General features: G+C 40.2%; 1 protein-coding gene across 2 annotated transcripts; it reads right to left on the reverse strand.

Moving 5' to 3' along the window:
* Positions 1-53,500: 53,500 nt before the first annotated feature.
* Positions 53,501-121,675, reverse strand: JAKMIP2 (janus kinase and microtubule interacting protein 2). Of its 2 annotated transcripts, XM_049649443.1 has the most exons (21): positions 121,365-121,673; positions 108,507-109,004; positions 104,469-104,678; positions 102,551-102,649; positions 98,409-98,555; positions 97,388-97,528; positions 94,853-94,909; positions 93,570-93,689; positions 92,402-92,530; positions 89,227-89,310; positions 88,498-88,560; positions 85,849-85,947; positions 84,276-84,374; positions 82,444-82,497; positions 81,525-81,590; positions 76,548-76,616; positions 73,199-73,276; positions 71,031-71,234; positions 64,980-65,045; positions 61,702-61,771; positions 53,501-54,240 (listed from the first exon to the last, which is right to left on the reverse strand). In XM_049649443.1, exons 1-20 carry the CDS (start codon positions 121,491-121,493, stop codon positions 61,721-61,723), a joined length of 2,463 nt encoding a protein of 820 aa, XP_049505400.1. In that variant the 5' UTR covers positions 121,494-121,673; the 3' UTR covers positions 53,501-54,240; positions 61,702-61,720. The 2 variants fall into 2 exon arrangements, with proteins under 2 accessions (XP_049505400.1, XP_049505399.1); XM_049649442.1 differs by lacking the exons at positions 53,501-54,240; positions 61,702-61,771 and adding an exon at positions 70,482-70,605 and having other exon boundaries at positions 64,982-65,045; positions 121,365-121,675.
* Between the last annotated feature and the right edge of the window lie 2,140 nt (positions 121,676-123,815).

The raw sequence follows: 123,815 nt of genomic DNA on the forward strand, positions 1-123,815 counted from the left end.
GTCTTGTTGCTTCTCTCTGAATCACTCTTTCACTCCCATAGAGTGAACCACAGATGGATGTCTGGGAGTCCATTGTGTTTAACTTCTCTTACATGTTCTATCCAGTGCCCAGTCTCTGCTTCATCAAGTTTAATAGTCAAGGCCATGGTCAGGGTGATTATCATTTCTGCTCTATCCTGGGAGAATGGTATTAGCTCCTTTATAGACCTTCTCAAGCATGGAATCAGGATTCAGGGCATACAAGGTAAACATATGTTTCTATGACTCACATTGAGTGTGTCTCTCATAAATATTAGTAATATTTTTTTAATAGTAAGCTAAAAGACTTCTTCCTAGTGATAAGCAAAAAAAAAAAAAAAAAAACAAACAAAAAACGAATGGATATAGAGGTACAGTGAAGTATCCTGCCAAGATAGATTGACACAAGGCACTTATTTGTCAGTGGTGTATTAAGGTTGTTTAGGTATAAATAGGAGGCAGATCTAAAAAGGTAGGTGCTCAAAACAACAAAACAAGACAAAACAAACAAAAGAAAAACAACCCAGATTTGTTGAATCAATAAGTGAACCAATGATTCGTATTCAAACCCCAATTTAGCAAATGTTTGATTTGTGTCCAGTTTTTAATCTCTTCTCCCCTCCCTCTACTTCCTTCAGCTACAAAATGGTAGTAAGTAGGACTGCATAAAATAATGTCCATAAAGTCCTTAGAACAGCACAAGCACAGGGGGTGCCTGGGTGGCTCAGTCAGTTGAGCAACCGACTTTAGCTCAGGTCATGATCTCACAATTTGTGAGTTTGAGCCTTACACCGGGCTCTGTGCTGACAGCTCATAGCCTGGAGTCTGCTTTGGATTCTGTGTCTCCCTCTCTCTCTGCCTCTCCCCCACTTGTACTCTGTCTCTCTCTCTCTCTCTCAAAAATAAATAAAATGTAAAAAAAAAAAAAAAAAAAGAACAGCACAAGCACAGAGTAACTGCTCAATAAATAGGATCTATTTCTACTATTCTACTTGACAGCTTCACAGTCCTGAATAAATTGCTGAAGGATGTGAAGGGAGAGACCACACAAAAGAGTGTTGGAAGAACTACTGAGGATGCTGATGGTGGTTTCACAGTGGTCCAGTTCTACTGTGCCTTGCTGTTGCTTATTTGCAGGTCTGCCAAAGGATCCAGAAACTTTCCTGCTAGCTGAATATATGAGCAGTTCTACCGAGGACACAGAGTTACATAAGTACTTATCTAGGTGGTCACACGCTTTTCATATCCTTCTGTGAGGCCCCTTAGAACTATACAGAGATTACGTGAAGATTATGTGAAGGCAAGCTTGCACCATAGCTTTGCTTTTATATACTTGATGTATCAAGGACCCACATAAGATTTTATTTATTGCAGCTTCCCTAAAAGTGTTGACAACATATTGACTTGGAATATGAAGCCTATAGTCTCAAGAGTGAGACACAAATGAAAGAAACAAACACACAATAAGGAATCGCAAGTGTAAATAGGGATGAAGATAAGGTTTTCTATTGCTGGGAATTCTGATTAAATTTATGGTGAATTATTTTGGGGGGAAAAAGGGCATCACCAAATGTAGAAATGGCTGGGTGACTGAATCTTTTCTACAGAAAGACTCACAGATGACTATATTTTTTGCAAGAATCCTAGTAAAATGAATTTCAACACTGAATCTAAAATAGCTAATTTCGGGGACACCTGGGTGACTCAGTCAGTTGAGCATCCGACTTCAGCTCAGATCATTATCTCATGGCTCATGACTTTGAGCCCTGCATCGGGCTCGCTGCTGTCGGAGCAGAGCCTGCTTCAGATCTTCTGTCTCCCTCTCTCTCTGCCCCTCCTTCACTTAAGCTCTCTGTCTCAAATAATAATAATAATAATAACTAATAATAATAAAGAATAGCTGAGATTTAAAATAAATAAATAAATAAATAAATAAATTGGCTAATTTCGTTTTTAAAAAGAAAAAAAATTCCTGCTGTGCAGAGCAATGGAAATGCTAAGACAAATAGTTTAGTGGAAATAGAAGGTCTTTCTTCATTTTTCTAAGTTTGGAAGCAGTTTTGAACGGAATTATTAACTTGTGTGTAACTGACCAGAATGTGGTTTGCTTGCTGAGTTCTTTTAGTTCCTTGGTTTTAGGTGACTTCGTGGTAAGTCTCGAGTCTTTCCTATGGTTTTGTAACCAAACCAAACAAGAGTTCATCCACACAATGTGCAGCAAGCCAATAAAAACTAATATCCAACTTTTACAGTGAAGAAAGATAGGCTGTTTATTGGTGTGGCAGCACCCAGGAGAAAGGGGAGCTAAAGTTCAAAATCCCAAACTCCCTGAGGGCTTACAAGCAGGGTTTTTTTAAAAAGTGAAAACTCAGGGTAAAGGTCTCAGGGTCTTAGATCATAGTGGTTGATTAGGGACTAGGTCAGCCATAAGTCCTTTCTTGATCATCGTGTCCCTTGTGGCAACTCCCTGTCTAGTTTCAGAGTGATTGTAGTGACGTGATCGTTCTGCTGCAGGAGCCTGGAACGTAAAACATTCCTGGTAGACTGTATTATCAGGGTCGTGTCCAGCACACAAAGGAAGTTCTACATCCTGTGACTACTACGAGCCGCAAATTATTATTATTGTCTCTTGCAAACAACACATTATGTTTATTATCTCAAGCAGAAGAGCATCCCATAGACTTCTTAGGAGGCAACTTTACGTTATTTCCTGAGACAGTTTTTGTAGGTTTCTCGTCACGTGACTCTCGTCAGAGGCAGCTGGGAACCCCATGTTGCAATTCTGGGGCTTACATCTCCAGCTTTAGTTTCATCGCTGAACAATGATGGAGACTGAAAGTTTGTGATCCTGGGAACAGAGGACAAGTACCATCTTGGATCTAATCAGGACTAACACTGAATCCAACCTTCACCATCAAGGGTCTTCTTTTAAAAGAACTTCTTCCTGAAGTATAACAGGGCACAAATCCTAAGTGTACAATTTGCAGAATTATGGCAAAGTAAGCAGACCTGTGCGACCACTTCCCAGGTAAAAAGCTAGAACATCACTATTCCTGCCTTTCCAAGATTCTGGCTACCCTGTCACATAACACCATTATATATCATATATCTGGTATACCATATATTATACCATATCATACCATATCACATAATATCTGGTATACCAGATATTATATATCTGTAATTCTATAAATTCATTGCATATAAACAAACCCTGTGTTATCTAATCCTTTGTGTCAGGCTTTTTTCCCTCAGCCTGAATTTGGTAAGATTTGCTTATATTTTTGTATGTGGCACGATTTCACTTGTTATTATTATTGCTGTATGGTATTCCATGGTGTGAGTTTATCTGTTCTGTTGGTGGACATTGGACTTGTATCCAGTTTGAAGACATCAAGAATAATGGTGAGATAAACATCCTTCTAAAGACTTTTTCGTGAGCAAATACTTATATTTCTGTTGAGCATACATCTAGGAATGAAACTGCTGGGCCGTAGGTTTGCGTGTGTTCAATATTAATGGATAATGCTAAACAGTTTTCCAAAGTGGCTGCACCCATTTTTGGTCTTACTGGCAGTATATAAGAATTCCAGTTTCAATTCGAGAATGATTAATCCTTTTAATTTTAGCCATGTTGGCAGGAAATAACCTCATTTTAATAATGTTTCTTTAGGCAGACGTTTTTGCCCTCTCAGCTAATTTTACATTCACTTATCATTGTTGCATATAAATGTCACCTCATCATAAATCATCTCATAAAACTACATGTTCTAAAAGCTTAGTCTTCACAGGTTCCTGACTTTGCCACATTATCTTCCACATGGAATAGTCATAATAATGATAAGTACATAAGATAAAATCTGTTGAAGGTTTATGACAGTCCAGATACTATATTCATTTATCTTAACATCATTTAATTAATTTAACACTCATAACACCACTAGGAGACAGGTTCTGGTATTATCCTCTTTTTACAGGGTTCAGAAATGAGGCCCAGCGAAATACACTCACTTGTCCAAAGTCACACACAACTGGTATAAGTCATAAACCGTCCAACCTCAGAGCCAGTGTGTAAAAATAGTTTACATCACTACGTATTCACACGTAGTAGAAAATCCAGCATCCCACCATTATCCCCAAGAATTCCAGGAGGCTTACATTTTTCTCCTATTCATTTTTTTCTCACGCTGCTGACTTTTGATATGCAATTATTGCCACTCTTATCTATCTGCCCTATTCTCTGGAAGGCTGGATGTGACCTGCCACATATTTTCCTCGATTTCCTTAAAATATCCCAATACAAGGAAATGCATGACATTAGTCGAAGACAGTTATGTCACATCACAACAAAGCAAATGATATAAAATTTAATGTAAGGCTTTCATGTTCTTAAAATCCTCCTGCCAGCCAGACTACTGAACAATTTGCCACTGGCCAGTTTCTTAGAGGGTCCTCTCACTGATACTGTTTTGTTTTTCCATTTCATTGTCTCTTTAATATTTCCTTTCATCTCTCCAAAGTAGAAATTCAACCCCAAAACGTGCATTTTAGAGCCTCTTGACCACTCATGGATTGCCCTAGAAAACTTTTAAAAAGCTTCTTGCTCTGTTATGCAGAACTCTTTAGGTCTTGGGGCACCCGGGTGGCTCAGTTGGTTAAGCATCCAACTTCAGCTCAGGTCATGATCTTATGGTTCACAAGTTCAAGACCCACATCGGGCTCTGTGGTGACAGCTCAGAGCCTGGAGCCTGCTTCAGATTCTGTGTCTCCCTCGCTACCTGCCCCTCCCCTGCTTACAGTCTGTCTTTCTCTCTCTCTCAAAAATAAACATTTAAAAACATTTTTTAAAAAGAACTCTGGAGTTCTTTTGTTCTTTTGATCTGATTTCTTGGGCCTTCAGTCGTTATCTTGGAGTCTCTGCTTTCTCAACCAAAATGGATGATCATGGAGGTTTGCACTGTAGCCTTTTCTAATAACCTGATAAAATTCTGAGCCGTGGCCTCTTCATTCCAGTCTCTCTTCTGGCGAAAGAAAACTTGTATCTGTTAGGTGAAAATACTGCTGCAACAAACCAATGTCAAAATGCATAATGGCTCACATACAAGAGTTTATTTCTTTCCCCCATCAAACCCATAATAGGTATTCTGGAAAGGTGAGCGTCTCTCCTCCACAGAGCGATGCAGGTGCCTCCACTCCTTCCTTTCCATGGCTCTGCTTCCTTCAACACATAGCTTCTCAGATTTCTGTCCTTTTTCACATCAACTTGGGAAAAATGGGCATATGGAGGACAAGAGCCAGGAGATTTGTATGAACTGCCTCTGACTGCTGGGCAATCTGAGACATGTATTGTGGCTGTGAGCCCAGGAGGAAGAGTTGATGGCTCTGGTGACAGGTGAGTAGTCTCTGCCCCTGACAAGTGTGGAACTCTGTCCTCTCTTGTTATGAATTGTGCCACTTCTCCCACCCCTTCTACACCAAAGTGAATCTAACAAAAATAGTTTCTGTCATTTTGACATGTTTGTAAGCATGTCCAATTAAACGCAAAATAGGGAATGTGCCTATGAAATGGGTTTTGAGTGGCTTCAGATGCAATGGGACCAGGAAAGGAGGAGAAGCAAGAGGCCAAGGTTCATATGAATCAGAGAAAGGAAAGGGGGGGAGAGAAATAGTTTACCTGCATCACCGGTCCCAGGGTATTTCTTTGCCTTGATCATGTCTTTTATTTATAAATCCTTCATGTTCAAAGCCTCAACAAAGAATCCATACTTGGCAATTGTTTCCTGTGGGAAATAAAATAGGAAGGATGTGACTTCACAGATGGGGGAAATGGGAATTTCAAAGAGGCAGCCGTCACCAGTAAGCAATTCTGGGCAAGAATGTGGACTTCCTTGTTCATTTCATATAATAGCTAAACACTGCGTGTGTGTGTGTGTGTTGGGGGTGGGGGGGTGTTTTGCTTGATTCCCCACCTCCCACTTTCTCCTCTACTGTTTAACCCCACCTCCATGCTCTTTGCCAAGAAAGTAGGTCGCTCTAGTCCAGAATTGACATTTTCCCATCATCTTCCAAAACTATTTTTATTTAGAACATGCTGGAAAACTAGCAAATTGTGTTCCAATTAAATTACTCTTTCCGTCTTTAACTGGTTGAAAACCTTTCCATCTTTTTCATTCCCATGTTTACTCTCAGGCAGTGAGTTCTCTGCTTTATGGATCTAACTACAGGGATTTATCTACAGACGTTCACTCTTCCTCAGATTATCAGAGGCAGGGTCAGTAAGTAGACACAAACAGGGTGTGACAGGTTTTTTACCTTTGGGTACTGTGATTTTGCCCCTCATGTGATAGTTGGCCTATTTATAGAGGTAGGGAAAATAAAGGGATAGACTTATTTTTTTAAATTTATTTTTTAATTTACATCCAAGTTAGCTAGCATGTAGTGCAATCATGATTTCAGGAGTAGATTCCAGTGATTCATCCCCTATGTATAACACCCAGTGCTCAGCCCAGCAAGTGTGAAGATTTATTTTTTAAATAAACTCTATGCCCAACATGGGGCTCAAACTCATGACGCCCAGATCAAAAACTGCATGCTTTACCAATGGAGTCAGCCAAGCACCCCACAAAGGGATAGTTTGGAGATTTTTAATTACATATTGATAAGAACAAATATTGCTGATGATATCAATATAACACAGACAAATACTTCTTTAACCGTATATACTCCTAAGTGGAAGATATTTCGCCATGTTAATTAAAAAATGGGAAAATCTATGCGTAGTATCTTTGTGATGAAGAGACAACAACCATCTTGGAATTAGAGATTACTCTGCTGATAAGTATTTTTCATTTGTATTTGAAAAGTAATTAGCTGAGCAAGTTACTTAACATTTCTGTGTCTTACTTTTTTATTGGTAAAACAGAAATAATAATAGTAATGGTAATAATAATAATAATGATAATGATAATATCATTGACCTCTCTGATTATCTGGATGATTACATGAATTTCTGAATGTAAAATGCTTAGCACAGTAGGCTCGTACAAACTACCTGTTCTACAAGGGGAAAAGTGATATCCTCAGCTAATGGATTATCATCTTGTTGACATGAACCCTTCCTCCCAACACCCACATGCACACACATAACACAAACACAGTCAAGGAATATTAGTGTGTGGTGTGCACTCTACCAAGCTTTAATAAACATGTACATGTTCATGTTCATATACTACCTATTTGTGTGCTTTATCTAGTAGAAATGAAAATGAGGTCTAATAACAATCCTGTTCTATAATTTGATTTTTTCCACTTTATGATTCTTGGTCTTTATTCTATTGTAAAGATCTATCTTAACATTTTGGCTTAGGATTCCATTGTATGAATGTGATGTTTACTTAACCAGTCTTCTACTGAAGGACATTTGGGTTCTTTTGAAATTTTCATTTTACCAGGGTGCCTGGGTAGCTCAGTCAGGTAAGTGTCTGACTCTTGATTTTGGCTCAGGTCATGATCTCGTAGTTCTTGCGTTCAAGCCCTGTGTTGGGCTCTGCGCTGGCAGTGTGGAGTCTGCTTGGGATTCTCTCTCTCTCCCCGTCTCTCTGCTCCTTCCCCATCCTCTCTCCTTCTCTCTCAAAAAATGAATAAACTTAAAATAAATAAATGACTGCTTTCTTATGCCACTAAATATTTTTTGTTTCATTTTACAAGTCAAAATAGTGAAAGTCCCACTTAGGATTATATCCACCTTTGAAATAGTCAAGGAAATATAATGAGGCAGGACTTCTACATTCCAAACTTTGTAAAGATCATGTGTTGTCATTGCAAAAGGCTCTGCTACAACCTGACTTGTTCAAGGTCCCATACTTAGTAAGTACTGAAATGAGACTCAAACCCAAGTTTCTTGACTTTCAATACAATAGGTATCTTTGACAGAGGTGGAGTATTGGTAAAGGTACTGGGCTTGGAAGAATTTGATTTTGATCTTAGAAACTAGGGGTCAGAGATACTAAGTGAATCACCCAGAACCTCACACCTGGTAAGTGATAGATGATAATAATCCTCTCCCTCACTAAACCCTAGTCATACTCCTCTGAGTTTTCATTGGGACTGGACCTCAACCTAAGTCTATAAAGACTTGAACAAAACACTAACATAGTTTCAACAGCTTCAAGGCTGCATCCCTAGGATGACCCCAGCCCCCTTAAAGTGCCTGTCTGAGAAAACTCAAGGTTGCCAAAAGAATTTAATGTGTTCCAGTCAGCACCCGAAGACCGTACCCCTGTCCCCCAGCCTCTGTGGCAGAGGAGGAGCCTAACTTCCCTAAGTGCTGCTTACCAAAGCAGATGGATTTCACATGGACCAACTTTTCCTTCCTTGTTTTTGTGATTTTTCACTTCCCTGACTCTGCTGAGCCACTGCTCACGCCCCTCCCTGTTCTCTCATTCTCCTTTTAAAACACCCAGTCACTCCTGTACAAATCAAAATTGAGTTCAGGTCATGCTGGACATTCCTACTGCAATAGGCTATCATAATTAAAAGCTGTCCACACCTCTTCCACCAGTGTCTAGCTTTGTTTCTCTTTGACATGGAACAAAGCTCCTCTAGAACCCAGGTTGCCCTTTCTAATCTTGAGCTTTTCAATGAATCCCTGGATTTTTTTCTTTTGAGGTACCAAAACCAATCTGAAACACTGCTGTGATACTGAGTCCAGTGGCTCAGTCTGCTGGGAAATTCTGCTCCATTTTCTCTTTTTCTTTTCTGGAAAGTGAAAGTTTAGCTCTGTGACTGATAGTTTCTATTCCTCTTGGCAGCAAAAAGATGAGAGATTATGAGCAGCTTTTTTTTTTTTTTTTTTTTTTTTTAGTTTCTTTATTCTGAGAGAGAGAGAAAGCATGAGTGGGAGAGGAGTAGAGTGAGAGGGAGAAAGAGAGAGAATCCCAAGCTGGCTCTGCACTGTTAGCACAGAGATGGATGTGGGGCTCACACTCATGAACCGTGAGATCATGACCTGAGCTGAAGTCAGATGCTTAACCGACTGAGCCACCCAGGCTCTCCCCCTCCCTGCTTTTTAAAAATGAGCAGCTTTTAGTGGCCTTGCTGTGACACCTATCTAAATCTATCCGCCTTGGTCTGCCGGGTTTCCTGGACTTTCCACAATCATTTAATCTTTGGAACGTTTCAATCAGCAGCTGTTTATCAAATGTATTTATTCATAGGTACTCATTAGACCTTTTTAAAAAACAGATATGTATCATATTAGGGGGGTTTTAGATAGAAAATTGAGAAATATGGAGCAGAGGATAATTTTGATGCAGAAGAAGAAAGGAATTTGAATTTTGGGATACAAGAAGGAATGGCATGCAGAGTCAATATTATTGATTAGTCGCCTAAGTAAAAGGATTGTCAAAATGGCAAAGGAAGTTTCTTTTTTGCTTTTGTTTTTCTTTTTTAAATATAACCACCTACTGAGGTATAATTCATATACCATATAAACCACCAATTTAGAGTATACACTTCTAAGGTTTTTAGTATTTCTCAGAGTAGTACAACTGTCACGACAAAAAAATGTTAGAACATTTTCATCAACCCCAGAAAGACATGTTTCACCCATTAGCATTTACTCCCCATTTTCCCCAATGCCCTCCAGTCTCAGGCAACCGCTAACCCACTCTCTGTTACTGTAGATTTGCAGCAAAGGAGGGTTTGTTTTGTTTTTACCACTTAACCATTTTTAACTGCAGAGTTTAGTACCATTAACACATTCACTAATCTGGTCTTACAACCGTCATGACCATTAATCCTCAGAACTTTTTTTATCTTCCAAAACTGACTCTCTGTACTCATTGAACAATAGTTCCCCATTCCCCTGCCCCCCTCTCATCCCTGCAATGACCATCTGACTTTTTCTCTGTGAATTTGACTATTTTAGGTACATGATGTAGTGGAATCATACAATGTTTGTTCTCTTGTGACTGGCTTATTTCACTTAGCATGCTGTCTTCAAGGTTCATTCATGTTATGGCATGTATCAGACTTTTTTTCCTTTTTAAGGTTGGATACTATTCCCTTGTGTGTAGAGACCACGTTTGGTTTATCCATTCATCTGTCAAGAGATATTTGAGTTGCTTCCATCTTTTGGCTACTGCGAATAGTGCTGCTATGAATATGGGTATTCAAATATCTGTTTGAGATCCTGCTTTTAATTCTTTGGTGTAGATACCCAGAAATGGAATTGCTGGAGTATATGATAATTCTATGTTTAGTTTTCTGAGGAACTGCCATACTGTTTTTCAGGGAGGCTGTACCATTTTACATTCCCACTAGCAATGCAAAAGGGTTCCAATTTCTCTACATATCTGCTAAGAGTTATTACTTTTTTTTTCATAATAGCCATCCTAACACGTATGAAAGAATATCGCTTTATGGTTTTGATCTGCATTTCCCTAATGATTAATGATGTTTTCATGGTCTTCTTGGTCATCTCTATATCTTCTTTGGAGAAATGTCTATTTAAGTCCCTTACCCATATTCATTTTTTGTTTGTTTGTTTGTATGTTTTTTCCTTCACCCATTTTGAATTGTGTTGTTTGGTTTTTGTTGTTGTTGAGTTCTAGGAATTCTTTATATTCTGGATATTAACACCTTATCTGACATATGATTTGCAAATATTTTCTCCCATTCCATAGATTGCCTTTTTACTCTGTTGATAGAGTCCTTTAACACACAGAAGTTTTACATTTTGAAATTAAAAACAGAGGTGTGGGTCAGCTGGTGGCTCAGTCGGTTAAGCATCCAAGTCTTGATCTCAGCTCAGGTCTTGATCTCAGGGTCATGCGTTCAAGCACAGCAGTGGGCTCCCTGCCAAGTGCTATATGATCCAGTAATTCTGCTACTGGTATTCGTCCAAAGAATAGGAAAACACTAACTGAAAAATACATATGCACCCCTGTGTTTATTGCAGCATTATTTACAATAGTTACGGGAGCACCCAGTGACCATCAATAGATGAATGGATAAAGATGTGGTATATATATATCCGATGGAATATTACTCAGCCTTAAAAAAGAATGGGATCTTGATATTTGAAACAACATGGATGGAACTAGAGAGTATAATGCTAAGCAAAATAAGTCAGAGAAAGGCAAATAACATATGATTTCACTCATGTGTGGAATTCAAGATAACAAATGAACAAAGATAAAAAGAGACAAAAAAAATAGACTCTTAGCTATAGAGAACAAACTGCTACCAGAGGGGAGGTGGGTGGGGCGTGGGTGAAAACAAGCGAAGGAGATTAAGCTTATATTGATCATGATGAGCAGTGGGTAATGTATAGAATTCTCAAATCACCATATTGTACACCTGACACTAATATAACACAGCATGTTAACTATACTGGAATTAAAACAATAAAAAAGTAAGTTTTAAATTTTAATATAGTCCAATTTATTTTTCTTTTCTTTCATTGCTTGTGCTTTTAGTGTCACATCCAAGAAATCATTGCCAGAAACAATGTCATGAAGAGTTTTGCCTGTGTTTTAAGAGTTTTATGGTTGTAGCTCTTATGTTTAGGTCTTTGATCCATTTTGCATTGATTTTTGTATATGGTATAAGGTAATGATCCAACTTCATTTTTTTGCATGTGGATATCCAGGTTTAGTGACACCATTTGTTGAAAGCAAACTAAGTTCTTAAAAGAAAATGTTTTATTTTGGGTTCCTCTGAAGCAGCGCCTGTGACAAGAACGTACCAACACCTTATTTAGAAGGTGATTTCAGGGGCACCTGGGTGGCTCAGTCAGTTAAGTGGCCGACTTTGGCTCAGGTCATGATCTCGCAGTCCATGCGTTTGAGCCTGGCATCAGAGCCTGCTTTGGATTCTGTTGTCTCTCTCTCTGTCTCTCTGCCCCTCCCCAGCTGTCACTCTGTCTCTTTCTCTCTCTCTCAAAAATAAATAAATGTTAAAAAAAAGTTTTTTAGAAGGTGATTTCAGGAAGTAGGAGTGAGGAAAAAGGGGCAATTGACATAGAAAAGGATAAAAATCTAGTAAAATGTGTATTATGGAGGCTACTGCCATTATTGATAGAAGCTCAGTTCTGTCAGGACATCTGAAAACTTTCTGGAATGTTTCCCAAAATGACCCCTCTGAAAAAAAGGAAAATGAGGCACCTACTCCTAATTTCTGTCTCTACTGTCTGAGGATTACCTCTAGCTGGAAGGGAGAGGGTCCCTGGCAGCTCCAAAGGGTGCTTGTGTGTGTGGCGTTGCTTGCCTGCTGGACTTTGAAGAAAATTTTACATGTGGTACCCACCGGGAGACATTGGCTATAATGCTTCAGCTTGCAAAGACCTATGCTCGTGTGCTTAACTTCTCACACGTCAGATGTGGGCCGAAGAATGGGATGCAAGCCACCAAAAGTGCCTGCTAAAATTAGTAACCAAGAAATAAATAATGTCTGCCTCAACATCTACCAGAGGGCCAGCCGTAGGTCCAGGCCTATGTCTGAGGTTCACTGCAGCCGTAGGAAGCAAAACACTTAATTCTTTCATCAAGCACCTCTGATACAGAAGGATATGTTTGGGAAGTTATGAAAATGAACCAGCTGATCCTTAAGAACCTAGAGTTTAATAGATATAGCAGCTATGCAAATCACACATATAAATGAAAAGAAATGATCAGTGCTGTGTAGGAGATGTGTGGGAGGGGGAGGAAGTTTCTAGTAATGGGTTATAAAGGCCTCATGAATAAAGGGTGCATATGAACCGTCCCTGAAAAATGATGTTTATTCATTCTATATGTGTGTGTATTAATAAATTTATTTTACTTTTCTAAGTTTATTCATTTATTTTGAAAGAGAGCACAAGTTGGGGAGGGACAGAAAGACAGGCAGAGAGAGAATCCCAAGTAGGCTCGGCATTGTCAGCGCACAACCGGACGTAGGGCTCAAATTTACGAACTGTGAGGTCATAGCTTGAGCTGAAGTTGGATGTTTAACCAACTGAGCCTCCAAGGCATCCCCCAAAATATATTTATTGACAGCCTTTTATTTGGCACTTTACTAGGTGCTAGGGAGTCTGTGGCAAGCAAACAGAAATAGTCCCTCCTCAACTCACACTCTAATGGAGAGACACGGACAGTGAGTTATCAATTAGATAAGCAAGATACCATCGGAGTCTGTTAAATTCAGTCAAGAAAACAAACCAGGACAATTGGGATAGGGTGCTGAGATAGCATGGGGTAACTGCAGACAGGGGTGGTCAAGAAATTCTCTAAGAAGAAAACATTAAGCTGAGACCTAAATGATGAAGGCATCAGCTCCAAAACAATCAGAGGAAACTTCCAGAGTAAGAGAAAATGCAAAGGCCAGAAGCAGGAAGAGTTTAGCATGTTTACGGAATGGAAATAAGGTCAGGGATTCAGGAGAGTAAGGGCCAAGGCACAGAATGGTATAAAATGAAGTCAGATGGATGAGCACAGGCCAGGTCACGCAGGACCCAGTAGGCAGCGCGAAGCCTTTGGACCAAATCCATATGCTTGAAAAATCACAGGAGAGTTTCAAGCCAGGGAATGAACTAATGTGATTTATATTTTTAAAAGATCATTCTGATTGCCATGTAATAAACAGAGCGTGTGGGACAGGCGTAGAAGCACCACACCCAGTCCAGAGACTCTTGTTGGGACACCAGGATGGACTTGGGTATAGCTTAGTCCTGGCTGGTGGCAGTAGAAACAGAGAGGAGGGAAAGTCTGGGATTCAATTTTGGGGGTGGATTTGAACGCTATCTTGGTTGTGCTCAGATGATCGCTGGGAACATGGACAGAAATACCAAGGTCATGGGGCGCCTGGGTGGCTCAGTCAGTTAAGCGACCGACTTCGGCTCAGGTCATGATCTCACAGCGTGTGAGTTTGAGCCCCGCATTGGGTTCTGTGCTGACAGCTCAGAGCCTGGAGCCTGCTTCAGATTCTGTGTCTCCCTCTCTCTCTGCCCCTCCCCTGCTCATGCTCTGTCTCTCTCTGTCTCAAAAATAAATAAAAACATTAAAAAAAAATTTTTTTTAAAGAAATACCAAGGTCAGGCAAGAAAAAGTCTGATAAAGAAATTGGACCTCTAACTCCATGAACAACTTAAGGGGCCTGTTGATAAATAATGGTGGAGATGTGGCATTGAAAAAGATCAAGAACTTTGAACACCAGGCAAAAGAATCAGACGTCATTCTGTAGGCAATGGGAAGTAACTGAAGGGTTTTTTTTTGTTTTTTTTTTTTTAAAGAAAAGGGTGACAAGAACCAAGCTGTGTTCCTAGGACTTGTTGTTATTGGGTCAAATAGTGCACAGAGATAACAACAATCACGACAACAACTGTGTGTGTGTGTTTGAGTAGGGAACATAAGAGCCATTTGGGCAGTATAAAGTCAGCAGACTTCTTTAGAGGTTAATTTACTTCTCTGTTTATGGATGTTGCTATGGTGACACAAAATGCTAGCCAGAAGGACAGAACAGTGGACTGTCTCTGCAGTTAATAATCTGATTTTATGTAAGACATCGAGAAAGTATGCAATAACTCAGGCCCTTTGCTGTGAGCATTAAGAGAAACCAGATGAAACTGTGCTCACCTCCTTCCAGGAGGTGCCCCTCCTTGGGTACAGGGTTTCAGGCCCAGCTGTCCTGGCACTACTCTGCCTGACATTTGGAGGAACCCATCCTGCAATCTGCCCCGTCTCTCCCCATTCCTCTCCCAAACCAGAAATTTGCAAGCAGCCCACAAAGTGAAATAAAACCCCAAGGAAATGGAAAAGGAATTCTGCCTATAAAAGGGGGTTTGCAGAGGGAAGCCAGTTTCATTGGTGGATGCAAACTGCTCCCTCCTGGAGGATTCCTTGATATGGACCTGAGCTCGGGTTCTTGGAGAAGCTGTAGATTATTATTTAGATTTGGATTTTTCCACTTTCTTTCAGGAAGTCAGTGTTTAGAAGCTGGTGGTCAAGGTATTTTTTTCCCCCTAAGTAGAAACACATTCTTTCTGTTGTTGTTTAGAATAAACTCAGGAATTTTTCCCTTTTCCTCAGTTTCATAGTCAAGTTATGTTCTTGAAGTGGATTTTTGGTGTGAGCAGTAAGAAACAACAAGCCAAACAAAAACCGAAAGGAGATCCCTCGTGATTCTGAATTCTAAACCTTGAGTATTCTAGAGTTTTGAAAATGTTTTTATTCATTGCACAAATTTTGAGCACCTTTTATATGCCCCACACTGTAGCATAGTGAGAAGATGGCCTCTTTTCTAAGTGTCACCATAGCAGTGCTGATAATGACAGTAGCTTTTCATCTTTGCCCTGTGAATGCCATCGTGCTCAGTCTGTTCCATGTAGAGCCTCCCTTAAACTTCCTAGCAATTGTACAGAGTCAGTATTAGTATTATCCTAATTTCATAAGTGAAGAAGCTGGGGCTTCATTGTTTAACATGGAAATGCACTGAGTATTTTCGTGTTTCGTGTGGTGTGATTTGAGGAATTAAAAGAAGGACCACGGGCACTTTGAAAGAGCAGAGGCTAGACACTGTGTTCCTTAGAGTTAAGGGGGAGATCAGAATTATTAGTCCTTAATATCTTCGACCAAATATCTAAAATACTTCCCAGCTGGGATGGTGTGATTTATAAGAAAAATATACATTTGTTCTTCCTCCATGGTTCCTGGCTCACAGCTCCCCACACCCTTGGAATTTCCTAAATGCTGAGAGCAATGCATCTTTTGTTATGTTAATGAGGCAACTCTTGGAAAGAGCCTAAGGGTGGGGGCTGGTTGCTGGTGGAGCCATGCTTGTGATTTGGGGTTGGAACTTGTAGTCCTATTCTCTGACCTCCAGGAATGAGAGAGGATCTGGAGATTGAGCTCAATTGCCAATGGCCAGGGATATAATCAATCATACCTGTGTAATGAAGCCTCTATAAAAACCCAGAAGGACAGGGTGTGGAGTTTCTGGGTTGGTGACCACGTGGAAATACACAGAGCAAGCCACATTCAAGAGAGCACGGAAGCTCCATGCTCTTTCCCCATCCATCCCCTATGCATCTCTTCCATCTGGCTGTTTCTGCATTAATATCCTTTCATAATAAACCAGTGATCTAGTGGGTAAGTGGGACTTTTTAATTCTGTGAGCTGCTATAGCAAATTACCCAAACCCAGGAAGAGAGCTGTGGGACCTTGAACCTATAGCCAGTTGGTCAGAAGCATAGGTGTCAGCCTGGGGCTTGCAACTGGCATCTCAAGCATGTGTGTGAGGGTGCTTTTGTAGGACTGAGCTCTTCACCTGTAGGATGAGAAGCTATCTCTAGATAGATGGTGCCAGAATTGAGGTGAATTGTTAGTATAGCAGGATTCTCGCACAGAGAAGGGGGACATTGAGGCTTTCTCTGTCTAGGAAGCAAGTTTATTTGTCGTGCCAGCATGGGCTCAGTGGGTTCCAACCCAAAAAACTGAGCCCTGAGCGCAGGGGGGTGTAGCCTTTTATGCAATTTCTACTTCTTTGTCTCCCATATATGGTGACACATAATCTGATTGGACACAGTCCAAGTTACAGAGTGAGGTCAAAACTGTGCATATGTGTATAGGAACCGATAGGGCCATGTTGCCTTCCTTTGTTCTGAGGAGGCCTCCACCACACTCCTTAGGGAGGAGCTCCACCTCTACCACAGAGGACACCCAGCCTGTGTCTAGAGCTTTGTGTGGTGGTGTAGGGAAAAAACCCCTCCCCACATTGGAATTGGTACCAGAACCCCTATACCAGCATGGCAGGTAGCTGACAACCATTCCGGTTGAGAATGAAACAGGTATAAAGGCCAAAGGCAGGCCAGCCCAAGATGGGCCACTTTGGGATATTATTTTATTTTTATTTTTACTTATTCTGGGGGGGGGGGGGATACTATTTTAAATAAAGGTTACTTACAAGACAGACTGTGCAAGAAAAACACTCTGACCCTCCTCTGTCCTGCTGAGAGCAGAAAACAAATCTCCCATGTGAAACATCCTCAACCAGTCTTGGAAGCTAAAGAGGCAATCTTATCCCCCAAAATGGGAAATTTAGAGCAGAGAAGGCTATATAAATCACCTTTGTTACTTGTACTAATTTACTACCCCAGCCCAATTTCTGTTAAGAATTTCTTACTAACTGAAGCTCCCAAAATTAAGGGTTTTTTTTTGCCTTGTTAATTCCTCACAAATGTATTGTCTCTTTGTCTAAAAAGTGTAAAAACTGCCTGCCTCATCATTTCTTTGGCTCTCATGCCATTATCGGGCATCTGATGACACGTAGTAAAACTATGTTTTTTTTCTCCTGTTAATGTATCTAATGTAAATTTAATCCATAATTCATCTGGAAGACCTTGAAAGGTAGAGGAAGAATGTTTCCTCCCCTTCACATGTCTCCCTCAGTGTTCCACCCTGAACACTCCATTCTCATACTTTGCTTTATTAAAAAATGCTATCTCAACAATTACCAGATTTCTGCCCCATCCCCGGCCCCCCAGCGCAGTCTTCTCTCATCAATTCCCTACTCTTTCTGTGATTGCATCCTCTCAGGCTCATTATGATATTGTCAAGGTCCTTGCTAATATTGATTTATTTTATTCAATACGCATAAAGTGTTCTTTTCCCGTAACAGAGGATTTCAAGAATTGTTCCCAGTACGGTGCAAAGTGAGTTAAGTTCAAATCTCATAGCCTTGATAATTTGTATTTAATAGAATAAGAGCTCCCCTCCTCCTAGTCTGTGATGACCTCATAAAATCACAATATCTATAGCATATGCTAGAAAAAATTGACTCAAAATGATAAACCAAAACAATAAAAAGAGTGAATTCAGGCAGTAAAAAGGAGGAAAAAACCCTCAGTTTGACACACATTAAAAAAAAAAAAAAGAGGGGTGCCTGGGTGGCTTAGTTGATTAACGTCCAATTTCAGCTCAAGTCATGATCTTGTGGTCCATGGGTTTGAACCCTGCATCGGGCTCTGTGCTGACAGCTCAGAGCCTGGAGCCGGTTTCACATTCTGTGTCTCCCTCTCTCTCTGACCCTCACCCACTCATGCTCTATCTCTGTCTTGCAAAAATGAATAAATGTTAAAAAAAATTTTTTTAAAGAAAAAGAGTGAATTCACTGAAAATGAGCCATGATGAGTTCTTACCAAAATTCCTTCAAAAAGTGATAGGACAAATACCAGGTGCTCCAGGTTAATCTTCCAATAGTAAAGAAGAACATTACAAATCACAATAGTGAGAACTACTCGGTTGTCCTCCCTTACAATCAAGCATGAGGGGCCTTAAAATGAACATCTGCAAAAATATATGCATGGCAAGAAGTAGAATGCTCATTCTCAAACAAGAGTGCAAAGTAATATACTGATCGTTTTAAGGCGCTCATTTTATAGTTCTTTCCTGCCTAGGTGTAAGACCTTGGAGAGTGTCTGAAAATTTTCCATCATGCCAGATAAAAGGTAGACTTGGTGGTGAAGTCCTGAGTGGTGTTCACTGACTTATTCAAGAGCAAGGCGTAGCAAGGTTGTTGTCTTCAGGAGTAGTAACAAGGGTCAACCTAAATCCCTTTTCTTTGGGGAGGATTTCCCCAACACTTTAGACTGGACCACATCTTTTGATATATCCACACTCTGTCCCTATGACTTTCAGCCATAGCATTTGTCACAAATGTAATTTCAACACATATGTGGGTAATAATTCGTGTAATGAGTGCCTTCCTCATTAGAACAGAGTTCCATTAGATGGTATTTGTCCTATCACCTTTTGAAGGAATCCAAATGTTTATGTCAAAGCTGAATATCTATGAGGAATTCAATTCATTTTGTTGAATGGATCCAAGGAAAAAATTTACTCAAAATGATAAACCAAAACAATAAAAAGAGAGAATTCAGGCAGTAAACAGGAGGAAAAAACCCTCAGTTTGACACACATTTTAAAAAGAAAGGAGAGAGAGAGAGAATTCATTGAAAATGAACCAAGATGAGTTCTTACCAAAGTTTTGATATTAAAAGAATGGTCCTCCATGAAAGTGCCTGTACTTTGAATTATATTGAGAAAGTTTTCAATATGTGATGATATACAAGCCCCTGTGTATTCAGTCATGCCTTTATAAGGTTTTGTATTTTGTTGTGATTCAATCTACATATACTTGGAAAATAACGGAGTTTTTGTATGTGGTACGTGATTCATTCCATCTGCAGACAACACTACATTCAACTGCACACATTTGGTGTTTTCTTCCACAGTTCCGTGAATACCAGGGGCTTGTCACCCACAATCTGGGAGCTACTAGGCTGCTGAATCATATCCCCAAATTGCTCCCTATCCTAAAATTCTGAGGTTTGTATGCTCAATGTTTGGGAATAAGGTAAATAAGCAAAACTGATTCTTAATAATTAGCACAAAACCCTCCCCAAATCTCAATGTTTTCCAGGCTTTGGCATTGCACAGTGAAGATGGCATCATGTACACTTTTGAGGTTTATTTGAGGTAACATAGGTATCTATTCGGAAGGGAGTACGAGTGAGAGAGTAAATACCCTCACCTCTACCTGTGTCTCCTCTTGCTGTCTAGTTTCTTGTTGCTTCCCACCTGCCGAACCCAACAGAATCCAGTGGGCAAGGGGGTCTGGACAATACATTTCAAAGGCACCAGCATTTTGGGGTTTCTTGTCCAAGATGGTGATACAGGAAGACCCTGAACTCACCTGCTCCACAGAACACACCAAATTATACCTATTTATAGAACACTTCCTCCTGAAGAGGAACTGAGGGCCAACTGAACAGATTGCGAACAACCAAAGATAGAAAGAACAGCAAAAGAGAACAGCAAGAGAGAGGGAAACAGACATAAGCATCGCAAGGCACAGTCTAGCTTGGAGAAGGACCTAGATTTGATCTAGGGGGTCAAATGTTGGGTAACTAGCTGTGGGAAAAAAAGAAATTCATTGTGGTCCTTGTCCTGGTTTCCTAGCACAAAGCTCCTTAAACCCTTGTAATTTCCAAAGTGAATCTTCCGTTATTGGTTACAAGGCCTTTCAATCACACCTAAGTTTATGCCAGTGGAGTGACTTAGGGTGAGGTCCTCATGTAGACTCAGGATGGGCTGGCCAGAAAGGCCAAGTAAATCAGAGGGGTAGTAGAGGAGATGAACATTTCAGAAAAACTCCTCAACAGCAAGATTTGATGTACTTCCAAGTAGAGGAGCACATGGAGGTTTTGAAGAGGGGCTTTGCCCAGAGAGGGTGTGGAAGCCCTGTATCTCTTCCACAGACTTCGCCCTACGGCACTCTTCCATCTGGCTGATAGAGCTATATTCTATTATACTTGTATAATAATTCCTGAGTTACATCCTTTTATACTAAACTAGTAATCTACTAAGTAAATGTTTTCCTGAGTCCTGTGAGCCTCTCTAGTAAATTAATGGAACCCGAGGAGGAAATAGTAGGAGCCACCAACTTATAGCAAGTCAATCAGAAGTAGAAGTGACAGGGACTCCTGGGTGGCTCAGTCGGTTAAGCTCTTGATTTCGGCTCAGGTCATGATCCCAGGGTCATGGGATTAAGCCTCAAGAGGGGCTCCATGGTGAGCCAGGAGCCTGCTTCAGAGCCTCTCTCTCTTTCCCTCTGTCCTTCCCCACCCCTTCCCCCCCAAATAAATAAATTAAATGAGTAGAAGTGACAAACTAGGACTTGCAAATGGCATCTGATGGTGGGGAGGGCTTCCTTGTTGGATTGGGCCCTTAACCTGTGGGATCTGATGCTATCTCGAATCGTGGGACACCTAGCTAGTGTTGCAGAATTGCTTGATGTGTGAAAAATTCACACATCTGGTGTCACAAATGACAGTGTTGCAGTAGAGAACTGAGAGTAGATAAGACACACAGACGTGTTTTTCCTTAGACTAGCCCAACGGGGAAACTAGTGCATTTAAAGCACTCATGAAATTCACAAAGCCAAGGATTGGGAAGCTGACAATGGGATGAAATAGAGGAAAAGAGCAGTTAAGGTACTCACCCAAACTTGAACAGCTGGTCAGAAGCAGAACTACATCTTTGCTTAAGGGTCTGAACTCTGTCTGGTGTCTTTGTTGTTTATGCTTTATACCTTCCCCACTTTCCACAAACACAAGATATCAGTCAATCTAGAAAGTCCTCGGTGCTATGGCTGAACAATGTGGGTGGTTTGTGTTCTGTTTCTTTTCTGTTTATTGGGGGATTTTGTCTCTATTTATAAAATATTACCTCTCTCTGTCTATAATATTTGTTGTTGTTGTTAAAGTGCCCAGAATGTTTCAGGCCCTCTGTGTAGATGAGTTATGGCTAACGAGATGCCTGATTATGCACGCTGTTGGGGAGAAGAGCTGGTGCTTATAAACCCACACAGGGCTGCTCCCTGGGGGCTGGAAGAAGGAGCCCCTTCTTGGCAGGGAATGGAACGCCTGATGTACTAGAATGATTGTGTGAGCCCTGGTGTCTACCCCAGAAAATTTCAGCAGTGACATTCCAGTCTCTGTTATGCCAATTCATGGTTTCCTGTACATTACTTTTCTTACCACTCGGGTGACCAGATTCAGTGAAGATCATCAAGAAAACCTAACTTTCAAAAATGAATAGGTGTTTTCTTAAGAAAACTCAAAAAGTAACAGACAAAATTGTCCATAATCCCATCACCAGAGAGAACATTTTCTTCTAAATCCTTCTAGTCTTTATTTTCTGTATGGATATACATGCCTATTTATATAAAATTCATTTTAAAATGGAATTATTCCGTACACACTGCTTTGTAGCTTACTTTTTAATCCCATATGGTGTCTTAACGACATAAATTTTTCAAATTTCATACAGAACTTTTCTCAGCTATTTTATATCCACAGAATGCTATAGCTAGAAATGAATGCCCCCAGTTAGAGTAAGTGATATGGGGAAAGGCCAGCTTTCCAAACTGAAGTAGGCATATGACTCACCTGGGGATCTTGTTAAAATGCAGATTCTGATTCAGGAGGTCGGGCATAGGATTTGAGGTTCTAGATTTCTAATAGGCTCCCTGGTGACACTGATGTAGCTGTCTGTGGTCTGTACTTTGAGGAACACACAGGTGTGATGGAAAAAACTCCAATCTAGGAGTCAAAAACATTGTCTCCAAATTTTGCTCATGAATTTGGGTAAGTTTCTAAACCTCTTAACTTTAGTTAACTCTCTCCTCTTTTTATTTTTAAGTAGGCTTCACACCCAGCATGAAGCCCAATGCAGGGCTTGAACTCACTACTGTGAGATCATGACCTGAGCCAAAATCAATAGTTGAATGCTTAACCAACTAAGCCACCCAGGCACCCTATAGGTCGTATAAAGTTCTCATTTCATAACAACCTGAAAATGCTTAGCAGAAAACATGGATTTAGTTGTACAGATTAATTACATGTGTGTATAGTTTTATGAAAGGAGGGGTACCTGGGTGGCTCAGTCAATTAAATGTCTGACTCTTGTTTCTGATCAGGTCGTGATCTCATGGTTCGTGAGTTCGAGTCCTGTGTTGGGCCTGGAGCCTTCTTCAGATTCTTTGTCTCCTTTTCCCTCTACCCTCACCCCACTCACACTCTGTCTCCCTCCCTCTCTCTGTCTCTCTCTCTCTCTCAAAATTAATAGGGGCGCCTGGGTGGCTGAGTCAGTTAAGCGTTTGACTTCAGCTCAGGTCATAATCTCGTGGTTCATAGATTCAAGCCCCAAGTCTGCCTCTGTGCTGACAGCTCAGAGCCTGGAGCCTGCTTGGGATTCTGTGTCTCCCTCTCTCTCTACCCCTCCCCCACTCACACTCTGTCTCTCTCAAAAATAAATAAACATTAAAAAAAAAAAAGAAAGTATTGTCAGACTCAGATCATCATAGAAAAGCTAGTTGAAGGAGAAACACAACTTTCTTTTCTCATATCCCCTAGTCCCCACCTCCCACTGCACCAAAAGAACAAAATCTGCCATCAAAATAGAAAAGAAGGTTCATTAAATGGCTTCTTGTGCTCAGAGAAGTCCAAGACACTGAATTTTGAGAGAAAAATTGATCCATTTTGACTTTTTTTTTTTAAGTTTCATTTATTTATTTTGAGAGAGAGCACATGTGCACAAGAGCAGGGATGGGCAGAGAGAGAGAGGAGGAGAGAGAGAATCCCAGGCAGGTTCCATGTCAGCCACAGAGCCAGATGTGTGGCTCGGACCCACAAACTGCAAGACCATGACCTGAGCTGAAATCAAGAGTCCAACTCTCAACTGACTGAGCCACCCAGGTGCCCTCCCCCATTGTTACTTTTTTAAGTATTCAGTAAAAAAGGGATCTATAACCCAATGTGACCAGATGCCCCAGCAAAGCCTCTATTCACCCATCAGCAACTTGCAGGTTCATTCATTTCTCTTACAAATATACTAACATCACAAATAGATATACAAAAGTACATAGAAGCCTCTTTTCCTATTTACTCTTTATCTATGTTTTCTGTCTAGGTGCCAGGCATGTTCTTCCTCTTCCCCAAATCTCCTCTTCCACGGCCTCCCCATCTTGATGACTTCAACTTCCCTTCTCTGCAAGACCATCCCCTATGGACCCTCCATATCCCTTTCCTTATGAGGTTCTTGGCTTCTCCTGTTTTTTATCTTTATATGCATTTCTCTGCTCAATAAATGGCACCTCTCCAGGAGTCCAGTGGGACCTTGTGTTTTTCTTGCTATAATCATTATATTTGATGTTTTTTTAATCTTCAAAAGCAGAAGAATATAGAATTAGACTTTGTTTGTCTTTTCTTCTATGGAATTTTCCAGCTGTATCAGTTTATAATTCCTGATAATTTTTTTAAAACATGAGGACAGACTCTAGCCTGCCTTATAAAGATAGAAGCAGAGGGAGCCAGCTCTGTCCTGGGAGAAAGGACTTGCTCCACCTGTATAGGGAGCTATGAGAAGGGTTATCAGTAGGTCATCTAGCTTTGTGAGGAGGAGTAGATGCCAGGCTCAGTAAGTCTGGTTTCCGCCTGTGTCCCAGGAATTTCTTTTTGTGAAAACTCAAAGAGCTAATTCTTAGGTGCTGTTGGATTCTGGACTCCTGTGATTAAATTCTCAAGGCCTCCTACTGAGATTAAAATTGGAGGATTAGGTCCTCTTGAAATACCACCCTGGGTGGGCTCAGTTTGTGGATAGTTATAGCTAGATGAAGAAAAAGAGTGAACTAAAATAGTTTTATTAATTCTCCAAATCAGGTCAAGATAAAATTTCTGAGGCTTACATGTCCAGATCTTAATAAGCAAGTGCTGTCTTTTGGTTGAATTTAAGTAGCTGTATCTAATTTACTTTGTTGTAATTTCCTTGTTTATTCCATTGGAGCCTAACATACTCTCAGGCTTCTTAGCATAAGCATTGCAAACCTTTCCCTTCAAACCCATAGTAGTGGGGGAGGGGCAGAGGAGGGATGGCTTCTCTGCTGTGACCTGGTCATTTTTTTTCTCAGATTCCTGAGAATCTGAGCAGTGGAGAAAAGGCAGGGGTGGGGGTGGGTAGGGTTAATTTAAATACATATGAGATTGCTCAAATCCTTTTTAGAATATTGGATATATAAATATATACGTATATATTTTTTTAATGTTTTTTCATCTTTGAGAGAGCATGAGTGGGGGAGGGGCAGAAAGAGGGGAACAGAAGAACTGAAGCAGGCTCTGTGCTGATAGCAGTGAGGGGGCTCGAACTCATGAACTGTGAGATCAAGACCTGAGCTGAAGTCAGACGCTCAAATGACTGAGCCACCTCGGCGCCTGGGATATATTTTTGATATAGAGTTTACTTTTATGGAAGGGAGGTAATTCAGGAGTGAAAAGAGAATGAAGGGGAGCAAAATAAACCACTTCAAATATGCCTCTTTGGCATATTGATTTTATTGAGCTGTTTTTGAGAGGTTGCAGACATAGAAGAATGTGAAAACCACATAGAAGTTACCCTTTTGTAAGACACTTTTACATTTATAAGGGAAGTCTGTATTTGTAAGGGTGTCTCCCTCTCTGTGCCAAGAAGGGGGGGATGACCAAATCTCTATGACCTCTCATCAGTAGACAAGGCATGGCTTTAAATCTGCATAATAACCACACCCATGCTTGCTGTGCTTTACTTGAAAACTTCCCATAACTAGCCTCCCCACCCTTTATCTCCAAAGTGAAGCATCTTTCTTTTGCCTTTAGCTGGAGGTATTTAATTCTGGCACATTACTCAGTTTTACTGGGTATCTCCCAAGTATACAGAAGGTACACATGTAACTAAACTGCTTGCTTTTCTCCTGTCAATCTTTTATGATGGGGGGGTAGGGGTAAGGGTGGGGTCTTAGCCAAGAACCTAGAATGGTAGGTGGGAAAAATTTCCCCTCCCTTATAGCAGGAGCAATGGAGGGAAGAAGACCATGAAGATATTTTTATATATTTTGGAGAATAACAAGATAATTAGGAACTAGATTAAGAAGATTGAATTTAGAGAAAATGAAAGCCTGAGCTAAAATGATGGAGGTTGGATGATATTTGGGGCATGTGAGGATAATAGCCTGGACTCAGTTTGATGATAATCCACACAGGGTTCTAAGTTGTTCCCATCTTGGAAAGAAGTGTCTCACCCACTGGTAACATGTTATATTTGTAAAGTGGTTTCCATTTATGGAGTACTTGTTAAGCAGATAGTAATGTTTCTTAGGTGTGCAGGGCAAGTGCATTACAATCCCCATCTGGTAGCTCTGCTTAGTTACACAGAATTGGATGAAGGGAGGTACAAGTGGAAACACTGTGAGACACAGGTTTTCCTACTTGGTCTACAGCATTCCTGCCCAGAGAAGTCTGGACCTCAACATTTTCCACCTGCAGGAACAATAGTTGGTGCTCATTTTTTAATGTGCAGTTCCGAGTTCTCGCTGCTGGAGGCCACAGAAGTATGTTTATACTTCTGTAAATCAGGAGGAGGTCAGTCTTCAGGGGGTGCAAGGGATAGTTGTGAATTTTGGTATACAAAGAGTTGCAACAATCACCCCTTCTCTTCCCTGGAGATGATTGTAATTCTCACAAATAGCTCAAAACATAATGCCTCCACCAGCATCTCTATTTATTATATATTAGACTGGATTTTTAAGCACTATCTGCTTCTTTTTAAAAATTGTATGTGGTCTATGGCTAAAACAAGAAGGAGAGTTCAGGGCTCTTGGGTTAGAATGGAGAAGGGAAGAAAATCATGCATCCTCCATGGTTTTGATGGTAGTGATTCTGCTTCCTATGACAAGCAAAAATTTTCCATTCCACAGTCCTTAGATAATATACAGTAAGTCATTTAATTTGCATAGAACTCAGCAGTTGTATTTTCTCCACTTTTTCAACTATGGAAACCAAGTCCCAGAGAAAAAATATTAATTTGATCAAGAGCACATGATCTGAGCAAAGAAGAGCTAGGCTTTAAAGCTCAGTCCAAAGACACCAAAGGTCCTATTCTTTACCATTTTACACTTCTGCCAGTGCAGAATACATCAGCCATTACTACCCTGCTCCCAGCTGCAGGGACTAACGGGAAGGGAGTGTCACAAAGGTCTCCTGCTCTGATAATTGCTCCTAAGTAGTTACCAGTCCTCTCCACCCCACTTGGGTTGTTTTGTTTTGTTTGGAGAGGGGGAGGAGGTCCTGTCTGTCTGCCAACTTCTTTATTCCTCAGAAGTGATAGATCTTGGGATTCCAGTTTAAACTTCAGTTTGGAGAAATCTGAGCCCAGTGAAGCATGTCATGGCCACGTCAGGGTGGGTTTTTTCATTCTTTCTTTTTCTTTCTTTTTTTCCCTTAGCCAAGCAGAGTTGAATGGACGGGCTCTTGGCAACCTCATCATATCTATTATGTTGTGATCATTATTTAAACAAATGGTATTCACTAGGGTCCAAGTCCAAGGGACGGGACACAGAGAAGGCTTTTAATCAGTCAGCTGGACTGCTCTTCTCTTTTCATGAGTCTTTTGTGTTCCCTGAGGATCCTTCAAGTGTGGTGCCGTTCACAAAGGAATGAGATGGACACAGCTATTGTCTGGGGTGGGACATCCAATCAGTCCCCTTTGCCCTTTTGCAGATGTCTTGATCCTTTTGACGATTTTCTGTCTCTATTCAAATAAAAAAGTGGGGTTGAAACCTCCAACACACTTTTCAGATGCTGGGGCTGCAGAAATGGCAAGAGTCAGGTGCAGGTGTTTTATAAGGTCAGGCTTGATAAAGTATCAAGGAGGTACACCGTGTAGGTGCTCAGACTTACACAACAGAGAAGAAATGGGTGTTGAAGAATGCTGACTCTGCAACGGTGTGCCTTGGTTCCAATAATTATGCAAGTGATCTTGAAAAATCCCTCAACCGGGGCGCCTGGGTGGCTCAGTCGGTTAAGCGTCCGACTTCAGCTCAGGTCACGATCTCACGGACCTCGAGTTCGAGCCCCGCGTCGGGCTCTGGGCTGATGGCTCGGAGCCTGGAGCCTGCTTCCAGTTCTGTGTCTCTCTCTCTCTCTGCCCCTCCCCCGTTCATGCTCTGTCTCTCTCTGTCTCAAAAATAAATAAACGTTAAAAAAAAATTTTTTTTTTAAAAGAAAAATGCCTCAACCTAGCAAGACTTAGATCCTTTGTCTATAAATAGGGACAATAATTATAGTAATTTCATTGCATTGACTAGAGGATTACATGAAATATTGTATGTAGCTTGCTTATTGGCATATTTTGAGCTTTTATTAAACTCTCACTTTTATAATTACAGCTAAAGATAGATATATGGAGAGCACTGGCCCTGGGTCCTGGAAAGGGAAAAATTATAGAATATTTCAAGCCCAAGTATTGGGAATTGGACTTGGTTTTGGAGAATAAAGACATCTGCAACTTATCTTTTTACTTTAGGTGCAACATTAGTAAGGATTTTACTAATCTGAAAGGTGTCAGGTAAACGACACTGGTTTACACACTGATGATCAAGCATAAGTTCCAAAGCCACATTCCCACAGAATAATAGTATAGGATTTTTTAAAATTATCTCTCTGAACCCTGTTAAAGAAAAGGGGGGGTTGGCTCTTTCATTTAATGTATTTGAAAAACTCGGCATATTTGGCAATTCCTAATGAACAGTACCATAGAGGCTCTGAGCAGGCCTGCATAAAAATAACATAATCCAGCATTAACCAAATAAATTTGAATATAAAGTGTCTGTTGTTGTTTCTATGGTTGTTTGGAGTCAGGAAACAGAAGGGTGCACGTACTGAAACCCTGAAAAACAGAGGTCTGTGTTGCTCTGCTCTCTGGTTATTCCCAAGAACGGGGTTGGCTGGAAGCTGGTTCACCCAGATGTATGCCATGAGAGCAGGTGTTTGCATGCAGGGCATCTAGTCCATCAAAAAATGTCCTTTGCAACAAATATGATGACACCAGGCGTTGCTTTAAAGTGGTGGATATTAAGGACAGTAATTCTGAGGACTCGGGAGCTAAGAAGTCTTAATGGGTAGAACCAGCAGGGGTAAGTACTTTATCATGATATTGGGACCTTGCAGTAAAGTATGGCTTTTAATTAGTGGCATTTCCAAGATATTTTCATTATCAACTTGCTTCTAAAAACATATTAATACTTTACTCACTCCAACACTTTCCTACTGTAGTATACAGAGTGTATGAAAGTTCAGGGCATTACGTAGAACTGAGAATGTCATGGAGTATGCTTTAGACAGGGGAAAAGAAGGAGGGGCAAGGAAGGAAGCTGGAGAGAGAAAATGGTGAAGCTATGGTCTCTCAAGTATATATATAAATATATATATTTGACAGAGTATATATTTAGAAATATATATGTTTGAGAGAATACATATAAGTATATACACACACATGCGCAGTATATAATGATTAAAATATTATCCTTATGGGGCGTCTATGTGGCTAAGTTGGTTATGCGTCCGACCTCAGGTGAGGTCATGATCTCATGGTTGGTGAGTTTGAGCCCTGAATCAGCCCGCTTCGGATCCTCTGTCTCCCTCTGTCCCTGCCCCTTCCCTGCTCGCATGCGGTGTCTCTCTCTCTCTCTCTCTCTCTCTCTCTCTCTCTCTCTCTCTCAAATAAATAAACATTTAAAAAATATACCATCCTTATAACAAATGAGTAGCCATACTTTTAGATTTATCTAAACATGTAATTTGGGGTTTGGGGGAGTGGCAAAACTCTAAAGATAGCTGCTGAAAATTTCAATTTTTAAAACATATTTATAGTTATATAACTGTGGATTAAAATTTGCTATGACAAAGTTTTCATGAATTATTTAGCATCTCTTAGGGCACTGGCACTAGATCATGAGAACTTCCTAATTCTGAACTTCTTGGGTCTGAGCCCACCCACTCAGTCTAATGTATTGGGCCTTGGGAAATTTCTTTATATATTCCTTAGTTTCTTCATCTGTCAACTAAAAATAATAACTGTTTCTGGGTTTTTATGAAATAAAATAATATACTGTATAATATAATATACATTCCCAAATACCAGTCCATATACTGAGGTTAGTGCCGTAACAAAGGTTTCATGAGTATGTAGCAAAATAAGAGAAAGAAGATCAGTGTCATGAGTGTGAATCAAATTTTGCACAATTTTGAAAATGGAGATATATCCTTTTTACTCTTTGGCTTAAAATCTACTTGACTTTCTAAACTACTTTTTGGAGGTTTCTCCCTATTTTCTCCCCTCTTTTATTAGGAGGGAAAATCTTTAAGTCCCAGAGCTGGTAAGGTAATGACATGGAATCACTGGGCCCAGCACAGATATGAGTCAGTGCTCCTATGACTTTTGCCTTCTGTGGGAAGTTATCCCTCTGTCTAGCAGAAGAGACAGAGAGAGAGCTCTTCAGATATAAGTGTTTTTGGATTAGTCCCTCTCAAAAACAGTGTTTTGAGTGGCTGCCTTGAAGATGTTATTGGTGCCTATGGAATCAAATAAAGTGAACTGCTCACAAGGTGTGGCCTCATTAGCACTGAACTCCTACAGACAGAACAGCCAGCAGAATTGGAAGAGAGCCATTGGGCTTTCTTTTCCAAATGTCTCCGGCTGCATCACACAGCCGATACCTACTGATCTCCTGTTAGTCATTGTTTGGAATTTTCTGTGTCTCTTCTGTCCTCTATTCATGCTAATTTCTGCAGGCTTATCCTTAATTCATTTAACAGACATTCACTGGGGTCTTCTGTTAATCAGGTATCATGCTGCATATTTTAAATGCTTCATTATCTCATTTAACTCTCACAACAGTTTAGTGAACCAGGCATTATCTTCATCCTCAATTTTCACAACTCAGGAAATGAAACTCAGATGGCTGTGTGCCATGCAAGCTCTGTTTAGCAAGAGAGTCACTTAGCTGGGTTCAAGCCCAGGTGTCTCATGGTCACAACATGGACCATGGAAATATAAGCTCTTCTGTCCAGCAGGGAGACTGTATGGTGGCAACATTAAAAGCAAGGACTTTGGAAATATACAGACCTGACATTGTTTTCAGTTTGTTTCAAAAGTCGGGACAACAATTGGGTCTAATTTTAAGGTTGCTGCCATGATTAAGTTAAATGCTGTATATAAATTCTCGGAGCCTAGTAAGGTTTTATGAAAAGGTGATGTCAGTAATAACGTTAACATTAGTAACTGGACAGTGCCGTGTGTTGTAGGAGTCTTTCTGGGAAATGAGAAAATACATAGACAATGTGAAGTAAAGCCGGAAGTTTGGGTGGTGGGTTCAAAGTTGTGTGGAAGGCTTGAAGGATTATAATCAGAGGTGAAAAGATGATTTTAAGTGGGTTCCAATATGGTGAGTGAAGCCTTCCTCACTGAGTCCATGCTGGCCTGGTGGGCCCTAGGGCCTTAGACATAGAGTTCTAGTTGTTTCTGGCAGCCATGTTTGCTGAGCTTTGCCCCACTCCTGCAGGGGAGGGAAATGACCAATGAGGGATGAGGTTCACATAGCTGAGACCTTGTGAAAGTAGTCTGTGGGGATGAAAAGCTGAGCCAGGCCCGAGGGGGAACCCTCCACATTGGCTGTCTGGTTTGTGTTGAGAAGTTCAGTCAGTCTCTGATTACCTTGGCTACAAACCCTTTCTCACAATGGTCCAGGAACGGAAAGATTAGGACTCTTCTGGCAGCTGCTGGCATGTTCTGAACCACAAGTTTTGAATTTACTCCAAGACTGGGAATCAACTACCCAATGGGGTGTATGAGGAGGGGATTTCACATGGGCAAGAACCTGAAAGGGGGAAATTGCTATGGAAGGAAATGAGATCATGGCTCCTGCAGCATAGCATTTCCTCCAGACTACGGGACTGGAGCGACAGTTTAGATAACTTTAGAAACTAAAATCCACTATTATGATGAGCATTTAGAAGCTGGAAAAATTTAAGAAGCATGTCATGTTTGCTATCATTTATTTGCATACATTTTCTTTCTTTTTTTTTTAAGTTGATTTATTTGTTTTGAGAGAGAGAGAGAGAGGGAGGGAGGGGCAGAGAGACAGAATCCCAAGGAGGTTCCACACCAGCAGCACAGAACCTGATGCAGGGCTTGATCCCATGAACCGTGAGATCATCACTTGAGTTGAAAACCATGAGTCAGAAGCTTAACCAACTGAGCCACCCAGGGGCCCCTGCACACATTTTCAGTGTAGACAAAGCATCTAAGTTCCTCTAACTTCTTCAGAGGATGACTCGTTTCTCTTGGTTCTTATCTTGGGTGATGTTATCTGAGAGGATTGAGGGGCAATGTGCCTAATTTTAATGGATTCTCTTGCATTTCTCGTACATTTATACATATACCCTAAATAAATAGGTTAATTATAAGTTATTGAGTATCTACCAACTGCATTGTCATATCTAAATACATGTATATATGGCAATGTATTTATGTATATTGCCATATATACGCACATACATGCATACATACATACATGCATGCATATACTTAACCTCTTACTTTGGAATAATTATAAGTCCATAGAAAGTTGTAAAGATAGTACAAAGAGGTTCCCAGGTACACTTCATCTAGTTCTTTCCAATGATTACATCTTGTCTAACTGTAGCACAATATCAAAGTCACAAAAATGGCATTGGTACAAGGTACAGTTCCATGTAATTTGTTACATGTATAGGTTGGTGCAAGGAGTCCTGACTCAAGATACAGAATTAGCTCATCACCACAGATTTTCCTCATGCTCTGCCTTCATGCTTACACTCATCCCTATCCCTTCACCATCGCTAATCCCTGGCAACCATTAGCTTGTTCCCCATCTCTACAATTTTGACGTTCTGAGAATGTTATATAATTAGACTCATATGGTAGGTTTTTTTCGTTTTTCACTCATTTCACTCATTTTTCACTCAGCACAAGGCCCTTGACATGCACCCATATCAGTATCTCACTAGCGTTTATGGCTGAGTAATAGTCTATGATATGGCTGTACTACAGTTTGCTTAAGCAAATTGTCCTTTTGAAAGGATTTTCACTATTGGGAAATTGCAAAGAAAGCTGCTATGAACAATAATGTACAGGATTCATTTGGATATAAGTTTTCATTTCTCTGGAGTAAATGCCCAAGGTTTTTGGGTTGTATGGCAAGTGCATGGATAGTTTTAAGAAAGCACCCAACTCTTTTCCAGAATGGCTATACCACTTTATATTTCTACTAGCATTAGATGAAAGATCCCATTTCTCCACATGTTTACGGTATTTGGTATTGTCACTATTTTTTCATTTTAACCATTCTAATAGGTATGGAGTGACATCTTATCATAGTCTTAATTTGTATTCCCACCAGCTGTATTGCCACATTTACATAGCCTTATTGAGTTGTAATTCACATACCATATAATTCACACTTTTAAAATAATTCAATGGCTCCTAGTTTATTCACAGAGTACCGCATCCCTCACCATAACAATTTTAGAGTATTTTTATTATCCCCAAAGAAACCCCTTGCTTTTTAACCACTCACCCTCCAAACTTCCATCCCACCCTCAGCCCTAGGTAACCACTAATCTATTTATCATCTCTAAAGATTTGCCTATTCTGGACTTTTAAAAACATTTTTTTTTAATCTTTATTTATTTTTGAGAGAGAGAGACAGACAGAGTGCAAGCAGGGGAGGAACAGAGAGAGGAGACACAGAATCTGAAGCGGGCTCCAGGCTCCGAGCTGTCAGCACAGAGACCAACGGGGGGCTCAAACTCATGAACAGTGAGATCCTGACCTGAGCCGAAGTCGGATGCTGAATCGACTGAGCCACCCTGGTGCCCCTGGACTTCTTACATAAATGGAATCAGACAATTTTTGGTCCTTTCTGATGGGCTTCTTTCACTTAGCTTAATGTTTACAAGGTCTATCCATGTTGTACCACATATTACTGCTTCATTATTGCCAAATAGTGCTCCGATGTATGGTTACATCACATTTTACTTATCCATTCATCAGTTGCTAGATATTTGGGTGGATCCACTTTTTGGCTATTATTTATAATACTGCTATGAATATTCATATGAGCTTTTTTATGTGAACAAGTTACCGATTCTCTTGGGTATACACCAAGGGATACAATCATTAGGTTATATGGTAACTATATGTTTAACCATTTGAGGAACTGCAGACTTTTCCAAAATGGCTGCACCAATTTACACTCCCACCAGTAGTCTATAAAAGCTCCACTTTCTTCATGTTCTTGCCAACAGTAGTTCTTCTTCTTCCTCCTCCCCTTCTTCTTCTTCTTCTTCTTCTTCTTCTTCTTCTTCTTCTTCTTCTTTTTGATTAGAGTCATCCTACCAGGTATAAAGTGGTAACCCATTGTGATTTACATTTCCCTGATGTCTAGTGATGGTGAGCATCTTTTTGTGTTTTATTGGCCATTTATGTATCTTCTTTAGTGAACTAGTTAGATCCTTTGCTCACTTTCTAAATGAGTTATTTTTTATTACTGAGTTGAAAGATTTCTTTCTATCTCCCTTATCAGATATATGATTTTCCAAATTGTCTCATATTCCGTGGGTTGTCTCTTCACTTTCTTGGGAGTGTCTTTTGAGGCAAAAAAGTTTTGAATTTTGATCATCTTCAGTTTAACTATTTTTTGTTCTTGCTTATGCTTTCAGTGCCTTATCCGTATCAGTGCCATATTTTGGTGCCTAATCCAAGAGTATGAAGATTTACACCTTCCTTCTAAGAGTCTCACAGTTTTAGCTCTTACATTTAGGTGTATGATATATTTTGAATTAATTTTTGTTTAGGGTGTAAGGTCCAAATTCATTCTTTTGCATACAGATATCCAGCTGTTCCAGCACCATCTGTTAAAAAGACTATTTCCCCTCTATTTAATTGTTCTGGTACTCTTATCAAAAATGAATTGATTGGATGCTATATTTTTTAGAGTTGTTTTTTTCTATCCCCAATCTCCAGTTCCTGAGAACTAAGCAATTTAAGCTTCCAAAGGATGAACTAATGCCTGATCTAAAGCACCAGGAGCAACAACTTTCAAAGCTGTCAAGAGTCACTCATCCTTTATCTTAAATGAGATCCAGACACTTTTAGAGAGCAACTTCAGATAGGGATGAGAGAAAATAGAGTCCAGTGGCTTTGGGTCACTGGAGGGGAAAAGGGGAAAAGGACAAAGAGACAGAGAATACAAGACAATCTCAAAGGTCAACCTTCCTTCTTTTCAGTTGTACTTTAATTAGTCTTGGGTTTTGATTGTTTGGTCTCCCTCTGTTCTCCACCGACTATAATATAGCCTCACTCTGGTTAAAAATGTAGGGTTTTGCGTCAGACAATCGTGGGCTCAAATCTCAGATGTTTTGTTATTTTGCTATTTCCTTTGTTACTTCCTACTTGTTTGATCTCCTTGACTTCAGTTTCTTCATTAGAAAATTGGGAGAGTAATTATGTCTACCTCAAAGGATCAGTGAGTATACATAGCACAGTGCCATGATATCTTTAAACTATTATCTATTATTATTATTTTCCCTATCCAAAATAAAATTTATTTGTCCCCTGTTCCATTTCCTTGGATCCTGCCCTATAAGATAACCTACTAATATGATTTTTAAAAATCCTCCTGAGTACTGATGCATAGGGGCACCTGTACCCCAATGTTTATGGCAGCACTCTCAACAATAGCCAAATTATGGAAAGAGCCTAAATGTCCATCAACTGATGAATGGATAAAGAAATTTTGGTTTATATACACAATGGAGTACTATGTGGCAATGAGAAAGAATGAAATATGGCCCTTTGTAGCAACATGGATGGAACTGGAGAGTGTTATGCTAAGTGAAATAAACCATACAGAGAAAGACAGATACCATATGGTTTCACTCTTATGTGGATCCTGAGAAACTTAACAGAAACCCATGGGGGAGGGGAAGGAAAAAAAAAAAGGAGGTTAGAGTGGGAGAGGGCCAAAGCATAAGAGATTCCTAAAAACTGAGAACAAACTGAGGGTTGATGGGGGGGTGGGAGGGAGGGGGGGGGTGGGTGATGGGTATTGAGGAGGCCACCTTTTGGGATGAGCACTGGGTGTTGTATGGAAACCAATTTGACAACAAACTTCATATATTGACCAAAAAAATAAATAAATAAAAAATAAAAATAAATAAAAATCCTCCTGACCTCTTAGTAAATTTGAAATATTTTTCCTTGGGGGGGAGTTGACAAGATTCAATTCACTTCATGCTTTAATTTTTTGATATACTACAAAGCTGTATTAAATTATATTTACGATTTGGGAGTTTTAAGGGCTCTTAAGTCATACTAAGCCTCTGTTAACATGTGATAGAAAAGATAAAAGTCCAGAAATCGGTAAAACTCTATGGCCCCTCCACTTACTCCTACGATCATAGGCAAGTTGTTTACTTTGTTTGGGCACCTGGGTGGCTTAGTCGGTTAAGCATATAACTCTTGATTTTGGTTCAGGTCATGATCTCACGATTTTGTGAGTTTGAGCCCCGAGTTGGGCTCTGTGCTGACCACACGGACCTACTTGGGATTCTCCCTCTCTCTCTGTCCTTCCCCTCACTCATACTCTCTCTGTCTTTCTCAAAATAAATAAATAAACTTAAAAAAAAAGCTTCACTGTCACTACTTGTAAAGTGGGGGTAAAATATCAGCCTGGAGTATTGTATGGAGATGCTATGACATTCAAAGGCAGTGAAAAGTGTGCAGAGCTTTCAAAATGATGAAGTTTGCTCTGTCAGATGATTTTATTATTTCATTGAAATATGGAGCAAAGTGAATTCTGTGACAGAACACCAATATTAAATGTTTTTCTTATTTTTCATTAATATTGTACTACAGTATTGGTAGCCTTGAGAGGTATAAAATGGACAGTACAGTTAAAAGTTTTAGCTATGAAACCAATGGAGGAGTCAAATACAGAAAAAAATAGTTGTCAGTCAAGATTCTAAGATGAAAGAAAAAGATTCTAAGATGTTTTGAAGGGTTAGTGTTTTTTGCATTCTTTTCTGAAAGCTTAGTGGGCTGGCTCTCTCAAAGCTTCCTTTTTTAGTGGTATTATCTTTGAAAACGGAAAAAGAATTCAAGTTATAATTTTAGGGGCCTTAATTTTAAGGCCAAAATAATGGTCCCACAGACTCTGGTCATTTAAGAAATTTGATACATCATTTTGTGTGTGTGTGTGTGTGTGTGTGTGTGTGTGTGTTAACAGTAAACTTATTTCAAGCTATTTTTTTTAATTTGGTTTTTAAATTTCAGTATAATTAATGTACAGTGTTTTATTACTTTCAGGTGTATAATACACAATTCCATACATTACTCAGTGCTCATCATGATAAGTCAAGTTCACACTGATTCTTATTGTTTAATATCAGATTCTTTTGTTAAATTCAAGTATAATTATTTACGGATATTTAAAAATAGGATCTATGATAGAACTCCATTTCCCTAACGTAGCTCTAAGTCTCCCCATCCACCTGTATAGTTACATAGAAAGATGTCTAGGATGATATCCCTGTATTGATAATGATGATCAAATGATACAATTTGTAGGTAAATTTCATTATCATCTATTTGCCTATATTGTTTGAGGGTCTTTCCCCCAACCTAAAAAAAATATATATATATAAACTCGAAGTTGGAAAATTGATACAAAGTCCCATCTAGATTCTCCCTATGGTAACTACTTACATAACCATAGTGCAATGGCAAAACCAGGAAATTACCATTGGTATAGTACAAACTACAGGCTTGATTCAGATATCACCAGTTTTCACATGTACTGATTTGTGGTGACTGTCCATCTTAATTCTGTTTACTCCTCGGTGAGCACTACTATTATGGGTGGGGTGGGGTACAGAGCACATTGTACGTCATAGGGATAAACACATACCTACTTTGAAAAATCATATCACTTATCACTCATATGGCAGGAAGTTATCTTTAATTACTGGTGATGATGTGCCTGAGTTGGCTTGTACCAGCCCTGAAGGCCGATTGTTAAATATTCTGGGATTTTGTCACTGGTGGCTTGAAATCAGCCATGGTAGAAATGTTTATCTTAGAGAAATCTACAAAGAGTATAAATCAAGGCTTCCTGTCTCTTTCTGCTTGCCAGCATACCATTGATCACAAGGCATTTACAGTTTGTCTTGGCTAATCCTAATTCCCCATATCCCTCCTTTCATCTGGGTCTCTCTGTAAAAACTTATTCCCTTGTAAAACAAAGCCTGATGGGTTCCCCGCCCCCCCCCCCCCAGGGCTGTAAAACAAAACAGCTAGATAATCCAGTAAAAAAGGTTCTCTGTTCTACTTTAGTATATCACCTTGCTGGGTAACTCACTTCTGTTTTGCCCAGAGACTTTCTCGAATATGTATTTGTTTTTAACTCCATGAGAATGTTTGAGGGCATGTGAGAGACAGGCAGCAGAAAAGGTAAGGAGGGTAGAAGGAGCAACGGGTCAGGCAGCCGTGGTTTACCCACACTCAGGGTCAGCCCTGACTTCACTCCCCCAGTCCCACCCTTCCCTCTGTAGAGCAGCAGGGAGTCACTGGGCCCTCTTGGTTAAGGGAGAGAACAGGAATGGAGGGGAGAACCTTGTTTTCTACTTCAAAAGAGGTCAAAAGCCAAAGTGATTCTTTGCAGAGAACAGTGTGAATACACAAGCTTTTCTATAGTGAAGAGACAATATCCTTCCATCTTTAGTTAACACACTAGCTATGTTTCTTCTTAACTCTTAGGATTGTTAAAGAAGAATTCAACTGAGTAAATTTGAAGATTTAATTTGCTTTATAAAGAGATTCATGAATCAGGCACCATCCCACCTTGCAGGCAGAAGGAAGTTTTGAAAAGTTGTATGATATGGAATGTTTTTATAGGTGAAAGGGTGGGGCAATGAAGTTAGTAGCAACAGGAAGGGAAGGATTGTTGCAGGCAAGGTCACTTTCCCTTAGGGGGAGAGCAGAGGGTCTTATGCATAACCCCTTTGAGGGGTTGGGATGGGGATGGAGAGGGTCCACAGGACAGATTACCTCACTGGTGCTGACCAGAAAATTTATGACTGATGGGTTAAGACTACACTTCTCTGGGAGGTTGAAACTGTAGTTAGGTTAGGTATTAAGCCTCAGTTTGGTGACATGGCCTAGCATAAGTGACTCCATCGTGGGTCTGTGGTTTCCTTTTTACCAGTACATTAATTATAGATACACACACACAAAAGAGTAAAAACAAAAATATAACTTTCCTATTCTGTATTCTCCCCTTGTCTACATATGCTGCTCATTTAACAGACTAACTGGTAGAGGGGAGCAAAATTTGCACCTCAAATGTGTCTCTTTGGCATGTGGATTATTTTGGGCTGATTATTTTTAAGACACAGAAGATTTAAGAAGAAACTCTGACCTTCCCTCTAACTACCTAAAAGAGTTTAGGTAGAGTTCCCGTTTCAAAAAGGGAACTATCACTACAGATTAAGCCCAGTATAATATGAACTAGGTGTGGTCGACAGATTGGAACTTGGCAAAGTATGTTAAAATTTCTGTCTATGTCCAAGTGTTTCTATAAGGCCGAGCAAACATTTGTTTACCGAACCTTTATGTTTTTTCATCTTTCTGTGAATTGTCTTTCTTCCCCTGAAGTCTCAGATCTCCACCCTCTTTTCCTTACCTCTGAATGGCATATAAGCCTCAGTTGCCTGTTGTATGTGGGCCTCATATTCTTGTGATGACCCTTTGAGTAATTAAATTTGATTTTCTCCTATTAATCTGTCTCACATCAATTTAACTCTTAAACCAGCCAAAAGAATCTTAGATGATAGAGGAACAATTTTCCTCCCCAACATGTTTTATGTATAGCCTAAGCCAGGCACTGTGGGGCGCATTAAATATTCTCTCACCTCAAAGACCTAATCACTGTTTAGAGACAAAAAGCACACTGGCAGCACAGTATAGTGCAGTGAGCACAAACTCAGAGGTAGATCTGAGTTCAAATTCTGACTCAGCCAATTATTAGCTGGATAAACACCGGCAAATCACCAAAATTTTATGTGTTAGTATCTTCATTAGTAAATGCAAAGTTAAGAGCATGAATGATAATAATTGAAACCCTACCCTATAGGGGGCATTTTTTAAATGAAGATTTTATTTCTTTAGGTAATTTCTACATCCAGCATGGGGCTTGAACTGATGATCGCGAGATCAAGAGTCACATGCTCTACCAACTGAGCCAGCCAGGTACCCCATGTATGGGACATTTTATGTAGCTTACTAATGTTTTATTTTATTTCATTTTAATTTAATCCTTATCATAACCCTTATCATAATAAGTTGTATTATTTCCATTTTACGAATGAGAAAATTGAGCCTCAGAGACATTCATTAAGTTAATTAAGGTCATAGAGCTAATGGGGAACAGAGTGGGACTCACAAGACCAGTCTAGAGGCCATATAGCATATGAAAAAAAATGCATAAAAATTCCTGACATATGGTAGAGTCTCAGCCACTGTATGTTGTTATTCATTTAATATATAAATAATTACATGTTAGTTATATTGATGATTATATTATTATATAGGATTATATATTATATGATGCCTTAATTGCATGAATTAATTATATATATATTTTAGGGGAAGTTCACTACACTTGAAATCAGATTATCTGAGCAATGTCTTGGCTCTGCTATTTATTAATTCTGCCAACAGCCAAGTCATACAAGTATTCTCATTTATACACAGGCATGCCTGCCACATGGTAGCTGTTCAATAAATGTTGAAAAATGAAGGAATAAAAAAAATGAATAAACAAATGAATAAATGTTTAAGATCTCTTCTAGATCTAAAAAACAACTGTTCTCGGAGTGCCTGGGTGGCTCAGTCGGGTAAGCATCCAAATCTTGGTTTTGACTCAGGGTGTGATCTCATGGTTTGAGCCCCACATGGGATTCTGTGCGGGTAGTGCACAGGCTGCTTGGGATTCTCTCTCTCTCTGCCCCTCCTGCGTTCTCTCTCTCTCAAATAAATAAACTTAAAAAAAAAAAAAAAGAAAAGAAAGAAAGCAACTTGTCCTTATGTTGTACACAAAGAAAAACTGTCAGCGATATCGGAGTTCCAGATGCACAAGATCACAGAAGGTCCTTATAGTGCCCCCCTGTGGTACTAAGGGGGAACTGCAAGGTCATTGCACAGGCTTCCCCGCAGCGCCGGGTCCTTCACACGTTGCCAGGGATTTGTCCAGCCCATTGTTTGCTCTCCCTCCACGGCCTAATAACCCCTGCCCAAGCAGGAAGGCTTCTGCTTGCTCCTCTGCATAAATCACTGTTTATTCTGCAATATTCTGGTTGCGTGTTTTTCCTGAGTGGCAGGATTTAGGGAAGGATCACGAAGGCAGGGATGTCTTACTACTGTTCTTTCATATTTTGTGCTCTGGTATCATCCTGTGTACTTTTTCCTTTTACACTAACAAATGAACTTCAAACATAACAAATAATACAAATCTGATTTATGGAGACTGCCAGTGACTGGGCCCTTATATAGCAGTCATACATTAAAATTTTCAGTACTAATCTTGCTACATGTCTCATTTAATTCTGACAACAGCTCAACAAGGGAAATGATTTCATTATCCCATTTTATAAAAAAGGAAAGGGAGGCTTGGAATGATTCTCTCACTGAATAACACATACCTAGTGGCAGAGGTGGAACTGGGGCCTAGTCTGTTGGTCTTCTATACATAAAATGCCTCTCATAGCAGGAAAGAAAAGATAAATAAGTCAGAAAGAGAAAAGACAAACATGATTGGGTCTCTGCTTTACTTTCTTCCTCTTATTTTTTAAAAATATTTTTGTTTTATTTTATTTTATTTTTGAGAGAGAGAGAGAGAGAGAGAGAATGAGGAGGGGAGGGGCAGAGAGAGGGGGAGAGAATATCCAAAGTGGGTTTTTGATAGCCAAAGCGCTGATAACAGCCCGAAGTGGGGCTCCAACTCACCACCAGTGAGAGCATTACCTGAGCCGAAGTCTGACGCTTAACCGACTGAGCCACCCAGGTGCCCCTAATTTCATCAGTAAATAAAAGAAAATGGTGGGACCCTGGGTGGCTCAGTCGGTTGAGCGTCTGACTTCGGCTCAGGTCATGATCTCACGGTTGGTAAGTTGGAGGCCCGTGTCAGGTTCTGTGCTATCAGTGTGGATCCCACTTTGGGTCCTTGTTCTTCCTCTCTCTCTCTCAAAAATAAAAATAAGTAAATAAATAAAGAAAATAAAATGGAAGGTCCTGGCTCATTTTGAACTGTGCTTTCCCATCGCAGCCCCGTGTACATGCAGGGGGACGCCAGTACTAAGAAGCAGGGATCCTTTGTCAATTACACAGAGACATACAAAATGCTGTTTATGATTAAGAAGGGCAGACTAGTGGAATAAAAGCTTATTTAGCCAATGTTTTGTGCAAACAACAAGAAATTATTGGTATTTTCATGCTTCTTGGGAGGTAAATGTTTTTTAAGGACAAATCCCTAATTTTTTCTTCAAAAATTCCTTTAAGAAACATAATACGTTTTGGCAAAGATATTTAAAACATAATACTGTTATTTAAAAAAGTGCATTCACATAAAGAAACTCTAGACACAATAACATACCTTTCCTTGTCTGCTCCCTGGGGAGGGCTTGTTTCAGAGGTGGAGAATTAGGGAGTGAATCTGATGAACTGCCTTGACCCCTTTTGTCTGGCGTCTGAGCGAGTTTGGAATATTTGGAGACTGTGTAATTGGTCACTAAGTTTCTCTGAGCCTTTGTGTTTGTAAATGAATTTGCTGCCTGGGTGAAGACAACTCAGCTCCCTGAAATGAAGGAAGGCTATAAACACCAGGATGGTGAAAAACCCCATCAGGAGAGTGGACAAGGCATTGCTTCTATTTAGATTACTGCTTTCCCATGGATGTGTGCAAGAGAAACACAAAACCCAGGGACACAAAATACTCCCTAAGATCTGCTTCACATTTTCCTTGAGCTAACACTTTTTGCTGGGCTTCCGGACAAATGCTCCCCTCCTGTGGTCAGATAGTAAAATACAGGGGGAGTTAAGGTGAAGCGAGCAGGGAAATGTGGCTTTCTGTTTAGTTTTTTTTTAAGAGCTTTTAAAAAAAATTTTTTTAATGTTTTTTTTTTTTTTTGAGATGGGGTGGGGGGAGGGCAGGGCGGGGGAGGGAGAGAATCTCAAGCAGGCTTTGCACTGTCAGCACAGAACCTGATGTGGGGCTTCAACTCATGAATTGTGAGATAATGGCCTGAGCAGAAACCAAGAGACAGATGCTTAACCCACTGAGCCACCCAGGCACCCTTGAAGAGCTTTTGTTTTACGGAATAAAACTCTTCTTGCAAATGGAAAAGAGGGAAAAAGAAAAAAAAATGGAAAAAATAAGGAAATAAGAAAAACCCAGAAACTACAACAAAATAACTTTCCAAAAAATGGCCCAATTTACCTATTTCCACCTTCATGGAGCCTTTGATCATCCAAACAAAAAGCGATTCCTCCCTCCATAGTTCCATACATAAACAACAGAATAATTTAGTGAGACTTGACTAGGTAGTAGGAATTATGTGACATGCACAGGACCGAAAGTTGGAAAAGCTTATTCTCTGCCTTCAGATAACTCAGATTTAATTGGGGGTATGGTGGGGGTCAAACAGAACAAGTAATATACATGGTAAATGACAAGCTAGGTTAACACTAATGCTTCGGAAGAACAAAGGCTATTTTGTTCATTCTCTTGAAGAAGATCATGGCTCAGCAGAGTCTTTATGGATAGGATTTATCCAGGGCATACATGGCCATGCTGAGGAGACAATGTGAGCCTTATTTTCTGGAGTTTGGTTAGATAAAATAGCAGCCTTCTGCTGTCTGCAGTGTCTTACCCCAGGTCCCACTCCCAGGTTTATGTCATGTGTGTAGTTCAATAAGCATTTGAGAGTTAACCCAAGGAAGGCATGGGAAACCAAGAAAGGATTTTATTTTTCAAAATTTATTTATTTATTTTGAGAGACTGAGCATGTGTGAGGAGGGGGGTGGTCAGAAAGGGAGGGAGAGACAGAATCCCAAGCAGGCTCCTCACTGTCAGTGCACAGCCCGATTCGGGGCCTGATCTCATGAACCATGAGATCATGACCTGAGCTGAAATCAAGAGTCAGATATTTACCAACTGAGCCATGTAGGCACCTCCCAAGATGGATTTTTAAAAAATTTTTTTTAACATTTATTTATTTTTGAGAGACAGAGTGCAAGTGTCAGGGGGTGGGGGGTGCAGAGAGGGAGACACAGAATCTGAATCAGCCTCCAGGCTCTGAGCTGTCAGCACAGGGCCTGACGTGGGGATTGAACTCACAAACTGTGAGATCATGACCTGAGTCGAAGTCAGACACTTAACCAACTGAACCACCCAGGCGCCCCCAAGATAGGATTTTAATGTGAACAACCTGGTCTGATTTGCACATTAAATCAAACTGGAAACAAGTAGGTATATTCATTGTGTTTTTATCAGATGGTTTTAGCTCTACGCCCAATGTGGGGCTTGAACTTACCACCCCAGGATCACAAGTCTTGTGCTGCACTGACTGAGCCAACCAGGTGCCCCAGTAGTGTAGATTTAAAGACGGCATAACTGGACAGTTAATTTAACTAAGAAGCTGCTGCAGGAGTTCAGGTGGAAACTCCAAATAGAAGTGATGAAGAACAGAAGACAGGTAGGAAAACGAAGCTCACTGGAACTTGGGAAGGATTCGATGCTGAGGGTCAGGGAAAAATAGGAGAGAATTAAGGCCATGGATCCATGATTTCATCTAGAATCTCCCACTGAGTTGGGGGAACATGAGAAAGAGCAGTTCTGGAATGAAAAATTAACTCAGGACACTTACTGGTTTGTGGTATCCTCATGGCTTTTCATCATCCTGGATTGATTTCTGTTTCATTGTTTCTCGGCCTGATCTGTCTTATTTTCCTACAAGTTCATTGACAACAAGGAACATATCTTTTCTCAATATCCCTTAAAATGCCTTTTGAAAAAACACTCTTATCAAATTGTTAAAAATGTCATTCTCAGGGGTCTGGGTGGCTCAGTCAGTTAAGTGTCTGACTACAGCTCAGATCGTGATCTCGCAGTTCATGACTTCAAGCCCTGTGTCGGGCTCTGTGTTGACAGCTCAGAGCCTGGAGCTTGCTTCTGATTCTGTCCCTCTCTTGCTCTCTGCCCCTCCCCCACTAGTGTTTGGTCTCTCTCTCTCTCTCTCTCTCTCTCTCTCTCAAAAATAAACATTAAAAAAATTTTTTAATAAACATTAAAAAAAGTTTTTTAAATGTCATTCTCGGGGCACCTGGGTGGCTCAGTTGATTAAGTGCCCGACTTCTGATTTTGGTTCAGGTCATGATCTCAATGGTTTGGGAGTCTGAGCCCCACATCAGGCTTTCAACGGACAGTGCAGAGCCTGCTTGGGATTCTCTCTCTCTCTCTCTCTCTCTCTCTCTCTCTCTCCCATACATGCACACTCTCTCTCAAAAGAAATAAATAAACTTTAGAAAGTTATTCTCATAAGAATAAATGAACATATGTCTAAATGTTATGTACTTCATTAATTAAAGAAACCAATCAACATCACTCATCATAAGGGAAATACAAATCAAAACCACAATGAGATACCACCTCACACCTGTCAGAATGGCTAACATTAACAATTCAGGCAACAACAGATGTTGGCAAGGATGCAGAGAAAAAGGATCTCTTTTGCACTGCTGGTGGGAATGCAAACTGGTGCAGCCACTCTGGAAAACAGTATGGAGGTTCCTCAAAAAGCTAAAAATAGGGGCGCCTGGGTGGCGCAGTCGGTTAAGCGTCCGACTTCAGCCAGGTCACGATCTCGCGGTCCGTGAGTTCGAGCCCCGCGTCAGGCTCTGGGCTGATGGCTGGGAGCCTGGAGCCTGTTTCCGATTCTGTGTCTCCCTCTCTCTCTGCCCCTCCCCCGTTCATGCTCTGTCTCTCTCTGTCCCAAAAATAAATAAAAAACGTTGAAAAAAAAAATTTAAAAAAAAAAAAAGCTAAAAATAGAACTACCCTACGACCCAGCAATTGCACTACTAGGCATTTATCCAAGGGATACAGGTGTGCTGTTTCGAAGGGACACATGCACCCCCACGTTTATAGCAGCACTATCGACAATAGCCAAAGTATGGAAAGACCCCAGATGCCCATTGACAGATGAATGGATAAAGAAGATGTGGTATATATATATACAATGGAGTATTAGTTGGCGATCCGAAAGAATGAAATCTTGCCATCTGCAACAATGTAGATAGAACTAGAGTGTATGGTGCTAAGTGAAATAAGTCACAGAAAGACAAATATATGATTTCACTCATATTTGCGATTTAAGAAACAAAACAGATGAACATAGGGGGAGGAATGTAAATATAAAATAAACACAGAGATGGAAGCAAACCATAAGAGAACCTTAAATAGAACAATCAGGGCTGCTGGAGGGGAGGTGGGTGAGGGATGAGCCAAATGGCTGATGGGCATTAAGGAGGGCACTTGTTGGGATGAGCCCTGGGTGTTATGTATAAATGATGAATCACTGGGTTCTGCTCCTGTAATCATTATTGTACTATATGCTAACTAGGATGCAAATTAAAAAAAGAAAGATGGAAAGAAAGAAAGAAAGAAAGAAAGAAAGAAAGAAAGAAAGGAAGAAACCAGCAGAACAACTAAGCTGGTTCATGAAAAGTTTGAAGAATGGGAAAAGATAGGCTGATTTGAAGACAGTAGGTTGGAAACCAGACAAGTTAATTTGTATACAGGACAAAAACCTAATTTTTGGGTTTTTCTTCTCTATAAAGCAGAAATAAAAAATATAGGTCACACCTTATCAACTTTCTCTAAGTCTGTGACTATACATGTGTACTCTCATCAATTGTTGCATTTCCCCGAGGTCAAATAACTTTCTTTTTTTTTAAGTTTATTTATTTTTGAGACAGAGCGTGAGTGGGGGAGGGACAGAGAGCCAGGGGGACAGGGATCCAGGGCTGCGCAAGCCCAATGCGGGGCTCTCGAACTCACAAACTGTGAGATCATGACTTGAGCTGAAGTCAGACACACAACTGACCTAGCCACTCAGGCGCCCCAAATTACCTTCTAGCTAGCATGTTTGAAACCCCTCCAAGGTGAAATTATAAAGATACACACTCATCATTTTGTCTTATTCTTATTTAAGATATTTTTCTACATACTTTCATATAGTAGCTCTTAGAATATTTAATGTGCATTTGAAATTTTTTCAATTTATATCCTGTGCTGTATAAAAATAGATGTGAGGTGGTATAGATTACAGGCTAAATTAAAGGCAAAACAATAAAATCAATAAAGTAAAAAAAACAGAAAGAATTGATAGGATGCCATAATTAAATTTTAGATTTGTTCGTGTATTTCTAGGTAGGGTAAAATAATTTGCACAGTAAATTATGTCTTTATAAAGGAATAAAAATTCTGTTCCTGAGGTGGTTCTTACTTAGTTTTGTTTTTCCTCCTCCTCCTCAATTCTAAAAAAAACAAAGTGTCATATGGAGCTTCAGATGGATAACATACATGTAGTGGCCCTTGTTCTCAAAATTTTACAGTAATTACAGGCACAGATTACCAGTGACTATTTGTTACTGAACCTTTTGATCAAAAGGTTCTATATTCACATAGAACGTATTTGTCAAAAACAGATTTTTATTTGAAGTATTTTGAGTGAGCAAAAAACCCTTCATAATTCAACCTCACATTCCATATGTAACTACAAAGTTCCTTAAATAAAATAAGCATGCTCCATCAGCCATTTGACATAGATCTTTAGCCAGGAGGTAGGCAAGCATTTGTCTAAATATCTGCACTTGTGTGACTGTAGTTGCTCACCTGGAGGTAAGAGGCAGCGCTGTATCCTCAGAGGGATCCCTCTGTGTAGATGTTCACTCATCTCCCAGGCACTGTAGTAGGAAGTGTCTCCCATCCCCTGCACTATCTCCAGGAGACAGTGGGGTACTCTCTTCATGAACTAGGAGAAGTCAGTTGAGTTGCTGACATGATGGCATAGTTGAGTTATGTATCAGAATTAAAGTTCATCAAAACAGAGCTTTTCATTTATAAAATTAGATAGAATCCACAACAATAACGGCCAATTTCCTAGAATATTGACATGCTTGGTACCTTTCTCAAAGAGGTTCAGTCAGTTGTAAGGCTTCATCAAACAATGCAGATTGTGATGTCTTGAGGGCTGGGGCTTTGTTTTAGTTTTCTCTGTTTTAATGGTTTGACACGGCACACAGATGGTTCCTAGAAAAGAGTAACAGAAGGTTGTAATGAACTGATGAGCAATGCTTTTTGCTTAAGCACTTAAGTCAACTAAAGTTTGCTGCAGTTAAACATAACGGAATACAACTGAAAAAAGGGGGTTTTTGAAGCCCACCCCCAAATACCATTATTAGTTTTCGTGGTTCTTAACAATGACCTACAAAATTGTACCTCATATTGTGCCATCTTGGTTCTTTGTTTGATGCATACATGGGTTGTTTCCCACATTAAACTATAAGCTCTTTGAGGGTAGCCCCATACATACCAGACCATAAGGATGGGTACATAATGGATGCTCACATAATACATACTTGTTAACTTGCTACATCTAGTGACTCTGTACAATAGGGAACAAAGGCGGTGGATAAAGGAAAAGAAATATCTGGAATAAGGATGGCAAATACCGGTTAAGATTCTCTCCCAAGTTACACTCAGAGCAGGCATGCTGAATGATCATTGTTCCCTCCTCAGAAGTGTAAATTCTGCCTTTGATTCTTCACCACAGTGCTCCTGACAGGTGCAATAAAAATTCAGAGTGAACACATGAGGAGAAAAATGTTTCCTATCCTTGATCACTGTCATTATACCGATAGCTCTGATTTGTTTGAACCTGTTTTTCAAAATACAGTTAAGCACAACAAGACAAAAACAAAAACCTATGAACGATGCAAGATAAAGTTTTAAAAAATGCAGCTTGTTTTATTTTTATATAAACTAAAACACCAGAGCTCATTGATTCCTATATTAAATACATAAATTATAAAATAACCATTCATAAAACTTTACATACAATAAATTGATTCCCATCTCTACGGTAATACATACATTACATGTACATGTTCAGTGTACTTCAGAGGGATCATCCTGGTGAAACTCAGTCAATTTATATTTCTCTCGCATTAATAAACAAGCACTGAACCAATATATGGAGTCATGCTAATGAGATGGAGATAAAGAACCCCAAATGAGGCAGTTGATTGGATGAAAGCTCTGAGAAATTGGTCCCCTGGCCACATTAGTACAGTAGGCATCTGGGGAATCATGTATTCAAATACACTGGCTCTCTACTTGAGTCCCCAAAGAATTGTATCTTGAAGGTTAAAACACGCATAAACCCTTCTTGGAACGAGATTTTTAGCTGAAAAAATAATGGGACTGTGGGATAATATTAATGCTGTAGATCATCCTGGACTTTCTGTTGCTCTTTCTAGAAAACCAGTGGCATCACTACAAGGCTGGTTCCCGGCCTGAGTAATTGGAAAACCAATCAGTAGTTCTTTGCCTCAGTCAACAACAGGGAATCGTGATAGTGAACTGAAGGTAGGGGAGGAAGGAGAAGAGGCAGGGAAGGAGGAGAGCACAGACACCAGATGCTAACCCAAAATATGAGTTACCTAGCAGCATCAGAAAAACCCCTTCCTGAAGTCCTCAGTCCTAGGACAGAAGTACACATCTAGTAAGTGCTCACACCATCATACTATGTACAGAATATATATGCGCATATATGTACATATTTATAAAAGTGTTTGGATTTTGATCTGTCTCATTGTAAGAAGTTACTATAGTTAATGGGGAAAAAATAGGCACATTTTGTGAGATGTCAATCAAAGGTAAGTGATTGCTGTTACTATTGGATGCTGAGGATGTGCTTTTGGGAAATTGCATCACCCACACTTTAGCAAGTTTGTAGAATCTTGATTGTAGGCAAAGTTGGACACAAACTTCTTTAGCTACACCACCTCCATCCTACAGAACTTTGATATAACAAGGATGGAAATACAAGCACAGATGCAAAGATCTCAATGAGAAAACACAAATACAAAATCAGGGAACTTCACCCAGTCGGTCACCTGCATCTCTGAGTATGATACATTAGGTTGAATATAGCAAATTATAATCCTTCTATTTTTGTCACATTGCTCCTTGAAGTAGATCTTTAGTAACTTGATTAAACATTGGACTTGGACCTTCAACAAGAGGTTTCTTTAGGAAGAACTGAACTACCAAATTAAAGGCAACAAAGGAATGTGAATCTGCCCGGCCCAGTACTAAAATGAAATCACAGGATCAACTCCACCCTTCTGTTATGTCTGAATCCTCTTGCCAATACACCTGAAATTCAGTCTCAAGGTAATATATTATATAGAAGTGACAAGGCGGTTGAACAGAATGGAAGCTTTTGTCCTTTAAGACCTTGTGACCTACTGTTTTTCCTTTTAGAAAGGAGAAGTCCACTTAAGGAAAGGCTCGGGCCCATCCTGAAAGCATGAACTCATGACATAAATAATCGTCTAAGGTTTGCTTTGATTACTGATCTCTCAGATGTTATATTGAGCTTTTTCAATATAGTAATGTGTTGTATACATACACCATACGTATACTGTATATATGTGTATATATGTACATATATAGTGCCACTCTTTGACAGATCAAAAAAATGCAATATTTAGAAAATAAAATGTCTATGCTGTCCATCTATTTCGGTGTAACATAACACACATGATCCAATTATTTAAACATCAACACAAATTATAAATATTATTTTTACAGCTCCCATGAAAACCTAGGCAGTTTTTAAAAAACACTTCATTTTGAAACAATGAACTTTTGAATTACATTGAAGACATTCAACATGTGAATCACACAGTGGGTTTACAGAAAAAGGCGACAATAAATATGCAAAAAGGAACAAGTTTATCAAAGATTTAAACAAAAATTAGTTGCAAAAAATACTGTAGCAAAAATTATTTGGCAAAATTGTATCTTCTATATTACCAGAGAATGAATGTCCCCTTTCTACTCCAGCGATGACTGATGAGCCCTCTACATCATTTCTATCCTCCTGAAGAATCAGGCAACCTATGTGAACGCTTATTTGTGAATGGCAGAAAGATCAAAGCAAAATTTATTCTTCCACCTCTACAACCTCCCTATTGGCAATGATTTCATTTATATGACATAGGTTAAAAGGGATCTGATACTTATTTTCAGCACATTCTAGTGTTTCCTAAAATAAAATGTGGGTGACCAAAAAAAAAAGGTTAGACAGTCAAATTAGTAATAGATGCTTGCTAGTATAGCCAAATAATTTTTGATTTTGTTTTTCCTTCCTCATGAAAATTTTCCTGCCATGAATAACTGTGCCAGAGTGGGACTTTCATTTTAGGGCAAACTATTTTTTAATATTATAAGTTATGTTTAATTTTCCAAGAGATGAATACTTTGTTAAGAAAGATTAGGCAAATGAGCCCTGAAGAACGCTGTTCTGTTACTAACTCATTGGCCAAATGTGTCAGGATAGTCAAGATGCAGAAATTAAAGATCAAAGTGGGGATTATGTACTCTCTTTAAGAAGTTCAGCCACAGTAAGCCTCTTCATTACTAATGAGACACTCTTTACTGTTGCTAAACATTATCTGCAAGGGAAGCATTCATTTAAATATAATTCATTTCTGTGGATCCATGAGTGAAACACACATTTACAATTTTGTTAAATTTTTTGTAATTGTTGAGTAACAGAGAGATGTACCTACCAAAATATTCAGCCTCATTCAAAGATATGTTAATTATGAGGATCAGAAGTAAGACTTGGTAAAATATCACCATTTAGCCTAAAATCTAGAGAACTTTGCTCATCTCTTGAATGTTAAACAAAGAATCTCTCCTTTTGCATTCACCCTAAAAACATCAAAAGCTGCTTAGATGGTCATCCTACCTGTATTGTTCTTGTATGATTTAATGTGTGTGTGATACAATCAGATTTATAACAGATAAGGTACATGATCAAGCCACACTAGTTTACAAATGTTTCTGATCATTTAAACCAAAGTCAGTGTTTAGATATAAAATTTAATATAAAGTTTCTTGGTGGAAAAAGCAAGATGAAGAGAAAGAAAGTAGGTATGATATAGCAGATGGAGTATGAATTTGCTCAGATGGACCCTGGAATGGCCAATAAAGAGCAACGGAAGACAGAAGTCAAAGACTGGGAAGAATAATTTATCCTCCTCCATATATTCTGAGACTTGAAAGGGCTGGGTCACAGACGGTAGTGGCACCTTCTTTTACATTGTCTGCACAATGAATGTGCTGTTCATATTTAGTGTAGAAACTACCTAGTTGAATACAGAATCCAGCAGAAGGATATTTTGTATATTCCCAGTAGGATATATTACTGTACATCTCCCCAAAATTAAAGGGATAATCAGACTAATTATGTGATAACTATCGGTTTACTCCAAGCCTTAATTTCATAGTTGGCTCTCCTAAGATAAAAGTGAAGTTTGGTATCATGGCATGCATATGCAATAAAGAGAGCTAGGAGATGCTTATCAGTGAGATGATATTCTTCTATCTTGTTCAAAAGCATGAGATGATCTATTTACTATAGGTTATCAGAGATCCTGGCTCTGGATCTCTCAACCTTTATTGCTAGCAATATCCCAGGTAGTTTGATGGGAAAGCTTCAGTGCTGCAGTGCTTAGATTTAACCAGATGGAAGCACTATTTTATGACACAGGGGACTCTTTCTCAACAATATAAGAAAGTCAAATAATACAGCAGTCATAATTTTACAAAGCACTTTGTGCTACTTTAAGCACCTCTTGTTCGAGAATTGCAAAAAAAAAAACTTTATGAAAAAGCATTTAACCTCATTTTGCAGATGAGGAAACTGAGGCACAGAGAGGTTAAGTGACTGGGCCAAAGATACCTGGATCAGCAGTAAATATAAGGACAAAAAGTGGGACCCCAGCATTCTAGCCTTTCTTGCCTATTCTTCAGTTATTGTTCTGGCTTTGAAAATGCCAGTGCTAAAACCAAAGAATAAGATACTGAACTCATGTCTGGAAGGATTTGTGTAGCATTTCATAGAAAGAGTTTCTGGTTCCCCACACATTCTTTAGGCATGGGAGATCTAGCCCTGTAAATAAAACCTTGACAATTTGAAAAATTGAGGCTGTTTTGTTATCTACAGTCAATGAGGTGTAAAATTAGGTTTCAGGAACATTTATTGGCTCTCAGAGCTGAATCCAAGACTAAGTATTACATAACTTAGGAAAAGTACCAGTCTTCTAATTGCCTCTGGTAGAAAATGACCTTATCATAACATATGTTGCTTCTGTATAAAAAAAGTAGAGCTGTCTTGCTGTGGTCAGCTCTCTGGGGGAAAAAGTGTTATCAGTCTAAATGACAAGAGGTCAGAATGCTCTAGGCATATCAGGATACTTTAAAAAATAATCATCATTTTATTTAATATTCACATCTCTGTGGCAAACTCAACTGTTGGTAGAAGTTTACTTATCGCCTCTATTGTGTGTTTTTACTCAAATCGTATAACATATTTATTTGCAGGCATTTTAAGCAGCCATTTGAAAACCGGTATTTTAGAAATGGATTCAAAGATGCTCTCTGGCCCGTGTTCCCTATAGACGTTGGCATTCGAAAAAGAACTACGTCAGGGAGCTTGTGATTTAGAGCATCGTCTTCTTAATTTTCGATAGCAATGAGATCAGTCTGTTCGTGGAGGAACACAGATGTGACAGAAGGCCAGGGAAGCATCAAATCTGCTTTTATTATGTTACATTTGCCGAGGTCCTTTGCCTCGCCTCGTTGCCAGTTTAGTTGGGGCTCACTGTGATCCTCTGTCATCTGTGGAATGCATTCCACAAGCTTCACCTTTTGCAGAAAGACCAACGGGAGACTGCTTTTCTTCCCATTCACAATGTAGATGTCTCTGTTCCTGAGTTTTAAACAACAATAAAGACAAAAAGCAAATCCCTGTAGTAAGAAACCAGACTTTTCAAATGAAACATTTTATTGTAAATAGCTCCTCATAGGTATTCCTCGTGCTTCATTCCCCACCCTCCCTTGTTTTTTGTTTGTTTGTTTTGATTTTTTAAAATGTTTATTTCGGGACTAGAGTTTCCATGGGGTGTAGTGTTACATTAAAATGATCCCCCTGCACAGCAGGGGTAGAATGTTTCTTTGTAACTTTGGTTCCATGCCCAAGACACATCTTTCCTTGATCTGCTGAAACTGTTTCCATTGCTGATTTTTTTTCTTTACACAATATATGTTTATACTTCTTCTCTTCTGGTTTGACATATACATGTTTCATTAAATGCAGCATATATTGTAGATTTTCAACAGGGTCATGTAGGAACTGTCAAGTAAGAAACCTTGAATAATGGCTTTAAAATACACAGTTGTAGTCCTGGCTACAGGGTAGTTCTTAGCATTTGATCTCCCTCTCACTGTTGTAAACATTTCTGCCATCTTTGAAGGTTTAGAGGCATTTGCCTTTCTGGGGTCTTATCCATGTTTTCGGTTACTCTGTAAAACAGAGGGAAAATTCTTTAATCATCATTTCTGTCCATGGCTGAAACCGGAAAAAAGCTCTTTTTTTTTCTAAAGAAAAAAAAAATTATTTACCACCTCTTTGAGCTCTACGATTTTAAGTTACATCAATGAAGTTTCTAAGCTTAATTACTTTGATTTTAAGTGAGAAAACAGAATGATCTATTTTCAGGGTTATTGCAACATAATGCACATAAAGCAATTAACAGTTCTTGTTTCATAATAAGTGGCCTGACATATTAGCAATTATGATTGTTGCCTTTTCTTCTGTGGCCTTCTAAGACAATACCTTAAGAAGCGCTAATGAATTATATCCCCAAATATAAATGTAAGATTTTAAAAAGCAGGTCTGTCTATGCCCTTCAATGACTTACTTTTATGTCACACTTCCTCCTCAACAATTGTATCCAGTACCAGATGGTCTCCACCCTGAGGTCCTGACCTGGGAACTATGCCATACAGGGTTTCTTCATTGGCTCCAGTGATCTTCCTGAAAGAGGTACGTCCCTGGACTATGCCAGTTAGGATTCCTATCCCTATTCCTCTTTAAGTCTCTATGTCTGGGTTTTTAGTTGGTTAGAAGTTAAGGACATAATAATCTCTTCCTCCAAACAGGCAAAGACAGCACAGAGGACATGCTATCATGTACTATTTAAGAACCTGGCCTGTTTCTATATAATATATATATACAAATATACTATATGTATACAAATATATATACTATATGTATATAGTATATGTATGTGTGTGTATAAAATAAATATGTAAACATAGAAAGTCTCTTACTTACAAACTTTCAATTTATACATTCTCAGAGATAAATCCTAAATTCTGTTTGAAAACACACAGGCATCATTTCTGCCTGTCACAACTGAAGTAAAGCCCATCATTTGAATAAAAACATGTTGGTTTTTAAAAAAAAAAAAGGGCTTGTAGTCTCCCAGAATATTAAATTTCTGTACAGTGAGTATCTGTAAAGGAACTAGGAGCAAAGGCACATTTATTCAAACGGGCATTCCGAATACATGAAGCACTAGCCATCGATGACCAATTTTCAGTCAACTAAAGGTCAGTACACTATAACTCAAACTGTATAGAATATAAATTCATCTTGGTTCTGAAAGCTGATATTATAGAACCTCAAGGATTCTTTTCAGTGGGTTCCTTAATTTCAATGAGCTTTAGTTTCTTCCTCTGTAAAATAGCGATTGCAGCTATCATTTCTGAGAATTTACTACCTGCCACCAGACTCTAAGTGAATGAGCACAGTGATGTCACTTCTGACCTGTGACTCTAGTATCCAAGTACCCACCATGCCAGTTGATTCATAGATGACACTTAGCGAATATTAGTCGGGTCCAATCGGCAGACTACTTATGTTCACCATTCTTGAGGGTTTTCTAACTGCTAGAAGGTAGTTTAGATCCTAATTTATGGGCCACATATTTAGAGGCATATTGATTAACAAACTGTAGCCACATCCTGATCTCTAGTTATCACAAGTAACTGTAAATCCTGGACAGCAGTCACGCCCTCTTCCTGCTTCCTGTGTCTCTATAAAGGTCACCACGACCCAACCAACTGTACCATCCAGACCCCTAAGGACCTTCATGACACCTTGCATTCCATCAGTCCTCATATACAGTTTATCATATGGTAGAATATTCAATAAAAGATAGCTCGTATTATTGCCTCCATTTTACAGATGAGGAAACTGCCCCATGAGAAAGGCAGGAAATATTGAATGAAATGTAACTGAAGTCAGAAGATCAGGGGAGGCTTCCCTGAGTCCCTGATTTTACACTGAGATGGGCAGTACAAACGGATATTAAATAGTTGACCATGGTGTGGGAAACATGTGGCCCAAGTAGATGCAAGTATGTCTCATAATGCATGATCCAGGACAGAATGCTTGCTATGTCCTAGGAAGTTGGCTTTTAATGAGTCTTTCTATGTGCCAGGTACTATATTGGTTGCTCTACTTATATAACATCAGTTAATCCTTAGGAAAATAGTAGATGCTAATACTTGCTAATTTTTTATATTAAGAAATTAATGTTTAGAGAAGTATAATAGTATTTATTTTGTAGAATCACTCTATTAAATACAATAGATATGAAGTGTACTCTTTCAACCACAAAAGAGATAACCTCTTCCTCTTCCTTACCATAATATCATCACTACCATTAAGAAGTATTTATTGATTGGGGCACCTGGTAGCACAGTTTGTTAAGCACCCAACTCTTGACATCGGCTCAGGTCATGACCTCATGGTTTGTGAGTTCAAGCCCTGCATCGGGCTCTGTGCTGATGGCAAGGAGCCTGCTCAGGATTCTCACTCCCTCTGTCTCTCTGCCCCTCCCCTGCTTGTGTACCCCTTCTTTGTTTCTCTCAAAATAAGTATATAAACTCAAGCAAATAAAAATAAAGATAAAAATAATAAAAAAGAAGTATTTATTGATGGCCAACTATAAGCTAGGCACTATCTGGGTATTGGGGTTACAAGGACGAAGAAAACATGTATGGTCCCTGCCTTCATGAACCTATATACAATGAGGGAGAGAGGCATTATTAATTAAAAACAGCAACAACAATAACAACAACCAAAACAAGCCAAATGCACGTGAAATGTTGCTGGGAGTGAAATCAAGGAAGATTTCCCTGCAGGAATCACAAGTGAGCTGAGTTCTGAAGGATGAGTGAGTAGGTGTTTACTAGATAAAGCAGGATTGAAAGTGCCATGCACACAAAGACTGTGTGGGCAAACCCCTGTGGCAGGCAGAAGGGAGCAAGACTCATCAAGGGAGATCCTAGAGCAAGAAAAAGCCCAAAGAGACCGTCTGCAGTGAGATCACACAAGGCTCTGTTGGCCACATGAAGGAATTGGGATTTCCCCCTAATAATGATACTTTCCCAGGAATGGGGCATGATTAGATTTGTTTCCTAAAACGGACTCAGTGGCCATGTGGAGAGTGAGTTATAAGAGTGTCTGGAGAAACAATGAACTGAGTTAGTAGGGTATCCCCACTAGGAAGTTGGGGTATTTGTTCATGTATCCTTTCCTTTGTTCACTTATTCTTGAGGTTATTCTCCAATGACATATAAAGAACAAATCACACACTTATCTTTGTATTACACTACTATGCTATCAAGGGCTACAACCTAACATGTCATAAATCTGCTTTCAATTTACCCAACTATTTACTCATTCATCTGTCTACCCTTTTGTCCATATGTCAACGTAAAATGTATTTAGCACCTAGTATGTATAAGACACTGTTGTAGACATTGAAGATACAAAGATAAAGCATAAGCCCTATCTACGCTTTCTTAATAGTCTATGTAAGACAGATAGGGAAACATTCTTAATATGACTAGAGGAAGGCTAATAGATACATCTACATAAAGAAAGACTGATTAACTGGCATACAGTGATTCATCTTACAGACCTGTCCTACCAATATAAAAGAATAAGGAGCGAAATTCTTTATTTGAAACAATAAATATAGTAGAGTTCCTGTTGCCATCTGTTTTCCACAGGCTACCTGCAGGCCTTGGTGGGAGGAGAGACTGAAAATTATAAATAAGAAATGAACATTTGCATATTTTAATGGAGAATTTGTAACTAATGACCTGTGGCTGTTCTTATACTGCAGTATATATTTTTAAAGGTGTTTTTTTTTTTTGATCAGAACAATAATACAGTATTATGTGACTTTTAATATGTTTTATGTTACTAGACAGGAAGTGAAAATACAGAGCTATCAGGTTCAAGAGTTCATGGCTGACACAGGAATCATTAAAAAGGAACCAGGGTACGGGTGCCTGGGTGGCTCAGTCGGTTACTCTTCCGACTTCGGCTCAGGTCATGATCTCGTGGTTCGTGAGTTTAAGCCCTGCGTTGGGCTCTGTGCTGACAGCTCAGACCCCAGAGCCTGCTTCAGATTCTGTGTTTCCCTCTCTCTCTGCCACCCCTCCCCTGCTTGTGCTTTGTCTCTGTCTCTCTCTCTCTCTCTCTCTCTCTCTCAAAATAAATAAACATTAAAAAAAATTAAAAAGAGAAAAAAGGAACCAGAGTACATAGACAAAGAATCATGATCACCTGTTTTCTGTCTGGTCTTCCAAACTTCATAATGAACAGAGCTGGTTCTATTATGTTCTTTATTAAACTGTCCCTCTTCAGAAGAACAGGGTTTTCAGTGGGTTATTGTAACCTGGATATAACAACCCAGTGATAGCTATTTCTGTACTCCTCTCATTTTCTTCTTTCCTTTGTCTCCCGAAATAACTAATATGAAAGAATTTGTGGTACCCTACTTATTTTGAGTAAATATACAGAATGCATGGACAGAAGATATCTCCTAAAACTACCTGGGGTTCCCCTCCTTAAGATAAAAGTCCCAATATAATCCACGGACTTGCATTACTTAGCAGCCACTGAGAGCAATAAGGCAATAAGGGTGCCTTCTTGGGAGCCTTCAGCAGCTTCTAGATCATCACTGACAAAAATGACTTAGGTAATTGTAATTGCTAAAAGGAAAAAAAGCATGAGTCGCTTCACTTTAAGGAGGATATCTTTAAATATACTTTAAGTTAGTCTTGGGTTTAAGAGCAGAATATAAACCCTTAGTTTAGTAGGAAAAATATTTTTATGATTATGTGTGTAGCATGCCTTTACTCTCTGCAGACAAGCCAAGCATTTTTCTCCCTGATTTTTTTTCCCTATTTCTAGCTCATCTGCTATGGAGATAAAAGTGGCATTAATCAATTTCCAGGCATGTCTTATTTAAATCTAGATTACTCCCTGAAAAGAGGAGATGAAACGGCAACTACTTGTTCTGGTTTAGGTGGTAAACTACTTGATAATGCTAGAGGTTATAATTTCAAACTTATATATTGACAAATTCAGTAAACATGATAGCCAGCTTTTAAAAATAATACCAGCTAAGAGTTGCTGATGATTGAACTATGTTCCAAGTGATGCAATTAGTCCTTTATATGCACAATCTCATTTAGTTCTCTCACTATAATACCATGGTGTGGGTAATACAACCACTTTACAGACAAGGAAACCTAATCTCAGGTGGATTAAAGCTACCACGCCATAGCTTGTAAATGGCAGGATCCAAACTTAACAGTATATCTAACTTCGAAGTTGTAACTCTAAACTACTCAGCCATTTTCCCATACGTATTTTAGACTCCCCAGATTCCCTGTCACATTGATCTGCTATATCCTTATTACTTATAATCATGATCTTTCATTCAACAGACAATTACTAAGTGTCCGTTATGTGCTACTCTGGAGGAAAAGCAAATTAAGTCATGTACAACCCTCAAAGAGTCACACAAAATGGGAAAAGGTAGAGAGATGAGCACAATGTAATTTCAAAACCCACTAGCCCAGCAGTACCACCCACATTTCAGAAGACACCTCTGATTGCTTATATATACAAACAGAAATGGCGCTCACAAAGTGACAGCAATGCCCTCTCCTTTGGGAGGCAGCGTGGTGCTTAAAAGTGGCTAAAAGCCTTTAGAGTGAGGGTCTGGGTACAAATACTAATCCTGCCAATTGTAGCTCTACGGCCTTGGAAGTTCCCGTGCTACTGTTTCTCCAACTGTAAAGAAAGGAATAAAAGCAGCCCTTACTTTACAGGGGGCATTTTGAGGATTACTGTATCTATAGCTCAGAACAGCCCCTGGCATGTAAGGGTAAGCCATTAATGATGTGACTGTTCGAACCTACCCATTTTCTGACTAGTATTGATGAGTTTTGATTTTTCTCCCCTCAATTACCACATAGTACTTGTGTCCTGTTTCTTTATTATTCTTGGTGGGGGAGGGCTATTTGTTTTCTGACGCTCTGGCCATTCCTACCTCGTCCTAGAAAATCTCACCCATTTCACCTTACATTTTCATTCAATTTAAGAGACACAGTCTTTTTCCTATGTTCTGCAGGATTACCATCCTTCTTGGCAGACAAAGGACGGCTGGCAGGCTGAACAGAAACTCTTTCGGAAGAAAGCATAAAGCCAGAAGGTTGGTTATATGAGGACATAAACTTTCTGGGCATATATGCTTAACTGCTTCCTTGTATCAGGCCATGCTAATGTACTTTTGCTTGTCGGTTCCTCACGTAGGTAACAGGGTTGATACCCATGGAGAGAAAGTGTCTCTTCTCTATTTTTCAACTTGCTATAGAAAATGTTGAATAACATGAGGCCCAGGGAAGATCCCTGTGTAATGGAACTTAAGAGGAAAATCAAAGTGGACACAGACCATGACGTATGGATTTAGAAGAGCACCTGGCCCTTGCTCATTTTTAAATAATGCTATTACGAGGTGCAGTTTCTGTACCCGGAGAGACATCAGACTCACCTGGTATGCCTGTTAGAAACACAGACTGGTCCTTGCTTTCCACCTCTCCCACCCCTCCATCTCACCTCCACCTCCAGTAACCTAATCCACTGAGTTGGGAGGTAAGGACTTGGAACCTGTATTTTTCATAGCTTTAGGAATCAGTGTCTAAGATTATTTATACATGTATTCGTGAGACACAGACTTGAGCATTGAGAAGTAATAAAGCTCTCGTTTTTCTATATGGGCACTGAAAGTTAGCTTACTTGAAAAGAAGATCCAATTTCACTTAATAGCCTGCTTTCCTGAATTCTGATGAAATCAGACTGGGAGAAGGGGTTAAAAATAATCAGCCATTTTTAGCTTGTTAGGTTTACAGAATCAGAATTTTCAAGCTGGATGAGATACTAAAAATATACTGATATTCCTTCATTTTGCGGAGAGGGAAGCAAATCCTTCCATATATTAAAAGACTGATGAGAATACTAAGCCCCATAAACACCATGACTTCCCAAAGCAACACGGTTAACTAGAACAATATTCTTGATTTCCATATTTGGTGGTTGCTTTATTTTTTTTAATAATCACCCAAATGGGGGACCCCTGGTTGGCTCAGTCGGTTCGGCATCTGACTTCAGCTCAGGTCATAATCTCACAGTCTGTGAGTTCGAGCCCCGCATGGGGCTCTGTGCTGACAGCTCAGAGCCTGGAGCCTGCTTCGGAATCTGTGTCTCCCCCTCTCTCTGCCCCTCCCCTGCTCATGCTCTGTCTCTCTCTGTCTCAAAAACAAATAAAAACATTTAAAAAATTAAAAAAAAATCACCCAAATGGACTGGATCTATTTCTCACCTTTTTTACTTTAATTATTTTTTTTTAATTGAAGCACAGTTGATACACAACGTTATGTTAGTTCCAGGTGATCTGTTTCTCATTTTATGGCATTTAAGCTAACCAAACCAAATGTATTTGTGTTTTTTTTTAAACCAAACAAACATGGGCATTACTAGTAACCGTATACAGCATCCTTCTGATCAAACACCTCTTAGAACCACATTTTGAGAATTAAATGAAATCTTACCTGAAGAGGCACCTTGACATCAAGGCCATAGAATAAAGGCAAGAGAGAAGAACAAGAATAGAAACAGAAACTGCAGAAGAAAAAGAAGAAGATTACATAAATCTGAATTTCTGTAGTGTCAACAAAACCTCAAGCTTTTCCACTTCACTCAGGTCTGACCACTTGTCACATACATACCAAGGACCTTTTGTTTAAAAAAAACAAACAAACATGTTTTACTTATCTATTGGCAAAATAATGTGAGGACTAACTGGTGTCAACTAACATCAACTGATACATTTTACAACTGAGGTGGTCTAATAGATCATGGATCTAAGCTCCTAATTCTTTAAGTGAGAAAAGTAAGCACTGAACGGTTCATCAACAGTCTAATTGCATGTAATTTCATGTCATAGTAAAGCCTTGAATTTAGACCTCCTGGATCCTACTTTATTATATATTATTGTCTGTTTTTTAATGTGTGGAAGGGTAAATCAAAACTACAAAAATATGATCAGAGTATCCACTTCATCACTTAATGCTATCACTGTTTCATTAATGTGAAGAAGGCATAGCAGAGAGAATATTAATACGTAAGGTAAACCTATGATAAATTATCCTCAGTGGGCTACTCCTGAGGTAGAAATGCAGACGCTATCAATAATTACATCAGGACAGCAGGTGTATCCTGGGTCTACCCTGGATGAGCCAGGATGTGTGGTATGAAAGGTGCTTGTACATCAGAGGACGCCTTAGATGATGAATGAATGCATGCTGCTGTTCAAACCTCCATGCTTCGCAGATATTCTCTTTCTTTGATTCACAGAACTTAAATGGAGTCTGAATTGTGTCTCTTCGCTGAGAACTTTCTCCAGAAAAGCAGATACTTGGGTGGACAGACATGCTTGCATAGCAGTGGTGCATAACCAACTGCATACTAATTGTAGAAGGTCACAGGTCAGATCAGTGGTTTTCAAATACCAATTTCCTTGGTGAGGTACTCCTACAGAGTCAGACTTTGATCTTGTTATCACACTTCAGGACCATTTTGTCAGACACGACTTCCTTGAATAAGGGTGGTGTATGGCATTCTAATGTTGAGCATGTTATCCTCATGTGTCTTTTAAGGCCACTGTTTACAGGGCTCTGGCTTCACCATAGCAAAATTGTAGGGACAAGTTATAAACATGGTGCTAAGAGCCATGTGTTGGTGACTGTTCTAGGAGTCTGGAAAGCAGAAACTCTGTCCTTTTTCTTTTTTTTTTTTTTTTTTTTTTTTTTGTTTTTTTCCCATTCTTCGAAGATGGAGAGTGGTAAAATGATGCCCGTAGTAGAAGATGGAGGGGAAAGGAGGCTTCCTCTACTCCTCTGAGGTCAGATATCAGTGCCACCTCTCGGGGCATGAGGAGAGGCCCATCACCTCGCTGGCAATGAGATTCTTTGTCCAGGCAGTGTGGTGGGCCGAACGTAGCACCTTGAGTCAGACACCCTGGCCTCTGGGTGTCTTGATATGGACTGGTTATATGGTCCTGGGAATGCTGTTTAATCTCTCTGACCTGTTGTTTTATTACCAGCAAAAAAGGGGATCCTGAGATCCGCTGTGTCTGTCTCACAGAGTAACTGCAGGAGAGTCAATGAAGCTGATGAAGCCTGCTTTGCATTCTGTGTCTCCCTCTTTCTCTGCCCCTCCCCTGCTCACACTCTCTTTCTTTCTAACATAAATAAACATTAAAAAAAGAAAATGCCTAGGGTAGTGACATTAATAGATATTTTAAAAATCCACTCCCCCCCCCACCCTTTTTAGTCTGGTTTTCCTTACATGAATGGGGATGGAATCAAACTGAAGTTTGTGGTTTTAATTCTGACTTCCTCTTTGTCAGCCACAGAGCTGGTTAAGACTTCGCACAGAAAATTACTAGAACCAAGAGCTAGCCATTTGAAGCTGTGGAAAATGGAAGGCATCAGGCATGTGCGTTGACAACTGGAGAAGCTGGAAACAGTTCCCACCTTCTGTGGGTCTTCTTGCCAAACACTGGGAAGTCAGACTCAGTCCTTGGCTTACTGCACTTCACCTTTGCCTCATTCAGTCCCACAGAGCTAGGCAGCACACTTCTGAAATGAGGACCATTCAAATTTAAAATTTTGCAGAGGATGTGTACTTTATGTCTGGAAATTTTAAAAATTATACTTTTTAATCGAACACTCTCAGTGTTTCGTAATTTTCACATAAGTGGCCCTGTTTGTTCCTTGCAGAACCCACGAGAGGAGATGAGGGCAAGCTCTATCATCCCCATTTTATCGATAAGGCTTAGACACAAGTCTCGGTCACATACCCAAGGTCAAGTAAGTATGTGAAGACCCAGCCGACGTAAGAATCCAGGCTGCTGATGGTCTGGCTCCTGGCCCCGACCAGCTCCCTCTAATCTCCCATGTATGGGCAGCTACAGAAGCAATTTGGGAGGAAGAAAATCCTGACCGTTGTCTCAGAAGCAGCAGATGGTTTGCTATTTTCTTCTTGGGTGCCCACGGAAGATGCTGCAAAATAGCCATATTCTTTGGCATCACAGGAATTCAGATTGGAACTCTAGGCAAAGCCTCTTGCGATTCTTGCTGTGTTCCTCAGCACGATGCTCCCGGGCATCACGGCAGGGTCACTGTTGTTGTGTTAAGACTGTTGGCCTCACTGCAGCTTGTTCAGCACTCCTGTGTGAGCCCTCTCCCGTCCCCCCACCGTGTACATTCCCAAATGCAGTCTTTCAGGACTATTACGCTTTCCCTTGAAAGTGTTGGCTGACTCGGAGGAGGCTTTCAGGCCACTGGGGGAAGTGACACGAGGGCTTCATCATCACATGTCAACCTAAGTTTCTGGACCTACTGTGGAGGGGACACTGCAGCACAAGGAAGAAAGGGCTTTTTATCAATAGTAACAGGAATGATTTTTTTTTTCAAAAAGGGACCAAAAAGATTTTGAAAAGAAAGAGCAAAGTAGAGGCACAAAACTCATGAGAAATTTCTGGAAAGGAAATGAAGATAAGAAAGGGGAAGTGAGGAAAGAAAACACCCATAGCAAAAAATAGGAATCAACACAAAAGGCAAACATGTCCAGGTTAGGTTGCTGAAGACAGAACCTTTCCTGGAATGCTGGTGACTGACTGGAGGTGAAGTTTATATTGACTGTAACAACACCTGCCTCAGCAAGATACACAGTAACAGAAGAAACACAATGCGGTGAATGAAACTCCTATTATTTTCTGGTCTAAAAGTTAAAGACTGAAATTCACACTGAATTTAACACGTACCTTTTCTTCTAAGTCCTTTATCTGTCTTTTCTGGATGTCTGTTTTATCTTCTAAGTCACGAATTCTCTGAACAAAGGAAAAGAGAAAGAGTTAGTGGGTGTTAACAAGAAGACTGTTCGCCAACCTAAAACACGAAACTTGCTACGAAAACATTAACATTAGTACTCACAGCTGGAAGCATCACATATGTTTTCCCACACCCAGAAGACGGTTGGATTACCCATACTTGTCATGCGAAAGCATGGCATTGATTGCGTATGTTTTTAAATTTGCTACCCCTGTCTATGCACCTGTCTCTACAGACCTATCTCTGAGAGGGAGGTAATGTTCTCACCCCAGCGTCCTCGGGCTTGGCTGTGAGGCCTATTTGGCCAGTGGAACGTGAGTAGGAGACGCAGGACTACCACCTGCTCATTGAGACAGCACTATGTCCTGGAACTAGCAAGCAAGAAACTAACTGTGTTGGAGCCATTGGGACTGGGATTTTTGGGTGTTGATTACCACTGTAAAAAATGGCTAGTGGTGATATACATACACAAATGCAAAGAGTCCCCTTGTTTTTTGCTACCCTTCCTTTCCAACCATGTTTCGTCTCTGCTTCAGGGTAGAATTTCCTCATAAAACATGATTTGCTAATTCTCATAAAACAAAGTAGAGATAAGACTTGGGCAAAAATTCCAAAGAGACAACTGATTAAGTTAGGGGAAAACTAAACATAGCAAAAAGCATAAGGAATCCTAAGGACAAAATAATTCCAGAACTATCTTTGAACTCACCTGTCAACTGTGTAACAAAATTCTGGTGATTTAAAAAGTGCAGATTTGAAATCAACATTACATAATTATTTGCAAGTGAAAAATAATCTTCAAATTTCTAGGCAACTAAAGGCCTTTTATGTTCATGGCACATGGTTATACAGTGTAAGTTTGTTATTTAATGCCTCTCTTGGGAATAATCAGAAAATGAGAACAGGAGTCTGAGAAGAAAACAATGGAAGCTAAATGTGGTAATAATATAGAAAAAGAGGTTTTTATAATGCAATATGGGAAGAAGAAGAAGCTAGAACAAATACTTGAACTTGAAAATCATATCTCCCTACTCTGAAACAGTGGTTCTCAACAGAGGATGACTCTGCCCCCCAGGGGAGCTTTGGCAATGTCTGGATATCTCTTAAAGTTATTTAATGTAATCTGAGGTATATAATTCAGTGGTTTTAGAATATTCACAAAGTTATGCAACCATCATCACTATCTTTCTGGACATTTTTTAATCACATGTGGTCAATAATCACACCTAGGGTGGGGGTTGTAATTAGCATCTAATAGGCAGAGCCCAGGATGATACACAGGACAGCCCCCTACCATAGAGAATCGTCTGACCAGGGTGCCTGTGTGGTTCAGTTGGTTGAACGTCCCACTCTTGATTTCGGCTTAGGTCATGATGTCTTGGTTTGGGAGTTTGAGCCCCACATCAGGTTCTGTGTTGACAGTATGGAGCCTGCTTGGGATTCTCTCTCTGCCCCTCTCCCACTCACACACACATGTGCATGCTCTCTCTCACCCTCTCTTTCTCAAAATATATAAAAAACAAAATATATAAACAAAAAACAAAATATATAAAAAACAGAAAAAGAATCATCTGACCAAACGTAGGGAATGAGAAGACTGAGGAATGTGTTCTAAAGGGAAGGGACTGAGGTTTGTGCAGGAGAGGATGAGGTGTTTGGGTCAGAGAGACTATCAAGGCTGACTGTGAAATTATAGGACAATTAATGATGGGTAAGAGAACGGGCCTGGAAGCTAATGGTGCATGTACACGGGAGTGACGTGTGTGCTTGTGTATATTTCCACAGTGCTGCTCAGGCGCCAAAGCTACACAATAAAAGAATAAATTTGCTAGACATTTCCACCTTGAGTGTACATGTAATTCCTTTATATGTCTACTGAATGTGGAGGCAAGTGTTATCTCAACACAATCATGGACATGTGGGATTACTAGAGATTACTACAGTGTCTACTTGGCCACCAAGTGCATGTTTGTTGAGCAACTTCTTACAAAGGTCAGGACTAAGCTGGATATAATGGAGAATACAGACACCAGTCCATTTTTGGTCCCAAAGAACCACTGGAATAAGATGGGGAGATGGAGTCTAAAACACAGGGAGAAACAAATTAAGTAGAAAAGGTAAACGATGGCAATGCCATTGTAACTTCATCACCAATCTCTAGTAAGTAGGACAGCGTTCAGCACCAGGAAGTTGCCTATGCTTGTTAACTACATGAGTTATTTATGCTACAGTCGTGTGCTGCATGCTCTATTTCTTTCCTTTCCCATTCAATTGCCACCCCATCCAAGGGGGAACCTTCTCAGGTCCAAAAGAAACCCCTTTCTACCTATCTTACCTGTCCTGCTAATCAGTACACCAAGTCACTGTTGTCCGCATCAGGACTGGGGTGAGAGCTTACTGCTAGTTCTTTCTGTTTCTAATTTAGTATATCCATCTACAGCAGCTGTGTGTACTCCTGACATGTGGAATAACCAGGGCAGGCCCTGAGTTTAAGGCGGAGAGGAACAAGCGTAAGAATAAGGGAGAGGCAGCCGGGCTGCACTCAGAATAGAACCCAAACTCCTTCAAGGCCCAGTGTGATTTAGCCTTTTCTTTGCGCTCCAACTTCACATCCACTTCACCTTGGCTCTACGTGCTCCATTTTTATGGCCTTCTCTCTGTTCCTTGACTATTCCAAATGTTCCCACAATAGAGACTTAGACTCTGTTGTCCCTATCTTCTGGGGCACTTTGCCAAGATCTTTGTGTGGCTGGTCCCTTGGGTTTTAGACATCTTCAAAGATGCCTGATCTGCCTAGCCAGTCTAAAGTGGAGAATCCTATTCCCAAACACACACACACATCGTATACTTTTCTTCATAGCATTTATTGACACTCTCTGAAATTGCCTTGGTCATTGCTCATTTGTGTTGTTGCTTTGACCCTTTTCATGGGTAGGACAGACGAGAGCAGTGACCTTTATGTCTCTGTCCACCATAATATTCCTGGCACAAGCAGGCTTTCAAATATGGTTTTGAAACAATGTGTAACAGGATATGAAGTACAGATTTTTTCAGTAGTATGCAGTCCATTATTATCAGGGGAACATCATAAAGGAGGTGGATCTTAAGCTGGGACTGGAAAAATGAGAACATTTAGATAAATGCAGCAGACACTGAAGGGCATTTATGGTGAGTGGTCATGCCAACAAAGGCTTAGAGGAGGGAGTCAGGACCCAAGCGGTACCAGGAAGAGTTCTGCATGAGTAGAGAGGACAGTATACTCTGGAGATTGTCTCAGATCAGGTTTTCAGAGAAGGGGTAGCCAGCTAATGAAGGACCTGGAGAGAGCTGCATAGGCCTAGACCCAACTGCAAATTGAGATCATGGAGGCTTTGAGGAAGAATGTACAATGAGGAAAGGTGAAAGAATGTGTAGTGATATGCATGACGAACTACAGAGAGGGCAGGAAGTCCTCTCCACCACTCAATCCCCGTGCCATCCTGCATATGACTTTTTTATGCCACTTGTCAAGAGATACCAAACGTAATTTTTTTTCTTTGTGTTAACCTCCTTTGTCTCCATCAATAAGTCCTATGCTTTGTAAAAGCGGAGTCCACGTGAGTTCTCTATGTCTGGAATGGTATCCAAAGACTAGGAAGTGCATTTAAATATGTGACTGAATAAATGCCTAGATGACGGAGTGAGGTTACATCAGAGGACATCTGGCAGCATCTGGGAGCTGTTGCAGGATTGAAAGGTCCTGCCTCTGCCTCAAGTTACAAGTGTGGACAAAACAGACCAGCTTCAGAAACATTTCAGGAGAAATACTAATTGGATGTAGTGCTATATTAATGATTGGAGATAAAGGACAAAGAAGACTCCAGGGTTTCCAGCCTGAGTGCTTTGGGATATGGTAATTCTACTGACAAACACAGGCAGATGGGGAGAGAAGGGGAAAGAATAAAAATGCACACTTAGATATGTTTCATATGAGTTCACTGTGAAACATTCAAACAGAAATGTCCAATAAATAGTTACTGATAGGCTCTAGGATTTAACTGGATCACATAGCTTATACATGACAAAACCTGGCCAATACCTTCTGGAATAATTCTCTTAAATCTACTGATTATAAGGGGAGACAAAGAGTAAGAAATAATTAGAAAAGGCATTTTCTAATGAACATTTGTTTGGGAGATAGAAAATTTCAATGGAAATCTCTGAGGCTTAGAACTGTAATGTACCTCTCACTGGATAGCTTCAAACAAAACAAACAAAACATGTCTTTCAGGTTTGGCTTGGTTATAGACTCAAAAAAATGACAAGGTTTTAATCATAAATAAATTTAGATAACTCTTTGCCCATCTTAAAAATAAATACTTTTGGGGCACCTGGGTGGCTCAATCAGTTAAACGTCTGACTTTGGCTCAGGTCATGATCTCACAATTCACGAGTAGGAGCCCCGCATCGGGCTCTGTGCTGACAGCTCAGACAGAGCCTGGAGACTGCTTCAGATTCTGTGTCTCCCTCTCTGTCTCTCTGCCTCTCTCTCTCTCTCTCTCTCTGCCTCTCTCTCTCTCTCTCTCTCTCAAAAATAAATAAACATTAAAATTTTTTTTAAAAAAATAAACACTTCTGTGGTTCCATAGCACAACTGCTGATTTGTTGAAATTAACTAAATGCCATTGCAGTATAAAAAAATTACGCAGAGGGCACTTTTATTCCTGCAACTAATGAGGCCATGGGGTCTATCATTAAAGGGCTGAAAAACATTCCAGGATCAAAACCCAGAACTTTATGATGGAATCTGAAAGCGCACTGAAACAAACATGCATGTGTTCACCATCTCTGGGACAAAAGGCTTCACCGTTCTTAGTTCCCTGTTAACTCAGATAATCTGTTCGATTATAAAGATTCACACAACTCCTGGCTACGCAGGAAGTGTGCTGTCATGTTCCCCATAAACTGTTCTTATGGGTGTCATAAAATAGCCTGTTCCTTTTCCACCCACCTTGATCTCTAAACACCACACAACTCTTACTTCTTGTATTGTCCATCTGGATTGTGTATCAGTTGCTTATCCCAGCTTCCAAGTACCAAATCCTACTGGCACTATCAACTTTGTAATTCTTTTGGAATCTGCTTTTTGACCAGGGCCTTAGTCCTCACCTGTCAAGCTAAGACATGAACTAAGAGATGGAATTAAGAATTTTGGCTATAAATGAATATTTAGTGTCTCCAGAGCCTTCCTGGTCTAGATGGGTCACATCAATCAGAGAGGACTCAAGTTGCGTAGGAGAGGGTAGCACAATGGTTATACGCACTGGCCTTGAGTTATGCACAACTGAGTAGATACTGGCTCTGGTGCTCGCTATCTGTGTCACCTTGGGCAAATGACTTAAGTACTCATGTCTTCAGTATCATTATCTCCTCAATGGGATAATAAGAATACTTACCTTAGTGGGCTACTGTGAAGATTAAATGCAATGATGTAAGCAGAGCCCTTAGTTTAGTTCCTGACATAGCAAATGCCAGTAAGTAAGCGGCAGCTTCCAGGCTTTGTTGTTGTTGCTGTTTGTTCTGGGAATAAAGAAAAAGGCCCTTGTTCTCTTTTACCCTATTCAGATGATCTGATCAGGCTAGATTATGGACTGGGATGAGTAACAGGAGGAAGCAGTATTTCTGTCCTGGGGAGAGTCTTGCTTCCTTGCATAAGGGAGCTAATCAGGCTCCAGGAGACCCAAAGGGTATCTCATGACAAAACAGCTTCCCGAATAGTAGCAGTAGGCAATGCTTCTGGAATGCCAATTTTCTCAAGACTGAATCATTACCAAACTGTCATCCTGTCTCTGAGTCTAGGCGGCCAACAAGAGTTCTGTATCTTACTCTCCGAAGATGGTGTACAGCCCTGGGCTTCTCTCACCCACACTCCATACCACGTACTTAGTACTAAGTCCCATTTGCTTAGTACCAACCCTACAGAGATGCAGTGGCTCCGTCCTCACCTGATGGGCTTGCTGTAAGAGCTCCATTCGCTCCTGAAGAATCTGACAGTCATACTCTCTGCTCTTCCTCAGCATCTGCCGCCGTAACTTTTCTACCGCTGTCCTCAGCTCTTCTTGCTGTTTTTCACTTAATAATTCACCAAACTTGATAACGGTTTCTTGCTGCAGAGCATTGTACAAAGTAGCTTCTAGTTCCTGGATTCTCTGGCAAACAGAATTAGAAAAGTCTAACTTTGGAACTTAGCATGTCTGGTGGTATGTGAATGGAGACACTTGCGTGTGGGGGAGAGGGGAGTTATGGATTACTGGAGTCTTACGGGATCATAGCACTAAAATCAATCTCAAAGCTTATCCAGCCACACTACCGTTTTGATAATCCCCTTTGTAAGACTCCGTGAGTCATCGAGCTAACAATACCTGAACTTCTCTGATGATGGGGCATCTGTTCTTTTTCTTGGGATCCTGTCCATTTCACACACCTTTCATTTTTAGTAAGTCCTTACTTTGTTATAAAAATTGTATAACCTTCTATTCTCAAATGTAGCTGAGAACAGATTTGTGCTCTCTTCCATCTGATAGCCCTTCAGATATGTAGACATCTATCACGGTGGCTGTACGTTTAGAAACAAGCACTGAAAAGTGGTCTGAGTTGGAATACTAAGTTGGGGATCTATTTCACACACAAAATGCCACCTCTCTTCCACATGACACACATACGAACTTGAAGATGGCTTTACAGTCTCCCCATCTTAAAATACAAATTAGGAGACATGATCTGAAAATGGCCTGGAGTCTTTGGAATTGGTTTGTTTTTTTAATATTCTGACATTTAAAGCTGCTTTAGCTATAAAATGCCTCCTTGAGTCTTCTCTGTTTTGGATGAAGAATCCTTATATCCTTATATTCCAGTTTTGTTTTGTTTTGTTTTTTAAACATGCTTCAGATATAGTCACCAAAATCTACAATCTTACCTCCTGTGACTTTGACAGAGGTGAATGGTCATGCCTTGGTACAGAGTATTTTCCTAGCTCTTGTTTCCAAGTTCCTAGTTCTTGTACTCGACTGAACAGATCTCATCTTTTTAACATGACATGTGTCTGAATGAGTACTTGCTCATGGGACACATAAGCACCTGAACCTAACCATGTGTAGGTAGAGAAGGCAAGGATAAAAGGGTAGGAAGGGAGAGGAGAAAGTGCTTCCTTCTTTATTCTCTCGTGACCAACTCTCATTTTTCTCCTTTCCCCATCGAGCAGTGCTCAGAATCTCTTACTCATTTTGGAGAATACTAATTCATCTCTGTTACAAGCAGGGGCTAAGTGCTTCATTCTTATCCCCAAAGTGACTCAGGCTGCTTCCAGGAAAGCATTATAAAAACCTCTACCAGCAACTCCTTGAAATGTTCCCCTTTTAAGTTTGGTCTTTTTCTCTTGAGTCATTATTGTGAATTAATGGTTGGGGGGGCAGTATATGAAGAGAAGAAATGCAAGCTGTTGTACCGTATTAGGAATTATGTGTTATGAATCTGTCATGGGGAATGAATCAAATGGGGTCCTCAGTCCACACAGCCTTCTGTGGGGGAGAAAAGGCACAACCCATCTCCCGAACAGCCTCACTTACTGTGGCTGGATTACAGTAGAGAAGGCCACAGGGTCTGGAGTCAGAACTGAGCACTACGTGCTTGCTCTCTCGGGCAGAGTTCTTTCACTCTCCAAGCCTTCATTTCCTCATATGTAATACAGGAATGATCATATTACCTGCACCCCAGAGGGTTGTTGTGAGAAATATGTGAAGGAAAAATATACACAGCAGACATTAAATGCTCTACTCTTCTCTCACTACGTGAGGCTCCCAAACAGTTAGATTTAATAAAATTTCTCTTTCATCTACAGTACCATCCAACCTGTCTCTCATTAAAGTATTTTGTAACAGACACTTAATTTTTTTATATGAAGCATAATTAAGTATGCATTACATATTATAAGAGTAATATAATGGGAAATAGGTAGGGATGTATTTATTCTACAACCAGAACTGGAAACCACTGAATAAATGAGCTTGCATGTTGTGGTCTATTCAAGTACATGGCGGGACAAGTGAACCATGATGCTTCACTCCACAGCACAGGACTGTGAACTCTGGGTGTCCTGAGTGCTTGCTGTACCTACCATATATGCTTGGTCGAGAGCTTGTTTTCTGTAATCTAGTTCTTCCTCCAAATAGCCTTTTATTTTGCAGAATTGTTCCTATAAAAAGGATAAAGAGAAAAGACAAAGCGATATGAGCTTACATGATAAAAGATGAAGAGAATGATAAAGAGAAAAGAACTTAGTTTACTAGAAAGTGGTATATAAATGGTATTGATGAATGTTTCCTCTAACTCCCCAACAAGACCAGTCACTAGCATTTATAGGGTCAAAGATTCTGTTAGGAAAATAGTTCAACTTTCATAGTCTCACACAGAGAATGTGAAAATCAATGGAAAGAAGTATACAAGATATCATGAACAATCCACCACATGGAATGCTTTCAAGGATTTTTATGCCAGTCCAAGAGCACGTGGTTAAGGACAGGGTTACTAATAACTATATCTGTGCAAATATATTGTGAGAGTCTATTTTTGTAAGAATGTTTTGAAATGTAATATGCACAGTTGTATATAATAAAAAATGATTCAAAATTATCTGTGCACAATTAGCAAACACAAAGGTGGATAATGATGTGGGGGGATGGCAGCTATTCCACCCACAATGTCACTTCATGAATGGGCTTCTGCTTCTGCCACAAAACCAGTACGAGCTGGGACCGAAATCTGAAGTTCCCTTGCTTGTCCCCAGTGTCTGCATGCCTGGTCTCACATCGCAAGCATCTTTCCAACAGCATTTAAAAATATAACTTTGTGGGGCACTTGGGTGGCTCAGTCGGTTCAGGGTCCAACTTCGGGATCAAGGTTCATGAGCTCAAGTCCTGCGTCAGGCTCTGTGCTGATAGCCTGTAGCCTGTTTTGGCTTCTGTGTCTCCCTTTCTCTCTCTGCCCCTCCCCTACCTGCGCTCTATACTCTCTCAAAAATAAATAAACATTAAGTGTATATATATATATATATATATATATATATATATATATATATATATATATATATATCTCAAGACCTCGTTTGTGAGTTCGACCCCCGCATCAGGCTCACTGCTGTCAGCCTGTCAGCGTGGAGCCTGTTTTGGATCCTCTGTCTCCTCTCTCTGCCCCCTTCCCACTTATGCTGTCTCTCTATTTTTTCTGTATTTGACTCCTCCGTTGGTTTCATAGCTAAAATTTTTAACTGTACTGTCCATTTTATATCTCTCAAGGCTACCAGTACTGTAGTACAATATTAATGAAAAAATAAGAAAAACATTTAATATTGGTGTTCTGTCACAGAACTCATTTTGCTCCATATTTCAATGAAATCATAAAATCATCTGACAGAGCAAACTTCATCACTTTGAAAGCTCTGCACACTTTTTACCTCCTTTGAATGTCATAGCAGCTCCATACAATACTCCAGGCTGATATTTTACCCCCACTTTACAAGTAGTGACAGTGAGGCTTTTTTTTTTTTTAAGTTTATTTATTTTGAGAAAGACAGAGACAGTATGAGTGGGGGGAAGGACGGAGAAAAGGGGAGAATCCCAAGTAGGTTCAGCTGACTGTGTAGTCAGCACAGAGCCCAATGCGGGGCTCAAATTCACAAAATCATGAGATCATGACCCGAGCCGAAATCAAGAGTCAGACGCTTAACCAACCGAGCCACCCAGGCACCCTGCAAGTTATTTTTGTTATAGGATTCCCTAACCAGATAGGAATCACTACCTGTTTTTCAGTAGTAATAATAATAATGACAGTACAGTTATAAAATCCTATGTATTCCTGTAAGTTAAAATGAACAATTCCTGTGCTTAGGGATTTAAAGAAATATTTACGGTAAAACACACAAAATTACTCTTAACCATTTTTAAGTGTACAATTAAGTAGGGTTAAGTATATTTACACAGTTAAGCAGCCAATCTCCAGAATGCTTTTCATTTTGCAAAACTGAAACCGTAGCCATTAAATGACAACTCATTTTCTCTTCGTCTTCACTCCTAACGGCCATTGTTCCTACTTTCTATTAGTCTGACTACTCTAGATACTTATGTAAGTGGAATCATACATTATTTGTCTTTTTGCGATTGGCTTATTTCACTTTGCATAATATCCTCAAGGTTCATCCACATTATATCATATATTAGAATTTCCTTCCTTTCTAAAAGTTTTTTTTAATGTTTATTTTTGAGAGAGAAAGAGAGGGGGGAGAGAGAGAGAGAGAGAGAGCAAGCAGGGGAGGGGCAGAGAGAGAGGGAGACACAGAATCTGAAGCAGCTCCAGGCTCTGAACTGTCAGCACAGACTCTGACGCGGGGCTCAAACCCTCAGACCGCGAGATCATGACCTGAGCCGAAGTCGGACGCTCAACCGACTGAGCCACCCAGGCGCCCCAAATTTCCTTCCTTTCTAAAGCTTTAATAATGTTCATTGTATGTACAGACCACATTTTGCTATCCATTCATCCAGTGATAGACTCTTGGGTTGCTTCCACATTTAAGCTATGGTGAATAATGCTGCTGTGAGCATGGGTGTACAAACATTTCTCTGAAAACCTACCTTCAATTATCTTGGGCATATTCCCAAAAGTGGTATTGCTGGATTATACGATAATTCTATTTTGAATATTTTGAGCAACCACACCGTACTATTTTCATTAGCAGCTACACATCATTTTATGTTCCTACCAACAACGCATAGGTTCCAATTTCTCCATGTTCCCACCAACACTTGTTATTTTCTGTTTTGTTTTGTTTTGTTTTTGATAGTGGTCATCTTAATGGGCACAAAGTGGCTTGGAGATTTTTAAAATCATAGTTATACTCATCATTTCTGTAATTTTTACTCTGACTATACATGGTGGAAAAATTATTTAGCCTAAGAAAGAAATCACCTAGTTGAATTTTATTCAGCATTAGTTTTAGAAATATTGTAAAAATACAACATATCTTTGAAGAATATAACTTGAAATTGTGGGATACTTTCAGGAATTTCATTCCCCAGTCTGTACACCAAATAATGCGAAGCTGCAAACTTTCATTGGTGCCAATGAAACTGGTAGAAAACAGTTGTTTTCCATTTGCCTTGACTATTTTTCTTCATTTAAAAAAAATTTTTTTTTTTTGAGAGAGAGGGTGCAAGTGATTGAGGGGCAGAGAGAGAGAGAGAATCCCATGAGGGGCCGAGAGAGAAAGAACTGGGGCTCACCTGAGGTGGGGCTCAAGCTCACGTGAAGCAGGACACGAGCTCACCCTAAATGGGGCTCATGCTCACCTGATTCGGGGTTCCAACTTACAAAGTGTGAGATCATGACCTGAACTAAAGTCCGGTGCTTAAGCACTGAGCCACCCAGGTGCCCTATTTTTTGTCATTTTTATGATGCCTCATCTTTGGACTCACCATGTCACTTTCCAATTCCATCATTTTCTGGTGCAGGGCAGCCTCCGCTCCTTCGATTTGCTGGATCCACTAAGGAGTAAACAAGGAGTAAACAAAAATGTCTGACATCACTGCTTGACATGGTGTATATGGTGCAGTCTACTAAGTTGCTTTGTCTCTTCCTCTTTTTTCTCAGAGAACTGAAGTGGAAACTCGGTGCGTTTTATCTCTTAGTTCAGGAAATAGAGTTATTCATTCATTCATTCATTCATTCACTCACTCAACAAACGCATTCACTGATGTCGACCATGTGTCAGGCACTGCACTAGGTACAAGGGCTTCTATGGTGAGTAAGACCAACATGTTTTTTGCGCTCATTAGAAAACATCATAGGAGGCTTTCTTGGAAAAGACAACTGCGCTAGAGTCTGACGATTTTGAGTCAAAGATGATTAGGCAAAAATGACGGGCAAGTTCCAAGCAGAAGAGATATCCAATTCTTCGTGGTTGGGGGAAACATAATGAAAGTCAGAAGGCCAGGTGAGGCTGGAGAAACGGCCATTTTTCAGGGTATGAAACTGACTACAGCTAAGTGTTGAAGAATCATTTTTGTTGAGTGGAGGCATTTTAAATCACATTTAAAAACTTACCTTTCCTAACACTTAGGATATATCATCCTGTTATATGGCACTGACGTTAACATTGATCAACACCCTGAGTAAAATCAGATTTTGAATAATAAGATTGAATAAGATTTTGAGTAATAAGCTTACCACATATATTGCTTAATAGAACATATTATAACATGTCTCTCCCAAGTTAAACATCAGCTTATCCCGTAAGGAGGCAACTGGGCATAATAATTGTGGGGGTTCTACAGGCAGAGTACCCTGGGTCTAATCCCAGTCCAGGATTTTCATGGCTGTGTGGCCTTGAAAGGTTATCTGATTTCTCTAAGCTTTAACTTTCTTTTCTGTGAAATAGGGTTAATAATTTGAAGAATTACAGGATGTAATTAATGGAAGACACTATGCACAATGTACTGCATGTACTGGGTACACAATAATTCTAGTTCTTGGTTAACATTCATCCATTCATTTTAGAGAGAGAGATGAAAGCATGTGAGCAGGGGAGAAGGGCAGAAGGAGAAAGAGAATCTTTTTTTTTAACATAAATTTTTTTTAACATTTATTCATTTTTGAGAGATAGAGGCAGAGCATTGAGCAGGGGATGGGCAGAGAGAGAGAGGGAGACACAGAATCCACAGCAGGCTCCAGGCTCCGAGCTGTCAGCACAGAGCCTGACACGGGGCTCGAACCTGTGAACGGTGAGATCGTGACCTGAGCCGAAGTCGGACGCTCAACCAACTGAGCCACCCAGATGCCCCAAGGAAAAAGAGAATCTTAAGCAGTCTATATCCTCAGTGCAGAGCCCGATTTGTGGCTTGATCCCACCACCCTGGGATCATGACCTGAGCTGTTATCGAGTCATATGCTCAAATGACTGAGCCACCCAGGCACCCCAACATTTATTTTTATACATCTACACTGTTAGGAATTTGCCTCAATACTAGTGATTTCATTTCAGTTTATCTGTGATAAATTATGTGGTGCACTGAGCATTTTTTAAAAATATTTATTTTTGAGAAAGAGAAACAGCATGAGCAGGGGAGGGACAAAGAGAGAGGAAGACACAGAATCCAAAGCAGGCTCCAGGAAAGAGACTGATGCATGGCTTGAACTCACAAACCACAAGATCATGACCTGAGCCAAAGTCGGATGCTTAACCGACTGAGCCACCCAGGTGCCCCGAGCATTTTTTCTACATACTAAAGCCTGACATTCACAAGGCGACACCATGTCCAACAGCCTCTTAGCTATAAGAAATGTGGGGAAAGAATAAATGCACAGGGAGACTGAGGACCTACTCTCTCGGTTCTTGTACATATACGTGGCCTCCCCTTGAAACAGATTTCCATCCGAAATCATGGGTAGTCTCTGCAAGTGCAGACCATCAAGCTTTATTAAAATGCTGCCTTTTACTTGCTGCCCATTTATCATTGAGAAACCGTATTTTTAAGTATAGTAAATTAAAGCAGTTCAGTCATGGGCTTCAGATACAGACTTGTGTGTTGACTTGTAGCCCTTCTGACTTGTGAAGCTTGACACAAGTTACTGAATAGCCCACACCTCAGTTTCCTCATGTGTAGAATGAAAACAGTGGATAAATTTAGGATGGTTGGGAGAACAATGACATTTGTCCAGTACCTGGCCCATAACATGTTCTCACTTAAGGTTACTGCTCTTACTCTTATTAACACAAAGTCACAATAGGATTTCCTTGTTGGAAATTTGTCTATGTTCAATCTCTGGTTATCAATTATACTCCTAGACAGCAGAATGCTATCCAAGGTTGTGGTATTCATAAGTTCAAGGCTGACATTTAGAATTACTTGGAGATAGACATGTTCATCTGTAAATCCCAAAGGTAGGAGGCAACACTAACTTGTGAACTGCACAGGCTATGAGCACTCTAAGGACAGGTTTGCATCTTGTGCATTTGGTTCTTCACTTATCCCTTCAGTGCTAAGCACACTGTCATCACTCTAAATGTTCAACTGAACCCTCATACCGGTCTTGCAAAGGAGGTAAGTGGAGGCGTGAACTAATTCACTGAAGGGCTAAGAGATCAGCTCCTACAGGGTCTGTAAAGGGCACTTCCTGCTTTCAATAGAATGGTTGAGGGGAATTGTGGTGCAGTGGAGAAGAAGATCATGGACTCCGGGAACAGACTGCTTGAGTGTGAATCCTGACCCCATCATTTTCTAGCTGTGTGACTAGGGCAGTTACCTGCCTTCTCTGTGCTTCAGATTCCTCATCTATAACAGTAGTATCAAGAGAAGTGCCAGGTACAAACAAAGCACTATGCAAGTGTTAATTATGGTTAAGTTCAAGTTGCATCGCATGCACACAGGGCAGGGAATGGAAGAAAATTTCCATCAATCTAAGTAAATGTGAGGCACACAGACCCATTTTTCCTTTACTTTTTCCTATTCCTACTTTCTTTTTTTTAATGTTTATTTATTTTTGAGAGAGAAAGATAGAGCGCGCGCGCGCGCGCGCACATGAGTGGGGGAGGGGCAGAGAGAGGGAGACACAGAATCCGAAGCAGGCTCCAACGTCTGAGCTGTCAGCACAGAGCCCGACATGGAGCTCAAACTTATGGACCTCGAGATCCTGACCTGAGCCGAAGTTGGATGCTTAACCAACTGAGCCACCCAGGCGCCCCAGCCTATTCCTATTTTCTTTTCCATTTCCCTAATCTTTCCTTCGCATCCTAGTCCTTGCCTTTTACAGAAATTGGCCCAAGTTTTCTTGATATCCCTAAATTAAGCTGACTTTTCTTTCAATAAAGAATTGTAGCCCTTCATGAGTCCAATAGAATGCGACACTGGCTATTGCTGCCAAATAAATGTAGCAGATATGGGAGTACAAACTGTATTTTCTTCATCAGCGTGGCATTGGAACACTGTCCTGTGGACATTCACAAAGTCGCTTACTCATTCCCTCAGTAAATACTTGCTGATCACCTGTTAGATGTGCTGGACTGTTGTGAAGAACTAGGGAAACAAAGTGGAATAAACAGATACCATAGTTGCCCTCATGGAGTTTAACGTCTAGTGGTAGGTAGTTGTGGGGCATATAACAACAACAAAAAACAAGCAGCCACATTACAGTTGTTAAAAGCCATAGTAGCAGATGCACAGGTCACTGTGGAAATACAGAGAAAAAAATACCTAACAGGGCTTGGGCGAAGAAGAAGGCTACCCATGTATGGGGATGTCTAATGGTTAAGATTGAGCCACACAAAGGGAGAAAAGGAAGAAGAAAGTAACTTCTAGGCAAAGAGAACAGCCTAAGGACCAAGGGATGGAAATACTGATAGAGATGGAGAAAGAGAGAGAGAGAGAGAGAAACAGAGACAGAGAAGACTGGGACACCAAAAGGATTTGTATATGGCTGGCCCTCAGCTAGGGACCAAAGAAACCAGTGGGATCCTGGAGAAGCAAGCAAGAGCCAGACCTAGGGACCCTCTTGGCAAGTTCTAGATTCTGGAACTTATGTTAGGGACAATGCAAGGTTATTAATGTGTTGTGGAGAGGGAAAGTGATGGGTCTGTAATTAAATTGCAAGGGAACTAAGTTTTTTAAAAAGCAAATACCAGGTACTATTTCACATGTATATAATTCCTTTTGTTATCTGATACCTGGTCCATACTAAAATCTCCCCAGGTGTCAGCAAAATGTCTTCCCCCCCCCCCACTTGGTTTCCCTGAATCAGTATCCAAAAAAGGGATTATTTTAATAATTTTTAAGTAATCTTTTATTTTATAGCAGCCCTTCCCTCTTCAAGTATGTGCTGATTCTCAAGGCACCCTGAACACAGCCACTTCTCCGGCTTCTCCGATTGGCTCTTTCCTCCTCTCTTCCTGCCATTTACCAGGTTAAGACACAAGGGGGCCAGAGCACACACTCAGTGTTGCTCAGCTGACAGTCCCCAGGTTGGACTTTCTGAATCGTATAGCCATGAACCACCGCCAGGTTACAGAATCATCTGGGAACAACTGCTATGTGCACATCCAGGGAAAAGCCCATAAAAAGAGCCAGGCTCTCTAGTTTACCATCTCTCAACAAAAACCTCTATTGGTTTCCCAGCTTGGGAGGGACTGTGTGGATAATATAATCCAGAAAGTTTTCCATTTTGTAAGAAATACATATTTTTAAGAGACTACAAAGCAAGAATTATCCACCCACCCCAAATCACACTTTTCTTTAGTGTGTTCCCATTCTATTGGGGTTGCATCACCCTGAAAAAAAGACATTTATTAGGTATTCAATAACACAAAGTCATGTGCAAAGAGAATGTCCTTCAACCCTACCCTAGTCTTCAGGGGTTAAGCCAGACACTGAGATGATCTGAATGTTAGTATGATGTATTACCTTTTCTGCCAGGGACAGCACAGTGCTGGCCTGAATTATGGCCACTTGTTCTTCATTTCTTAAGTTCTGTCAAAAAGAAAAAGAGAGAGAGAGAGAGAGAGAGAGAGAGAGAGAGAGAGAGAGAAAAGAAAATAAGCTGAAGACACAATATTTACACTATCAGAAAATACTGCCTACTGCCTGTTATAGATACTCTTGCCTATGCATGCATGAAGGTTAACAACTGTTCTATTTCACTTGGTAACAATTCTTAACAAAATGTTCATCCAAAACATGTAAAAAGTACATTAGATATGATTTTTTATATCTCTAAAACGGACTTGATTTTGTTTCACAGTCGTTTGATGTGATTTAATTGATTCTGTTCTCTCCTTTGATAATTTTTCAAGGCAAAAAAAAAGATGGTGTGACTCTTTCAACCTGCATATGCATCATTCATCTAGTATCTCAATGAATGGTCCTCCCACTGAATTAATATGCCTTGACCCTGCCTGGAAGGTGTTTTTAGAAAGAAAAGAGATTATAGTTTCCTGGTCCATTTTTATGGGGCTGCCACCAACCCTAGTATTTAGCAACATTTGCAACTGCATGACTGATTAATTTCACGCTGGATGGCTCCAAGCAACAGTGAGAAGGTAATTAGCTTTAATCACTGCAGATGTGGTCGGCATTCAAGCCTGAAACCAGCCAGCGAAGAAAAGGACTTTACCAGTTTCCATTTCTGCCACTACCTTCCAGAGATCCTTAGGACCCCTCAACTAACTTGTTTGATAAACCATGACTGGTTCTCTTCCATGAGCCACATCCTTAAGAGAACATGGTATCTCATTTGCTATTATTTTACATGACTGGCAAGTATTTCTTGCTTCTCATTGGACAAATTCATATCTTTACTGCCCTTAATCAATTCATTACTTACCCCATTATCACCCAAGATATCAAGCTGCTTTATGAGATCAGGGATGTTCACATCCTGCAATATCAAGGAGATACATTCAAGTTAAAGACACAAATGCGGTTTAGCATTCTATCAGTGCTTAAGTCTGAGAAGACATTTTAAGGCCTGTATTTCCTTGGGTTGTTTTCAATCAGGTACATGTGGCTTTATGTTTCCACTCTGCTTCTTGCAAGTTGCGTGAACCTGGGAAAACTACTTAATGGCTCATTCTCAAATTCAAGCTGCAAAATATCTCCTGATCTTGAGGATAAGAGATTCTATATCAAAGAGTCTAGTTTATAATAAGGACTTGGAATTCTTTCATTAATTTTTTTTCCTGATAATTGCCATTTTCTTTTCAATTGCAATAAATTTTAGGTATAAAGAAAACTAACAGGTAATAAATATAATCAACCAATTTCATTTTAATTAATGGAATTCTAACCTGGTTGAGATTTTGACTGCCACATAGAAAAAAATACAGCACATTCCATCTTTTAGCATTAATTTCATGCTGTGAAAAACAGCTCATTTTAACTATATTTCTTGAGACAGTTTGAAGTAGCCAAACTCCATTTGAAAAAATTTCCCTGAATATAAATTACATCCACTGGATTAGCTTGTTTGTGATTTATCTAAGAAAAAGCATCTAAGGAAAAGACAAAGTAAAGTACTTTTCATTTAATTAGAGCTGAATTAGAAACAAAACAAACAAAACAAAAACATGGCTCTGGTTGACAAATTTTTGTGCAGCCCAGGAAGGCCAGAAATTTAAACACCATGAAAGAGGTTCAGGATGGAAAACAAGGAAACACAATTTTACTGCCCAATTTTCCTCCCACTTTTTACTGCGTTAGTACCACTTTCTCCTCTTACTCACATTCAGATAGCGGTATATCCTTTCCTTCCACCAGGAAGGGGGAGGTCTAGCTCAATCTCATAGGTAGAGAGAAAGCAATGAAAGCAGGTATTATCTGGCAGCTTGGGGTGGGAGCAGGAAGGGCCATGCACAAGGTCAAGGAGAGACCAGGAGTAGCGGGAGGCATCTCAGCTTTCCCTCTGGGATAGATATTCACCATGTGATTTCATTACATTGAAGGGATAATATATTTTCCAGGAGATGGAGCTACCTCCATTCAACCTTAATGTTTAAAATGTATTCCGATATCCCTCAAGATAAAATTACATTTTATCTAAATTAACAATATGTTACAAATCATAAATCCTTCCAAAAGACAAATCTTCCCTAGATGAAACATATCAAAAGAGAGGGTGGACCAGATGATTTCAAGGTCCCTTCCAGCACCAAATTCCAAGATTATGAGTCCCACAGCACTTAGAACAGCACAACAAAGGGACTCGACAAACACTTTTTTATCTGGTATCCTTGAAATGTGTTTCTTGAAGTATGGAATTTATTTAGTTTCTCCCCTAGATAATGAAGGTTAATTATCTTAATAACTGAATTTGCATCATTCCTTATGCTATTGTGTTCTAAATAATCATGGTTTATTGTGTTCTCTATTAACCATTCATACATCTGTCACACATCTTTTTAATAAATAAAAAAAAATTATTTTAAGTAAGCTGCACATGCAATGTGGGGCTCAGACTCATGACCCCGAAGATCAAGGGTAGCACACTCTACTGACTGAGTCAGCCAGGCACCCCTAGGTGCAGCTATTTTCAATATCTACATAGTTTGTATCAAAATGACATCCAGTGACTGAAAAACAAGTCATGAACAACTTCCCCTTTTCCAGTTCCCAGTTTTTCCACTTTCTACAAACATAAAAAATTGAGTGTCTGCCTACCTTGACACCTTCTTTCATACAGTAGATCTGTAGAGCACTCACACCATCTGAGAATGGGTGAATTTGTAGATTAAATGGAGGAGATCGTCTCTCTCTTTCCTTGAAATACAGTGAAAAGTATATGGGAATTAAAAAACAAAAATCAACAACTGATCAAATGCTAAACCAGTTGTCTGTGTTCTCTCTTTATACTCTTTCAGTTTATCAATGTCATTGTGCAAAAAAAAAATTGAACTCAAGATGTTCATGCTTAAATTTAATGGAAAAGAAGAGATAAATCAACTAAGAAGTATGGTAGAAGAATTTATAGTGTCATTCAGTCTTGCAAGTTTTTTGATCAGAGAAATGTAGGAAGTGAAGTTCCAATTTAAACTACATGAATATTTAGAGCTTTCAGGTGTCACAGAGAATGGTCTTTTGACCATGAAGTTTTATGGCAGCTAACAGCCTTTTGCATATTCAGTCTACTCAAGCTTTATGATTAAGATATGTGGGCTACCAAAGATGACTTAACACTTCTTGACGGAGGAGCACCAACCACTAACTCTATCTAAATCTAATTTGAAAAAATCTCAAAAAGAAGCTGCTGGCAAAATAACAGAGCTATCAAATGGGAAATTTCTTACCTTTTACATATCAACATACATTCAGCCAGACCCTATGCCAGATTCTTTTTTTAAAAAAATATATATTTAAGTAATCTCTATCCCCAATGTGGGGCTAAAGCTCATGACCTCGAGATCAAGAGTCACACGTTCTTCTGATGGAGCCACGCAGGCACCCAAAAGAAGTCAGGTTTTGTGTGTGTGTGTGTGTGTGTGTGTGTGTGTGTGTGTGTGTGTGTGTTTAAGATTATTTTTATAAGTAATGTCTATACCCAACATGGGACTTGAACTCATGCCCTGACATCAAGAGTCATGTGGTCTACTGACTGAACCAGACAGGCACCCCACTAGGCCAGATTCTGTGTGATAAAATAAAAATCTGATTTTATTGATATGTTTTACTTAAAAAAAAAATAAGAAAGACAGAAATTTGGCCAGGTTAGCCAAGGTATTTCCTTAAACAAGTTACCTTGCTTTTTGGCCTTTTTCATAAGTACATTATAGATTTAAAAGTTTACTCACAAATTCAAGTGTCTAAAACAAAATATTTTTGTATATACCAGTCTGAAATACTGTTCTTGAGGTAACATTTTTATGAGTCAGAATTCAATGAAGGATGGAAATGATTATTGAGAAGCAATGAAATATTGATGAAGTTTGATATCTATTATTTAAATTATTTAAAAATTATTCATTAGTCTTGTTCTTAAAGGCAATAGTGTTGAAAAGTACAGTCTCTGAGCAGACAATTCTGACATGTGTCAGTGTTTCACCACTTATAGTCACAGGTCTTGGGCAAGTTGTTTAACCTCGGTTGCCTCATCTATAAAATCCTGATTATGGTCGTTGAGGTCCAAGGAGAGTACGCATCAGAAATGCTTAATTCAGCACCTCCCACACAGAATGTGTTCAGTGCATGTTAACTGTTATGAGTATTTCTATTATCATTATTATCATCATTGCCTTACTTCTAGCTCTAGGTTTCGAAACTCCAGCAGCTCATTCTGGTCTCGGGCATCCTGTAGTTCTTGTTGCAACCGGTGATTTTCTGCCTCCTGTTTTTCTATCTAATAAAGTAAATCCTCAAGTTAGGTGAACATTGCAAATACCGTCTACAGCTTAGCAAAGCAAGCATGGAGAGCACTCGTTTACGTGGTGAATAAATCATCTAGACCATGAAAAAAAAAATCCCAATGAGATGTGAGCAAAAGAAGTCTTAGGCTTTCCTCCTAGTTATCCTTTGGTTGAGTTTTTTGTGTCATGGAGGAAAATGAGACAAGATGACACGCATTCATTGACAACGTCTGGGGACCCTGTGAGTAGTGAATCTGCGAGTACTCATTAGGCTCTTGCTATGGGTCAGGGACAGTGTCCTGAGACTAAATTTAATGGGGTAAATCATGGACACTGACATCTCTTGTTTCTGGAGTTACAAACGGTTGGAGAAATTTTACCTAAATAGCTCTGATCATATACAAAACTTTGAGGGGTTCCAGTTACCCATAAAATAAAGCCAAACTTGTCAATATGGAATTCAAACACCTAGCTTTCCAGGCTTAAATATTCTGTCATCTCTAGACACACACACACACACACACACACACACTCTCTCACATGTGATCACACATAAGAATCTAGAAATTCCTATCTACCCTATGGACTGATTATGCCAGGAGCTATATCTTTGCTCATCTCTCTGCCTAAAAGAGGCTCCCCCCATTTCCTTTCCTATGTGAGGAAATCCTATTCTTCCTTGAACACAGAACTCTAATATCCCCTACCAGAAGAGGCTTCTTTTGTTTACCCATTTAGAAGTTACACCTTTTCCCTCTGTTTTCCTATATGACGTCTATAACCTGATGAAGCATAGAATTAAGTTAGTTGTGTAAAATATGCCTCACCCTGTAAGACAGGCCCATATCTAGAAGGGCTCAGAAAATTTTCATGATCTGTAATAGGTTCAGGGCTGTCTTTGATATTTAAGCTGTGTGGGTGGACCCTTAGGCACAGTAACTATTTAAAATCTTGAACTTAGAAACAAAAACCCAGGGGCTTTTTATCATAGGATGAATCTTACTTCCCCAAGTATACACACTTGAAGTAGGACGTTTAACTTTATTATCATTTTTGGTTTTCTTTTACTCTTAGAAGCTTGAGCCCCTCAAATTCTCCTTGTAGTCCAAGAAATCAAGATCAAATGGAATCAGACAGAAGACATAATGAGAATTATTTTTTAGGTGATAAAGAAGTGTAATAACACTTACTACTGGGCATCTCTGAGACTACTAGAAGTTGACTTAGACAACAAAAAGAGATTCTACTACCTAGAATCTTGAATTTGGATCAGAGAAGGGATATTTGAGGAGATGTTTGATTCTGGTGGATAGCACTAGCAGTTAGGTCAGTGGATCTTGGGTTGCAATTCAGAGACCAGGGCCGATGTGTGATGAAGTTTCTTCACAGGGACCCCTCACCTCTCTGAGAGTACCAGTTCTCGATCCTGGAATACCCACCCGCCTTCTATCCATCTGCTCTGTTTCTCCTCATTCAGAAAGTGAGGTAGGGTAAGAACTGCTAGATCAGAGGGGAGGGAGGACAAGCATCTTCTTTCCCTTTGCATGCTTACAAGAGTGTTGTGGTTAATTTTCAACTTGCCACGGCTAGTGAATATTGGCAGAAAAAATCCTAAAGTAATTTCTACTTAACCTTTGGATAAACCAACAGAATTATTTCCCTTATTCAAATGGGCTTTCAAATTCTGCTTTTTTTTTTTTTCAAGAATAATTTAAAGTTACTTTGTAATCTTTTCACTGGATTTATGGAAGGTGAATACTGATGGAAAGAACAACCTTTGAAGTTAAAATGATCTCTGTTGTATTTCACTGCCCCAATCAAAAGCCTGTGTTCAGATAATCGAATTAATTATATGTACTAGGCCTAAACCATGCTTTTGCATCTTGATTTGTTGAACAACTTCCTGGACATGCTGTTTTGTACCTTGGCTGCATCTTTTAAAAAGTTCTTTATTTAAAAAAAGTATATATATATATATATATATATATATATATATATATATGCATATATATATATATATATGTGTATATAAATAGCCAAGATTAGCAAAATGATTAAGAGTGAGAACACAGTCTATGCTAGGGTGCAGCATGTTCTTGGAGTTATATCCTGTCAGTGCCTTGCACAAAATAACAAGTCCTAATCACAGTGTGTTTTTTGTAGATGGACAACCACATAGGATGTGTGCACGTGTGGGTGCGTGCATATATATACATATAGATGTACAGTACCTACACTCACAGCATATATATATATATATATATATATATATATATATATATATAGGTAACAAATCAATAGGCTTCAGGGATCACATCCTCTCAAGTTGGCGCAACGCCAGCACAGAGCCATGCACACGTGCCACTAAGTGATGGCGATGGTGGTGACAGGGATGCAGTTGAGCACGCAGCGGAGGAGAGTGCAGCACTGGGAAAGCCTCCCCTCCCCCGAGCCCCTGTGCCACTCCTGAGAGGACCCCCTGCTGCTCCTGGATCTCTCATCATTTTCTCCTCTGCCCCACTAGGGTGTTGCGCCCAACATACCTTTTCTAAAAGCTCCTGGTTTCTCTTAATGAAAAGTTGTTTATCTTCTACCCAGTGTGAATCCTGTTTGACAAAGAATACCGTGTAGTCAGCATTTCAGAGTGGCACGAAAGAGCCTGTGTCAAACCACTTTGCCAGAGCTGTCTTCTCTCACCCAGTTTGTTGGCCTGCTGATGGCTGGTAAATGACACCCACCCCCGTCAGCTCCTCACTCAAGAACATTGGGGCCAAAGTTGCCAGGAAAATTGAACCCCCTCTTCATTGTCACTCTCTAACTCTAACTTATTCAGTCTGAATAATCCAGGACCAGCCTTCCGGGGACTCAGAAGTGACCACACAGGCAAAAAGTGAAAAGGGTCAGAATGCACACAGGCTAGATACATATGGATGGAAAACATTAAAATGCAGAACCATAAATGTAGCAGAGAGGCAAAGAATGCAGCTTGAGGGGCGGGTCTTTGTCTTAGCAGCTTATGACCACTCTAGGCTATTTGTACAGCGCTCCGCTTCCTCTGGCATTCCCTCTCTTGCCCAGCCTCATTCGTTGTTGTAGCTGGGCTCCACTCTGGCCAGAAAAACACCAGGGACAGAAACACAGAGTTGAACATTCTGACACAGTGTGAGAAAGGTCACTGTGGAGAGCCAAGCTGTGTCCTGGGTGCGGCCCATGCAAAGGGTGGTCCTAGAGGAAGGTCAGATTGAATTGTCTGCTAGCCATCAAATGCCTACCTGCCCTTTTTGAGCCAGAGTCGCTTCCAGATCTTCAATTTTGGCTTTATACCTTAGCACCTCTGCTTGAAGCTGTTCCTGAGCCTAGTGAAATCAAAATTCCAGAACTCAGTAAGTAAAATGGTTCAGTACTTTTCCTCCCCTCATGTTCCTTGATTAGCACTCAATAAGAAAGAAAAACGACTTTTTTCTATGACCAAAGATCCTTTTAAAACTATTTTTTTATGGTTTTTTTTGAGAGAGAGAGAGAGAGGGAAAGCACGAGAGGGACAGAGACACAGAATCCGAAGACAGGCTCCAGGCTCTGAGCTGTCACCACAGAGCCTGATGACGGGCTTGAACCCACGAACTGCAAGATCATGACCTGAGCTGAAGTTAGACGCTTAACCTACTGAGCCACCCAGGTGCCCCTCCTTTTAAAACTATTTTTATGGTCAGGGCTCCTGGGCGGCTCAGTTGGTTAAACATCTGACTCTTGATTTCAGCTCAGATCATGATCTCGCAGTTCATGAGATGGGAACGTCGCCTGGGGCTCTGTGCTGACATCGCAGAGCCTGCTTGGGAGTCTTTCTCTCTACATCTCCCTCTGCCACTCCCCCACTCACCTTCTCTCCCTCTCTCTCCACATAAATAAATGAACTTAAAAAAACCCTATTTTTATGGTCTAAATTTTTGCTTAAAACTTTCAATGTTCCCTTTATTATCAGGTTAAAATTCAAACTTGTTAGCTGAGATTTGAGAACTCCCACTATATTTGCAGTCTTTTCCCCCTACTCATCAACAAAGTTCACCCCTGATTTACTGGTGATCTCCTTATATACTAAATATGCCTTATAACCCTCCACTTCTCTGTTTATTTGAACAAATTCCCCTTCTGGGGAGCTTTCTCTCATGTTGCCTCTCCCAAAACTTACCATTCTTTCAGAACCAACTTTGTGCTTTAAATCTAAATCCAGATGTATGCATGCATGTATGTATTGTGTGTGTGTGTGCGCGCGCGCGCGTGTGTGCGCGCGTGTGTGTGTGTGTGTGTGTGTGTGTGTATCAGCAGTTTTGGAGACTGATCAGCACAGAGCCCGATGCAGGGCTCGAACCCATGAATGGCAAGATCATGACCTGAGCTGTAGTTGGATGTTTAACTGACTGAGCCACCCAGGCACCCCTGGACACTGACCTTCTATGGAGCAATCGGACTTCATTTGTTTTCAGATTCCCTTGTATTCTCCCTACACAGGACCTTATTCTCCGTGAAAAATTAGTGGGTTTTTTGTTTGCTTTTTGCCCATACACATATTTTATCTTGTCTTAACTGGATAGGTTCCTTATTACAACGTAGAATAAAGTCAGCAATGGCAGGTATCCTTTCCTTTTTTCTTTCTTCCATTCTTCCTCCTTCCTTCCTTAAAAGTAATCTTTATGCCCAACATTGGGCCTGAACTCGCAACCTTAAGATCAAGAGCTGCATTCCCTATTGACTGAGCCAGCCAGGAATCCCTCCTTTTCTTATTCTTCATGATGAGAAAGATGTATCTTTGGACAATGAAGATTATATTTACCTTTATCAGGTTAAAAAAAATTCTAAGCTTAATTTTGCCAAGAATCATTTTAACTTCAAATGAGTGTTGAGTACAATCAATTTTCTTTCGTGCATCAAAATGATTACATCTTTTGTTTCACTGATGCTCATTCATCTATATTATTTATTTTTGCATTTCTACTTTGAACTTACTCTATTGCTTTATTTCTAACATATTGATTTGTTTTACACTATTTTGCTGAGAATGATTAAGTTGTTTTGTTTTTGGCCAGAGATAATGCTAAACCTTTATTTGGAGAAGAGGGTGAGATGAGAGAAAGTTTCTACATCATTACCTCTTCAAAAACAAGACATATGGTCTTATTTTAAATGACCAATCCTATGTTGGTGAGAATGCTTAGAACATACTGAAAATGAAAACCACAACTGATAGTAGAGCATAAACACAAAGGAACACACATACCTCCCTTTCTAATGATTGCCTGCCTGTCTATTCCAAATCACAGGTTTCTTTTTTAAAACATTTATTCAGTTACGTATAAACATGTGCATGTACATATATTTCCATTTAAAAATACATAATTATAATATCTATCCTGTCCCACTAAACAACTAACAGTAGTTCTTACAACATTCCTCAGCACACTACAGACCCTCTAAATTGAAAGTGAGACAAAATCACTGGGTGGTCATATTCCTTCTTGCCCCACGTAAATTAATCTATGAGGCAGTTATGGCATGGTGGTTATGACTGAACTCAGAAACACGAGGTTCATATCCTAGCTATCATCTAACTAAGCTACATATCCTGGTTTCAACCTAGCTAATCTACATTTAACTCCTACTAAGCTATTATCTCCTCTCCTATAAAAAGCACATAGTTAATAATAGCCTATAACTCATAGGGTTGTTTTAGGATTACGTGAGATAATGTATGTAAAGTGTTTAGAACAATGCCTGGAACACAGCAAGCACTCAATAAATTGTAAGCATTAGTACTGTATGCATATATGTATGTGTGTGGGGGGGTGGGTGTCTTAAAATAACGGTTTTTAAAAAACCGTGAGGCAGTTGTAGTGTAATGAAAAGAACGTGTGACCCAGTTAGATTTTACCTGGAATCCAAGTTTTCTATTTATTAGCTGTGTGATCTTGGGCAAGTCAATTAACCTCTCGGAGCCTTAAACTCCTCTTTTATAAAATACCTGCCTTAGGGTGCTGTTATAAAAATCAAATGAGATACTGGCATTGAAAATTCTTTGTGAGCTTTCAGTTTCATGCTGTGCACTTATTAACTAAGAAAAGAAAATGACTAACCACTGAAGTATTTTTTTTCCCAAGAAAGAAGCTAAATAAAGTGGATTATCAAAATTCAATATTGTCTAGCTTTGAAAATATAAGTTTTCAAATAGCAAGCATAAGAACTACTATCTTTACAGGAACAAAAGCATCGATCTAAGTTGGTTCTAATGTCTCTAGATCCAAGGTTTGTTGACATAAAAGATGAAACAGTTCAAAAGCCACAGTGGAGAGAAGGATCCAGGGAAAGCTATCCTATTGATATTTTTACGTCCATAGCACTTTCATGTTGTGACTGCTGCAAGCCAATTCAGAGCATGCTCCCTGGATGGATACTGACCTTGGCTTCTCTTTCAGCATCGATGATGCCTCCAGTCTGCTCCTGTAGGAGGGCATATGCTCTCTGAAGGGCCTGGTATTCTTTTGTTAATTGTCGAAAGCGTAGCTCCGATTCTTCAGCCGCTAAACTCTTAAGGTGACAAAAAAAAAAAAAAAGCCAAAAAATAAGTATGTTACGTTCCGGTCCTGTGTTCAATATGAAATATTAACATTTTCCCACTTTATAAGGAGAAGTAAATGTTTGATACTGGATTTGGTGTGATTTTATTCTTAATTTTAAAATGCATACATAGACATGAATTATGCACTTTCAAGATGGACATTGCAGAAATACTCAATATTTGTTAATAAGAGGCATTTGCTTATTTATACACTTCTGATGATTGCTCATTTGGGCTTGCATTGCAGTCAATTTTGGACCCAAATGAGAACTTATATCTAGTCTGGATACAAATGTGAGTCAATAATACTTACAGTTTTAGTCTCAATTCTTTTTAATACATTCAAATCCACAACTTCTTCCAGAGATAAATTATAAAAACATAGTTTTATAGTTTTACGTCTCAAACTTCAGAACATAATACAATCATCAGGGAGTTTTGGGAAAAATGCAGAGTTGAGGGTTCTACCCACAGGATCCTAAGTCAGGAGTTGTGCAGTAGAATCCAGGAATTTTCAATGTGATCAAATCCCCCTAGATGATTTTGATAAAGGTAGTCTACAGGGCACATTCTGCTAAACCCTGTCTTTAACTGTATCCAGAAGCTTGTTCTTCTAAGCTTGTTTCTTGGTTCACACCTTCCCTAGATGAAGAATTTTGGAAACTTTCTTTTTTTAAGTAGGGGCTTGAACTTATGACCCTGAGATCAAAAGTTGCATGCTCTACTGACTGAGCCATCCAGGCAGTCCAGAAAAGGGACTTTTATTTTGAAAAAAAAAAAAAAAAAAAAAAAGTCTTCAAGTTACAGAAGTTTACACAAGTTGTTAAAAAGGCTACATGACACAGGTGAAGCTATTTTCCAAGAGGTAAAAAAGTCAAAAGGGTTCACTATTATGTGATCATGTTGTGCAGCTCATACAGGATATTAGAAGTGCAAGGCTTCTTTCCCACCTTAAAGGAAAGATTTGGTGACAATATCACAAAAGACTAGAGAAGCGGAAAAGCTTACTTCATCCAAGTCGTCATCAGGAGTAGCTGGTGTTCGGTCTGTTCTAAATGATGCCATAGATGACGTTTCTGAATCCATGGAGTCCTCATCGTAGCCAATAAATGGGTCCAAAACAGGCCTCTAGGGGAGGGAAAGTACATATTTACTGACACGACTAGAAGTGGAGAAAGTCAACATATTATGAAGGCACCATCGGCTGGCATATGTGCAAATGGACACAGAAGACAGGGGTCCTTTAGTGCTTCTCAGATGAAAGAAAAGCTTTGGGCATGAACACTATAATTCCAATAAAAGTTTGTCCCACATTATTTCACACTTCTGAAGTTTTGGGGGGAATATTCATTAACATTTGGCTCCATTCATTGAATAGTCTTTTCAGTATTTAAAATATAATCAAGAAACCTAAAGTCCAGGCATCTATGTGAGATTGTCAAATCTTAAGTCTTATTATCTAATCCCATATCCAAATCAAATGATGTACTTGATAAAAACAAAATCAAGTAGACAAATTAAATAAAAAAACTCTGTGGATTGTAAGAGGCTATACAAATATTGGTGGATTGGGAGTACCATTATTTTTTAATAATTTTTCTAAGTTTATTTGAGAGAGAAGAGAGAGAGTGCAAGCATGAGCAGAGGAGGGGCACAGAGAAAGAGTGAGAGAGAGAATCTCAAGCAGGCTCCACACTCAGCACAGAGCCCAATGCGAGGCTCAATCTCACAACCTCGAGATCATGATCTGAGCCAAAATCAAGAGTTGGACACTTAACCGAATGAGCTACCCGGGCACCCCTGAGAGTACCATTATTAATAATCATTATCAATAATATTATCCAAGTGAATAATGGAATAAAAATCAAACCCTTATCAGTAATATTGTCCAACTGAATAATAAAAATATACTAATCAATTATAGGGTGGGTATGAGACACTAATGATATTTTTCGCTGGGAGGCATTAAATCATATGTATCTCTTGCATGTTCTTGGAGTTTGACTCTCCAGCTTGTCAGATACTGCTTTCTACATCAAACCCAGTGCTTTCTTTCACTCAGATAGTCTCATATTAAAGCAAACTCTAAAGGTTAAAATCCATAACACAATCATTTGGGGACTTCTAAGAACTGTCAGGAGAAGAGATTTTCTTCTAGCAAATAAAGCCCATGGTTTGCTTCAGTGTAGGAACATCTGATTTATCACATCTTTGCAGGAAGATTCCTTGGCAAGCCTCACTTCCCTGGCAGTGTTTGTGGCAAAAGCCTGATAACCTAGTTTTCCCATTACCTTAATTGGCTTGGAACTTCTTCTATGTTTTCTCCTACGGATGAGCTTTTCTCGGTCCTGGAAAACAGATGAAGCTTTTCAGGTGTTGAATTGGTACATATTTTCCTATAGGTGTTTTTTTTTTAATTTTTTAATGCTTATTTATTTTAGAAAGAGAGACAGAGCGTGTGAGTGGGGGAGGGGCAGAGAGAGAGGGAGACACAGAATCCAAAGCAGGCTCCAGGCTCTGAGCTGTCAGCACAGAGCCCGACGTGGGGCTCAAACTCACAGACTGCGAGATCATGAGCCGAGCCAAAGTTGGATGCTTCACTGACTGAGCCACACAGGTGCCCTAGGTTGTTTTGTTTTTTTTTTTAATGACAGAGTTTGTTTTTGCCTGAGTCATTACATATTTCTATTTAAAGTAAAATTGTGTTTTGTAATTTTGGCAACTTTTAGGTTTGATACTTACATATTTTTTTTAAGTTTTTATTTATTTAAGTAATCTGTACATTCAAGGTGGGGCTCAAACCCGGACCCTCAGCTCAAGAGTCACAAGCTCCTCTGGTGGAGCCAGCCAGGTGTCCCATATATACTTACATATTTTTATAGTAAAAATACTCTACAACATTTCTTGATCATCTATGTGGATCTGAGAGCCTCCCAATCAGGAAGGGCACAGTCTTCTTCATCAGAATCCTTTGTTATACCTAAAGATTAAGTAGCTCTGAAAAGAGTCACTCCTATTTTCCCAAAGCACAATTTTTCAGTTTCTTTCAGTAATTTTTCAAATTACTTTATATTTAGGTACTGAAAAAAATACTACTGTACAAAAACTTTATTCTTTGCATTTAATCAGTTGAAGGCACAGAAAACTGCCCTTTGACTATTCTTAGACCCTTGTTCTCACCTGCAGCCTCTGAAGATGGAAACAGGAGTATCTACTGAATTGGAATCATCTGGTGTGGGAAGGGACAGTGGTTCTTGTTGGAATGTTCTGGGAAACTCAAAGAATATCTAGAAATAATGATTGATTTCCTGATTCATTCTTGTTATGGATGGGGATATCCTGGGAATTGGGCATTCATCTACGAAGTACTCTATGTATTTACTGTACAAATTCAAAGGTAGATTAAATAAGTGACAGTTTCCCTGAAAGTCTGGATGACATGCCTCCACATGTCAAAATCCTGTAAGAAACTTAGCTTTAACCTTAGATACTCAAAGCTGAGCAAATTCTTGGCTGAGTGAATCTGCGATTTAAGAGTTATTAAGGATATGGATGTGAAGTAAGAGGCACGGTGCTTCACATGTTTTATAAATAGTCTGGTTAAAGTCAGTGATGTTAACTTTTTGGATTTCCTGCCTTGTAAAAAGTATTTTGATCATACAACCTCAACATATCCGAAACTTGGGAAGTTTACACTTAGATTATCCTCCTAATACACTATATGTCTTATAACATAGACTGAACTTAGACCATTTACAAAGGGTAAACCACAAATAGTTACAAACAGAAGTTATAATCTTCTCTTCCTTCAATGGCAGGAAATTATCTTGTTCACCCTTCTCTGGAGACACCTGCCTAACCACCCCCACCCCACTGTTGGTTCCTCAATTCTCCAGGCCTCAGCTGGGTCCTAAAGTGAGAGTGACCAGAGATGTCAGTCACAGAATAAAGACCAAGAGGCAAAGAGGAAACCCAAAGGCATCTAAAGGTCTTAGTCCACTACTGATGGTAAAACAGGCCTTGACCAGATGCAAATGGGAATAGTAATTGTTCTACACACTTCAGTAGGTACTAAATTCACAGTCAGAACACAGGGAATGAAACTTCCACTGTGTCATGTAATTACGAGGTCACTATTCATTCAACAAATATTTATTTATTTAAAGTTTATCAATTCATTTTGTGAGAGAGAGAGAGAGAGAGAGCGCATGCATGCACACCTGAGTGGGGGAGGGGCAGAGGGAGTGGGGGAGAGAGAGAGAGAGACAGACAGACAGACAGACAGAATCCCAAGCAGGCTTGGCAGTGTGAGGGACTCGAACTCATGAGCTATGAGATCATGACCCGAGCCGAAGTCGGATGCTTAACCAACTGAGCCACCTGGCAGTTCTCAAATAGTAAACTGCACATAAGTACTGGACACTGAATTAAATGTTGGGAAATAAAGGGCATGTGGTCCTGCTATTGTTGGCAAAATATTTCATCTCTTACCTTCAGAATCTTGATACAGGAAGGCAATTAGAAGGCATACCCACACTACCTTTCTACTTGCATAAGGATGCATTTGAAAGTCCTTATAAGGTACTTTGCAGCTACTATTTATGTTCTCAAATTAGTTAACTAAGGATTATAATTGAAAATGTATAAAACAGCTTAATAATATAATTTTGGAATACAGTCTCTTCAAACTATTTATATATTGAATATATAAACTTGGGCCTTTGGGGCTAATCTGAAGAAATTATCAAGTGCTTCCAGCATATGTTGATTTCTTGGCTACTTGTCCTTGGGAACAACTTAGAGTTTATAGACTGATCAAGACCCACCCTTGTGAGCTCATCAATGATGTTCTGCTGCTCAATGACTTGAAGTTTTAAAAACTCTGTCTCTTGTTCTTCATTAGCTTGATCGAGGTCATTCAGTGATTTTAATTTTTTCAAGGGTGGATGGGATGTTATTTTTTCTCTCTGGAGTGGAAAAGAAGAAAGTATAGGTTAAAGACATAAAAAAAAACCCCAAACTTTAGTAGTTAACATAAAATATCTGCAGAAACTTTATGAGGCTCCAGCTAAATGTGAAAATTGCTCAGGTTCATCTGCACACCAACCAAAACCCTCAAGTACATTTTATTTGCTACAAGTCAAAATCACTAGGAATGTCTGAAGATCTCTATAGCTGCATTGTAAGCCTGTTAAGGAGTGGATGTGCTCATCACCTGTCCATACAGAATACAAACAATGGCGGAGCGTGTGGGTGGCTCAGTCGGTTAAGTATCCGACTTCGGCTCAGGTCATGATCTAGAGGTTCGTGAGTTCGAGCCCCATGTCGGGCTCTGTGCTGACGGCTCAGAGCCGCGAGCCTGCTTTGGATTTTGCGTCTCCCTCTCTCTCTGCCCCTCCCCTGCTCACGGTCTGTCTCTCTGTATCTCTCAATAATAAATAAACGTTAAAAAGTTTTTTTAAAAAAATAATACAAATGATGGCAACTATTTCTCAACTATTATGCAAGGTCTTAGAAGACGAGAGGTACCCATTGTACAGTTCTATAAAGAGCACATTAGTGAAATTCTTGCAAGTTTCTGTGGCTGAGGGCTATGTTAAAAGTTTGCTTCTGTATTTGGGAGATTCTGGAAAGTGCAGATTCCAACCATTCTGCAAACTTAGAAGCCCCTTAAAATTCAGCCCCACGTTGCTTTCTTCCTTAAAGGTTCCTTGCTTACATAGGGAAAACACAAACTTTCATGACCGGCATTGTATTTGAAAAACAAACTGAGAAAGAACAAATAAGACAGGTGCTGGAGTAACATAAGGACAGAAGCTGAAGCTTTTCAGAGTCTCTGATACACACCATTTCTGAATTTTCCTTTGTCACAGCTTTTAGCTTCTCTTCCATGCGCTGCAAAGACACCATCAGTTCATCGTTTCTCTTGGCGAGGCACTTGTTCCTTTCCAGAAGAGGTTTACATTGCTTTTCGGTTTCTCGCACACGTTTTAACTGGGAAGACATAAGTTACAATTTGTCTCTTGTGCAAGAGTGGATATGGGAGCAGAAGGAGTCAAAGCCCATCTGGGGCCACCTTTTCTCTGCTTCATCATGTATCTTGGGATTGACCACTTCCATCATTCATTTAACAGCCTGACTGCTTTGATCTCAGTTTCCTCTAATGGTTTTTCTATTTTTTTCAATGTAATTTCTTTTTGAGAGAGAGAGACAGACAGACAGACAGAGAGACAGGGCATGAGCAGGGAAAGGGCAGAGAGAGAAAAAGCCACAGAATCCGAAGCAGGCTCCAGGCTCTGAGCTGTCCACACAGAGCCCAAAGCAGGGTTCTAACTCACGAACTGTGAGATCATGACCTGAGCTGAAGTTGGACGCTTAACTGACTGCGCCACCCAGGTGCCCCTGATGGTTTTTCATCACAGTCTTCTCAACTCTGTATCAATGTGTTACCTTAAAAGCTGCCAAGGTTCTGCTTTCGGAAATGCTCAGGAAGAGCAACTTCATACCTTGCACGTCCTTGATTCCTGTACTCCAGTTACCATGCTGTGCTCAGCCCCAATCTCACACTGCTCACACCTCTCCCTGGGCCTGTAATGACCCCTCACTGGCTCAGAAAGATAAAGCAGCTCATATGAATCACACATCACTAAGTAGTACAACCGGGACCCAAACCCAAGCCTAGTTATTGCCAAAGTCTGTTCTTCCCATGAGAGATCTTGCTAAGACTCCTGAACCATGCTGAAGCTCTTTATTTTTATTTACATGTTTAAAGTTTATTTATCTTTTTGTAATCTCGACACCCAACATGGAGCTTGAACTCATGACCCCGAGATCCAGGTGCCCCAAAGATGCTTATTTTTAAGAACATGTTACTAAGTGGGGGGGGGGGGGACTTACTCTCAAAGTTCTGTTGATATTTATGTTTAAGAACATTTAATTCTCACCAAGCCTAGGCTAAGTATGATTGTATTCATACCCCCCAGTAATTAAGAGTGACCATATTCTGGTTCACCTGTTAGTCTAAGGCAGGATTTCTCAACCTCTGCACTGGAGACATTGTGGGCTAGATAGGTTTTGCCATGAGGAGATGTCCTGTACATTGTACCGTGTTTAGCAGCATCCTTGGCTTCTGCTCACTAGATTCCAGTAACATCCCCCCAGTTGTGACAATCAAAAATGTCTCCAGGTACTGACAAAATTGCCTATAGCTGAGAACCACTGGTCTAACTTTATGGATGCTGTCTTGGGGTAATTGTTAATAGTCCCCATCCCTTTTACTCTCCAAACTCTTCCACTTGGATGGCATATTTTATGTTCATTCTATACCTAATGGATTTCCATATTAAAGTTCCTATGGTTAGTTCATTCACTTTATACTAATGATTCTGAATGATATGTATTGGGGGAGGGGTACTGAAGCAAGAAAAGTAGTGGGGTGTGTCAGAACCATCTGACAAGACTGCTCCTGTTTCTGAGACTCCAACGTTTTGGGAAGTGCTGGGATAGGAGACTTAGCTACCTATAAATATTTGAAAAAGCCGCTTGTGTGATTCTGAAACAGTATTCCCCAACTGTCATTTGAAAACTCATTTTATATTGACGGCCAAAATTTTTCATAACCCCATTTAATCCTGAGTTTTGAGCTTCAACTATCTGAAGCAAACATATTAAATATTGAGCACATACAAGGACAAATAAATTATTCCACTAGGTTTGCTATTTTAAACTTTGTCTCTTTGCCGAAGGTCAATGACAAGGATTTTAAATAGTTGTTTTTAAGCAGGCTCCACACCCGGTGTGGAGCCCAGTTCGGGGCCTTATCTCACAACCCTGAGGTCAAGACCTGAGCTGAGATCAAGAGTCAGATGCTTAACCAACTGAGCCACCCAAGTGCCCCCCAGGGTTTTAAATAGTTAAATTTACTTAGTAGATGCTATTTATGGAAGATGTAGATAAACAGAAATAAAAGGAGATATCAGTAATTCTACCAGATCATACATCAGTAACCATAGATCCAAAGTACCCCCAAAAATGTTCCTTTTAAAAGAGGTAGCTTAGGGATGCCTGGGTGGCTCAGTCAGTTGAGTGTCCGACTTCAGTTCAGGTCATGAACTCACAGTTCGTGAGTTTGAGCCCTGCATCAGGCTCTGTGCTGACAGCTCAGAGCCTGCTTCAGATCCTCTGTCCTGCTCTCTCTCTCTCTGCCCCTCCCTCAAAAATAAACATTAAAAAAAGAGATAGAGTTTAAATGCTATAAAGTTTGAAAGTCAATATAGTTATTCATGAAACCACTAAGAGAAAAAATTCTGATGTAGTTCAACTAACATCAGATCAAGACTTTAAGAAGTATTACAGAAGATAAAAAAAAAAATTCATGATGCAAGTATTTAACAAATCTTAATTTATATATACCTAGTACCCTGACTTCAAATACATATATAGCAGAATCGACAGAACTAAGAATAAAAATGGACAAATCTGTTGGGAGAATAAGCACACAAAAACGTTGTAAAGATATAGGAGATTAATGAACTTGATTCAAAATGCATGCAATGATCACAGGGTATACCTTCTTTTCATGGGAACATGGAATATTTCTAAAGGTGAGAAGAGGCTAGCATCAAAAAGTGAATCTCAACGAATTTTAAAGAATGAAATGATACAAAGACTACCTGACTAATGTAACATTGTGTGTCAACTATACTTCAACTTAAAAAAGAAAAAGAAATAATACAAAGTATGTTCTCTGATTGTAGTGGACTTAAGGTAGAAATCAGTAAGAGAAAGGTAACTGAAAAATCTCCAGATGTTTGATGTTAATATGCCTTGAGGGCTAAGTAACCCATGGGTCAAAGGAGAAATCCTACGTTAGAAAAGATATTGAACTAAATAGTAATACATTATGACATTAAAAAAAAAAACAAATGGGATGAAGCTAGTCATGCTTAGAGATATTTATAACCTAAAATGCATATATTTGAAAAAAAGGAAAGGCTGGAAATAACTTCTTTGTACCAAGAGCCACCATCAAGAATCTAAAATGTAAGGCACAGAGCAAGATATTTTAAATACAAGTATCCAAAAATTATTTAAGAATTCCTATTCTTAATAAGACAGTACAAAAGAAAACTTTACAAAAGACAAAGGGCAACTTGCACAAGGATACCCAGAAGGCCAAAAGATATGTGAAAAATTATTCAACCTCAGTATTAAGGAAAGTAAAAATTAAAATCCTACAATACAAATTATCGCTCACACTCACCAAAGTGACTAATATGATCAATTATCGGTGCATGTTGGAAAAGATGTGGAGAAGCCATAACTCTCATACATCGTTGGTGGGAATGTAATTGCTATAACACGTGTGCAAAACTGGCAATACCTACTGAATCTGGCCACATGCATACTCTATGATCCAGTAATTCTGTTCCTTGGGAAGTTCTCATCAGAAATGAACATGTTTTCTCACCAAAGACATGCACCATTAACATTAAAACTGTCAAGAAACGATATAAATGTCCATTAACAATAAAAGAGTAAATATACTGTGGTGTATTATTGGAAAAATAGAATAAGAAAACGAATGAATTATACATGCAATACAACGAATGACTTTCACAAATGTAATGCTGGGCAGAAAAGCCAGACACAGAAGAGTAATTATTGTATGGTGCCATTTATAAAACATTTTAAAACCGGTGGTGGACCTTTATAGCGATAGAATTCAGTAGAGCGATCGATTATCTCTAGAAGGATGGTGACTGGAAGCAGTCACAAGAAAGGGACGATCTGAGCTGCTGGTAATCCATGTCCTCATCTGGGTGGTAGTTATATGGGTGTGTCACTTTGGGTGCATTTATTAAGCTGTGCCTTTATCATTTCTGCATTTTTCTTTATTATGTTATACTTCTACAACATCATATATACTTTTTTAAACGAAATGCTTAACTAACTAATTAACCAACTAACTAATTCTGATCAGAACTCACCAGTTCATTTCGTTCATCTCCAAGCAAGGTATTCCTGTCTTCTAATTTTCTTATGGTGGCATTCAATTCAGCTATTCTCTTTTGATTTCTTCTCAAATCCTACACATGAAAATTGAAACGGGTATTTCTTCAATAACATTTTTCTTTTCTCTCTTTTTTTTCAATAACACTTTTCACAAGGTTTTGGAGTTCCACTCATAAATAATTAAGAGGCTTGATATCTTTCATCTGGCTTATGAGGTGAGACTAAAATGTTCTCTATTCAGAGAAGAGTAAATATTTACCCTCTTCTAACCCTCAACATTCACTGCATGGATTGAAGACCAAGACTGGCTGAAATTGCAAGTGAATTCCATGTGGCAGATACTCCCTGGAGCCCTGACTCCTGACAGGGGGAGTAGTAGATGGTTGGATGAACTTATCAGATCTGTGGGCTATGAGGCCAGGGTCATGTCATAATTACATGAGGTTCAAGAAGCATCTCTTAAGTCATGGCTGCACATTGCTTCCCACAGCTAAGACAGATGTCCTATTACACTTAGCCAAAGAGTAGAAGGTAGGGCTGGGCTTTAAAAATTCCTATGTATTCCTGGTGAAAAAGGCCAGTGTGAGAAGGCTGGTACATTGCCTTCACATATAAAAGGCAGTAGATTATAAGACAGCCTTTGCTAGTACATTTTGCCCAGAACACCTGGCTTCCCCACTGGCATCATTGCTGTGGATCACTTTACACATGGCATCATGGATTAAGTCTATGCTCCAGAGTCCACAGGACCATTATAGACTTCCATTATCATCTTATATTTTGAGAGTGCTGTACTGTTGATAAAGCAGTTTCCCACATATTATATCTCCAGATTCATAGAATCCTAGAGGATTCAGCAGATCAGGGAAGATTCAGAGAGGTCATACTCATCCAAGGGCTTGTGGCTACTACCAGTAGATCCATAATTAATATGCATTAAATGCTGACTATGAGCCAGACACTATGCTCAACATTTTACATACCATTTCTTCTAGACTCTGACCAGCCTTACGGAGTAGCACTATGGCCTCTCTTTTACGTATGAGGAAATTCTGAGCAGTAAAATAATTTGCCTAAGGTCATCTGGTATGTGGTAGATCCAGAATGTGGTAGATCTTGACAGTTTTGCTGCACTGCAGGTAAATGTCAGTGATAGAACTAAAACTTACGTCTGCTAAATCCTGGTTCCGCCACCTACTGGGATATATATATCCTGAATACCAATTCATAAATTATTCATTACTTGGTTCTAAGTACTACTTTGGAACCTCTCTCTGTTCCTAAATAATCCATTTTCATCTTTTTAGCAGCTAAATAATTTGAAAGGTATAACTTATGAAAGTCAACTATATACAAGCTGATTTCTATCGCTGCAGTTCTGAAAATAATTTCTCATATAAAATGATGAAAATCCAGGGTAATAAGCGGCAAGTTCAATCAGAATAGAAGCTTTCAGATGATGATTTAAGTGGTTTAGTCTTTTATACAGTTATACATTTTGACCCCTGCAGATTACAACCATTTTTGCCAATTTCCAACCCAATGGTTCACACAAGGGAAAATTACCAGTCTTGGCAAGAGGCAAAGTAGTTTCATCTAATTTATGGCACTTACAATAGGCTGAAGTTTGGACAGGTATCCCGTGGCTAAAAAAATTCTATGAAAGATTTAAAAAGACCGGTAATTCTCTCCTGACCCGCTAATGCGGTGCCGACCACTTTGTTGTCTATGAGTTTAGAAAACCCTGTTCCCAAGATACTAGCTGGTTTTATAGTAGGAGGGAGAATTGATTGCCTTGCAGTAAACAAGAAAAGAGCTTAAGTGGAAAGTAAAACTTGGGAGCTAAATAAAAGATGACTCCTGAGTTCTTCACTTCAGCTCGGACAGACTTACAGGACTGCCGCAGTGCTCAGAGCCGTCTCCTGCTCTTCCTGGAATCTCTCGTTTCGGACTGTTCATGTTGCACTCGGCCTCCTTGACCAGAAAGAGCTGTTCATCCAAAGCCTCCTTCTGCAGCTGCAGTTTCTGTACATAGCCGGTTTGGGTCTCCAGTTCCTTTTCCAGGGAAAAGATGATCCTGTCCTTGGCTTTAATCTCATCCATCTGAATTAAACGACACCCAGGACATTTTATTTAACAATGCTGTAAAAAAAAATGCATTTTTACAATGGTATGAGTTTAACTTCTTTCTGCTGATTGATACGGAAAAAAATCACAACTGTGACAAGTACATTGAATTTATGAATATGACAAGGCAGTACCATACAATGAAAGGCTCTCTTAGGCTAATTAGGTGCTAAGGAGAACAACCTTTTCTCTCTGGTATATCCTGTGTAGATGCTTTAATTCAATATATTGTTTGAAATGGTCCAGGTTGGTTGGAGTTAGAAAAGAAAGGTTGACCTTAAAATGAGTCATTTGTTTTACTAAATACAGATACTCAATACTCCACTACAGTATTTCCCAGGACAATCGTTGATATCCCCTCCTGTTTAGAGGAATAGCCTTTGAGTTCACCTTAAACAGCAGCAGCCGCTATGAATTGGTCATTTTTTACTGAAGAAGCTTCAGCTTTTGCAGGAGCCTAGTCATTTCCTAAGGTCAATAGGTTTGCATTCAGGTGGTGAATTTGCAGCGAATTCAGGAGAGGATTTGGAACATGGTTCATGTTATGTGGCTCTTTCCATTCTTTTCCACATGTCAGAGCAAATAGCTCTTAGCAAGCATTTTACCATTACTGTCAAAACCATGGTTGGGACAGCAGGAATGGAAAACACCTGGTAATATGAGCCACTGTTGCCCCTCCTACACCTGTGGGATATAACTATGGATCCCAACACTCACTTCTGTTAAGCCTGGGCTTGATCTCAGAATTACGTGCCAACTGAAGGCCATAAACATTCAATACCAATTGATCAGAGTTTCATTGGACTGAAAAATTTTTGCCACTCCTGGTGAGGACTAGTGAAGTTAATGTCTGTAAACAATTTTTGAGGGGAGCACAGCCATCGGGTGAAACCTTTCTTCTCATTTCATTATATTTCATGAGAATATTCAAAATGGGGATAGGATAGAGACATTTAATAAAATTGTATTATACTGTCTCATTTATAATAGATGACTTTGTACAAATCTTTCTTTACTGTGAGAAATTATTAAATAGTCCCATTTTTCCATATATAAGTATCTGTGAGCTGTTGCCTCCCAGTCACACGATTACATTTTAGATCAATTTTGGAAGGACGCTGGGCTAAACTCTGCATGGCCCTATGATATCATCTGATAACTTTGTGAGTATTCAAACACTGTCCTAATAATTTGGGAATGAAAGCACTGCCTTTATTTTTCTATCTCCTTGTAGAAATTTGAATCCTATGTTATTCTTAACTGAATGGTACATTCATTTGTTAGACCTGTCATCGATGATGTCATTTACAATTTACCATAGTTCCACACCTGCATGCTCCTAGCTGGTTCTGATGTACCCTACCTAAATGAACGTACTGGAAATTATTCCATTACTGCCAATATAATCATCTTCATCATCACCATCATCATAACTAAAATTTACTAATTTTTACTACATTCAAGGCACTATACTCAAAGCTTTATATACCTTATCTCCTTTTATGACAATTCTATTATGTAAGTTCTGTTATCACCACTTTACAGATGACAACTGAGCACCCAAAGGGTTAAAAACTTTGCCATAGGCCTATGGCTCCTAAGTGGTGAAGCCTAATTTTAAATTCAGTCTTCTGACTCCAGAGCCCATTCTAATAGGCACTATGCAATATTGACCCCAACATTATACTTCCAGCATTTTCCAAAGTAGTTTTCCAGTAGGAACTGGATATTCAAAGTAGAATATCCAGTAATTAGTGCCAATGAGTCTCTACTGCATAGTGGTTGTAAGCATGGGCTTTGGTTTCAGAATACTGAAAATCCTTCCGCAGTTCTAGTTCTTAGATGGGGAGGGGTACATACCAGAATTCCCTGGGGAAATTTTCTAAACAGAACGGCTCCCATTTCCCTCCTTTCCAGTTCCAAAAATGGAGCTGGGTGTAGGGGTAGTGACAAGACAAGAAAAAGAAAAAACTGAAGACAAGTGCATCTGTACTACTGAAAAAGTTTCCCATGATTCTCTGTTTGCACCCAGTTTTTTAACCACTCCTCAGGTAGCTTAGATTTTACACTCTTACTAAGAGAGACTGTGTGTCTACTTTAGTAGTATGCTGGTAAAAGCAAGTCACAGAAAGAAACTGCAGACCAACAGGTGGATATACTCAGAGAGTTTATATCCAAAACCATCAACAAACACAAATATTTGATGTACAACACCCTTTTTATCTACCCACCTGCTAACTCCAGAGTTCACAGTGCTGGTTCTTTCTTCATCAGCCGTTGTCATTTCAAAAACCAAAGGCAGGGCAGAGACCAATATTTCTGCACTGTGTTTGGTCTTTATTGTCAACCAGGGCAATAGAATGAATTGCAGATAAAGAATTTGGAAAGTGTGGAAAAGGCAACAATTTACAGTCACACCGTATTGCAGTACAAAGAAAATTACACATTTATCTTTTTAAAATGTTCTATGATAACCACTTTTACCTAAAATTGAAATCCTAGAGATATAATCCAAGGAATATAATTGGGTTCTTAAAAAAATAATTGCTTAGAACCAGCAGACACAGAAAGTGTAGATTTCCTAAGAAAATATTATTGTTATTATTTTTAAAGATCTTATTTTTGAGTAATCTCTACCCCCAACATGGGGTATAAGTCACAACACTGAGATCAAGAGTCGCATGCTCTACCGACTGAGCCTGCCAGGTTCCCAGAAAATACTACTTTTAGAGAAGCATCAAGTACATTCTAATAGGTGAGGGTTAATTTGATAAGATATAACTAAAGCTAAGCAATCTGAGTATAGATGCATGTAAATGTGTCTTCTAAAACAATTGAATGTGGTCAACCTAGGCTTTCACATAATACTTTGTTGTTATTTTATGTATAGTGAGATACCAATGTGGCTTTTGGTGATACGTATTAAAAAGAAAGATCTGGGGCACCTGGGTGGCTCAGCTGGTTAAGTGTCCGACTTCAGCTCAGGTCATAATCTCACGGTTCACGGGTATGAGCCCCTCACTGGGCTCTCGGCTGTCAGCACACAGCCTGCTTCAGATCCTCTGTCCCTCTCTATCTGCCCCTCCCCTGCTCACTCTCTCTCTCAAAAATAAATAAACATTTAAAAAAAGAGAAAAAAGATCTAACTCTGTAGGCTTTGAAATAAGTCTTAGAAATTGGCAATAGCAAATTACTTAGGAATGACATCCAGTTTAAAAATTATAAGGGCTCCGGCTTAGAATGGCCCTTATTTATTTTGGGAAAGAAGATCTATTTTAAAAATGACTAGGGATCTTATAGCTCTATTTCTTGCTTTCAGACACAGTCCCTGGAAAGAACACAGGTGAATCATTCAGGAAGCTCTCAGTGGCTGCCATTTTCAGATGGCACAGAAACTTAAAAAGCCATAGAAACTTTCCCTACCCCTTTAAAAACACAGTAACATTTTATAAATGGAATGCCCACAAAACATGTCGATTTTAGAAGAGTTCATTAGTTAGAATATTTTTATACACATTCGAGAAAACAGGAATCATTGAACACTCTCCATACATGTGCGGCTGGAAGAATCCAGTTTTTAGGAGAAAGGTGATTCCAGTGTCTTTTACACTTTACAGTCCCAATTTTGGCCTGGGCCTATCTGTTTATCTACCTACCTGCCTACCTATGGACCCATCTTGTGTTTTGGGTAGAGCACTCTACAAGGGGTGGGCACTCATGAGAGACACCTGGAAAAGCGCGCCCGCGGCGCTCTGACACCTGCCAAGACCATGTGCCCCCGACGCACTGCACTGGGTTACTAACCAGCCTCCGAATATCCCGCTCTGACTCCCACTTGATCTTCGAGATGGCTTCCTGGTGGGACTGATGCTCGCTCCGAAGGTCCCCAGCCTTTATTTTATCCGCTTGGATCATATTGCTGAGAGCCTCGTCCACCTGCTTCTTGGCAGTTTTCAGGTCCGCAATTTCCTGTAGGAGCTTAAGGCGCTCCGCGTCAAACAGTTTCCGGGCCTCCTCCCGGGCCTCGATGGTGAGCGCTGTCCGTACTTTGTCGCTGCTGCCGTCCCGGAGAGCACACAGGGCCGACTTGAGCCTCTGGATCTCCCCATCCCGCAGCTTCACTGTCCTTGACATTTCTTGCTCGTGCTGCTTGATGAGATTCTCCCGCACGGCCTGCAGCTCCTTCATCTTCTCCTCGTGGAGCTTGGCTTTGAGTTCCGTCACCAGGACCGTGTGCTTGCGCTGCTCCAGCTCACGGATCCTCTTTGCTTCTTGAGTCTTCTCTCTCTCAAGCTTAGACACCTGAAGGCAGAGAGGTCAAAGGATGAAACGGGAGGAGCCTTCAAGGAAAGCATCTCTAGCTCGGGCCCTCTGGGCTCCTAACCCCTCATCGCTTCCTCCCAGCCGCCGTATCCTCTGAGGGAAGGGAACCGAAGGGCCCAAAGGGGGAAATACAGCGCAGGTGAGGAGAAAATACCTGGGGATGCTGTATTACTTTGTGCGGCAGTATCTGATGTTCCTCGGCCTTACTGTTCCATGTGTGGTCTGCAGACAGCCAGCACAGGCATCACCCAGAAGCTTGTCAGAGATGCGCGATCTGGGGCTCCTCCTTCCCAGACCTCTAATCAGGACGTGCATTTTAACAAGTCCCCAGGTGACCGCATGCACATTAAAATTAGGACACGGAGCTATAATGGTTTTCACCTTGGTGGGGAGGAGTTCAAAACAGACCACCTGCACACCTTTTCAGGCTAACATTCCAGGCCAGGTACAAGCTGATAAATGTGGGCATCTTAGGACTGTTCAATATTACGATCAGATTCGTAAAATGGTGCCCAAAGTGATATTACAAAACATTTCCCCCCCTTTTCCCCCTTCCTTTTTGTCTGAGGCACCGGGGGAGGTAAAAAATAAAGACAGTTGATACATTCTGAACATCATCTTTCCTTCTGTGACAACTTAGTTCTACCCCCAGACATTATACATACACACACACACCAGCCAAAAACAGTGCAGATCACTGGGCTGTCTCTGCCAAAGGGGTCTGGTGTCCGGAACTTTCTGCATGGTCCACAGATGTCCCTTTGTGCCCTTCTCTACCTCCACTCTTCTCCCTCTCCTGCTCCCCCAATAACCAACCTGCCAAGCAGTTTAATAACGTATTCCTTCCACCTTTAGACCTTTCAGGTACTTTGGTTGAACAAAATCTTCTGTGTTTTGTTACATTTCTAAGGATAACATAGGTCTTCTTGTAGACTAGACATGGCACTACCTTAATCTGGTGTGTGAGTCTGGCTCTGATTCAGTAGATCAGGGGGCCTGGCATTTGTAGCTTGAAAAAGCCTCTTAGCAAATGTTCCTTATTCTTGTCCTCCCCCTGAACCCCACATCTCTGCTCCCTATCTTTGTCTCTCTGCCTCTGCCGTGTACCCAAAGAATCTCTCTCCTCTCTGTCTCTCTGTCTCTCTGTCTCTCTCTCTCTCTCTCTCTCACACACACACACACACACACACAATAAACTAGAAAAAGGGAAGAATTAGGCAACCCCTGGAGTAATATCTGGTTGAGTGGAATTGGGTCTCTGCCATTTGTAAAATTGGAAGTTTTCGTGAAATAATTGTGAAGAGTCTCTCCAGCTGAAAAATGTTAAGATTCAAACTCCTCATTCAGACTACTGTAATTATAATACAAGCGTGTGAGATTTTACTTACCTTAACAGTTTACCTACCTTTGGCTAGAGCAGGATTTTCTAAGTCCACATGGCAATTTATGAATATTTTATTTTAAAGGCACAGCAGTTATTCCCACGTTGGTTATTCTAAAAGAACTCAGGGCACAAGGAGACTTGGCAAAATAAACAGCCAGGCATCCTTAAATGGCTGTCTTTTGAGCTTGCTTCCAACTCAGGCCAAGGTCCCTTCCTGGATGCGTTTTTATTAAATATGCTCTAGAGCTGTGCTATCCAGTCTGGGGACTACTAGCCACACCAAGCGCTTGAAATGCCCCAGGTCAGAATTGAGACTTGCTCTAAGTGAAAATACACACCAGATTTTGAAGTCTTAGTGTAAGACAAAGAATGTAGAAGTCTCAGTAATCGTTTTTATATAGATTAGATGTTGAAATAGTATTTTGGATAAATTGGGTTACATAAAGTATCTTATTAAAACGAGGGGCGCCTGGGTGGCTCAGTCGGTTAAGTGACCGACTTGTGATTTTGGCTCAGGTCACGATCTCGAGGTTTGTGAGATGGAGCCTGGTGTCTGGCTCTGCACTGGTAGCACAAAACCTGCTTGGGATTCTCTCTCCCTCTCTCTCTGCCCCTCCCATGCATGTGTGCACACGTGCTCTATGTCTCTGTCTCAAAATAAATAAACATTTAAAAAAAACAATGATTTCTTTTATGTTTTATAATTGTGGTTACAAGAAATTTAAAAATTATATACATGGCTTGCATTTGTGGATCCCATTATATTTCTCCTGGACAGCTTTGGTCTACGGTTCTTGGTGTGTTGAATGAATGAACCTGGCTTTCCCCACACTGCTGGTGATACTTCTCTTAGTAAAGCCCAAGTCTGACGTGATCTATGTACTTGCTCAAAAATCACCCAGGGCTCCTTTATGTTGTAGAATAGAACCCCTACACCTCAGTTTTGCCTTTCAGGCTCTCAGAAGATTTGGCTGGGGTGCCTGGGTGGCTCAGTCAGTTGAGCAGCTGACTTCTGCTCAGGTCATGATCTCATGGTTCGTGAGTTCCAGCCCCACATCGGGCTTTTTGCTGACAGCTCGGAGTCTGGAGCCTGCTCGGATTCTGTGTCTCCCTCTCTCTGCCCCTCCCCCACTTGCGCTCTGACTCTCTCAAAAGATGAATAAACATAAAAAAAAAGTGAAAAAAAAGATTCGGCTGGACTTCCAGCTCCCATTTCTGCTTCCTGCTGTACCTCTCCTCACCTGTCCCATACTGCAGGCACGATTAAGGGGGATTATGCTCTTTCCTGCACATGCCCTGAATCTCTGTACCCATGTGCCTATGGTTTTCTCTTCCTGACCTGCCCTTCCCTCAGCTCTCTTGGGGATCCTATCATCACTCGTGGCCAGCTAGATGTCACCTTCTCCAGTCATACCACCCCGACTGCCCAGGACAAACCTCATTTCTCCTGCTTATGTCTTTTCAGTGCACTTGGCTAATACCTCCTTACTGCTCCTTTCTGCATTTTTCTTTATACTATGGGTATCGTTTTTTGTATGCTTATCTGTCTTCACCACCTCTTCTCCTGCTCCTACTCCAGACTGCAAACTGCTCGAAAGCTGCCAACAAGCCTTGTTCATCTTTGTCTACCCAGTGGTTGCCAGCACAACACATAATAAAGAGCCTGAGAGTGTGTGTGCAATTAAAGAATGTATGCCAGTATGTTTCCCTGGCTAGCCCTCTAACCAGAGGCAAGAATAATACATCCTGTCATATGGTTTAGAGAACACAGACTTGTAGGGTTTCTTGGAGCAACCGCTCATCCATCACTTCCCTGCATAAAACAATCAAAGAAACAAATAAACAAAAGACCATCACATATAAGAATGCCTGTCCTCTGCTTGATAATTCTCTCAGTGCTTCAATAAGGACAACCTAAACCTTACTCCCCATTTTTCTAGAATAAACTCAAGTGACTAGACTATGGGTAGATAAACCACAGCCCATGAGACAAATAATTTCTTGCCTCTATTTTTGTGAATAAAGTTTTACTGGAACACAGTCATGCTCTTGCCACAATGGAATTAAGTGGTCTCAGAGAGACTGGCCTGCAAAGCCAAAAATCTGTACTATTTTGCCCTCTACAGAAAAAGCTTCCTGATTTCTCTTCTAATAATGCAGCTTTTGTGAAAAAAAGAGGGCTTATTTTTCATTGATTTAGAAACTCTGATAATTTACCCTGCACTTGAAGTTAACTTTACTTCAAGTGATAAGAAATTAGTTACCTTCAATTTCAGCAGGTTGCACTTACGTTAGGCCTTTGGAACATCTTGACTATAAAGGCTGGCAGGTAGCAACTTACTTAAGGGAAATTTTAGCAGTTCTTTTGAGAACAATAAAGAACTAGTAAAAAGGGACAAAGGATAAGTAATTCTGGGTTTGCATTTTTATTTAACAATCTGCTATATCTAAGGAAGTTGCTTTATCCTTCTGAGGATCTTTGGTTATGCTTACAACTTACCCATAACAGGATTATTTTGTGGGTTAAATTAGATAATGCTTGGGAAAGTACCTTGAACTGTAAAGTACTATGAAAAGGAGGGTAATATTACTGACTATAAGAGGAGATATCCAGGACCTAAAATTATTTATGTCAAATTCTCTGCAGGGGTCTTAGATTATTTCACATTGTGATTCTGTCATTTCCCTCAAATTATAAACACTAATCCTTTGTGTGTAAATTGGAGATGAATAAAAAAGAAAAAAAATGAAAATATAGGTATACGGAAAATATATTCCAACCTGAAGAAAAAAACAAATACAAACACTGGCCTTCTTGTCCATCACTTAAAGGAATCCATAGAACTCAAAGAAAATTCAAAGGCATTGATTGATTACATTTGACATTTTTCATGTCTGCTTATTTGGTTGCCATGGAAACTGGCATTTTTGCAGAATTTCTAGGTATGACTTGTTTTTCTAAGCTTGGGAGAAGTGTTTGACTATGAAGGAGACACAAAGGATGTGATTGACATTTGGGAGGGAAAAAAAGCCAATTAAAATTTTTGTAGTAAAATAATTTTCTGAAAATTATTTGCAGCTCAGATTGTACTGGTAAGAAAATGGACTTTACCATCTTAATGTAAATGGTACCCAAAAAGAGAAAAGACTACCCCTGAGTAACAATGAAAAATATAAAGATAATACTTGAAGTAGAAAAAAAATACTTGGAAGAAGAAAGAATCCATTTTGATAAGTGGAAATATTCCAGACAAAAATTTCCACTGGATCACATGATAGCATTTATTGGAGGTTTACTATGAGTTGGGCACCTTCCCAAAGGCTTTACACACACCACCATGTTTATCCTCAGCAGCTCTGTGATGTAGGTAACGTCTGTGTCACCTGAACGTCAGATGAGAAGCGTGAGGACTGGTCTCTGTACAAACAGAGTGTGAAGAAGACTGTGGAGAGACCAGTGTGGGCCAGGAGGCGGGTCTGGGTCAGGTCCTGGACCTGCCTGCTCACTTTGAAACCTCCAGCAGGCTCTTTACCAACCCCAGCCTCAGTTTTCTCATAAGTAAACTGGGATTGGGGGCCTCATTCTCATATGGTTGTGAGGGCTGACTTAGATAATGTTTCAAAAGTCCTTTGCAAAGGCTGGAACACCTGGGAGATTAATAATTATCAATACATAGTTACATAGTATAGTGTTAATTTTGACAGATATTGTACATATTAATACTATTATATCATGCAATGCTATATTAATACCATTATATCATGCAATGCTATATTAATACCAACAACATAAATATAAAAACCCATATTATCAGGCTAAGACTAACATTACTATTGTATTAAGACTGTAATAACTATTTTCCTAACAGATACAGATGTTCAAAGGTAAAACTGGGCCTCCTGGGGATGTCTTGAGTTCCCTAGTATTAGCAGCATCTACTCTTAACTTGGAAGAAACTCAGATTATGTGTGTGCAGGAGTGGGGGGTGGGGTGAGACAGGACAAGGGGCTGAGCAGTGAGCAGGGCTCTGAAAGATAGAGGTTTTACGGAAGAAAACAAATCCCTAGGAAAATGTAATCCTACTGAGAAGAGCTGACACTGTGACAGAAGTAAGAACATTTATGACTATCCCACAATGGTCTCACATTCTATCTTCCGTTCTAGTCTGGCCTTTGAAAAATGCCAGTGTAACTTCTGCCAAGATAAAGATGGTGATGTTTGAGCTTTGACGTGACGTTAGAAATCTAGGTTTAAAAATTGGATGGCCTTGTCCAAGATAAGGAAGTTGAGAGGTTATCAAGGCAAGACAAGCTAATGTTAAGCTTTGGTGTGGATTATCTGCCCTGGATGTTCCAGGAGATCGAAACTCACAGTCAGCAGGCAGGGGGTCTCCTGGGCACTAAGTACCACTCAGTCAGGAGATGAGAAGGAGGGAAAAGCTCCCACTATCACAAGGTTGCTTATAAGGGCAATTTTATAGATCCGGGAAGGTACAAAGGCATCTACTGTTGCATTTCTTACTTTTAGACATTTAACACTTCCTGAAAACAAAACAAAAAGTGCATAAGGCAAGAAATACTGCCTCCCAAATTGGGGCCTTGAATGTGGAGGCTCCCTAGCAGTCACCTGAGGACAAGGGTTGGCTGATTTTCTGGGAGTCCTGGAGGCAACAAGATATTCAGTATTACCCAGGTCATCCGGGAATTCCCATTTTGGCTCCTTCCTCTACTTGCTGTGTCATTGGGAGCACATCAGTTAAATGAGTTAAGAACTCATTTTCTTTTTCAGAGAAATTGGAATAGTAATTACACCTTGCCCTCCTCCCAGGCTCGCTGGGAGGTCTGAAAGTGCTCTGCAGTCTGAGGGCTGTTCCAGTTGTGCAAACTCCTGTCTGGAGCTGACTCCTCCAGACCCTGCAACCCAGGCCTGCTGCTTTGCTGCCTCCAGCGTAGAGCCCTGTTCTCTGCTACCTGGGCCTCCAAGCCCTCTGTCACTGTGCCCTCGGGGTTCACTGGAGCTATTGGCTGCCTCTGAGGAAAAGTAGGAAGCCCTAGGGAATTGGTGAGTGGATTTCACATCTCACAGCAATCCCCCGTGAGCTCACACCCTGGGCAGTGGATCATGGCCTCACGCTGTCCACAGGAGAGACAAACAGAGGAAAACACCGAAGCCTAATGGCTCAGAGGGCTGGTCCAAAAAAGAGACAGACCTGGATGGAAATCCTTTCTCTGATCAAGCCTTGGGCTTTCTACCTAAATAAATAAACTTATGCCAGGGGGTTGTTGGGAAAGTTTCTAAAAGGCAACATGAGAGTGTTCTCAACAAGTAGCAGTGAGCACCTCCTTCATGCCAGGCAGTACTCAAATCACTGAAGGCATCTTCCCTAGGGGGTACCTTAAGCACACATGGTCTCTTACTCATGAGAAGCTTACATTATACTGAGAGTGAGAGTCAGCAGGCGATACATAAGCAGAACATGATACCTTCAGACAGTACAGAGTTCTATGACACAGGTACAGCAGGGTGATGTGACAGAGTAAATGGATGTAGGGGAAGAGGCATCACCTAGACCAGGGGGCCAGGGGACGTCTGACCCCTGAGGATCCTGAGAGCTATCTCCATGCAGGAAGAGCTGAAGCACACAGTTGCCTTCCCTGATGTATCCCTACCATTCTGGAAGGACTGTAGCGACTCTATGCTGTCCACAATCCGCTCATTTTATAGACATGAATGTGCAGGCTCAGAAGTGACAAGGACATACAGCACAGAGGCCTCACTTTCTGTTCCCTCCTACCCACCACAGGGGCCTCCCCGGTTCCATCTTCTCAGTCATTATGCTTGGAGTTCAGTCAAAACGACCAACTTACCTGAATTGTTATTCCTATCAGTGCTTGGCAACTCTTGTAGACAAATTTCTACTAACTAGATGTTGATTGTGTCTAGTATTTTTGTTTCATTTCCCCGCAGTGGAAACGCAGACATCTATGGGGGAAGGGTTCATCTACTCCCACCCCCAACACTTTGTTTCTTCATTTGTAATTTGCATAATAGTGTAGAACAAACTTCTGCCATTCTTTCTTTCTTTGCTGAAGGTTTCCGTTTTTTTCCGGACCTTTAAATTTTTTTAAGCTTATTTATTTATTTGGAGAGAGGGACAGACAGAATCTCCGCACTGTCATCGCAGAGCCCAATGCAGGACTCGAAATCACGAACCATGAGATCGTGACTTGAGCAAAAACCAAGAGTCAGACACTTAACCAACTGAGCCACCCAGGTGCCCCAGATCTTCCCTTTTTTATATATATTAAATATAATTTATTGTCAAATTGGTTTCCATACAACACCTAGTGCTCATCCCAACAGGTGCCCTCCTCAATGCCCATCACCCACTTTCCCCTCTCCCCCAACCCACATCAACGCTTCAGTTTGTTCTCAGTATTTAAGACCATGGGGGAGGGGAAGGGAGAAAAAAAGTTACCTTCTTATTTTTTAAGAGCATAGGTTCTGTAAGACATGAAAATAACCTAAGTCCATCAATGGATGAATGGATAAAGAAAGTGTGTGTATACACACATTATATAAAGTACATACACAATAAAATATCATTAAGCCACTAAAAAGAAGGCAATCTTGCCATTAGCAAGAACACAGTTGGACCCTGAGAGTATTATGCTAAGTGAAATAAGTCAGAGACAGAAAAACAAACACTATGTGATCTCACTTGGATGAGGAATCTAAAAACCTTGAACCCATAGATACAGAGAACAGATTGGTGGGTGTCAGAGGCCGGGGGTTACAGGTGGGAGAAATGGGTAAAGGCGGTTAAAAGGGAAAAACTCCTAATTATAAGATGAATAAGATCTGGGAATATAACGTACAGCATGGTGGGTATAATTAACAAGAATGTACTGCATATTTGAAACTTTTGAAGACAGAAGGGCACCTGGGTGACTCAGTTGGTTAAATGTCCAACTCTTGATTTCAGCTGAAGTCATGATCTCACGGTTTGTGGGATGGAGCCCCACGTCAGGATCTTAGCTGACAGCGTGGAGCCTGCTTGGGATTCTCTCTCTCTCCCCCCTCCTCTTTTGTGCCTGCAGACTCTCTTTCTCTCTCTCTCTCTCTCAAAATAAATAAATAAACTTTTAAAAAAGATATAGAACATTTAAAAACAAGAAAGTTGTGAAGAGAGGAGATCTTAAAAGTTCTCATCACAAGAAAAAATATTTTGTAACTGTGAGGTGATGGATGTTGAGTAAATTTCTTGTTGTAATCATTCTTTAATATATACATATGTCAAATCATTATGTCGTACACCTAAAATGAATACAATGTGATATATCAGTTATAGCTCAATAAAGCTGGGGAAAGTGTATCAGAAAAGAAAATAAGAGAATAGACTTTGGAAGAGACGCAAAGGTAGTGGAAGAACCAGTTCTGCCGCCTACTAACATGTGACTCCGAGTAAATTATGTTACTTCACTGAGCCTCAGTTTCCTCATCTGTAATATGGGGATAACAACAATGCCCACCTACACTTGAATCATAATAATGAACATGCTTGACACAAACTCACTATTCAAGACCAACATACCCACACACATCCGTATGAAGTAGACACTGCTATTCTCCCATTTGACAGAGGAGGAAAAGGAAACACAGAGGGATTTTAAAACCTCCTCGGGGTCACCCAGGTGCTAAGTGAGAGAGGTGCAGTGATGTCAGGATGAAATGTACTTATTACAGTGTGTGACAGATAGTACACGTTCACATTCAATAATGTGTAGCTATTTATATAATCAGTTTAAAACATTCATGACTCTGTCTGCAGTGTGTTCTGTAAATGTCAGTGGGAAGATGTGTCTTTCTGGAAAAATGAGTAATGCTCCATCGTTCCAAAGGTTTCCCCTCTTTACTTTGCCCATTTCTCAGTAGCTGAATTGTCATTTTATCATGATAGCCTAGGAGCCAAACTGAGAGGATGAGTTCCATCTTGGCATTGTCTATATTCTCTCTCTTAAAGCCTGGGCCTTTGGAAACACAATCATATTTATTTTAATAAAACTGCTTTATGACTTGCTTGCCCTCTAAATTCCCTTTGCTCTTTGGGGAAGGCTGCTGACAGGCGGTGGGGCTTTGTTTTAGACCCTGTGCTGGGACTGTAATTAACTGCCACAGAAAGGGAGACTGGGGGCAGCCAGCAGAGAGAAGGATAAGGGCAGTGCTTTTCTACATGAGGCTGACTTCCAGGCTCTTGTCAGAGGAAGGGGAGGTTACATTTGATCTGCTGGCTTAGATACCAGTGCCAGGCCCTGAATAAACAGGTAGCCCTGTCCACGCTCAAGACTTCCCCCTTTTAAAAGACTTGAATGTGTGCAAAATTGGCAGTGGTAGGGTCTGCAGGACCTCTGCCTTTTGAAACCTCAGGAGTCTGCTCTCCATAAATCACGTCAGTTTATGGCTACCAGTCTCCAGATGGACAGGCTTCTCCCATGAATGGAGTTTGTCATCCTGTCATTACTACAATTAAAGGAGTCGGCCTCCCTTGAAACGTTACGCTGCCCCAGGGAAAGTTAAAACTGGTGAAATGTTCATAGACTGTCAGACCTGAAAGGAAACTTAGAGTGGTATGTTTGTCAACAAGAAGGCAGAGAGCCACCTCCACAGGGACTGCCTGGACGGTCTGCTAGAGGTACAAGTCCTGGCTCTCACCACGCCTGCTTTATCAGAATCTTTGCGCTGTGGGCCCAGAGATCTCAATTTTTAATGAGTTCCCCCAGGTTATTCTAATGCACAGTGATGCTTGAGAGACAAAGATATGCAGAAACACATTCAGTCATCTGAATTACGGGTCAAGGTATTGAGACACTTAAATTTGTCCCTGAGGAGAGATAAACACAAGGCCTTGGTCTACTGACTCTCAAATGAATGTTTCTGTTTTGTTTTATTCTCTTTGTTTTTATGACATCACGTCCCTTTTAGCTTCATGGAAAAAAGCTTCCTTCACAAATTTTACAATGGGGTCTGGTTATCCAAGGTTAAGCCTTAGCAGAGACAGGAGGCAAGGGGCTTTGGCAGATCCAAGCTTTATTATTGCTGAAACCAGGAGAATAGATATTTGGGAAAATAAATAATTTTAAAAATTGTTTAACTTTATTTATTTTGAGAGAGAGAGAGAGAGAGAGCAAGAGCAGGAGAGGGGCAGACAGAGAGGGAGGGAGAGAGAATCCCAAGCAGGCTCCACACTGTGGACACAGAGCCCGATGTAAGGCTCGAACTCATGACCTGGTGGAAGTCGAGAGTTGGATACTTAACTGACTGAGCCACCCAGGTGGCCCAATAATTAATTTTTTTAATGTTTATTCATTATTTTTGAGACAGGGATAGAGTGTGAGCAGGGGAGGGGCAAGATAGAGGGAGACACAGAATCCGAAGCAGGCTCCAGGCCCCAAGCTGTCAACACAGAGCCAACCACAGGGCTCGAACTCACAAACCATGAGATCATGACCTGAGCTGAAGGTAGACGCTCAACCAACTGAGCCACCCAGGCGCCCCAATAATTAAAATTTAATAGTAATGTCAAGGAAGAAGATATAGATAAAAAAGAATAAGGATATTGATTTTTGATCTATAGCTAGATCAGGAACATCTATTTGTGTTACTATAGAAAGAGTTATCTACATAGGGTAACTTTATGCTGGCAGTTGCCTGGTTTGGAGGGGGAAAAATGTCTCCTGTATGTCGGATATTTGAAAATACTTTCCTGTCTGTGACCCTATTTGATATCTGCACCACTCTGGAGAGATAAGTGTTAGCATATCCAGCTAAGAGATGAGATTCAGAGGAGTGAAGAGACTTTCCTAAATTGAGTTAGCAACTGACTCAGGTACAGAGGTATTAGAAAGAATATTACTATGAATAATTTTTTAGGAGTATACCAGGTGCCTGGCATCTCTCTGAGCGTGTGATACGAATTTTCTTATCCAATCATCATAACTGCTTTACATACTTGCTTAAGTGGAACCTCATCAGAGCTCTTGAGATAGTAGGATGTTGCTGACGAAGCTAAGGTATAAGGAATGAATCACCCTTCATTTGTTCCTCTGCTCAGTCGACAAACCCAGGCTAAGCTTTTCAGTTCTAGACATCTATTTAGGTTCTGGGGATAGAGGTCAGGTAGGACTCTGCTTTCTTGGAGATTACACTGGACAGCAGAAATAAGCACTAAACAAGTAAATAGATAAATACAGAAATCACTATTAAATGAATCAAAATAGGCTATGGAAGTAACTGGGCATGAGAAGTGTACTATCTTAGAGACAGCGACAGATGGTAGGTACCAGAGCTGACATAGGAAAGAGCTACACAGCTGCCTGGGGGCAAAGGGGCAAAGGCCCTAAATGTGATCAGTGGATATTTTGATCCAGCAAAGATGATATAACAGAGTCATCCGGCATAAAGTACTGTGAGATTGCTCATCGAGGGGCGGAAGAGATATCCTGTAGTGGTAGGGAAAACCCTTTGGCTTTGAGAAAGGTAAGAAGCCGCTGAAGGGTTTGAGAAGAGGAGTGACCTGATAGGATCTATTTTAGAAAGTCTGTCCTGTGCCATACCGGGAAGAACCCATAGAGGGCAGGGAGGAACTCGCCCAGGACAGGACAACTAAGAAGTGGTGGGAGGGAGTGGGGGTGGAGGTCGTCTCAATGATTATACCTGGTTTCCTGAACCAGGCTTCCTGAGGAGGCAGAGATCAGTCTCATGAGCATGTTATTTTCACCTTCTGCGAATCCTGTGCTCGAGTCCTGCCACACACACACACACAAGAGAATCTCCATAAATACAGGGGTCGTTGCTCTTCTCAGAAAATGGCAGAGAGGAGTCACTGGGGTGGGCCAGCAGGCAGAGCTGGGCCAGAGCCACTCTCCAGACTGTGGCCCCAAGGGGCCTCACTCACCTTGGACTTCTCCTGATGCAGCTCTATCTGGATGTCGGTGAGCTTGGTTCTGAGGTCTTCATTGGCAGCTTGAAGGGCGACGATGAGCGCTTCGGGCTTCTCGCCCTTATTTCGCCCTTTCTTGGACATTGTTCCTTTCTAAAGGGAGTCTGCTGCTTTTTAATTCCTTTCAAACAGGTGCTGCCATGTTACTGCTTCTTCTCCTGGGGGCAATGTCTCAGCATCTACTGCGTGGTGCTCCTTGGTAAAGTCTCCTCAGCCGCTGCCCTGGAAGCCCTGATTAGAGGCAGAGACAGCGGTTACTGCTGTGGCAGAGACCTGGGAGAAGTGCCAGGCAGTGTCTCTCAGCCTGAGCAACATGTAGGAGCCTCCTCCTGAGGGATCCTGTCCCCAGATCCTCCCATCCACCTTGCACATAAATTTAGAGCGATCTTTCCAAAGATCTGGTCTGGTCATGTCAATGCCCTGCTCAAAATCCTCCAAAGACCTATGAGTATTTGAGTGTATCTTTCATATCTTGGAGTGCTCTTTATGTCTTTCAGCTCAGGTTCTCTTTCCCTCTCTCTCTGCCTCTACCCTGCTAGCACTCACTCATGCCACACACACACTCCCTCTCCCTCAAATAAAATGTAAAAAAATAAATAAATAAATAAATAAGCACTAGTTCTTTCAGAAGTATAGACAAGGACTTCTCCCTCCAGTGGGGTGAGTAAGGAGTTTCCTTGAAGAAGGTGGCACTGGCCTGGAATTTGAGGAGTAGGATGTTAATGGATTTGGAAACAGGTGAAGCATCCTGAGCGAAAGAAATGGCAGGTGCTGATATACAACAAAAACAAACAAACAAACAAACAACCACAGTAACTATTTTGTGGGGAAAAAATGGGGGCCTGATCCATTAGGCAGAGTATGGTTGATGAGCACTAATACTGGACAGGGTGCCTGGAAATGACAGATTGTGGGAGATCTGGAACATCAACCTTAAAATTTTTGAATCTTACATTTTTAGTAAGCAATGGAAGCCATTGAAGTTTGTGGCAGGTGGATACCCTAAGAGGGAAATGCTTTGGTGTAGTCATTCTGATGGCAAAGTGGGGAGAAAATGCAGGTAGGGAGACTAGATAGAAGGCTACCGAACTTTCCAAGGTGAAGGATGATGAAGTCCTAAACAGACCAGTAGCAAGAAGAGAGTGAAAAAGAGGGAAGTGTCTTGATCTACAAATTCTTAAATGCTTCACAGGAATGGGATCAGAAAAATATGGGTATGAAACTGTTAAAGTCAATGGGAAAAACATGGCAAGATACTAGAGAAAGTTTGTCGCAAAACCTTTTTGAAAATTGGGTATTGTGTACACGGAGGTGCTTCAGTCCACAACTATGGGGAATTCCTACTGGTCACCCATATGTTCTGGCAGCTGCTGCTCTCTCAAGGCCCATGGTATACAGCCTGGAGGACCATGCTGGGATCCTGGGCTTCCTGCCATTTCTACGTGAGCACTGGGGCCCTGCCCTTTGGAGTGTGACCCTAGGGAAAGGGCTAGGGAGAGGTTAGGAGGTAGGGAGGACCAGTCTGTCTCCAGAAGTCATGGAACTATCCACCATTTTCCACCCTAATCTGGATGCTGGCGTCGTTCTTCATGCTTATTTTGCAAATGTTGCCAAAGTATTTAAGTGTACAGGTGGGAGATGTCTAAGAGGCCACCATTCTTTGCTTTTAGAGTTGAAATGAATTTAACAAGCTTTTATTGGATTTTTATGACAAACACTGCTAGGCACAAAGCTAAATGAGACAGTATTTAACTTCAAGAAGGTGCTAGGTGAGTAAACTCACACATGTATATTAACAGGTTTCTCTTCCTCTAGCTGATCTCCAAATATTGCTGGTCCCCAGGGTTCCCCAAAGTTATCTCCTCTGGTCCCACCTATAGAGTAATGACTCCCCATTTTATATCCATAGCCCTGACCGTTCCCCAAATCCTGACTCACATATTCAACATCTTACTTACCAATTCTACCGGGATATTTGACTGGCCTAGCTATCAAACCTAACCTAAAACATGGATGTCTTTATTACTAGTCCCTCACAGCCTTATTCCCTCCAGGTTTCCCATATCAATAAATGCACCACGACAGGCCCAGTTGTTCAGATCTAAGCTTAGAAGCCATCCTTTTTTCTTGTATCCATTATTTCTCTTCTCTAGTCCACCAAGGGTCCTGTTTGTGTTTCCTATAAAATATGACTCCCTTTGGTCAACTTCTCTCAAACCCCTATGGTGCTGCCAGAACACAAAAAAAGGAGGAATTTGAGGAAAGCTTCATAGTCACTTCATAGCCTTATGGTCTTCCTGGATGAAATAAGGCTTTCCTTTTCTTCTTTTTAATATTTATTTATTTTTGAGAGAGAGAGAGAGAGAGAGAGAGAGAGAGAGAGAGAGAGAGAGAAAGCGTGCATGT

This window comes from Panthera uncia, assembly GCF_023721935.1.
Source record: "Panthera uncia isolate 11264 chromosome A1 unlocalized genomic scaffold, Puncia_PCG_1.0 HiC_scaffold_17, whole genome shotgun sequence".
In the NCBI taxonomy this organism is placed as follows: Eukaryota; Metazoa; Chordata; class Mammalia; order Carnivora; family Felidae; genus Panthera; species Panthera uncia.

Excerpts from the sequence above, each read along its gene's own strand:
- JAKMIP2 (XM_049649442.1), bottom strand. The coding sequence starts at position 121,493 with ATGTCCAAGAAAGGGCGAAATAAGGGCGAGAAGCCCGAAGCGCTCATC. Across the intron at positions 82,498-84,275 it reads GTATGAAAGAAGGTGTCAAG|GATGTGAACATCCCTGATCT; the intron begins GTAGGCAGACAC and ends TTGATATTGCAG. Across the intron at positions 71,235-73,198 it reads CTCTCGACCAAGCATATATG|AGAATCCAGGAACTAGAAGC; the intron begins GTAGGTACAGCA and ends TCTGTTTGCCAG.